Consider the following 144179-nt stretch of genomic DNA (forward strand, 5'->3'; position numbering starts at 1 on the left):
GTATTTGGGTTATTCTGAGTCCTTTGCATTCCACATAAATTTTAGATTTAGCTTGTAATTTTTTTCAAAAGCATACTGTTGAGATTTTGATTGGGGTTGCATTGAATCTAAAACCTATTTGTGGATATTTGAATTCTTAACAAGATTGAGTGTCTAAATTAATGAAAATAGTTCTATCTCCATTTGCTTAGGTCTCCTTTAATTTCACTGTATATGTTTTGCTCATTTTTATAAAATATGCTCCTAAATACTTTGTTTTTTCATTCTATTATAAATAACATTTAATCTCACTTTCCACATGATCAATGCTATCATATGGAAGCATCAATTTTTACATTTATTTTGTATCTTATAGCCTTGCTAAATTCACTTACTAATTTTCATAGTTATTTTGTATATTCCTTAGAATTTTCTGCATAAATAATTGTGACATATGTGAGCAAAGACAGTTTTGCTTCTTTCCTCCCAATCTATATACCTTTTTATTTCTTTTTCTTGTGTGACTGCACTAAAAGCTCTGGTTCAATGTTGACTTGACATAATCAGAAAGAATATCTTTGTCTCGTTCCTGACTGTGGGAGGAAAGCCTTCAGCATTTCACCACTAAATGAGCTGTAGGTTTTTCATAGATGCCCATTAACAGATTAAGGATGTTTCTTTTTATTCTATGTTTACTCTTGCTGAAAGTTTTCTTTAACATGAATCCATGTTTAATGTCATCAAATATTTTCTACGTATATTAAAATGATCATATCATTTTTCTTCTTTATTCTGTTAACATACTGATTTTTATTGATAGATTTTTCAAATGTTAAATCAACCTTGTATTCCTGGGATATATCCCACTTGATAATGATCTTTTATCCTTTTATTTGCCAGTACTTTGTTACAAGGCTTTTGAGATTATGTTCCTGGAGAATAATGCCTGTGTCGTGTTTGGTATCAGGGCTGCGTGGGCTCACAGAATGTACTGCAACATGTCCTCCACTGTCCTCTACTTTCCGTCAGAGTTTAAGTTTCTGTTATTCCTTCCAGCGTATTATTCTAGATAGCGCCACCTAGACTCAAAGCATCTTTATGACAAGGTTGTTTTTAGAAGCTTCAATATCCTTTAATACAAAGGTCCAAATTTTTTACTAGATATACGGTTATTCAAATTTTTAACTTATTTTTGTGTCATTTTTATTAAGCTGTGTGTCAAGGAATTTCTCCATTTTCTCCAAGTTATCAAACTTACTGGAATAATTTTGTTCATAATATTCCCTCATGATATTTCTAAATTTTTGTAGAAATTGCAGTGAGATCTGCTTTTTTATTTCTGATGATAGTAAGTTTGTGTTTTACCATTTTTCTTGATTGGTATTTCTAGAGGCTTGTATTTTTTTTTCTGTTCAAAGAACCAACTTACAGTATTTATAATTGTCTTTATTGTTTACATTTCTCTATTTTACTTATTTCAGCTCTTTATTACTTACCTTATTCTATTTATTTGGGTATAATTTTTTTCTTTTTCTCGTTCCTTAGGTGGAAATATAGAATACATTTATTGTTATTTTCTAATATCAGCATTAAAAGCTGTGGATTTTCTTATAAACACTGGTATTGCTATGTTTATTTTCATAGAGTTCAAATATTTATAAAAATGTTTCTAGGGCTTTCATCCTTTTCCCATGAGTTATTAAAAATGTGTTGATTTAATTTCCAAGAATTTGGGTGTTTTCTAGATTTGGGGGCAGTTGTACCAATTTCTGAGAAACGATGTTAAAAATCTTCACTGTAATTTTGTATTTGGCTTTTTCTCCCATTAATTCTATCATGCTTCTTTCATTTATTTTGAGGCACTACATCACTAATGATTATTTGGTCTTCCTACAAACTTGAAATTTTATAACTATTAAACACTCCTTTTTATTTCTTGTAATAATTCCTGAATTTAAGTCTACATTGTCTGGTACTAATATAGCCAATTTAACTTTCTTATATTGATTTCCTGGTATTTTTTTTTCATCATTTTACTTTCAACTTATGTTTCTTTATATTTAAAGTCTCTTGCAGGCAACATGTAATTAAGTCTTACATTTTTATTCAGTCTGACAATCTCTGCAATTTAATTGTAATATTTGGCCCATTTACAATTAACATAATTATTGATATAGTTGGGTTTCCAACTTGGAATTTTAAGACTGGCATGTGAATGAAGCTAAGCTATCCTGATAAGTGAAAAAACAGATGGTGAATAAATAAAAAACCTCAGCTAATAATTAGCTAACCCCTGGCAACACCCTGCCAAACACCAGACTCTTAAGTGAGGCCATCCTACATCATCCATCAGCTACCCCTGGCCACCAACAGACCTGCCAACTGTCCACTGAATGAAAGAGCCCTCGAGAGAGTGGCCAAAGAACCACCCATCTAACCTACATAATTGTGAGCTGAATACAATGACTATTATTTTAACTACTAAGTTTTGAAGTCATTTGTTACCTAGCCAAAATTAACTGATACACTATCTCACTGACTACTGTTTAATTAATTGACTAATTTAATTATACTTTCCTCTGATTATCCCACCTCTAATTTAGTCCAAAGTTTTTTTTTGCCTGACACATTTCCCACATTATGGATCTATCAAAAAATCTGTCAAGCCCACTTTTTGATTAAAAAAATAAACTTTTCCTAAATTTCACTTAGTGGATGATTTGAGATTGTTTGAGATTGTTTGATGTCTAAGACTTCTTCCCATCTTTGAGAGATGACATGTTTTCTCACATCATCACACTTCACCTACCTAAGCTTTCATTCTACTAATTAGGAGCCCTATTTTTCTTTTACTATATTTACTCATCCTTTACATTTCCCGTTCTTTCAAAAACTTATCTTCAATATTTTATCAATTATAGCACCTTACCTAGGCAACCAAAACTCTCGCTCATGTCTACTATTGAATCAGTACTTAGGTAGGGACTATAGTGTTGCTGAGAAGAATTAATGGCTCTGAAAATCAAAATATATGGGAATATTTGTATATTTATATGTGGTCATCCTGAAAATATCCCAGGGAAAGAATGAGACCCTTTAAAAAGTGTTGCTGGTCATCAACCCACAAATATGTCTAAACATAATAAGTTTGTGGATATAGGTCATGGGCACATTGTCATCAATATAGGTCACTGATGAGAAAAACTAGCTCTCAAGCTTACTTCCATCCTACAGATAAATCAGGATATAAACTGAGAACTTTGCCACAGCCAGTGCAGAGGGCACTCAACTGCAGTCACAGCCTATCAATACCGGTGAGAGTCCCATGTTGTTGCTGATTATGGCATAAAACAAGGTTTTGCACAAAAATGTATTTAACATTTTATTTTATATATATATATATATGTTAGTAACACGGAAATATTTATATATTTATATATATATAAATTTCCGTGTTACTAACATATTTGGAGCCCCAGAATAATTTTTTACTATAAAATTCAGGGTGCCTGAGAAACAGCTCCAAAGACAAGAATATGAGGTATTGCTGTTGGCTAAACTATATTTGTTTTCATGCGCTCGCATTCTCAAAACACAATGTTTTATTTATGGGAACGCTATATAAAACTTGGAAAATTAAACAAAAACAAACAGATATGGTTTGATTTTGAGTTATGGGAGTTCAAAAATTACCAGCTCAAAATGTGTTCATGGGACCTTCATGACTCTCATCTTTTAAAACAATATCATGATAGACATGGCAAAGATACTTAACACATGCCACCAATCCCACACCTTCACTCCACTTTTGAGCCATTAAACGTTTCTCTTGGACCTGACATAGCAAGAGAGAGTTCCAGGTTCAGCAAGAGGTATCCCAAGGGTGTGGAAAATAAGAAACCATGAAACTTGGTACATCTGGAAACATTGAGCTGTATGTTGCAGGACAGGGGTGGAGAAGTTGACAGAGGCCTGTGAGTAATCTTTGCCAGCCAATTTGGCTGTATGAAGAACTATCTCTCTTCATCCATCTTCTTCTTATGATAGCTGTTGGGCATAACTATGGAACTTTAGAACTTAAGCTAAGTTCAGCAAGCAGAGATTCATTTTCATATTTACCCTCATAGACTCTAAAACACCCACTAATTGTTTTAGGTATTCTAATTATTTATATAACCCTGTAAAGTCTAGAGACCTGCATACAAGGACTGAAGGTAATGACAATGTCCCCTAGCTGCATAGGATCAGTTTAAACCATTTTTAGAATCTTGTTCTAGGTACCAAATGCCAATCTGCAAATCTCTTAGAGAGCCTGGGAACCCATGCTTAACCAAAAAATCCACACAAGAACACAAAAGCTCCATCTAAAGGAAAGATGTTTCCTGACAGCATGCTCTCTGAACTCAGCAGTTGCTGTTCTCTGACACTGATGTCCACTCATCTCGTCATGTGGCTTACTCTCCTTTGCATATCCTTCTTTCCCTCCATTTTCTCCCAAAATGTAGAGAATGACAAACGACATAAAAAACAAATGTGGGCCCTGGGACATGAAGAGGACAGAAATGGAACACTTTATCCTTCACACAAATGTCTATAAATTTCTGAAATAAGTTGGCTTTTTCACACTAGCAGTATCAAGATTTTGTAGAAACAGCACAGGGATGGGAGGAGGAAGACAGAAGCAGAGGAGATAAAAAAAATGGCAGACAGGAGGCAGGATTAACTTGCAGCTCCCACTCAGATGGACAGAACAGCATGTGGAGACCCACACTGTGAACTTTTGCTCCAAGAACTACTGCAGAAACATACCAAGAAAGCCGAGAGAATCCACAGACTCTTTGAAGGAGGTGGATTGCTGCTGCAGGCTCCATGGAACATCTGAGGAACTGTGAGTCTGCTTGCTTTCTTAGCAGGAGGCTTGTAGCCTGGGGCAAGTTCTCAGCCCTGCTCACCAGCTGCCTAGAAATAAATTCGGTGCATTTGTGAGGCACAGTGTGAGTGAGACTAGCCTTTCAAGCTGTGGGCTGTGTAAAAGCTGGGTGAGGCTTGGCTGCTGGCATTTGCCCACCTCCATGGCAGCTTGTGTGATACAACAGAGATGGCCCCTGGGAACATAACTCCATTGGCCTGGGAACCACACCCCTGTCCCCCACAGAAGCCACAGCAAACCCCGCCCAAGAAGAGTCTGAGCTCAGACGTGCCTAACTCTGCCCCCACGTCATGGTCTTTCTTTACCAGCCCTGGTAGCCGAAGAAAAAGGACATAATCTCTTGGGCTCTCGATGGCTCCACCCACCACCTGATCCTCCCTATACTACCACAGCTGATGTGCTCTTGAAAGCACCACCTCCCTGATGGAGGCCAACCGACACAAAACCAGCACACTTAACAAAAATACAACCAAGGACCCCTCACAGAGCCCACTTCAGTCCCCTACTACCTCCACTGGAGCAGGTGCTGGTATCCATGGCTGAGAGACCTGAAGATAGATCACATCACAGGGCTCTTTGCAGACAGTCCCCAGTACCAAGCCAGAGCCCAGTAACTACACTGGGAGGCTAGACCCAGAAATGAAATAACAATCACTTCAGTTCAGCTCTCAGGAAGCCCCATCCCTAGGCAAAAGGGGAGAGCACCACCTCAAGGGAGTATCCTGTGGGACAAAAGAATCTGCAAAGTAGCCCTTGAGTCCCAGATCTTCCCTCTGACATAGTCTACCCAAATGAGAAGGAAGCAGAAAAACAATTCTGGTAATATGACAAAGCAAGGTTCTTTGACACCTCCAAAAGATCACACTACCTCACCAGCAATGGATCCAAACCAAGATGAAATCTCTGAATTAACAAAAAAAGAATTCAGAAGGTCAACTATTAAACCAATCAAGGTGGCACCAGAGAAAGGTGAAGTCTAACTTAAAGAAATTTTTTTTTTTAAAAAAGATACAGGACATGAATGAAAAATTCTCCAATGAAATAGATAGCATAAATAGAAAAATCACAACTTCTGGAAATGAAGGACACAGAGGATTGTAAAATGCACTGGAAAGTCTCAGCAATAGAATTGAACAAGTAGAAAAAAGAACTTCAGAGCCTGAAGGCAAGACATTTAAATTAACCCAATCCAACAAAGACAAAGACAAAAAAAAAATTAAATGAACACAGCCTCCAAGAAGTTTGGGATTATATTAAACGACCAAACCTTTCTCTTCTTCCTGAGGAAGAAGAGAAATCTAAATGTTTGGAAAACATATTTGAGGGAATAATCAAGGAAAACTTCTTAAGCCTTGCTAGAGACCTAGACATCCAAATATAAGAAGCTCAAATAACACTGGGAAACTCATCACAAAAAGATCATTGTCTAGGCACGTAGTCATCAGGTTATATAGAGTCAAGATGAGAAAGAATCTTAAGAGCTGTGAAGCAAAAGCATCAGGTAACCTGCAAAAGAAACCCTATCAGAATAACAGCAGATTTCTTAGGAGAAACCCTACGAGCTATTATAGAAAGGATTGGGGTCCTATCTCTAGCTTCCTTAAATAAAACAATTATCGACCAAGAATTTTGTATCCAGCGGAACTAAGCTTCATAAATGAAGGAAAGATACAGTCTTTTTCAGACAAACAAATGCTGAGAGAATTCGCCACTACCGCACCAGCACTACAAGAACTGATAAAAGGAGCTCTAAGTCATGAAACAAATCCTTGAAATACACCAAAATATAATCTTCTTAAAGCATATATCTCACAGGACCTATAAAACAACACCACAATGAAGAAAAAAACAGGTATTCAGGCAACAAATAGCACAATGAATAGAATAGTACCTCACATCTCAATACTAACATTGAATGTAAATGGCCTAAATGCCCCACTTAAAAGATACACAATGGCAGAATGAATAAGAATTCACCAACCAAGCATCTGCTGTCTTCAAGAGACTCACCTGACACATCAGGCTGACATAAACTTAAAATAAAGGGGTGGAAAAAGATATTCCAGGCAAATAGACACCAAAAGCAAGCAAGAGTAGCTATTCTTATATCAGACGAAACAAACATTAAAGCAACAGTACTTAGGAAGACAAAGAAGGACATTATATAATGATGATAAAGGGACTAATCCAACAGAAAAATATCACAATCCTAAATATATATGCACCTAACACTGGAGCTCCCAAATTTATAAAACAATTATTACTAGACCTAAGAGATGAGATAGACAGCAACAAAATAATAGTGGGGGTCTTCAATACTCCACTGACAGCACTAGACAGATCATCAAGACAGAAAGTCAGCAAAGAAACAATGGACTTAAACTATACCCTAGAAGAAATGGACTTAACAGATATTTACGGAACATTCTACCCAACAACTACAGAATATACACTCTATTCATCAGCACATGGAACATTTTCCAAGAAAGACCATATGATAGGCCACAAAACAAGTAATTTAAGAAAATCAAAATTATAGCAAGTACTCTCTCAGACCATAGTGGAATAAAACTGAAAATCAACTCCAAAAGGAACCCTCAAAACCATGCAAATGTATGGAAATTAAATAACCTGCTCCCAAATGATCATTGAGTCGACAATGAAATCAAGATGGACATTAAAATATATTTTTTGAACTGAACGATAATAGTGACACAACTGTGGAGCTCAAAGGAAAGCTCATAGCACTAAATGCCTATGTCAAAAAGTCTGAAAGAGCACAAATAGGCAATCTAAGGTCATGCCTCAAGGAGCTAGAGAAACAAGAACAAACCAAACCCAAACCAGCAGAAGAAAAGATATAACCAAGATCAGAACAGAACTAAATGAAATTGAAAAAAAAATACAAAAGGTAAATGAAACAAAAAGCTGGTTCTTTGAAATGACAAATAAAATTGATAGGCCATTAGTGAGATTAGCCAAGAAAAGAAGAGAGAAGATCCTAACAAGCTCGATTAGCAATGAAATGGGAGATGTTACAATTGATACCACAGAAATACAAACGATCATTCAAGGCTACTATAAACACCTTTACATGCATAAACTAGAAAACCTAGAGGAGATGGATAAATTCCTGGAAATATACAACCCTACTAGATTTAACCAGGAAGAAATAGAAACTCTGAATAGACCAATAACAAGCAGCAAGATTGAAATGGTGATTAAAAAGTTACTAACAAAAAACAGTCCAGGACCAGACGGATTCATAGCTGAATTATATCAGACATTCAAAGAATTGGTATCGATCCTACTGACATTATTCCAAAAGATAAAGAGAGAATCCTCCCTAAATCATTTTATGAAGCCAGTATCACCCTAGCACCAAAAGCAGGAAATGACATAGCAAAAAAAGAAAACAACAGATCAATATCCCTGATGAACATAGATGCAAAAATCCTCAACAAAATACTAGCTAACTGAATCCAACAGCATATCAAAAAGATAATTTACTGTGATCGAGTGGATTTTATACCACAGATGCAGGGATAGTTTAACATCCACAAGTCAATAGATGTGATACACCACATGAACAGAATTTAAAACAAAAATCACATGATCATCTCAATAGACACAAAAAAAGCATTTGACAAAATCCAGCATTCCTTTAGGATTAAAACCTTCAGCAAAATCAGCATAAAAGCTACATATCTTAAGATAATAAAACATATCTATGACAAACCCACAGCCAACATTATACTGGATGGGCAAAAGCTGAAAGCATTTCCCCTGAGAACTGGAACAAGACAAGGATGCCTGCTTTTACCACTTCTATTCAACATAGCACAGGAAGTCTTAGCCAGAGCTCAGACAAGAAAAAGAAATAAAGGGCATCCAAACTGGAAAAAAAAGAAGTCACGCTGTTGCTGTTTGCTGATGACATGATTGTATACCTAGAAAACCCTGAAGACTCATCCAAAAAGCTCCTAGAACTGGCAAATGAATTCAGCAAAGTCACTAAAGCAGCATGGTACTGGTATAAAAAAAAAGACATATAGACAAGCAGATCAGAACAGAGAAACGAAAAATGAAGCCAAATACTTACAGTCAACTGATCTTCCACAAAACAAACAAAAATGTAAAGTGGGGAAAAGACATCCTATTCAACAAGTGATGCTGGGATAATTGGCAAGTCACAAGTAGGAGAATGAAACTGGATCCTCCTCTCTCACTTTATACAAAAATCAACTAAAGACGGATCAAAGACTTAAATCTAAGAACTGAAACTATAAGATTTCTAGAAGATAACATTGGGAAAAACCTTCTAGACATTTACTTAGGCAAAGACTTAATGACCAAGAACCCAAAAGCAAAAGCAACGAAAACAAAGATAAATAGATGGGACTTAATGAAACTAAAAGGCTTCAGCACAGCAAAAGAAATAATAAGCAGAGTTAACAGCCAGCCCACAGGTGGGAGAAAATCTTTGCAAACTATGCATCTGACAAAGGACTAATACCCAGAATCTACAACAAACTCAAACAAATCAGCAAGAAAAAAAAAAAATCGGCCGGGCGCGGTGGCTCACGCTTGTAATCCCAGCACTTTGGGAGGCCGAGGCGGGCGGATCACGAGGTCAGGAGATCGAGACCACGGTGAAACCCCATCTCTACTAAAAACACAAAAAATTAGCCGGGCGTGGTGGCGGGTGCCTGTAGTCCCAGCTACTGGGAGAGGCTGAGGCAGGAGAATGGCGTGAACCCAGGAGGCGGAGCTTGCAGTGAGCCGAGATCGCGCCACTGCACTCCAGCCTGGGTGAAAAAAGCAAGACTCCGTCTCAAGAAAAAAAAAAAAAAAAAAAAAAATCAAAAAGTGGGCTAAGGAAATGAATAGACAATTCTCAAAAGAAGATGTACAAATAGCCAAAAAACATATGAAAAAAATGCTCAACATCACCAATGATCAGGGAAATGCAAATCAAAACCACAATGCGATACTACCTTACTTCTGCAAGAATGGCCATAATCAAAAAATCAAAACATAATAGGTGTTGGCGTGGATGTGGTAAAAAGGGAACACTTTTACACTGTTTTCAAGAATGTAAACTAGTACAACCACCATGGAAAACAGTGTGAAAATACCTTAAAGAACTAAAATTCCTTAAAGAACCACAATTTGATCCAGCAATCCCACTCCTGGGTATCTACCCAGAGGAAAAGAAGTTATTATATGAAAAACATACTTGTACATGCATGTTTATAACAGCACAATTTGCAATTGCAAAAATGTGGAACCAGCCCAAATGCCCTCAATCAATGAGTGGATAAAGAAAATGTTGTATATATGTGTATATATTATGGAATACCATTCAGTCACAAAAAAGAAGGAAATAATGGCATTTGCAGCAACCTGGATGGAATTGGAGACCATTATTCTAAGTGAAGTAACTCAGAAGTAAGTGAAGTAACTCAGAAATGGAAAACCAAATATCGTTTGTTTTCACTCATAAGTGGGAGCGAAGCTATGAGGATGCAAAGGCATAAGAATGATACAATGGACTTTGGTGACATGAAGGAAAGGGTGGGAGGGGGGTGAGGGATAAAACACTACACATTGGGTATGGGGTACACGGCTTGGGTGATGGGTGCACCCAAATCTCAGAAATCACCACTAAAGAACTTAATCATGTAACCAAACACCACCTATTCCCCAAAAACCTACTGAAATAAAAAAATAGAATCTAAGCCACACATACACACACACACACACAAAATAAATAAATACATTTTTTAAAAGTGAAAAAAAGAAAGAAAGAAACAGCACACTCATCGGTATGAGCACCGCAGCAGAGCAGGAGATCACGTTGGAGCTTCTGCCTGCCTGCCACACCCTGCTCAAAAACAACTACAAAAAAAAGAAGGCTCCAAAAAAGAATAGAGGTCTCTAAGGTTTCCCTGTAGCGCTAAAGGTTTCTGTTCTCAATGCCTGTTGTGTCCAGCCTGCCTCAGGGCTCAGAAGGCTGCGTGGGAAGAGCTGACCCCTCTCAGTCCAGAACAGCTCAGTGCCCTTCATAACTGAAGGAGCCGTGAGACACCATCATTGTCACTGAGATGCTCATCTGGGAAGCTGACTCACAGGTTCTTTCTGCAAAGCACCAAGGACAGTTTGTTGAAGAGAACCTGAGAATTCTAGTTGAAATTCATGGGAATCGACTTCTGACGAAACCTAGTGCTGTAAGGGATAAACAAAAAGGCCCTCAAGTGTCTGGCCTTAAAGCATCAGAGGCACAGGGCATCTGGAGATCCCAAAGAACCGACTGCTGAGCGGAGTGTTCCTGGGAGCCTGGTGACATGGGTGGTGACAGGCCACGTGTGGGTGGCGAGTTGACACTGCTCGGGTGTGGCTTAGAAAAGGTAAGGGAACGAGAGCGTGTCAGCATGGTCCGCAGGGTCCCACAGCAGGAAGACTTCCCATAGCTGATCATCACTTTAAAGTAGGTTTGCCACTCTATCTTGAGATTCTCATCCTTCTCACCAATTTCCCGAAGTAGCAACACGTTTTCCCTACCTGTTTGCTTCATGTGATCTCAAAATCAAAGTATCACATGCGCAACGCCCTTCCTCCTGCACGCTCTCCACCAAGAGCTCTCTGGAGCAGGGCAGTCCTGGTGAGCCTGCCCTGTGTCTTACAGCGGTATTTATAATGGCCAATCCACAGGCTGGGCCCACTTTCCCACGCACCCTCCTTGTCACATGGCTCCTCTCGCCTCTCTTGCCACCCGGCTGCTTCCTGGAGGTGCAGCAAGTGAAGGTGGGCGTGATGACTGAGACAGGTTTTATACTAATCTTTTTAGATCCAAAGTAAATGTGTTTTAATGTCTAAACATTAATATTATTTTAAATGCTTAATATACTTTTAAATTTATTTTATGGCACGGCTAATAGCCTGAAAGAGAAACACCACACTACCAGTTGCACTGGGAAAGAGAATAAATTACTACCAATTTGTTCCTTTAGGTCAGACACCAGGTTAAACATTTTTCATTTATGAGCTAACTTCATGTACACAATTACGCTGCGTGATAGGGACTCTTGTCCCTGTTTTGCAGACGAGGAAGCTGGAATGTAAAACTTGCCTAGGGTCACATAGTCTGAATACAAGTCTGGGATTCTGACTCCAAAGCCACATCCCTCCTGCTCCTCCCCACCTGCCTCCCCCCGACATCCTCCTGTCCCCCTGAGCACATCCTCTGCCATCCATGGCTTCCTTCTATCTGGGGACACAAAAGCCTCTCTTTATGCCTGGCCAGACATCAGAGACGAGTATGGTAAAAAATGACCTTACACATCACAGTTGACCTTTTCTCTTGGTTTGCCGTAGGTGGAGTGGGTGGAACCTGTACACACATTTCCATTTTTCACCTGTGGGATTCAAGGACTGTAGAGAACAGTGATTTGCCCATGCTTGTTGTCAGTAGCAAAGCTAGGGTCTGCTTCTCAGTCTCCATCTCTGTGATCACCCACAAGCCAAGTCCTACTCCAGCCACACACAGGACACAGGCATCCACACAGGGACAGAGCACACTTCCCTGGAAGCAAATGGTGTAAGTATTGGCATGTATCACTGCAATGAGACTTTTATGCAACTTCTTTTACCTTACCTTTTCAGATCCAAAGGAAGTGTGTTTTAATGTCTAAACATTAATATTATTTTAGATGCTTAATATACTTTTAAATTTCTTTTATGGCATGGCTATCATATTGTCTATAAATACAGGAAAATGTTCTACCAAAAGTATTATTACGTAGGCCATGGAACCTCATGGATTGTCTCAACTCTTGCCCAAAACGTCAGCACTGGGTGACTTCCAAGTTGCAGGGACTCTGTGACTCCCATGGAACCCTGGGCTTTTGGGGCCATGTCACTGGGGTCATTATCCAGCACCCATGGGTGAGCACGACCCTGGGCTTTCAATGCTGTGTAACTGGGGTTCATTATCCACACCCACAGGTGATATATCTGTGTGTCTCAGGCTGTGCTGGTCACCAGAGAAACGAGAAGTGAGGTGGGATCCTTGTCTATTGAGGGCTCGGAGCTGAGTGGAAATCTGTTCCATCCATTTAGCCTGGTCCGTCGCTCCAGCTGCAGACGTGGTCTCCGTTGCTGCAGATGGAGCGGAAGCTGACATCTGTGCTGCAGGACAGAGCATCTCCACATGGGCTACCTCGCACTGGCTGTCAGGGAGACCTGCATGTCTAGAGGTTTTCTCTCCCCAGTCTTTTTCTCTCTTGCTGTGGCCTTTGCCTTTCTCAGCAATGTGCAGAGCTTCTGAATTGACAGGCTTAAGAGATGGATATGGGTCTAAGCCAGCAACAGTTTTGATCGCCCATTGTGACTAACCTCACATCACCTGATGACAATTTCCACAGCAGCCTCCCCAGAGCCACTTCCGAGAAGGATGTGGTCAAGATCAACATCCATTAGTTGGTACCTACAACCAGGCAGGTGCGATTCAGATGTCACATTGCACTCAGGACCAGCAGGCTAGGTTTGACTGGGGCAAAAGCATGAGCCCCATTGACTGGGGTGAAAGCATGAAATCTCCCTGTGAAAAGCACTCAGAGATGAAGAGAGGGTGTGGGGAGCAGCCCATGGCAGCTGGCATCACTCTGTGAAGTCAGGAGGCACCTGCTCATCCAGGAATACAGACGCAGTGCCCCAGGCCCACCAAGCAAACCAAGTTGGAGCAGAGACGCAGAAGCCTAGGGAAAAAATGTTTTCTGCTTTTGTTTCTTTATTTTACGCGATGATAAATGGGGGAAGAGAAAGAGTGGCCCAAGTTTATAGAAAAGAGTTGGGATTCCTATTACTAAGGGCTTGCTAATTCTTTTTTATTTCTTTTATAAAAAAATATATCAATCAAACTTTTAAAATATATCCATGGATAGAATGAAAGGTACAAAGCCGTGCGGTAGACAGTTTCTCAGCACACCTCTCCGTGGCCAGCCCCTGCCTGGAGTCACCATGGCACTGCCTGGCGCTTTTCCTCCAGACCAGGCCTCGCTCGCTGAATCCTAAACCCAGGAAGAGCATCCCAGGCTCTAGGTCCTGCCGTAACCAGCGTGGATCAGGAGTTTCCACCGGAAATTTACCTCTTAAAAACTTAGCAGTGAGCTGTGACCACACCACTGCACTCTAGCCTAGGCGAGAGTGAGACCCTGTCTCAAAAAAAAAAACTAAACTAAAAGTTTTCCTTCGCTGAGCTCTCCTCCTCCACTGTGTAGCTGAGAACTTGAAACATGAAGGAGGCGGTGACCCCACCTGCCTTTAATTAAAAGCTCAGTCCCACTGCACAGCACCCTTAGAGAACAACTTCCTCAGGATGTTTGAAGTGTCAAGTCCAATCTAAAATGGAACCCGCATTCTAATCTCCGCTTCATAATGAGCACATGCTGCATTGACCGCACGTGATGTCCAAGGTGAAGGGGGTGTGGGCCCCGGACGTGCCGCCTCAAATCAAGCAACCCTGTGGCAGGTGCGGAGAGTGGCTGGCCCCCTCCAGCCTCCCTGCAAGCATAGCGCCGGCTGTTTACACCCTGGTGCTGTTCTGTCACTTACTAAGCCACCAGGAGAGATGAAACATTCTAGCTTTGGTGGTGCACAAGCGAGCGCCAGCTGTTTACATCTTGGTGCTGCTCTGCCCGCACACACACCCTCACACACACACGCACCCCCGCACACACGCCCACACACGCACATGCACACACACACACCCTCACACACACACGCACCCACACACACATGCCCGCACACACCCACACGTGCACACACACACGCACACACATGCCCGCATACCCATGCCCGCACACACACACACGTGCCCCCACACACATGTGCCCCCACACACGTGCCTGCACACACACCCACACGTGCCCATGCACACACACACCCACACACGTGCCCACACACACACGGCCACACACACGCCTGTCCACACACACCAACACACACACGCCCGCACATATGCCCACACACACACCCGCACACACAGCCACATACATGCCTGCACACACGCCCACACACGTGCCCGCACACACATGGCTGCACACACGTCTGTGCACACACACCAACATGCACACTCACACACGCCCCCCACACACACGCCTGCACACACGCCCACACACGTGCCCGCACACACACACCCGCACACACGCACGCCCGCACACATGTGCCTGCACACACGCCCGCACACATATATGCACTCACACATACACGCCCACACACATGCACACCCGTGCACACACACCCGCACACACACACACACCCACACACACATGCCCAGATGTCTTCTACCAGCAGCGGAACGTGGGCAGCGAGGCCTGTCTCCTGTGTTCCTAAAATGTGGACACGCGAGGGCACATCCTTGCCGGCCTCCCTCGCCATTCAGCCACGTGGGCTCGGCAGCGAAGCTCACTGCCTTCATTCACATTCACACTTGAGTTTATTCAGAGCAAGTGAATAAACGTGTCCTGATATTACACTGTAACTGGTTAGTTCTTTTTCAAAAAGATAGGGAGAATTCAGTATTTTATTATTTCTGCTTATTGAAACAGGCTCTTTTTTGGCTGACACCAGATTGTACAAGCATCTGCTTGTTGCTCCATTCTGAAAGCAATGTAAAAATCTGGTTTCTTAGTCTTTCCTGGTATTATCACTATTACAACCATGACTTGGATTTCAGATTCGTGCATCCCTAAGCTTGGAGGTCCATGTCTGGTGAAGCTGATTAGCTGCAGGGCAACAGGAACTGGATCCTCGGGGATAACAAGAAAGAACAAGTCTCTTTACAAACAAAGAAAAACTTTTTGCCAAAATGACAGACAAGTTCTCCTGAAACCGAGAAAGTGTGTCACCCTGACACCACATCCCGTCTCTGACTCATCAGGTGTTTCTCCTGCAATCCCCCTGTTGAAAGCTGGTGCAAGGGGCTGTGAGAAGCTGGGAGCCTCCAGGCAAAGCCCAGCTCCTGCCAGACCCTGAAGCAGCCGTAGCCATCACAGCACCATCGCGCCAGCCCTGACCTGGCCAACGTCCTTCCACCCTCTTACCTGAACCCCAGTGTCTGCGCCAGGACAGGAGAGAGACTCTCAGCTTCCAGTCCTTGGAAGCTCCCTTCTGCTTCCATATCCAGGTCATTGTCACACGGTACAAAGCCTCTGCCACCAGCAGGGCCGAGAGCTGCGGGCTCTGATGTTCATCCCATCACATAAATGTGTTCATCAAACTAAAGGCTCAGACTCTCCTCTTTTGTGTGGGCTGACAGCTCTGACTGTACAAGAGAAAACGGTTTTGCCGAAAAGTGAAAAATACCATTTACTTGGGGGAATGGTGAGTCATTCTAACTGAATTTGCACGGAGCCTGCAGGGGTCCTACGGGATCCACCCATTTCACATTTGCAGGACAGAGGTCAAGGAGGTCACGCTGCCGGGGTCATATGCTAATTAGTGGAACAGCCAGGACCACAACCTGCTTTGAATGAGGCGAGCTGTGCAGAGCCGCTGGATCAAGACCTGGCTCCACCACGCTCAGGAAACGAGTCTGCATCTCTCGTGCTGCTCGAGCACCACCTCCTACAACACTCCTCCCTGACTCAGCTCAACCAAACTCGTCCATTTTCCACTATTAGGTGGAATTTCTTTTCACTCGTTTCAGCCACACTGGCCCATGCCGGGCAGCTCAGGACCGTCCAGGCCTCCCTCAGGCCACCTACATTCAAGTTTCTGAGGATGCTCTCAGACCAAGCTAGGTGGTGACCCTTGTGCACCCGCCATTTCCACTCCATAACCATCTATTCAGCAATGAGACAAAAATCCGATCTGAACTCTATTACATAATATGCAAAGCATATGCCCTAAGTTACAAGTGATATTCAGTTTTCATACAGGAAACACTGTCTGGGTCCCCATAACAAATATAAACATTCTGGGCCTACCCCGTCTTTTGGTGAGGGCTTGCTGGTTGTCCTAATAAAAGAGAATCTTCCTCTTGGAATATTAACTGCTATTTTTATTAATTAAGCTCTTCTGAACAATCTTTCTGCAATAACCATTGTAACACTGTTTAAATCGCTTTTTGTATTAAGACAGGGCCTTCAATATCACCTAAGTAAACAGTTTTGATTTAAAGATAATTAAAAACCTTTGTGACTGAAAATTTTCCCCAATGTCCTGTTTAAAATTTCCACTCTTGGTCAAATGAAGTAAATGAATTGATTTAACCATTAAAAATATTTATTATCTACCATGTTTCAAACATTCAGCTAAACAGAGCAGTCTATCAGAAACACAGTAGGTGCATTCCAGTCTCACCACACAGCTTTGCTGACCCCACAGCCCCCTAGGTGCTTGCTGGCATCCTAGCCTGTGGGCACTGACCTGCTGCCATGGCCGAAAGCTGCGTATCCTCAGGAGAACATGGGAGAGCATCGCGAGGGACGCATCCTCGGGAGAAGGTGAAGAACATCGCAAGGGACGTGCTAGAAGCCGCTGGCCTGTTTTCAACCCACAGCCCCAGGAGCCACTGGCTCGAGACTCCTGGGCTGAGGGGCCACGGGGCCACCCCTCTGCCTTCCCGCACCTTCGGCACTGCACGGCCGTCCACTTTGCAGTCTTGGCTGCACTTTCTCCAGCTACTTGTCGTGGAAACTATAATAAAGTTCAGTCTTGAAGGCACTGGATAACCTCCGTTTTACGGTTTTTAAAAAATCATTCCTCTTCTTTCTCCTCTCCTCAATTCAAAGACATCTGTTTCATAAAGACCAAATAAGAAAATTAGTTAAGTGTTAAATAAATGCATGTAGAAACTGTATTAGTCTGTTTTCATGCTGCGGATAAAGACATACCCAAGACTCGACAATTTACAAAAGAAAGAGGTTTAACTGGACTCACAGTTCCACGTGGCTGGGGAGGCCTCCAAACATGGCAGAAGGCCAGGAGGAGCAAACCACATCGTATGTGGATGGCAGCAGGCAAAGAGAGAGCTGTGCACGGAAACTCCCGTTTTTAAAACCATCAGATCTCGTGAGACCCATTCACTATCACGAGAACAGCATGGGAAAGACCCACCCCTGTGATTCAATCATCTCCCACCAGGTCCTTCCACACACGTGAGGATTATGGGAGCTAAAAGATGAGATTTGAGTGGGGACACAGAGCCAAACCATATCACGAACAAATACACTAAAAACCAAAACCAAAGCAACCTCTAAGCCTGACACAAGTCAGCTGTCCAGGGACCACTGCCCCCCCGCGCACCCAGAGAAGCTTCCTCGTGGCAGTGAGATGCCGCCAGGACAGGGGACCAGAAGACAGGAGGGTCTGGCCGCAGTGGTGAGGGACCCCCAGCAGGTGCCTGGGCTTCATACAGATGCCTCAATGTTTTCAACTTGGGGAACAGAGCCACACCATCAAGACAGACAGCCTTTCACTCCCACTGCAGCCAAGCATCTCCACACCTTCCCTGTCAGCAGCAGTTGTTTCAAGAGATTTCAAAGAAGAAACAGGTTCAGCCTTGATGCCAGCTCTACACAGTAGTGACAGAATAGCCCCAAGGTTTAGTCACCTAAAGCCAGTGAGAGAGGAAGTACAGGCGAGCCCCCAAAGCTCCTGTCCAAATGGACAGAAACGTATTTGTCTTGGTTGCCTCCTGATCCCGGCCTCAAACAGTGCTTTGTAATCTCTGTGTTTTCTTTGGATTCACTGAAGTGGGGGATTGTTACGCATTTGCGAGCTGCACTAAATGCTACCTCTTTCAGTAACAACTCTCCTAGGATTAAAGACGATAAAAAAAAAACCACTGGCTGGCAAGCCCCCAAGCTGAACACAGACCTAGATGTGTATCACCCTCCCCACAAGTTATTTTTTCCACCGAATTAAATCCCAGATGTTTACAAGCACAGATATCTGTGTTTCTCTGGTCAGAAACGTGATGTGGCCCATTGTGTGGAAGCCCAGAGAGGCGCTCGGAGGCCCCATATCGTGACTCTAAACACGGAAATCCAGTGAAACCATCTTTGCGGAAAACTGGCTCACTTTGCTTTTTAAGACGCGGTTGTGGTGGGAGCTGGGGCACCTGCGTTCCCCGTGAACCGAGTCCATCTCAGGTCCTTCTAGTCAGCCTGGCTACGCGCCCAAACACACCCAGGGTTAAACTGGGGCTCTTCCAGCTGTCCCTCACTCCCACCCACACTGGGGACTTCACGGAGGGCCCACGCCTGACCTCCAGCGTCGGTGGAACCAGCCTCACAGCCCCGCGGGGCCCGTGCCCGGCCTCAGCTCACAAACGCCGGCCCTTCTGCCTGCCCTTGTCGGGCTTTGCCTTTCTCCTGAGCATTTTGTCGCCTGACACGCCGTGTGCTCGATTTGATTTCTGTCCTCGCTGGGACGGAGGTTCCATGAGAACAGGGCTTTCCTCTGCTGACGACGGAGCTCCCGGCACCCGGACGAGCGCGTGGTGCGTGGGAGCAGGTGTGTGCTGAGTGCTCGGTGCAGGTGCTGGAGCCTGGCTCTAGCAGTGCAGACACCTGGGAAAGTCGGGGCCCAATCAGTGAGCTGCTCCTCCCCCTCATCCCCTCCAAATTTTGAGTCTGTGTCACCCACTTGGCAGTTTTTCCATCTGCTCTGACAGAATCGTCTCGATAGCACGATGCATATTCCCGTTTTGAATCTAAGTACTAACCCCTGCATGGGTCACAAGGCCGAGCCCTGGCCACCGAGGCCTCCCCGTTCACCCAGAGACTGCCACTTTCTTCAGGGCTATCAGATGAAGGCACAATGAAAACGCCACGACAAGGCCGACTTCAGGCTGGAGCTGATGATGCCACACGGGCGCTCCAGCTCGCCCTGCGCGCTTCACCCCTTTTTCCCTGCGGGAAAGCCCCAGGCAGTCCTGCCCAGTAGTCAGGGCTTTGCTGCAGCCCCGGGGGTGGGGGTGGGGACAGCGAATGTGTTTGTCCACAGGCCTTGCTCAGGTCACGTTCTGAGCCTGCTTCTCACTCCTGCCCCCTCCCACCCTCCTGGTTCCGCCACGGACAAGCTGAAGTCTCTCTGGGACCAGGGGACCCGCATGGCCCAGCCGCCCCACCCCACCATCTCCCAGGCATGTGAGAAAATATCACATTCTCTGTGTTTTGGAGATTTCTTCTAAATGTATTTTCTAACTATCATTTCATAGCAAATCAGCAAGAAAAAAGATAAGTATGTGTGTTCACCTGGCCATCTTAAACCAAAGCCACTTAACCACCTCATTTTTTTTTCTAAGTATGTTTTAACACTGCTGTGAACAATTCTCTCTCCTTATTCTTTCATTCTCTCTCAGTACACACACACACACACACACACCCCTTCCCTACTTATTCTTTCATTCTCTCTCAGGACACACACACACACACACACACACACACCCCTTCCCTACTGAATAGGATCCCACTGCTATAGGAACAATGTCTTACTCTCTCTGGTATCATTCTTAGTTTGCATAGGACCCACCCGGCATGCTTGTTTAAAACATAAAGGGCTCTGGGCCTTAGACAGTTTGATGCAACAGTCCCAAGCAAGCCTAGAAATCTGCATTGTAAGAGCTCCTAGTTTTTTCTGATGCTAGGAGTTGACAGCACATTTTGCAAAATATACTAGGGTGTTCTGTATAGAAGACATGCTATAAACATGTTGCCTTCTTAACATAAAGGAACTAACATTCTTTGTGCCTATTTACAAACAAGAAAATAGACTCTACTTAGAAACGAAACTCAGCTGAAGGTAAAAGATGTCAGGAACATCTCCAAGAAAGCCAGAGTCAGCCTCTAAACTTTGCATCAAGAACGGCAATGGCTTCCCTGAGGGCTCAGGGACGCTTGGCAGCTGTGAGGCAGCCCCTTCTCGGCTATCAAGGAACTGGACACTTCTCCTGTCCCTTCCCACAAGGTGGGTCTCTGCTCATGGCCCCTCCCCGGGGGCTATCCTAGGTGGGGGAGATCGTAAGCCTACCCGCTGCACGGGGAAAGCCTGAGAGCTGGGAGAGAAGTCAACAATAGTTAACAGCCTCTGTAACAACAGGCCAGCACCACAGTGTACACTAAACTTAGAAATTCAACTCCAGTGAAATCTTCTTTACTTTATGGAAATCATAGACCACTTAATATGATTGAAATACATTCAAGATGGTTGTAGTCACTGGTTTCCCCAAAAGGATGTAGTTATCCAATATTTCATATGTATTCATAGTCGGAAACATGTCAGGCAACAGAAAGCAACTGGCCAAGTGCTGCATGCATGTCAGCATAGCAGAAAAATCAGGCCAATAAATCACTGTGACGCTTTGCTGCCAAACCACAGCTAAAGGTGTTCGTCAGCACCACAGGCCACCTCTCAGTGGAGCTGAAGGCAGAAGAACACTTTGGGTGGGTAGAACTTTGATACAAATGTAAATAACTTTTAAAATCTCTTTTGGGAAGTATACTTTCTTTTGTGGTTATAATGCATCTAGGTCATTAACAGCCATGAGACTTCTATTACAATACATAAATGTAAGCAGAGAGGCGGAACAAACCTGTCCAGTCACAGAGTCCTGGGAACTCGGGAAAGCAAGTCACTCTGGAGGACGGGGGTCATGATTATTTAATTTAAAATATGTAGATGTTAAGTAGAGTCATCTAACTCCCTGTTCAGGGGGAGGTTTTAAATCGCAGGCTTGCGGCTCTTATGTTTGATCTGATGTGGACGGTGTTGACAGGTAACAGCAGATCAATTCTTAAGACTAACACTGACTATTTCTAATCCACTTTAAGGAAAACTTGCCATTCTCTCATCACCTTTACGGGGGTGGGTAGTATTTCTGATGAGAACAAAATGCATTCTCGTTGGATATCTGAAATGAAACTGGGAAGTCAAGCAGTGCCTCAGCCCCAAGCCTCTGACATCATCACCTTTCCAAGGGAATCAACTCACTGTGTAAAACCCACAGAATTACACCACCTCCATTATTAGTGAGAGTAATTAATGCCCTTTTCAATTTATTATTTTGATATGTTTATGGAACCGTTTAAGGAGACGTGTTAGCCTCTAGAGGAGGAAAATCGTGTACATCAGAGGCATGTTCTTGAATTAAACAGTCAATCTCATTCAGTGTGGATTTCCAACCAAATTCTGAGTCACAGCCTGACAAGGAGAAATACTGATCTCTGGATAAGTTAGAATGTGCAGAAAAAATGCTTGGGCAAAATAGATGAGTTTTAGCCATAAAAGATTCAGGACTTAGTGCTTGTGGTTGGGGTTGGGGACACGGCAAGACAGGAGCGGAAGAGAGAGACGGAGAAGACGCAGGGGAACTGCATCTGCCTCTGCTGCTCAGAACAGCGTCGAGACGGGCGCAAGGACCATGAGTGAGAGAGTCCTGATGTGCTCAATGTAAATACAAATTGTGTTTCTTTTACAGTGAAAATGTATTCTTCATGTTACTGGTGTCATTTACCAACATACAAAAGTAAATACTACATCATGCTGTGTTCTCTTAGGCATATCTCTGTGAAGGCCAACCACTGACACAGCACAATAAATAACTGTATACACTGGAAAAAATACTCAGGAGGGGAAAACACGCTATGTTAAGCAGAGCAATAGCTGACTGTAGAATCCCCAGATTGAAGTCTCATGGTCAGCAGAAAGAGTAGAACTTAATGCTAATTAAAGCTTCATTTAACAGGAAGGATAAGTTAACAGGTGGTCACCATGGTAACACGAGGAGCTAAGGGTGTCTGTGTCCCCACACTGCACACCTGTGCATCACTTTGTCTCCACAATCCATTGCACAGACCCTTACCTGACAGCACGTTGCCCTCCCTCAAACAGGTGGGGTCATAGTGGAACAAAGCATTTTATAGATTATGTTAAGAAATAAACTCAGAAAATACTACGTTCATAGAAGACAGTTCGATGGACTGCCGATTTCAAACTCATGCGCTTCACATCCCATTGATGGTGGGCACCGTGGGATGAATTTACTCCTGTTTGGCAGCCTTGGCTTCTCAGCTGCTCAAGCTCCGGAGCCCCATTCACAGCTTGCAGGGCTCACCTGTGGGGACTCTGGACTTCACCTTTCCTTCTGCAGCTTTTCTGGAAGGCCAGAGACACCACCTGGGCCCCTCCTCCATCTTTACCCAGCTGGTCCCCCAAAAGCATCGTTATCCACTCAGCTGTCCCAGCCTCCTTCTTTTATAAAATAAGCCTTTTTACCATCTTCTTTGCGTAGTTACCTTTAAAAGCCAGCATAAAAAACAAAAGCCTTGATTCTGCTACTTAGTAAAGGGTGCCATCTTAAGTAATTTAACTTCTCTGAGAGCATAAGAATAAATCAGTAAATTTTTTTTGAGCAGTGAAATGCTTTTTTTTCCCTAGGTACAATATTAGGCAGAAACCCAATTTAAAACTAAAAGCAGAGTTGTAGATTCGGCGAGGTTGGGGACCTGATCCAATGGGCCATCTCCCCGTTCCCACAGGGGCTTCCTGGGGCTCCTGCAACCCCAGCGTTAGTTCCAGCGCGGTTCTAGGATCAGATCAATTCACAACAAGAGAAACAAATGGAGATTCCTACACAAAGACTTGCAAGCACAAAGAAATCCTGCTGCCTATAAAGCGGAGCTGCCTCAGCTCTTGATGAACGACAGAAAATGTAAGAGTAGTTGTCACTTTCATAAGCAGTAACCTAGATTCATATTCATAGAAAAGATAAGAGTAAGTTGTCATTTTCACAGGCAGTAACCCAGATTCATACTTGCAGCAGCAGCGCTAAGTCACATTAATTGATTGAGTAGTCAGTGGGTTCACTGATGGGTTAAATTCGTGTATATTAGGGTTGAGTTTGGTAATATGTACCAGAAAACCAACTTGAAGTGGCTTGACCAAATCAATAATTACCTTTTGCATAAAACCAGCAGCCCACAGTTAGGCAAGGCAGATTGAAACAGCAGCTCCACAATTCATTTAAGTCCCAACGTTTTTCTTCTTCATACACCCTGGGTTAGCTTTTGTCTTAATGGTTTTAAAGTGGCTCTTTGTGTGATAAGAGATCATGTGTGCAGCTGCCCAAAGACCACCCTCACAATTAGGCTTTGGTAAGTAAGGAGGCAAGGTTTACCTGCAGGCAGGTGTGCTGAACACCTGTGTGACCACAGTCAGCCCCACATCCCCTGTGTGACCACAGTCAGCCCCACATCCCCTGGGGCCGCTCCTGTGGGCTAAACAGGTCCCCAAACCTTGCTGCCTATTCTCACTGCTCCCTGGAGAGCTGCCCCAGCAGACTATCTCCACACTGGAGATCACCCCTCCTGGCCATTCCCTCCCTCACCCCTTCTGGTCTAGAAGTGGGCGGGGCCCCTGGGTATTACAGCAGCCCTGTTTCCCTATAGGCTGTCCCTCCACTCTGTAGATGATGACATCACTAGCCCCTCCCCTGAGTATTCTGGCAACAAAGGAGCCAGCAGACAAACCTCTTCTCTTCCACAGACCACCTGCTGCCAGACCTCAACGCCTCACAAAACTCTCACCCACCTACTGCTTTTAGCTCAAATTCCAGGAATTCAGATGAAGTGAAGTGCTCTCATGGGGACCAAGGCATGGTTATTCCAGTCCATTGCCCTGCAAGCCTCAGGGGAAGCCAACTGCCCGACAGCAAGTCACACGTGCTTTGGTGGAGGCATTGACTGGAAGTGCCACACGCTACATGTCCAGTACTGAGTGGGAGAACCGGTGTAGGGACGTTCTGTGGATGCTGGCTATGGCTAGATCAAGTCCAGCTACAGAAGAATAATGAAGACTCCCCCTGACGGCTGGAAAAACAAAACCTCAAGTGTGAGGCAGCCAACCTGTTACCTTGAGGGACTGTCCCCCAGCACAGCGGGGCCCTGAGAACAGCAGGAGACACCCCGGCCTCCTCACTACCTGTGTGTGTATTAACACCCCGGCCTTCTCACTACCTGTGTGTGTATTAACACCCCGGCCTTCTCACTACCTGTGTGCGTATTAACACCCCGGCCTCCTCACTACCTGTGTGTGTATTAACACCCCGGCCCCCTCACTACCTGTGTGCGTATTAACACCCCGGCCTCCTCACTACCTGTGTGTGTATTAACACCCCGGCCTCCTCACTACCTGTGTATGTATTAACACCCCGGCCTCCTCACTTCCTGTGTATGTATTAGACACCCAGGCCTTCTCACTACCTGAGTATTAACACCCCGGCCTCCCTTATAAAGGTGGAATCTCTTCTCCAACTTAAATGTTCCCACTCTGGGGAAAGCAATAATCACTCACTGCCATCTGTCAACACCCCACTCATGCCAGACATTGTTCAAATCTCAATGTAATGGTGCTACAGCTGACCATTATTATTCATAGTATGAAAATTTTCTAATGTCTATTTTTTAATGTGAAATAATGATTACATATAAAATAAAAGCAATATCCTGCCTCACCTTGGAGATAGTGCAGGCTCAGTTCCACGTCATCTCAAAAAAGAGATACTGCAATAACATAAGTCACCCAAATACTTTGGTTTCCCAATGCATACAAAAGTGATATTTACACTATAATGTGGTCTATTAAGTACACAATAGTATTATGTCTAAAAAAAGTATAAATATTAATTTTAAAATGTATTGCTAAAAATGCTAACAATGCCTTCAGTGAGTCATAATCTTTTTGCTGGTGGAGGTGTCCTCCATGTAGATGGCTGATGAATGATCCGGGTGGTTGGGGTGGTGGTGGCAATTTCTGAAAATAAGACAAAAATAAAGTCTGTTGCATAGATCGACTCTTTTTTTTCATAGATGATTTCTCGGTAGCATGTGATGCTGGTTGATATAATTTTACCTAGAGGAGAACTTATTTCAAAATTGGAGTCCATCCTCTCAAAACCCTGCCACTGCTTTATCAACTAAGATGATAAAATACTGTAAATCCTTGGTGATCATTTCAACAATGTTCACAGCATCTTCACCAGAAGCAGATTCTATCCCAAGAAACCAGTTTCTTTGCACATTCATAAGAAGCAACTGATCACCTGTTAAAGTTCTATCATGAGATTGAAGCAATTCAGTTCCATCTTCAGGCTCCACTTCTAATTCTAGTTCTGTTGCTATTTTCACAACATCTGGTTACTTCTTCCATTGAAGTCTTGAACCCCTCAAAGTCACCCATGAAAGTTAGAACCAACTTCTTCCAAAGTCCTGTTCATGTTGATATTTTGACCTCCTCACATGAATAATAAATGTTCTGAATGGCATCTAGAATGGTGAATTCTTTCCAGAAGGTTTTCAATTTACTTTGCCCAGCTCCATCAGAGGAATCACTATCTATGGTAGATACAGCCTAGTAAAATGTATTTCTTAAATAATAAGACTTGAAAGTCAAAATTCCTCCTTGATCCATGGACTGCAGAGTGGATGTTGTCTTAGCAGGCATGAAAACAACATCCGTCTTCTTGTACATCCCCATCAGAGCTCATGAGGGACCAGGTGCATTGTCAATGAGCATTAATATTTTGAAAGGAATCTTTCTGTCTCAGCAGTAGATCTCAACAGTAGGCTGAAAATACTCACTAAACCATGCTGTAAGCAGAAGTGCTGTCATCAGGCTTTGTAGTTTTATTTATAGAGCACAGGCAGAGCAGACTTAGCCTAATTCTTACAGGCCCTGAGATTTTGGGAATGGTAAATCATCACAGGCTTCAACTGAAAGTCACCAACTCTATTAACCCCTAACAAGAGAGGCAATCTTTCCTTTAAGCTTTGAAGCCAGGCATTGACTTCTCCTCTCTAGCTATGAAAGTCCTAGATGGCATCTTCTTCCAATAGGAGATTGTTTTGTCCACATGAAAAATCTGTTGTTTAGCATCACTACCTTCACCAGTGATCTCAGCTGGATCCTCTGGAGAACTTGCTGCAGCTTCTCCATCAGCATTTGCTCCTTCACCTTGCACTTCTATGTTATAGAGATGGCTTCTTTCCTTAAACCTCATGAATAAACCTCTGCTAGTTCCATACTTTCCTTATGCAGCTTCCTCACCTCTCTCAGCCTTCATAGAAATGAAGAGAATTAGAGGCCTTGCTCTGGATGAGGCTTTGGCTGAAGGGGGTGTTGTGGCTGGTTTGATCTTCTGTCCAGGCCACTCAAACTTTCCCTAGAGCAGTAATCCAGCTGTTTTGCTTTCTTGCCGTTCATGTATTCACCAGAGTAGCACTCTCAATCTCCTTCAGGAACTTTTCCTTGCACTCACAACTTAGCTAACTGGTGCAAGAAGCCCAGCTCTGAACCTATCTTGGCTTTTAACCTGCCTTTCTCACTAAGCTTAATCATTTCTGGCTTATGATTTAAAGTGACAGACATGAGACTCTTCCTTCCACCAAAACACTTAGAGGTCATTGCAGGGTTATCAACTGGTCTAATCTTAGGCTGGGTGTGGTAGCTCATCCCTGTAATCCCAGCACTTTGGGAGGCATAGGCGAGTGGATTGCTTGACATCAGGAGTTCGAAACCAGCCTGGCCAACATAGTGAAACCCTGTCTCTACAAAAAATACAAAAATTAACTGGGTGGGGTGGTGCATGCCTGTAATCCCAGCTGCTCAGGAGGCTGATGCAGGAGAATCGTTTGAACCTGGGAGTCGGAGGTTGCAGTGAGCCAAGATTGTGCCACTGCACTCCATCCTGGATGACAGAGCAAGACTCGGTCAAAAAAAAAAAAAAAGAAAAGAAAAGAAAAAGAAAAGAAAAATGACCTAATCTTAATGTTGCTGTGTCTATGGGAATCAGGAGGCCTGAAGAGAGGGGAGAGAGACAAGGAAATTGTTATTCATCGGAACAATCAGAACACACACAACATTTACCAGTTAAATTCTCAATCTTATACGGGCATAGTTCATGGTGCCCCAAAACAGTTACAATAGTAACATCAAAGATCACTGATCATAGATCACTATAAAACACATAATAAAAATGAAAACATTTGAAATATTGCAAGAATTCCCAAAATGTGACACAGAGACGTGAAGTGAGCACGTGCTGTGGACAAACGGCGCTGATGGACTCACTGGATGCAGGGTGGCCACAAGCCCTTGATTTGTTAAAAGGACACTGTCTGTGAAGCACAATAAGGCAACATGCGGGAAACGGTGAGCACCTGTCGTATGTCAGCATGGCAAGGAAGGTCAACGCCTAACGAGCGCATGTCATGTCCCACTTGGGAGCCCACCGTCAATGTGCAGACAGCAGGAACCAAGAGATCCTCAGGCCACTGCACATCTTCTGAAAGGCTTTGAAAAGGATCCACGGGCATAATAGCTGCCATATTATTGTGGTAATTTGTTCATAGATGGGGAAAAAAGGTAGATATGAAATGAATATTTTCTGAGCATCTAAGAGGATATGGGTGGTGACAACGCACACAGTGACGGAGGTTTTATTTATTTATTTATGTCTTTTATGATGTTGACTTTTTTATTACACTTTAAGTTCTGGGGAACATGTGCACAACGTGCAGGTTTGTTACATAGATATACATGTGCCATGTTGGTTTCCTGCACCCATCAACTCATCATTTACATTAGGTATTTCTCCTAATGTTATCCCTCCCCCAGCCTCCCCACCACCCCTGACAGGCCCCAGTGTGTGATGTTCCCCTCCCTGTGTCCATGTGTTCTCATTGTTCAATTCCCACTTATGAGTGAGAACATGCGGTGAGTGAGAACATGAGGTGTGTGGTTTTCTGTCCTTGTGATAGTTTGCTGAGAATGATGGTTTCCAGCTTCATCCATGTTCCTGCAAAGGACATGAACTCATCCTTTTTTATGGCTGCATAGTATTCCATGGTGTATATGTGCCACATTTTCTTTATGCAGTCTATTATTGATGGACATTTGGGTTGGTTTCAAGTCTTTGCTATTGTGAATAGTGTCACAGTAAACTTACATGTGCATGTGTCTTTATAGTAGCATCATTTATAATCCTTTGGGTATATACCCAGAAATGGGATTGCTGGGTCAAATGGTATTTCTAGTTCTACATCCTTGAGGAATCGTCACACTGTCTTCCATAATGGTTGAATTAATTTACACTCCCAACAGTGTAAAAGCATTCCTATTTTTCCACATCCTCTCCAGCGTCTGTTGCTTCCTTTTTAATGATCACCATTCTAACTGGCATGAGATGGTATTTCATTGTGGTTTTGATTTGCATTTCTCTAATGACCAGTGATGATGAGCATTTTTTCATATGCCTGTTGGCTACATAAATGTCTTCTTTTGAGAAGTGTCTGTTCATATCCTTTGCCTACTTTTTGATGGGGTTGTTTTTTTCTTGTAAATTTGTTTAAGTTCTTTGTAGATTCCCTTTGTCAGATGAATAGATTGCAAAAATTTTCTCCCATTCTGTAGGTTGCCTGTTCACTCTGCTGATAGAGTCTTTTGCTGTGAAGAAGCTCTTTAGTTTAATTAGATCCCATTTGTCTATTTTGGCTTTTGTTGCCATTGCTTTTGGTGTTTTAGACATGAAGTCCTTGCCCATGCCTATGTCCTGGATGGTATTGCCTAGGTTTTCTTCTAAGGCTTTTATGGTTTTAGGTCTTACATTCAAGTCTTTAATCCATCTTGAGTTAATTTTTGTATAAGGTGTAAGGAAGGGATCCAGTTTCAGTTTTCTACATATGGCTAGCCAGTTTTCCCAGCACCATTTATTAAATAGAGAGTCCTTTCCCCATTTCTTGTTTTTGTCAGGTTTGTCAAAGGTCAGATGGTTGTAGATATGTGTCATTATTTCTGAGGGCTCTGTTCTGTTCCATTGGTCTATATCTCTGTTTTGGTACCAGTACCATGCTGTTTTGGTTACTGTAGCCTTGTAGTATAGTTTGAAGTCAGGTAACACGATGCCTCCAGCTTTGTTCTTTTTGCTTAGGATTGTCTTGCCTACACGGGCTCCTTTTTGGTTCCATATGAAATTTAAAGTAGTTTTTTCCAATTCTTTGAAGAAAGTCAGTGGTAGCTTGATGGGGATAGCACTGAATCTATAAATTACTTTGGGCAGTATGGCTATTTTCATGATATTGATTCTTTCTACCATAAAATGAGCATGGAATGTTCTTCCATTTGTTAGTGTCCTCTTTTTTTTGTTGTTGAGCAGTGGTTTGTAGTTCTCCTTGAAGAGGTCCTTCACATCCCTTGTAAGTTGGATTCCTAGGTATTTTATTCTCTTTGTGCCAATTGTGAATGGGAGTTCACTCCTAATTTGGCTCTCTGTTTGTCTGTTATTGGTGTATAGGAATGGTTGTGATTTTTGCACGTTGATTTTGTATCCTGAGACTTTACTGAAGTTGCTATCAGCTTAAGGAGATTTTAGGCTGAGACTATGGGGTTTTCTAAATATACAATCATGTCAATGATGGAGGTTTTAAGCTTGTGAGCTGGGGGAGGGAGTGCGCTTCTGAAAACCAGGCCTGTTGATGGTGTCAGCACAGCAGAAATACTGCCAATGCTGCCTCAAAACTGTAAAGAAAGGTGAATTTCCATTTGAATATATATAGAGAGAAATACATGAAATACATCTGATGTATTGTATTGATTTTTGTCCATTCAGCAGCACAGCCTGGGAGTCACTACTGATGGGGACCCCAGATTCTGTGAAAGCAGAGATGACAACTAAATGGGACCCAAATTCCTGAGTCAGAACGAGGGTGGCACATGGACTGTGACACTCTGAACGAAGTTGTAATCGCTACTTCACCATGACAGGTTCTAAGACAACAAAAACACAAAATGTTACCACATAAACACATTCCCTGAAACATAGGATTCTTAAAGGAAAACCAGGAGTGTATTTGGTCAAAGTCAACTAAATTATGAACAGTATGAAAAAAAAATAGCCAGCTGCTTAGTTTATAGAGAACGTTTATATTTACTAAATTATTAAATCCTTTAAAAAGACCTACACCCTAAAAAGAAAGGGAGAGCAGCCCTACTTTGCTCATGAGGAGATTAAAACCCCAGAGCCTCAGGGACTGGCTGTGGCCACACAGTGATTGTTGGAGTAGGAATCAAAATCAGCTGCCCTGGCTGGTCTCCTCTGACTCAAAGCCTTTCCTTAACTCTTACACACGACTGGTGGGAGTGTAAACTGGTACAGCCACTAAAAAGCTAAAACTGAGAACAGAGCCTCCATATGATCCAACAATCCTTCTACTGAATATATATCAAAGGGAATGGAAATCGCGATATGGAAGGGATGTCTGCATCCCACGATTACTGCAGAACTATTCACAATAGCCACGATGCGGATTCAATCCAAGTTTACAGCCACAGCAGATGAATACAGAGGAAATGTGGCTAAATACACACTGGAACACTACTCAGTCCTAAAAAGAAGAAAATCCTGTCATGTGCAACAACATGGATGAACCTGGAGGACATTGTGCTAAGTGAAATAAGCCAGACACAAAAAGAAAAACACTGCATGGTCTCACTTATATGTGGAAGCTAAAGAAGAGCTCACAGACATGCTGAATACAACAGTGGTTACGGGAGTGGGGTGCTGGCAGAGGGAGCTTGGTTAACATGAACAAACCTACAATTACAAAGGAAGAAGTTCTGGTCTTCTCATAGGGTGAGTAATTGACTGTATATTTTCAAGCAGCAGAAGAGAGGATTTTGAACGCTGTCAATACAAAGAAACGATAACTGAGATGATAGATATGCTTATTAGACTAATTTGATTATTATACATGGTACACATGCACCAATATATCACACTGTACCCCATAAATACAATTATTACATGTCAATTTAAAAAATCCATGGAACCAAAAAGTAGAATGACTTCTGTCAGAGTTTTGGGGAAGAGAGAAATGATGAGCTAGTGTTTAACGGGTCCAGAGATTCTGGTCAGGATGATGAGAAGTTCTGCAATTGAGCAGTGGTGATGATGGTTGTACAAAATTGTGAATTTACCTAAGGCCACAGGGCTGTACTCTTAAAATGGTTAAAATGGTAAGTTTTATGTTACATATGTTTTAGCACAATTAAAAGCAAAAGAGTATATGCATTCATTTTGAGACAAAACAAAAGTCTCCTCCTTCACTTTGAAGGTGTCAGCTACTAGCACATAAGGACAAAGAGAAAAGCTCAGGGTCATGTTTAAACATGTCTGATTTATACTGAGGACAAATTAAAGAAAGTAATTTATATAATGAAGAGTAAACTTACGGAACTCATTGCCGAAAGAGGAGGTACAGACATAAAAATATTTAAAGACGTCTACAAGAAATTGTTCAAACATTTATTGACAGCAGCCTAACAGAACATGGAGCACCAACAGGTTTGGAGTCACCCTGAGGTTCACATCACAGCACACAAAGAGCTTTTTGCCCCACTGCCACTGTGTCCTAGTGTGTTTCTGATGACAGGAATGGGGAGCTGGATGGAACTGCAGGTCCTCCCCATCGCACAAACGCTGCACCTTGCACACACCTGGGTCCCTGCCATGTCCAGCCCCAATCTGTGCACAGTGAGGAGAGCACACCTGGTTATCAGGACAGGGTCATCCCTAAGATGCCCAGTGCTTTTACATGGTGAGGGCAGCATACCTGGTTGTCAGCACAAGGTCACTTCTAAAATGCCCAGTGCTTGTACATGTGAGGGTATCACACCTGGTTGTCAGCACGGCATCACCTCTGAGATGCGCTCCCATTTACATGTGTAGCAACAAAAAAAGTCTGGCTTAACAACTGTCATTCTCAGCTCCCAGTCAAAGTAGAATAGGGTGTTGTGCTCATATTTAAAGCTTTATTTTGTATTACATCTGTTTTTAGAAATTGTCTATTTCTTTGTCCAGGTAGGCTAAAGTTACATCTTCAATAAGCCAAGTAATAGGAACGTGCTTTGCTCACCACAGTATGTGTGCCTGCTCCTAGAATTATGCTCAGGATGTGGCCGGCACGTGGTCAGTTTTTGCTGAATGGAAGAAAGATTTAACTTTTGGAGCCTACACATGGTCCCAAGCTCAAGGCTATGTTTTCAATGGGACTTTTAAATGCTCTTACAGAAATGTTCATACTGGGAATGCCAATGTCAGGATGAAACAGGTGATTTCTAAAAAAGATGATTTTCTTAGGAAGCCAAGACTTTCTCTACTCTCCATCCTCATCTCCATGCCCCAGTTCTGAGCCTCCTCCTTTTTTCGCCTGCATCACTACAAATGTGGCTGCGTCCGTGCTGAGGTTTCAGTTCAAATACCTTGTCCTCAGAGATGATTCTACAACCATCTTATCAGATGTAGGTCCCCTTCACCCTCACCATCTCATCTCTATCTCAGCATTTGTCTCTCTTCCTTCTTCCCTCCTTCTTCCATCTTCTTTTTATAACTTCTTACTATTTCATATAGTTATCTGTTTGCTGGTGTTTACCTTCGGCAGCAAGAAAACCATGCAGGAGGGACTGTCACACCTGCAGCACCTGGTGCAGTGCTGGACATGGGGGACACTTTGAATCTCTCTGCTTAGCGACAGCATCTGACGGAGGAGGAGGGTCAGAAAGCCCGCTGCTCGCCTGTCTGCCCATGGGAGAGGGTGGGCAGAGGGAAGCAGGACTGGTCTGTCTGCCCACGGCCCCAAACCCTTTTGGTCCATCATCCATCATCCATAGCTACCTCCATAAAACACAGATCTGATCATGTTGGTCCCCTGCTCAAGACTTGTCAATCATTTACCACGGCCTGCAGGATGAAGTTCAGAGTACTGAGAGTGGCGCTGAGAACAGCTTCTTGTCCCCTTGTCTCTCCTACACTCTGTTCCAGAAGGGCCCCTCACACATTGCAAGCACACTGTGACCCGGCACCTTGGCTTCTTTACATGTGCCTTCCCTGCCCCCTTCATCCATAAACCAGCCTCAAGGGAGTGGCCCCACACCCTACACTCCATCCAGTCTCCAGGAGCACATGACACATCGGACACACTACACCAAACAATACAGGTTTCTTGTAGATAGAATTTCTCCCCTCTGTCCCCTGAGCGCCCGAGGACTCAAGCAATGGCCATGGGATGTGTAAGCGAATCAAAGCTTTTCAGCACAAATTCTCCCTTCCTTCCTGGAGGTGCAGATTGTTTCTGTTTGATGTCCATTTCCAAGCATGTCCAACCCATGGCCCATGGGCCACATGCAGCCCAGGACAGCTTTGAATGCGCCCAACAGGAATTTGTAAACTTTCTTAAAACATGATATTTCTTTGGTGATTTTTTTTTTATTTTTTTTTAGCTTATCAGCTATTGTTAGTGTTAGTGTATTTTACATGTGGCCCAAGACAATTTTTCTTCTTCCAGTGTGGCCCAGGGAAGCCAAAAGGTTGGGCGCCCCTGCCTCCGGTTTCTCCCGGGACCAGCAACTGGCATGCCTTACACTGGTGCTGCGTATCTGCTGTGGTCTCAGCGTCTGTGTCTCCCCAAAGTGCTTGTGCTGAAACCTAATCCCAAGAGTGACGGTGTCAGGAGGTGGGGCCTTTGGGAGGTCACAGGGTCCTGCGGATGGAGCCTCATGAATGTGATTAGTGTCCTTAGAAAAGGGACCTCAGAGAGCCCTCTTGCATCTTCCACCACGTGAGGACTCAGTGAGAACGTGCCATCTGTGAGGAAGGCGGGCCCCTGTGAGGACTCAGTGAGAAAGCGCCATCTATGAGGAAGGCGGCCCCCTGTGAGGACTCAGTGAGAAAGCGCCATCTGTGAGGAAGGGAGGCCTCACGTGAGGACTCAGGGAGAAAGCGCCATCTTTGAGGAAGGCGGCCCCGTGTGAGGACTCAGTGAGAAAGCGCCATCTTTGAGGAAGGGAGGCCTCACGTGAGGACTCAGTGAGAAAGCGCCATCTTTGAGGAAGGGGGGCCTCACGTGAGGACTCAGTGAGAAAGCACCATCTGTGAGGAAGGGAGGCCTCACGTGAGGACTCAGTGAGAAAGCGCCATCTGTGAGGAAGGGGGGCCTCACCAAACACCCGGTCTGCCTTGATATTGGACTGCCAGACTCCAGAACTGTGAGGAATATGTTCCTGTTGTTTATAAGCTACCTATGTATGATATATTGTTCTAGGAGCACACACAGACTAATACAGTGTCTCAAGCACTCTTTGCCTAATGGACTGCATTATAATAGTGGCAAAAATATCAGAGACAGCAGTCTTGAAATGTCCCCATGGTTTTAACGAAGGGTCAGGTGAGCAAAATATAGACTGTTCTTATGAATTCATAGCTCTAGTATATCCTAGCCAACCACACTTATATACCATCCTAACAGCACAGGCACCGTGCCTCAGGAAGCAGCAGGGGCCCTCACCCACAAGTCTGAATCCTACTCCACTGGACTGAGCCCTCACCCACTGTTCTGAGTGTTGGTCATATGGAAATTTACTAATTCAGGATATTTCAGTCCACTTCTAACTATAGATTTTCTATGCAGCTGTGAACAAGTCACCAAATTCTCATGCCCGAGACATTCTCTAGGATTGGATAATGCTCTCTTTCATGCCATATTGTAAGGGATAAAATATAGGAAAAAAGAGGCCATTATGACAGCAGACACTCTGAAAGGCATTAATAGCAATAATTGGTCAGTTAAAAGAAATTTAAACTATACTAAAAAGTTAACGTACTTTATCTTATTTAATGTTTATAAAACCTCTGAGGTTGTACGTACTCCTGTCATTTTAGACATGAAGAAACTGGGCTCAAAGAAGTTGTCTTGCCCAGGTTCACACAGACGTGAGCAGGAATCAGAACCTGAGCCCATTTCTGTGGCTTTGAAGCCCACATCCTTTGCACTCCACTATGCTGCATTCTTGAAAGAAAGTGGAGTTCAGGTGAGGTGACTCTCCATCTGTTCCTCCCACCCTCTTCCTACAGCCCAGTCTTCCCAGCAGATCCAAGAGGTTCTGGGGCCTCCTCCTTGGGAGTTTGCAGATGCAGTACCCTCTATCCAGGAGGCATCCCCATCACCGTGGTTAGCTTATCCTAGAAACAAACAAAAACCCACTTTGGTAGGTGGTACCTTTATGACACTTCAGATGTCTCTGCGATGAACCTAGATCATTGCGTGTGTCACTTCTGATCAGGATATTTGATTTCCTGCAGAAAACAGATGGAATGAAGATACATTGGTGTTGTTACTCAGCATCTATGACTATATTTTGTTGAAATATTGTCATGGATGAGTTTGACTGTTGATGTAGCCTTTATAGCAAATAAAAAGACCTTTTTTTTTGATATGTTGATGATAGGTGTGTTCTTTCAAATTTATTCTTACTACTTCCATCAAAAGATGTCAGATTGGTGCCTCCCAATGGCAAGTAAGCATCACAGTGGTTTTAGATTTTATAACTAAAATCCAGTTTGAAGGAACAAGGTAAAGTCCATACTTCCTTTATGCCTTTCCCCATGAAAAGTCCTCTTTCTCTTGGCCTTGGAACAAAACATTTTTTAAAAAGTAAATCAGCCATGCTATCTTATCCCAACCCTTTAAATAAAACTTTCACCTAATTTCTCTCCTGAACATGCATAGCCGTGTGCATTTGCAGATGCAAAAGCGGTGTTGAAGAATGAGAAAGGGGTGGATGACCATGTTTTTGGAATCATCTTCTTCCTCCCTAGAAGGGGAGAAGTGTTACATAGAATGCTGTACTTCATTGATCTAGAATAAGCTGCAGATATCATGCATACATTATCACTTATAAGAGTCTATATTTATTACATTTATACTAAGAAAATTAATCCTGTTAGAAAGCTTGTCTTCCTAAATGCTTTAAACACTGTCTAGTATGTGCCTAGCATACTAATAGCATTTTGATAGCTTAAAAAAACAGAATTGGCAAATATTAAACAGTAAGCAATATTTGTTTATAGTACATGATGCTATCCTTTATGAAAGGTGATTTTTTTCTACAATACGAACTTCCTTAGATTGTTAAATGTTTGACATAATGATTGAAAAATATAACAATTCATTTTAAAGCATGTGGTTAATACATAGGTGTTTTAGAAGTCTTTGAAGGCAGCTAATATTCATCTAAAATTAAATATGTACCCTCAGGATGAAGAAAAAAAATGATTGCAGTCAAAACATCAGAACTTTAACCTGTTTATGAATTGAAAAAAACAACTCACCCATCTCATGACCTATATATAGTACTGTTAGAGTAGATTAAATACAGGTTTTTTTCCTCTGCTCTGTTTTCTTCCTATGATCCAACACAGTTTTCTCAAAAAGATAACCAAACTAAATCAAATCTAGAAAAAAATTTTTTCCAGTAATTCTAGAATATAGTTTGTTGCTAATTTTATCTCTTTTCTTTTTGGCTTCCTGCTTGAAAAGCACGGGTTTGAAGGGGTCCACTTACAGATTTTTTTTCAAACGTGGGTCGAAAACACAACAGCTGGAGGATGCGAAACGCACGCAGAGGGAGGGCAACTTTCCGTATATGCGTGTTCCACAGGCCCCACTGTGAGACGTGAATGTGCCTGGATTTCGGTATCTGCTGGAACCAGTCCCACGCTATACCAAGGGATGACTGCACACGTATTTCTGATGACTGGAGAACTCCAAGGGGTTCGTCTTGACAATACCATTAACTTAAAAGTTCAATAAAGATGAACAAATCTGTGGTACACTCTAAGTTTGTTAGTCTGTAAAAATTGTTTCTGTAATATAAAATGAGCAGCACCTAGATAATTTTAGCACAGAACTTTGTAAAAATAAATGAACACATAAATTGTCTGACTCTTAATTGTAAGATCTCATTAATCCAAAGACCAACCAAGCATCAGCTCTGTTGCTGTTGATTATCCACCAAACCTCTACTAAGCTGGGCGGAAGTCTTGGCCCACACTTGGATGGTAGAAAGGGCTCATTCAAGGAATCCATTTGTCCCATTAAAAACTGCAAAAGAAAAGAGATAATATTAATTACTAGCAAGGCTTCCTCTGTGGGTAGAATTTGTGTGTGTGTTGGGGGGAAATGGATCCTACTGGTATTTTATAGAAGAAATTTAGCTTCTGATTTTATAAAATACTATTCTAATAGTCTATGTAAATTTAAAATAATACGTGAAATGTGTTTTCTTCTTTTTACCATACAAAGATTTTTTTAAAAACTGTCTTACACCAAGCTATTTTACAACAGTAAAATCTTCTCATGGTTCTATTTTTCTGAGAACTGCGGTGTCCACCAGCTGCGAGGTGGGCCCGGCAAGCAGGACCCGGAGCATGGCCGGGGAGGGCCGGTTCCATCGCCAGGCGTCGCTCTTGCCAGGGGAACTCCAGTGTCTTCTTGGACATGGGAAGGCGAAAGGGAGAAAGGAAAAATGCCTCCTTTTATGTGCCTAAGGTCTGTTTGACATAAAATTTTACTTTTTCCTGAGTGTATTTTAGCAGAAATGTTCACATTTCAGTCATGTAGTTTGCAAAAAGAAAAAGAAGAAAAGCCTCGCTGTGAAATCAAACCATCTGTTTTTCAAGGGAGCAGAGAGAACGTACATCCCAAGGGCGTGGGGCGGGGTCCTGAACCGGCACATTTCATATCTTCTCTCTCCACGCTGCCTCCCCGCCCAGCTCTGCCGGACACTTTCTCCTCCTGAGGAAACAGACCCCGTGCAGGGAGAGAGCGAGGTCGCGGGGACGGGCGCAGACGGAGCCTCGCCGAGAGTTCGCGGGACCGGGGCGCTGAGCCTTCCGCCCGCACCGCCCGCGCTCACGTGCGCCTGGGCCAGCACCTTCCCGCCGCGGTCCTGCGACTGCCCCGATCATGGTGCAGGCCTTTAATTCTCGCCCACTCCGCCTCTCTGATTGCACTCAGAACACCTTTCCCAACCAGATAGCGGACTTGGAAGACGTCCAGCTCTTGCCCAGAAAGCACCAATCGAATGGGAAAGTGCGCAACTGATTGATAATACATTTTACAAGAATAAAATAAAAGAGGCAAATTGCTGAACTTTCACAGATGTGCCGGGCTTCGGCCAAAGAGCCAAACAGCCAAACTTTCTTAAAGACGAGCCCGAGAGGCAAGTGCCCTCCTGCGGGCGTTCCCTGCCGGGGCGCGAGGGACCCGCCGGCCGAGGGTCCAGCGCAGAGGAGAGCGCAGGCGGCGCGGTCCTTGCCAAGGAAGGACCTTCGCTCGTCCTCTCGCAGGGGATCTGGGCGGGGGGAGGGCAGGTCCTGCCCCTCCTCGGGTGGTCAGCTGTGCGCACCTCGGGGGCCCTGGAGAGTCCTCGCCTGCCCCGCTCGCCCAGCTCCTGCCTCCCGGCCGCCCCGCCTCGGGAACCCAGGCTTGGGGACCCGAACCTGGGGACTGGGCTTGGGCGGGGCAGACCCCTCGAGGTCCCGAGAGCAGATCCCTCCAAAACGGATGGACTCTAATTGACTTATTAGATGTCGAAGCAATCAGGCAGCTCCCTTTTTAATAGCCCAAGATCTACATTTAGACAAAAACAGAACCGAGTTCCTGGTAAAGGCGTTTCTTCTCATCCTGTCACAAGTGACAGGAACGGAGGGAAACAGACTGGGGGAGGGGCGGGGGGAGGAGAACGGGGGGAAGAGGAGGAGACGGGGAGTGGGGGAAGGTGGGGCAGGAGAGGAGGAGACGGGAGACGGGGAAGGTGGGGAGGGAAGGGGCGAGGGAGACGGGGCGCGGGCGAGGGGGAGACGCGGTGGAGATGCGGGTGGGGGGACCGGGCGGGGGCGGAGTGGGAGGGGGGCAGGAGACGGGGGGAGGCGAGAGCGAGGTGAGGCGGGGGGACTGACGAAGATCCGCATGGGGGTACGAACACTTCAGCGCCTTCTAATTAAAGGCCCGCTCGGAGCCCTCGGGGACCCGCCTGACGTCGGCGGGCGCGGGGATAAGAAGCGCCCCGAGGTCTGAGGCGGGAGTCGGAGCCGGCGCACCCCACGTCGGCCGCGGGTCCAGCGCTCGGAGCGGCCAAGTCCCCGCGTCCCGTGCGCTCCGCCCGCCGGGCATGGAGTAGTGGCGCAGCTCGGGGCGCGGGGACAGACGTGCGCACAGACGGCGGCGACTCCGGCGGCTCCAGGTAACCGGCCCGGCCACGACGCGCAGGTGGCTCCCGGGTGGCGCGTGGCAGATGCGGGCGGGCGCCACGGCCGGGAGGCGGAGGGGCTTCCAGCACGTGGCGCGGCCGGGGCCAGCGCTAGGGTCCGCACCCGGCCTCCGCCGTGGGCTTCGGGGACTCGGCGCTCGCCGGCGACCACCGCACAAAGGCGACGCTGCAAACTTGAGCGCGGCCGCCGGGCCCGGCGCGCGGCGCCGCGTTTTTGGAGAGAGGTGGGAGCGGAGGCGCGGCCCCTCCGAGGTTCGCCTGCGGCCGGGGAGCTGCCTGGCACCCGCGGCTTCCGAAGGGGAAAGAAAGTTGCGCCCGCGCCAGGCGCAGCGCGCTCGGCGAACGCGGCCTTTCGGGCGAAAGTTAGGAGGGGCCGGGCGGGCGGGCGGGTTCCGGGGGCTCCTTTCGGCAGCAGCGGCGGTCGCTCCCCGTGGGCGGGACCTCGGGCGCGATCGTCGAGGAGACCGCGGCCCCTTCACCTGCCGGCTTGCTCCTCGGGGTCCGCGGAGGTGAGGGACCGGGTCCAGCGCCAGCGGCTCCTCCCGCCTCCCCTCCCCTCCCCTCCCCCGCCCCGCGCTCCGTCCCCCTCCCCCGCTGACTTTCTCTCCGGCCCCCCGCGCCCCTTGTCTCGCAGCGAGCCCAGCTCCCGGCGCGTGTCGGAGTCTCCCAGCCCCGCGGCCCCGAGCGCACGATGCGCGGACCCGGGCGCCCCCTCCTCCTGGGGCTGCTGCTGGTGCTGGGGGCGGCGGGGCGCGGCCGAGGGGGCGCGGAGCCCCGGGAGCCGGCGGACGGACAGGCGCTGCTGCGGCTGGTGGTGGAGCTTGTCCAGGAGCTGCGGAAGCACCACTCGGCGGAGCACAAGGGCCTGCAGCTCCTTGGGCGGGACTGCGCCCTGGGCCGCGCGGAGGCGGCGGGGCTGGGGCCTTCGCCGGAGCAGCGAGTGGGTGAGTGGGGCCGAGCGCGCCCGAGGGCCGGGGCTGCTGGGAAATAGAATTGTCTTTGAGAAACACGTTTCAAAAGGAGACATCAATTTTGACCACTGAACAGCAGCATTCCTTTTTTTTTTTTTTTTTTTTTTTTTTTTTTTTTTTTTAAGAAAAAGAAAACAGCAATAGGTCCGCTCGTGAGGCCTGGCGGAGAAGCGCCCGGTCTCCTCCTGGCGCAGAAGCGCCCGGTCTCCTCCTGGCGCGCGTGAGCTGCGGCGCTAGTCGGTGGTTTCCGCACGAAACTGTCACCCGTCACTTTGGAAATGGAAGCATTTCCAGCAAAGCTTTCCCAACTGAGAAGGAAGCATCCAGCCTCCTTCATGGCCCTGCCCAGAGTAGTGGCCCACGGGGAATTTCCCAGGAAAGCATGAAAGCTTCTAATGCTTTTGTGACACAATCAGGTCAAACATGATAAGGTCAGTTTTATCCCGGCTGCGTCAAGTTAGGAGTGAATGAAGACTCTCACTAGGGGGTCAGATGTGGATGCGAATGCCCCTCTTCAGAGGGCCTGACTTCACACACAGTCGGGGCTCAGCCAGGAGCCCTGAACGGGGGAGTGAAGATGCAAAAACAAAGCGGAACTCAAGAAGAACGCCCTTGCAGGGTTCTCCCCACCCACCGTGTGCAGAGAACCCTGGTGGTAGAAGTTTGCTTGGCAGAGTCTTTCCGTGGGATTCTTACCCTACAAACCAGGTTCATGCATATTCCCACTAATTTACACCTCACTGAAACGTGCTGTTTTAATCCTTATTCTAAATATTTATCTAGAAAAAGTAATGTTCTATAACCCATTTTTTTGTTTGAAGGGTCAGGTTTTCTCTAAAAACTTTGAAGTTTTGTGGGATTTGATTCCCAAGGTCCTTAAAACTAAAGTGCCTAAAAGTGACTTATTCACTGGAAGTTAAATGTTTAAAAGAAAAAAAAAAGTTTTCCTACCTCTGTAACTTCGTGGTCTCTGTCTGCATCCCACGGGGTAGAGAGCAGACATAACCCTTGAGCTTCAGGAGTAGTTACCGTTATTTCAAGGAAAGTAAATGTCCCTGATATTGAGTCTTCTTCACTGTCGTGTGTTGCAATCCAGGGCCCCAGTCTTTTTTATTTTGTGCAAAGCAACTTGGCTAATATGGAGCTCCAGTTTTCTTCAACATTCACTTAAGATCACATTTTTAAAAAATGCTTCCTTCAGGTAATATAATACTTTCTTTTCCCTGAAACAGAAATTGTTCCTCGAGATCTGAGGATGAAGGACAAGTTTCTAAAACACCTTACAGGTAAGTTTTCTCCTCGTTCCTCACCTCTCCCAGAGCTCCTTTTCACCTGTGTGTCCTCATGATCTGTTTCTTCTTCCGTGTTCCAGGCCCTCTTTATTTTAGTCCAAAGTGCAGCAAACACTTCCATAGACTTTATCACAACACCAGAGACTGCACCATTCCTGCATGTAAGTAACAGCATTGGATTTTTATAAAATGCAAGAGCAGTGCAGGCAGCGGTTCCCCTCTCTTTCCATTTCCTCATCTAGGCTCCTGCCTTCTTAGCTCAAATTTGCCTATTCCTTCCTCACTATGGAGTTAGGGGCCAAGATCGCCAGACCATTGCAGAAGATAACTAACTTCTGCATCAGCTAACGCCAAACTGGAAATTATTTACAGTCACTGGAATAATAGGCTCTTGGGATGGGCTGAACTCCGATTCTCCTCCTGTTGTTAATTCTCCTCCAATGCCCATGTTTGTGTGTACTCTACTATGGCAGTCAAACAGATGTTAAGAATGAGTTGCTAAACTGACTCCAAGAATAAGATCGACCTGGATCATCTCCACTGCTCTGACCAGAGACTTTTTCTTCCCATCAGTAATTATAACCTCATCACCCAAGAATTTCATTGTGATTTCAAAACTCTTTTTCTGGCTGGCTCCATCACTCCTTCAGAAATGCAGAGCTGCCCTTATCAACATAGCTCTCAGCAGTAGCTTTCTCTCCTGTTTCTTTTCAGTCTTCCTAACCTGCTTCTGGCTGTTTATTCATAACAAAACATTTTATTTCTCCAAAAGTAGCTCCTTGTTCTCTTCACTGAAGCCTTATTAGCTACAGTGATAGGGCCCTAACCCATTTTTTTAAATTCGGACCCCAACTTTCATTTCATTTAAGGCTCACAGGAGAAAAGTCATGCAGAAACACTAGGCATCCTGCTAACTGCTGTCATCAGGGCTCTCCAGCCAGACCAGGCAGCAGACTGGATTTGCTGTCCTGCCTTCCCTCTCCAAAAACAAACAAAAAGCCAATATACACAAAGTATAAGTGCTTTTCTTTGTTTAGGCAGCAAAATTACTTCAAATAATTATAACCGTCATTTATAGGGCTTCTTCTGTGTGCCGGGTGCATGCCAATGAACCTTAGCCCACTGAAGTAGCATCACCAGCACGTTTTGGACAAGGCTAAGGCACATGCACATTTAGCATTCACACCACCAGCACAAAGATGCATGGAACGCAGCCTCGGCCCCTCTGACCATACCTGTAGCAACACCATCCTCACGCCAAGGCCAGCAGCACACACTTCCTGAAGAGTTTTTATATTCTCGGTGCTGGGCCTCACCCTTCCATGTGGACCTGGCACACTAGTACTCTCCTGTTTTCTTCTTTTGGAATGTAATCACCTGTTTGGGAATCATTAATGTGGCTCCTGGGGCCAGAAAATCTTGTCATTTGTATTGTTTTGATGTGCATATATTTTATATTACCTATTTCCGTACAGTAATAGGATCATAGATTCCAAATTTGGAAGTGACCTCTGAGTCATTCAATCTCATCTTTTCAGTTATGGATGAAGAATTGCTTTTGTGCTGTCAGATATCAGCAAAGCTAAAGCACAGATCTCATGGTTGACTCTGCAGGCCTTTTTCCAAGGCATCATGCTGTGCCTGCATTGGATACCTCCTTTTGCTCACAGCAGCTCGGCTTTGTCATACTAAGCTCCTGATCACAGCTCACCCTGGGCCATGCAGAGGGAGAAGGCTGAGAGATCTGTGCCTTGAGATGGGTGGCCACTTTGTTGCTTTCTGCCTCTTCTTAGCCCATAAAGAACTGCAGAGCTGAAGTTGGACCACTTTTTTACTGCGTTAGGCTGTATAAAAGAAAATCCTTGAGATCCTGGAATATCAGACCTGAAGGAACTTTAGTGCCTTCTCAAAGTGTGGTCCCATGGGGAGCTTGTTGGGAATGCAGAACTAAGTCCCATCTAGACTTGCTGAACAAAATCTGCATTTAGTAAGATCCCCAGATGATTGGTCTGCACATGAGGTTTGCAAGACATTGCTGAAAACACCTGGGTTGGGCTGGGTTGAGCAGGATGTGGTCAGCTGGGACCCTGGACATGGCCCAAGTGGAAGTCTTTACAATTCATTGATTAGATCAGCCATTGAAATCACACACTCCACTGCATCCATGATGTGGAATCAGTTTAGGAAAACTACATTCTAAAAAGCATGGTGCTGCTTATGAAAGAGAAGGCCAGGCGTTCAGATGACCCAGTGCCACTGCTTGGCACCTTTGAAAAACATTTTCTGTTTGAAAAATCCCTAACAATATGTGCCATAAATATTTAGAAGGCATATTTTTGGAAGTAGAGCTGGCTACTTAACTAACATATTGTACACATTTATCATTGTCAATCTTCCCATTCAATTCAGATTTTCAATTGGGGATAAATTCTTCCACTTTTAAGTAGGATTTTGTTATTCAGAAATAAACTGTAATAATTTACAAACGATTGCAGCTTTCCATAGATCTTCACCCTGAGGACATATTTTCCCTTATGGCCATGCCCATTACACCTTCTCAATTTCCATAGGCAGCACGGTCAGAATAGTGGAATGGGAGACTGTGTACGATACCAAGGAGTATCAGCCAGCGCTTAGAAACAGGCACATTGCTTCTGCTTGCCTTCCACTCCAGGCCTCTGCTCTGCTGCCTGACTTTTGACCCACTTTCTTTAGAATTTACAGGCAGAAGGCTTTGTCCTATGGTCAACTCAAGTTGGGATTCAGCCTGCACATGACCTCAAAGTAGCACAAGGGTACGGAAGGATTGTCACGTAGGAAGCGAAATGAAGTTATTTCTGAGAGAAGCAATGGGCAGCCAGCTCAGCCATGCAGTCTTCGTGTCTGTCCCTCTTCCCTCCGCAGCCCCACTTACATCATCCAACTTCTGCCATTGAAGCTTAAGCCCTTGAAACACCATAAATTATTAAGTCAACAACTTAGAATGCATGCCTGCAGATTAGACTCCGTATTGCTTCCAGGGAATTCAGATATTTAAAGAAATAAATGGCTTTAGTAGCTGATATACTTGCAAAAAAAATGCGATTTGTTTTTTAAGGAACTGACAAGGGTCTGATATATTTTCACCATAGACTATAAAAGATGCGCCAGGCTTCTTACCCGGCTGGCTGTCAGTCCAGTGTGCATGGAGGATAAGGTAAGCTTGGACAGACACGCACTGGAGCACATACCAAAGATGGGAATCCCGCTTGGGACATGAAAAATTCATGGGAGTTTAGGAACACTCGTTCTTTGGCTGAGGTAGCCATATTCTAAGTAGAGATGGCACAACACTCTTATCTCAGTGCTGAAAGCCGCCCTACTGGCCTGTCTACAGTGCCCAGGCAGCTGTTGTTAACTGCTCACTGCATGGCACATGTGCACTAAGTGGGTCCTGCTCTGAAACACAGCAAGTCAGCTAGTTTCAGCATGTGACTGAGTGCATAAGCCAGGAACAGACTAAAATTGTCCCTGTTTACTTCGAGGCATTCATTCATTCACTAACACAAGTGAGTAGATGACCAACATTGTCCATGTAAATTCAAATTATCACATCTGGTAAATGTTTGAGTTGTAGTCATAAGCTCATAGATAACAGCTATCCTCTTTAAATGTTTCTATCAATGTTTTTTTTCATAGCCTCTAATAGTAAAAATGTAAGTGCATACCACGTTTATGAACTAAACTTTGCATCTTGGCCCCTTGAGGGTTGATATGCAACATGTAATACCAACCATCAGCGGATGTTTTGAAGGGTAAGGTTTTATTTTCCTGACACAAATGCCACAGAATTCAGTCACTTTAGACAGCAGGATGCAACTGTAATTTCACCAATTTTATACTTAATACGTGTCTTGTATGTCTGGGCACTGCCAGATGCTGGCTACACCAGCACAAGAAAGACAGGCTTCCTGCCCACTGATAGCTGTCTGGAGCACATTCATGAAAAGGGAATATTTCTCTAGTGGTTACTCTAGTTTGTCTCATGTAAAATGGATGAGGGTAGGGTAGTGCTCTTTCCTATACAGATGTGCTCTCTATGGAGAGGCAGTGCTTATGAACATTTAGGTAGCAGCAGCAGAAGGGTTGGGTGCATGACCCCAACACCGGCAGGAGGCATGGTGGGTCCTGCCTTTGCATCCTCCACTCCATCTTTCCCAGTAGAAGAAACTGCTGCTAATAAGAGGAATGGCACTGGGGGAGGGAGGCCAGCGGGTAATGGCGGGTTGAGACTGCATTTTGCACAGTTTCACTGCACTTTTTCTTTGGAGATAGTGAAGGTATCAATGCCAGTCAAAGCTGGTAAGTGCTGTGTAGTAATGTCTCCCCACATCCCTGCTCTTTCCAATTCTCTGGAGCTGCTCATCCACTGCCAATGTGTCACACGGACTTTCTTCTGTTTAAATCAGTGAACAGATGTACATTCCTGTCACCCAAGGTGATATGCCAGGGGAGATGAGAATTTTTTTTTTTTTTTTAGGTATTTCTTTATAATTAAACACATTGTTCCCAGAGATGGGCCAGGGACATCCTTGGAAATTTTCCACTTACTTACAAGTGAGAAAAGCCAATTCCCCACTGTCTCAGCCACTGGAAGAGCTACTCTGTCCACATGCCCATTAGCCGACCCCTGCCTCCCCTCCGCTGGCTGCTGCTGGAGGCAGGTGCAGTTACACCGAAGGACGTGGTCATGTCAGTGGGACTCAGGCTCCTGTATGGGTCTCTGTGTGGGCACGTCATGCTTTGCAAACACCACAGTGATGGCCCGCAGACAAGCTGTGGCAGAATCCCCTTGATAGTCCCCAGCACCCTTCACATCACTCTCCCCATCACCGGACAACCACATCAGAGCCTGACTGATGATGAGATGCAGGTAAAGGTAACAAGACAAGGCCCAGGCTCGCAAGCTTCTGTTCCCAAAAGGCCACCTGCTTGACAGCCACAGGTTCCACAGCTGTAACTGGGTTCATTTTGGCCAAGAGATAGGTAAAGTTTAAAATATTGATACCCTGTTAACTATAATTTCATAACTTCTATTTTTTAAAGATAATTTCTTCAAATTCCAAAAGTTTTAAAACAGCAGCAGCAAATTGTTACTGTGGCTGGTCACCACAGTGTAGATACAGTCCAGGGTTTCTCTGTGCTTTGCAGACCTCAGTGAGACACCAGAGGGCAGGGCAGGCATCCCAGGGTGCCCACACTCGTGTTGACGGTGTGGCATCAGGAAGGCCCTGCAGTCCCGGTTCTGCTGGTTAACCACCTGCCACATGCACTTCTGTCCTGACACACAAGGACCGCAGGGCAAGACTGTAAACCATGACCTTGTCTTTGTAAAGAAAGGCCCAGAGCCTGAGAAAAGCAGGCCGTTAGCAGGAAGGGCTCTGCCCTCCTCATCTCAGAGCAAATCCATTTGCCGTGTTCTGAAGCTCATTAATAGACCTCTTCAGGCCAAAGAGAACAATGTCCCTACCGACCCTCCCTAACAGTCACAGATACACTTCATTGTCCGGACTTACAGGTCAGTTAATCAGAAGACTGAGCTCTAGAATATTGTCAAAGAAATGGAGTTTTGAGTAGCGAGTACCTAGTGTACTCTCCCAAATGCAGCCTAATCTTAGTAACCTTGAAATTTATCATTCTTTTAAAAATAAATACAATACCAATGGTTTAGATATTCCAACAAAGAATGCTAGAAACAAATGTCTAATCTTGATTATTAGCTTTACCAACCCTGTGAACACTGAGGTTGCAGAACTTCCAGGTAAATCCCTGTGGCCTGGACTACTGAGGATTCTGATAGCACATGTAAGACTAAGCATTCTTCTTCAAGCTTTAATAAGCATCCACATGTATCTGTGATGATTTTCATTGCTTTAGCATCGCAGCCATGTAATAACTGCAGAAAGAAGGCATTTTTAAAAACACAATAGACTACACTTTTTGGAACACAGAGAAATACAGATGCACTCGTTTATAAACATGTTGTGTCCCCTAACTGAAGTGACAGGTCTTCTGGAATTCACAGTAAGAAGTGTGGATAGTCATATCAAAAGCAATGTATTTGTTTTCAGCAGTGAGCAGACTGTACAGGAGCAGCACACCAGGAGCCATGAGAAGTGCCTTGGAAACCAACAGGGAAACAGAACTATCTTTATACACATCCCCTCATGGACAAGAGATTTATTTTTGCAGACAGACTCTTCCATAAGTCCTTTGAGTTTTGTATGTTGTTGACAGTTTGCAGATATATATTCGATAAATCAGTGTACTTGACAGTGATATCTGTCACTCTTATTTTAAAAAAAAACACAAAAGGAATGCTCCACATTTGATGTGTAGTGCTATAAAACACAGAGAATATTTCATTTTCTTGATTAGGTAAAATCGCAAAAAAATATTTCTTTAGAAACGTAAGCAGAATCTTAAAGTATATTTTCATATAACATAATTTGATATTCTGTATTACTTTCACTGTTAAATTCTCAGAGTATTATTTGGAACGGCATGAAAAAATTAAAATTTCGGTCATGTTTTAGAGACAGTGGAGTGTAAATCTGTGGCTAATTCTGTTGGTCCTTTGTATAATAAATGTAAAATAGTATTCCAGCTATTGTGCAATATGTAAATACTGTAAATAAACACAAGTAATAAATGAAGTGTTTGCTATAATGAATAGTCTTTCAAAGTGACTCTCTACCTCTTTAACAGGTTCACTGTTGGGAATCCGTGACTTCTGATTTACTGAGAGATCATGACACTGGCAAAAGGTCACAGAATATAAAAGCCATAAACAAATGAAAACTTGAAGCCTAAGAATTTCTCGAAGGGATAATTAGCATTTTTTAAAGTAGAGGCTACTATATATTGGTGACATAATTTCCTAAGATAGTCCCTGATTTGCTGGGAAATATTCCAAATAAGGTTGTATCCATTATTTCCCAAGCGATTCTGTAATCATGAAAATGCTAAACTAGGAGGAACCTTAAGACTTCTAAGCAGTCTCAGAATTTTACATGTAGATGTATTTTAAACAAATCTAATCGGTTCCAATTTAAAAAGCTGAATTCGGCAAAGCAATGAGTTTCTCCATTCATATGAGCCCTTGTTGGCAGATGGTATCATCTGGGTGTAGTCGTAAGGACAGAATAGTCAAGAGTCCTAGGATTTGTTTGAGGATCTGTATTTATAGAGATAAATATTAAAGAAAAACTATAGGATTTTATTTCCAAACATAAAGGAATAGAAGAGTAAGAAATTTTGACTTTGAGATTAAAAGCAATTACTGAATGAAGCAGGGTGTAACTTTTGAAGTGCTCTTATTTAATCCTGTTTTCTAATTACAGCTCATTACTTGACCTTTTCTTCCCAATTTCTTATGTTTTAAGGATATCATGTTCAAATATCCAATCTATTAATATTTAATCCCCTCAGTTTTCTGTATGTCTGAGTAATTCCAACAAGAGCAAGACTCACTGGGTTTGCAAACTTTCTTCCTATGAAGACAGCCTGGCACTTCCACGTGGTACAGTGAGGAAACTACTCACTTTCATCTGGCAACAGCTCATCCTCCAGGCACTAGTGAGTCAAGGATCAAACGTGTCTCCTCCCCCTGGCACTGCCTGGGACCCTCATGATACTGAGGTCAGGAGTGCAGATGTCCTGGCCAGGCAGCTGTGCGTCACTGCACAGGAGGGCACAGCGTAGAGGCAACATGTCCAGAGGATGGTATTAGGCAAGGACATTTCCAGCTATAGAACCTCAAACTTCCTTCAGAAACTAGACATGATGATACGGGGCAGCAATGTGCTTATTTTCATCCTTTTACTTCCTCATCCTGAAGATAAAATATGCACACCTAACATCACAGATCATGTAAAAAGGACAATACAATGTTTTCAAATGCTTCCTTACTTGTCAATAAAAAAACAGGCAGACACCAGATTTATATCTCTAGTTGTATTTTTATAACTCCCCAGTTTATTTTGAAATAATCATGATTTTGACATTATCTCAAAATACACAGAAATTACCTTATATCTGCCTATACATTTATTAAATGCTGATGAAGAATACTTATTCAATATTTAAGCATGCCAAATAATAACACTTTTCCCAACTTTTAAAATTATTTTTAAAAATAAGCCAATTTATATTGGACATTTGGGTTACATGTGCATATAAAAACAGTCGTATTCCTCAACTGACCATAGACTAGCATACAAGTGTCCTTTCTGGATGTAATTAAGTTTCAGAGGCAAAGTGGATGGGAGCCAATGAGCTGACCTCCTCGTGAAGTAAACTCAACAAAAATCATGAAGTATTGAAGGTGCCAACGACTGATTCCATAAATGTTTCTCTCTTCCCTATCTTTTCAATATACAAGTGTGCACTATGGGCATGTATAAATTAAAACACTTCTAATCTAGACTGTGAGCTCCTATGGAGAGGGCTACTGTCAATCTATAAAAGGCCCTGGGGAAGAGAGAGGTAGGACTGGGGAGCAGAGGGCACCTGCCCTCCATCAGGCCATCCACACAAACCTACTGAAGAGGTAGACTCGATTATCTAAGTCTCAACGGGCTTAGATGTTGACCTAGGCCTTCAAGTGAGGTTTCCCTTCATTATGTTGCTTGTTCTACTATTTTTGTAATTGGGGCAAAGTGAGATGTTCAACTAGTCTAAGAATGCTTGATATACCCCATAAACTGTCTGAATCAAAGATTTTTATTGATTCTTCTGCCAAACACAACTGATTTCCATCTACAATTACTTTTTAAGAGTCAACTGAACAAAGAGCTGGGGCTTTGGGCTCTGGAACGTGATTACACACTGACTGAGAAATGCAGGACCTCAGGGTGGGGTCTAGTCAGGCTGGCCGCAGCAGGGCACGAACCTGCCTCAGTGGGCCTTCTCCAAGAACGCTCTGCAGCACCTGACACACTGCTGGTACACCGTCTCAAAGTCAGAGTCATTCCCCTAAATGGACAGGAAAAAGAGAAAAATGGCAAAACCTGCATAACAAAAACATCCTTAACACAATCTAATCTGTTATTTAATATGGCAGGATACAGACGTGTTGAGTCTTCATATTAGCCCTAAAACGTGAACTGTACTTACATAATAGGGATCTTCAATAATAAGTTGTTTTTGTGGGTCATAGCTCCCAAGTAGTTCAATTTTAGCTTTGCAGGTTTTAACTTGATTACTTTTTCTATTCAAATCTCTGTAAAATTGAAATATGAACTTAGTTTTCTGATCTATGGTTTCAAGTTAAACAGGGACATCTGCTAGGGTCTTATGAAACATCCATATCAAAATCAAGACAGAATGACCTCATTTGAAATGAAACGGAACACTCAGCAGGCCCATGTGGCCCCTTCTGCAGCTGTATGCCACTGCTCTCTCTCTAGACAAGAGAGTTTGTAACAGCAGCTTATTCTGATTCTGTTACACAAAATATACAATAATTATATTTTCTCCCACAAAATACATTTTGAGACAATCAAGTTTCAGAGATAAAACAAAGGTGATAGAAAGGAACCCAAAACACCATCTGAACCAGTCCCAAAACAGAGGGCTACCAATTCCATCCTCAGGTGTCTTGACACAGCACTTCCCGCAACATGACTCATTCCTTAATTACTCTTCCATCTTTTATTCCTCAAGCCTCTGCCCAAGCTGAAAACTCAGCTTCACTCTAGACTTCCACCCTTAGCTTTCACATTGCTACAAAAGAAAAAGGCAAACTTAACTAAGGGCCTCCATTTATTTAACAAATTTCGACTGAGCACCTGCGACAGATGAGTTGATGAGTCAGGCATGTGCTTTATGTGGGAACGGAAAGCCAAGAGCTCCCGTGCACGAGGTTCTACAGGTCAGGAGTAGGTGCAGGGACGAGAACTGTGCGCAGGCCTAAGTCTAATGCACAATCTGGCCTAGTGACAGGGTAGCAGAACACCTCTATCAAGAAATGAATTTAAGCTGATCCACGAGGGGCAAATAGGAGCCGAATGACCCAAGAAGCAAGGAGGAGCTTCCAGGCAGAGAAACAGCACGTGCAAACGTGAGGCTGCAGGAACTCCGTTTGCCCCACACACAAAGAAACACAGTGCTCAGTGCCAGTCAAAGCAAATGGGGTCCCTAAAAAGGTGTTTTTACAATGCCCATAAGCTATGGTGTCAGCGAAAACAGAACAGAATAAGGACTGAAAAATAAAAATTAAAAAATGCATACATTTTAATGAAGGTCCTAATAAAAAATAATTGCAACTGGTGCATCCCTATCTGTTCATTTGTACAAAAGTAATTAAAAGCACAAATAGTTTATCTTCATCAAAAACATGAAATATTTATGAATAAGTAGTGATGCAAATCAGAATCCTGGAGTGACATTACATTATGATTTGTTCCTGACGACGCCCTGAACAGGGGACTGGGGCAGGTCCAGAGGGTGGTGACTGAGGCAGGGGTGCATACAGCAGGGCCCTTCCTCACTGAGCCTAGGCTTAAATCCCACGACATCCACCACACGCTAGCTGTGTGAACTCGGGGACATAACCTAACATTACCATTTCTCATTTCCTTCTTTCACAAGATGGGGTAATAATAGGAACCTATGGTTGCAGAGCTTTGGCCTCAGAATCAATAAAACACTGCCCTGTCCAGGAATCATTACAGCAAAAATATCAAAATCATTCTCATGCAGAACAATGTGCCTGATACAAAACTATCACAGCCAAGCTAGTTTTCTAATTAAATCACACTACTAATAACCGGGCTTTCCCTTTCCTAAGGTGTATTTCCTTGTAAATACCTAAGAGACAATTCTAGATTACTAAGTTTTTTGCTGTTCTAATTCTACATATGGTGACCATCACTGACTATTAAAACCTTCAAAACAGAAAAAGTAAATCTGGACAACAAATTACTTTGGCCCATTGCTGAATTGAGAGTTGAACAGAAATATTCTTCAAAAACAGGATTACCTCAGATTGCTTTCATCCATACATAGTATATAATCAAATGTGGCAAAGTCTTCTTTGGTAATCTAAAATTGAATAAGAAGTCAAAATACAGTGTTTATACCATTCAAGCCTAGAGGATGCAAAGCAATACTAAAAGAAAAAAAAAACACTGCAATATTTGAGCCTGTTGCTCACTAATTAACAATTAAATAAATAATTTTTAGGGTACTTTTAAGTTAAAATAGAGTTAACCTATTTCTCAATGTTGTACTGCAAAGAAATTTTGTATTATAAAGTTCCCTACAATAATCATAAAATAGTATAATGTGTAGACACAATGTTTATACAGCAGCTTCGATTCCTTAGTAAGTGTATAATACAGTCAACATACTAAAATGTCACATATTTAATCCCCTTCATTATTCTACTCTATTTTTCATTCCACAAGCACTGAACATCCTGGGCCCCAGTGACAAACACCAAGCTAAGCGGACAGAGCCATGTCCCATGGAGCTGCCCTTCCACACGGGGGCAGGCAACACACAGGAGGCACAGATGCCCTGGAGGAAATAAAGCAGAGAGGAGATACATACAGCTTTGGGGCAGGGAGGAGGAGAAGTATTAAGTTAGGTGGTCAGAGGTAGTCACTAAGAAAGAAACACAAGAGTAATAACCGACAATCCTCCTTTATTTTGATCGAATAGCCATAATTTAAACCTCACACAGAAGAGAATGCCACTCAGTATTTCTACTGATTGTAACCTGAAAGCTTATCGTTGTTTTCTGATATAATCTATAAATACACCTACTTAAAATACAAATGAAAAGATTATTTTGTGAATTTCGACTACTATAAATAATGGCAGAATAAGAAACACAAACATACAATACTGCGGAACAAAGCTGGAAAGTGCAACTTTCCTAATATACTTGTTCTTCTAAAAAATGAGAAACTTTGGCTTTTAGTATGCACCTCCAGTAACTAGAAAAGACTGTATTTCGTCAACAATCCCATGACATTGACTTATTTCAAAATCGAGAATAAGTACAATACTGAAATTTTTTTTCTCCTTTTTGTTTTTAGAGAAAACGTCTCACTCTGTCACCAATGCTGGGGTACAGTGGTGTGACCACAGCTCACTGCAGCCTCAACTTCGTGAGTTCAAGCCTTCCTCCTACCTCAGCCTCCCAAACAGCTGGGACTACAGGCATATGTCATAGCACCCAGCTAATTTTTTAAATTTTTTTGTAGAGATGGGTCTCACTATGTTGCCCAGGCTGGTCTTAACCTCCTAGGCTCAAGCAGTGTTGACCTCCCCAAGTGTTATTAGGATTATAAGTGTGAGCCACCATGCCTGAACAGTATTATATTATTTCTCCAAATTAGTCATGTGAGAAATGCCCTAGGATTTAATACTAAACTTGTTTTAAATTCTGGACTAATTGTAAATTTTTCATAAAAAAAGACTTAGTTAACTGTTACATAATTTTTAGATGTTACAATAATTGAGAAAGAAACAGCTATAACTTATGTAACAAATGCACAGTAAAGGATTTCCACTTGCAGCTATAAACGAAACAGCTTGTGGCAAATCACCCCTACTACTAAAAACAACTAGAAACCCCATATAAAAAACCAGTGCTCCAGTGACAATCAGGCTTTGTGGGCCACGAGGCCGCTCCAGCTCTGCTGCACTGGCACAAAAGCAGCCACACACTACAGGTGAATGAATAAGTCTGGCTGTGTTCCAATAAACACTGTTCATAAAAAAGGTGCAGGCCCCAATCTGCAGACTCCTGCCACTTGTCTTCCCGCTAAAACTGGAAAGTGACGAGACCTCAGAACAGGGATCTCAAACGGTTCAGTAGCAGAACTCTGTAACTCTGTAAAATTATTTAAATCCTATGTTATGGTTTGGATGTGTCCCCCAAAGTTCCTTTGTTGGCAACTTCATCCCCAATGTGACAATAGTGAGAGGTAGGATCTTTATTAATGCCACTATCTTGGGAGTGGGCTCCTGACACTGATGGGTCCTCTCTCTCTCTCCTCTGTTTCCCTCTTCCTGTTTTTCTAGTTCTCGCTCTCACTCACTCTGGGGCAGTCTCTTGACTCCTCCACCTTCTACCACAGGATGATGCAGCAAGAAGGACCTCACAGCCTCATGAGCCCCTTGACTTTGGACTTCTCCAAATAAATATATTTTCAACAATGGCCAGTAGAAACTGGCAAGATATGCAAATCCTGAAGAGATTAGGATGGATAAATTGTATAAAAATGTTTAATCACCTGACCAACGAAGATTCCATTTCTGAAACAGTCAGTCCCAGAGTACTTCATTTAAATAAAGAACTCTTAGAAAAATCAACTTTAGCTTCTAATTTATAATATAAAGACAAGATTACCTTCAATTGAAATTGCAGAATTTGATTGTGACTTTATTAGACTCCAAACTTAAGTGTGGCACAATAGGCTATAATTATGTGCCCATAATGTTGTTGGTATTACCCTATATTACTAAGGCACTTTACAGTTGAAAAAATGTTTTCGTGTATATTCTATAACTTCATTCTAGCAATAAACTTGCAATATTGGCAGGATAATTACTATGGCCTAAATGTTTAATAAAAATTATGCAGGAAGGAACAGAAGACAGAGCACCGCTCAGCCCCAGCTCGCAGTCAGGCTCTCTCATTATAAATTACCTAGCCTTTATGTGCATTTTAATAAGTAAATTCCAAAGTCATGCAAGTCTTTCAACACCGTGCAACCAGAAGTGAAACAAAATGGACACACTGTAGCTGGTTAAGCTCACCCTAAATAAACACATTCATTAATATACAAGTCTGGTTAATCCTTCCACTACTTCTCAAGTTACCGGACTCTACATATTAGAAATTGAACAAGAGCTTGTCTACCTGTCTTGCTTTATGGGCTGTGTGAATGCCATGATTTCTTAGGCAGCTCACAGCTCTTGGGTCTGGGGACCGGCCCACGTTCCAGTCAGAAACAGCACCGCTGTCAATAACCCACTGAAACACAAAACACACATCTTCAAGTCCAAGGACGGTACCTGCCGGGCAACGTGGCTCATGGGAATGCCGTGCCTCTTCATGCAGCTCTGCCCTCGGTAGTCAGGGGGGTTCCCTATCTCATACCCGGAAGTCGCCGCGCTGTCTACCCTCCACTGCAGGGGAAGAAACATGGAATTTTTTTTTTTTTGGCAATTTCCTGCCCAGAGGAGTTCAGGTTGGCCTCTTTAAGATAATGAATGGTACTTACATTCTCTGAGATGTTTTGATCGGTTACAAGTTTCCTGAAAACTGCTTCTGCAATGGGTGATCGACAAATGTTACCTTTAAAAAAAGGGGGGGGCAGGGAAACAGAGGGTTAGGTTGGATGGAAGGGCACATGTCAGCTCCCCCTCTTCACACACCTGACACGCGGGGGCTGTGCTATCCCTCAGGAAAAACAAAGGCCAACACTATCCTCTGACGCCTTTGTCCGACCAGTGAGGGTAGACCCTGCTGGAGAACAGCCCGTCAGGCTCAAGTTCAGTGATTTGACACCAACCAACCAAGTACTCCAAGTATAGATGACAAAGATATCAGAAAAACAATTTCAACCAAAATTATTGTTTAAAGAGTTGCTACTAATGATCCAGGAGTGAATCACGAAAATGAAGTGGGTTTTGAAACCAGCTTATTTTAAAATGAAATACAACAGAATAAAAATAAAATACAGTGGTCTGTCCCTCAGTAGACTCAGGGAGCTGGTTCAGGACCCCCTCCCACCCCTACCCAGTATACCAGAACATGCATACTCAGGTCCTATAGTTGGCCCCTGCGAATGTGGAGCCCAAGTATAGGAAAAGTCGGCCCTCCGTATAGATGGTTTCTCATTCATAGAACACGATATTTTCCATCTGTGCTTGGTTAAAAAAAATTCCTCAAATAAATCCTTCGAAGTTCAAACCCCTGTGGCTGAAGGGTCAACTGTATGTATTTTCAAGTATGTCACACATAAGGATGACTACTGTTTCACAAAACAATACACAAACACACAAACATGCATTTAAGCATAAACAGCGATTCAACACCTACATTTACTGAGCGATCACACGCAAAGCCTTGAGCCCAGGGTTACAGATCCAGGCATCAGCAGCCCAAGGTCAGGGACACCACTCTCCACACCACGACGTCGACACCAGGGCCACCCTTACTTCAGACCAGCAAGTGAGAAATCCAGGTTCCCCAGGGCTCTCTCAGGTTTGATAATTCCCTAGAATTACTCCCCAAACTCAGGAAAGCAGAACACTTACCATTATAATTTCATTATAATAACAGTAACAAAAACAAACAAACAAAAAAACCAGCCAAGGCAAGTGACCCATAGGGCACATTCTGGGAGGTTCCCTAACAGGTAGCTCCACTGTCCTCTGGGACACCTTACTCTCCTGTCATCAACATGAGACAATATTCAAAGAGCACTGCCAACCCAGGAAGCTCCTCAGAGCCATAGTGCTCTGAGGTTTTATTGGGGTTTTCAGAGGGAGACACAATGGGTTGAATCACGGGCCATTCAGCTGAACTCTATCTCCACTTTATTTATTATATTTATTATAATGAAAGTGGGAAAATGAATGCTGATAAGCAATACACTACAGTAGCACAGAAAAAGAACGATGGTACAAAGCAAAAACAAGATATAAGAAAATTTCTTACCAGAAAAAAGAAAGATTAGAGATGATATTAAAAGGATGATCAGGATCTTAATGGACAGAGGAAGGGAAAGGCATTTAACTCAGAGGGATTGTGGCACTAAGCAGGTGAGGCTGCGATGCTTCAGGTACAGACAGCCAGTGTCTGGAAACTGACGGGCTGGTTTACAGGAGCCCTAAAACACTGGGCCAACATTTGGACTTTGTGTAGCCACTATGAGGAGAAATAGTCCTATGGAAAAGGGTAATATGACTTATTCAACAAACGTATTTTGTATGCCCACTCTATGTGCTAAGCACTGTGCCCTAACCTGAAGACAGAAAGTTGTTTAAAACACAGACCCTTCCTACAAGTTACCAAAATTACCGGCACAGCTAAGGAAACGCTAGAAGAGCACATGACTGAATTGGAGAGGCCTTGTAAGAGGCTCGTATGAAGGAGCAAATACAAGACAGCGTCAGAGTGGAAAGGTGTGGCAGCTTTCCTCACCCATCATAAAGGTCATGGAAGATACTCCTGTAACAAAAGACAGGTTAACAAGAGCCTTCAGAAACGAGACCCAAAGACCCGGGGAAACGGTTTTGATGCTTAGCTGACCAATGCACAGCTGTGTAGAAATGGCACTGGACAAAAGGGAATGATCCAATGGTAGCAGACTGAGGGACCCAGCAGGGCCACAGCATTTCCTCCCCCAGGAATGAGGCAGGGCCCCTCTGGAATGCTGTCTTCAAGAGAAGGCAAAAGGGAGAGAGTGACCTTTCTAGGTTTTATGGCTTGCTTTGCGGGAGAGGAGTTCTAGTTTCTATGATCTGCATTGGGGAAGATAAATGATGGTTTCTACGACCTTGCTTCTGGGGCTGCTCTGAGGCCTTCCAGTCTCCTTAATGCCAAAGCACCATACTGAGTCCAGACATTAGGAGCTGAATTTAGGAAACAGATACGAAAAAGAGGAACTGTGAGAATAGGCAGCACTAAATAAGAGTTTACTCTTTATCACTATTAGAGTCTTCTGTTTATGATAAACAAGTACAATGAGGATCTTCTAGTGTTGTAAAACACAGCTAATTACCTAGTTCAGAAAACCAACTCACTGCCGTACTACAGCCTTCAGTTTCTACATTGTAAGACCTAAGCATATTATGTACTTTTTTCCCAGAGACTGTAGTTTCCACAGCAGTAAAAAATCTTACCTACAAACCATAAAGGGAAAGACAACAAATTAGCCTTGAATGCCCTCTATATGCTAATCTGTGTTGTGAAGTTTTTCCTTTCAACATTCTAAATTTTGATTAGTTTTTTAAACAGGTATTGTCATCAGCACTATTTTAATTATTGAAAGGCTTCCCATGGGTGTGTAACTCTTTTACTTGTCACCATATACCCTGGGAATATTTTTAACAGCAAACATTGTATTCCAAATTAAGACAATTATTATTTTGGAACTGCAGAACAACAGATGCCTAATATCTCAGAATCTAAAAATATAATAAAGACTAGCCCCACACGTTTACAAATAATTATCTTTAACTGTAAAATAACAGCTTACTTTCCCCACAACAATACGAAAACTTGCATTATTAACTGTCCTAAAGGCTAGCAGTAGCTTGCCCTGTTGATTTCGACAGTTGATGCCACCAAATTGTGTTATGAAAAAATGGAGCACCCCAGTCATCAATGAAACACTGTATGTACTTCAGGTTTCACCTATCAAACAAGTTCTAAAAACAGAACATTCCATCTTCAAATGCCTTTAAAAAAATATTTCAATCTGTAAAGTCTCAAGTTTGTCTTTTCCAAATTAGGCAGACTACTTTATACCCTTCTTCAGCATCTTCAATTCAAGGATGGAAACTCATAAAAGGCAACAGATAGGCTCTGGGAGGGTGGGGCTGTGTCTGCTATACCTCGTAAGAGACCCAGCACCCAGTATGGGTGTAGCCCAGAAGTAAAGTGACTCCACCAGCATGTGCTATCTCCACCAAACATGCTGGCTGGGTCATGGCTCCTGCATCATCTTCACTAGTAAGTCTCTGTCTTACAAAAACATAAAGCACCCTTCATAACTGTGCTGTAGTAAGGAGCTCAACTGTTTTCCATCATTAGCTTGACCAATGAAAAACCTCTGATGCTTTTCTACACTTCAATCTCAATAGGGTCCAAATAAATGCTTTGAATGAACAAAATTTTTTACATTTCAAAAGCATACAACACTTACTGTCCTCTATACAGCTACCAAGTAAAATGCCATTTACTGCTCAAATTCCCTCAGAATGCAACCAGTAAGGGCATGCTCCACCTCCAGTTTAATCTCAAAACAACAGCTGAAACTCTTCTTTTTAAACTTAAATTTGATCATTTCCCACCTCTGCTCAAAACTCTCCAATGTTTATTCAGAGTAAGCCCAAGTCTTCACATGGCCTCCCAAGATCTGGACCTAAAACAGGGGTCTGAAAATTGGCTCATGGTCCACTGCCTTTAGCCCACAGAGGTAAGAATAATTTTTACATTGCTTAGTAGTTGGAAAAAATCCAAAAGTAGAGTATCTTGTGACATGTGAAAATTATACAGAGTTCCATCCAATTCTGATGTCCACAAATGAAGATCCACTAGAACACTGCCAGGTACATCATATGGATGGCTACTTTGTGCTACACCCTTTCTGTATGACATGTGAAGCAAATCTAAAATAATTATAATCTGGTTCTTTTAAACAAAGAGTTTGCAGACTCCTGCCCTAAAGGACCAGTGTATATAAGGAATTAACTTCTCCCTATACATCTACAATGGAAGCACTGAGAAAACAGGCGCTCAAATTATCTGCTAAATTTTCAGGTATAGATGAGGAATCCTGACTGAGAAAAGGTATCTGGCCACTAGGCCCAGCCACTGAAGCTTCCCTGCGGTTCATGACCATGGCCAGTATTCTCCCTTCAAAACCTTTACCTGCTTTCCTCTGGGTTCAGGATGCTTCTCCAAAATATCCTAGGCTTGCTTCCTCACCTCCTTCAAGTCTTTACTCAAAGGTCATCTATCAGGTGGGGCCTTCCCTGACCATCCCACTCAAAACTGCACTCCACTCCCATTCCCCTTTTCTGCTCCATTTTTCTTAATCTTCATAACAACCGATTGAGCACGTCAATTAATACTTGCTAGTGACTGAGAGAATGTGAGCTCCGTAGAGGCTGGGATTTTTGTCTGTTGTGTTCACCACTCCATATATCCCTACCAATTAGAGTTCATGCCACATAGTAGATGCTCAACAACAACAACAACAAATTACTGAATTGTATTGAAATACGGTAGTCATCCCTTTTCCAAGGTTTTGCTTTCCATGGTTACCCCGTCGTCAGCTTCAGTTGGAAAATATTAAATGAAGAATTCCACAAATAATTCCTAAGTTTTAAATTGTGCACTGTTCTGAGTAGCAGGATAAATTCTCATGCCATCCCATTCCGTCCTGCCCCAGAAGTGAATCACGCCTTTGTCCAGCATATCCATGCTGTCTATCCACCTATTGCCCTCTAGCTTATCAGATCCATTATGATGCTATCACAGTGCCTGAGTTCAAGTCACCCTTAGTTTACTAATAATAGCCCCAAGTCATAAGAGTAGTGAAGCTAGCAATTCAGATATGGCAAAGAGAAGCCATAAGCACTACCTTTAAGTAAAAAGGTGAAAGTTTTTGACTTCTTATGGAAAGAAAAAAACATCTTATACTGAGGTTACTAAGATCTACAGTACGAACAAATCTTCTATCCATGAAAATGTAAACAAGGAAAAAGAAATTCCTGATAGTCTGCTGTCTCGCCTCAAACTGCAAAAGTTGCGACCGCAGTTTTAAGAGCTTAGTTAAGGTGGCAACGGCATTACATTTGTGGGTGGAAGAAATGAGCAGACACATGTTCCAATTGACAGCAATTGGGTTTGGTACTACCCACGGTTTCAGGATCCACTGGAGAGTCTTGGAATGTATCCCCTACAGCTAAAGTGGGACTACTGTATATGCAAGGATACACTTCCCCATTAACAGCAACCATGATACATTATACCAGCATAATCGACAATACCAACCAAAACTATATAAGGGAATGGAATATTATTTAGTAACCATCCTTAACCAAACTACTGTTTAATAAACTTGTTGATTTCATCATTCAGCCTTCAATGAGTCTTAAAAGTCAAATGATGCCCACTACCAATGTGACACAAGGTAAGCCTTCTAATTCTTCTTCCACAGAAATTAACTTCTACAAAACCCAGTCGGCGTTTATCATATATTGTCCTAAAGCTGGAAACAAAATGAAAAATAAGCCACAGTTATTGCCCTCAACAAAACTAAACTTAGCTGGGATTTCAACAGACTATCAAATAATTATAGTAAAATTTGTGTAATAAAAGATGTAGATAAGAAATCACAAGAAGCAACTCATGATCTGAGAAAGCAAAGGAAGAAATATTTGGGTTTGACTTTATAAAATAAAAAGGCTTTCCAGGCAAAATGCATAATGGGCACCCAGCAATGAAGGCTCAGTAAGCATGTGAAGTGCCACCGAACAACGAAAGGTTCTGGAAGGCAGTGTCCCGAGGGTGTGGGCAGGAAAAGGTACAGGAGATAAAGCGGGGAGTCTGTAAAAATAAACAGAAACTTTACTCTGCAGGAAATGCAAACTCACAGAAGGTTTTAAGTAACCAGACTACTGACAATTTAGGCCTTCCTCTCAGGGTGGAGGCACCGAGGAATATAACCTTGTAGTGCTACACCAAAGGAAGATCCCTGAAGACCAAACGGAAAGTAAATTATGTTTGAAGTAAGCTAAGCTAAGTGTTGAAATTCTAGGAGTGAAAATAATTTAAGCTGGAAAGTTCCTGAAAAGCCATTCATAAAATACACTTTCATTTTATCATGGGCCAAAGTTATACAAGGACCTCCAGGTCTCCTTTGCTTGGCTTTTACAATCAAAAAACCCGAAACCGTAAAACTCCACTTCCCTTTAACTCAGATCCATATCTAAGCATGGGCTAAGGAAACTAGCAAACAAAACAATGTTGTCATAGGACTCAGGAGGCCCCTAAGAGACCACATCAGTCCGACAACCTCCAGGCCTACCTGGGCCCATTGGAGGAGAACGGGAGGGATTCTAGCAGGCGCAAAGAAGAACCTTGGCTTGTAGGGGCTGTGGCTGCAGATGCCAAGAGCCCCGGGCGAGGGGCCCCAGGTTTAGAGGGCAGGCTGGGCGGATGCACGGGGCGGATGGGGAACGGGCGCTGCGGGACACTCCTAGAACACTCCTAGAACACTCTAGGCCTCCCAGTCCCTGGCCTCCTCCCCCTCATTGTTCTTAGCCCGGCGGCACAACCTACAGCGCACAAGCCCGATCCAACTCTCGAGGGGACGTCAGAACATGAGTAAGTCGGCACCCTCTTACCCAAACACACAAACAGCACGGATTTGGTAGCCTGTTCCGCCATCTTCCCGCGCGCAGAGGCGCCGAGAGACCGCGACGTTCCGCCCGCTGACGCGGCGCAGGCGCGCTGCCAGCCTCTCGCCCCGTGCGCCTGCGCAGTCCCGCACCAACGCCACCAGGGCGGCGCGTGGGAGAGCCACGCCTGCGCAATCGACTCCAGTGCGCCTGCGGAGGCGGTCCTGTGACAGTCTTAGGGCGGGCGGGGAGGGTCCGCGGGTCACCTGCAGGGACGGGGCCGCCGTTCACCTGCAGGGGCGGGGCTGCAGGTTTTCCGGAGGAGGAGGAGCCGCGGGGGTGGGGTCACCTGGAGGGAATAGGGCCGCGGAAGGCGAGGGGGTGTGTGTGTTTTGCGGGGGGGGGTCACCTGGAGGGGGCGGGGCTGCGGGTCGCTTGGAGGGGAAGGAGCCGCGGGAGGTAAAGATTACCTATAGGGGACGGGGCCGCAGGAAAGGGGTACCTGGAGGAGGAAGGGCCGCGGGTCACCTGCAGGGTGGGCTCAGGCCTGGCGGCTCCGCGGGCGGCCCACCTGGGTTGGCGCACAGCGCGAGTCTCGCGCACGTGGCGGGCTGTGGTGCGTGTAGTCCGACTTTGCCTAGAGGGGCTGGGCGGGTCAGTGGGGGGAACCTGCCTTGAGCACCGCAGGGTCCACGCCGGACCAGGGCGGCCTTGGGCCAGCGCGCCCCTTGAGACCCCCCACCCCCAACGCCGTGCTTGGAGCCGCCCCGGGGCCCTGGGCTTTTCGATCTTAAGGACGGGGCGGTTCCAAAGTCCCTGGGGGCGAAGGCCCGAGCGCGGTCCGGCGGGCGCGTGGTTTTTGTCCCGCGAAACGTACATGGCAGGTGTCCTGCGCCGCCTCCTCCGTCACCTGCTGCAGGTACGCCCTCGCTGGGGCCTCCCTGTCCGGGGGGCGGGGCAGCGCGCCTTCCTCTTCCTGGGCAACCTCGGGACCGGGCGCCGCGGCCGGGCGGGCACCAGTGAGTACCCGGGGGCCCACCTGTCCGGCCGCACTCTTCCCTCTCAAGAGCTGGGCGGTGGTGGGAAGAGGAGGACGGGGAAACCGGCGATGCCTCTGGGGTTTCTAGGTCGCGCGTCTGTTAACCGCAAACCCCCCAAAGTTAAGATAGAGCAGCTCCCAGGACTTTCTTGACCACAGCGATTTTGATTGAAGTTTAGCCACCGTCTTTTCCATTTTTAGAAAAGCTATTCCGAAGTTTGGAATGTTGACGATGGTCGTGTTATTTTTAACTTCCTGATATTTGAACGGCCAGGTGTCAGCGACCATCCTTCCGTTCCACAGAAGCGGCTCTGAAGTTTGGGTCGGATGCGCGCGCTTGGAATGTGCGTGGAACCCGCGGCAGGCGCGGGGAGGAGGCCTTGGCTAGGGCGCCGGCGAGGTTCGAGTTTGCCAGCCCCCCAACCTGGAAGAGAAGGGCCAGCCCCTCACACCCGGAAGGGAAGGGCCAGTCCCCCCAACACCTGGGGCCAGGGTCGCAGGGTCGCGGGGCCGCAGGGCGAGCGCGGGGTCGCGGCGAGCACGGGTCCTCTCTGATCGCTGGGCCTGGGCGCTGGCTGCTGAGTTTTTCCTTCTTTAAGGAAGTGTGAAACTGGTCTGAATCGGTTGACCACCGTAAGGAAATGGGATTTACACTGTGGACAGAGATGTGTCCTTTTCACTTCACTTGAACCAATATGCCCGTGCCCCCGTGGAGGCTGAGTTGGAAAGTGACACGAAGCTGCCCCCACAAGAGAACAGGTGCTCGGTTTCTCTTCTGCTTACAGGAGATGCATGTCCTGATTTCTTGTTCTCCTAGGTGTTTTTATTGAGATGTAGGGAATATCTGAATTCATAACGACTTAGAAGATCTGTACACACAGTTGAGAGAACAGGTCTCGAGGATAAGGTGCTGTTTACTCCCGTGGGCTGGCCTGTTATTAAAATACTTGTGCAGCGACTGATGTTTACAAATTACTATGTTGGAGGTTAAAATGATCAAAGTGATAGCCTCCATCCTGTCTATCATGTTTGAGGAGAATTGGTTATTTGGTTCACTAATGTTCTATTTAAAGAAAATTTCTGTAAAACTAGTAAATGTTACCCCTCATCTTTTGTAAGTTAAAAAAAAGTTTAAAATAATGTTTGCTCATCAAAAGTGATTTGATACTTTCGTTCTGTTTAGGAAAACTTTATTCTCAAGAGATTTCTCATTCCGCAGAAATAAGGATCTGGCATGTCAACACAAACATAGGAAGTTGATGCAGTCAAAGGGAAATAACTGCTGCCCTGACTCTGCTGAGACCTTCACAAGTCCCTGTGCACACCAGTTTATTTGCCAGTGAGTGGCGTCATGATAAGACATAATTCTCTGCTCTTTGAGACCTAAGCACAGGAAGTTTTTAAAAAAATTCTCTCTGGGAAGATCCCATATTTTACTCTAAAAGATCAGACCGGTGTGGCATTTGTGGACCTGCTCTGTACCGAGATCACACTCTTCAGCTGGAGAAGAGGGATGGCAGGAATAAATAAAGGGCTTCCCTGTCTGCTGAGGGAGCAGAGAAACCTTTCTCTGTCCTCTTCCTTCCCCAGCCACAGCCTGGGTTTGGGGGACTGGAAACAAGCTCAGGCTAGCAGTTGATGTTCAAATGGTAGTCTGAAAGTTTGACTAGGGAAGTTAATGATCTGACCAGAGAGACAGGTTTTTATTTTGAGAACTGACAAGCTTTGTCTCCTTAAAACAAAGAAAGTAGTTAAACCAATGCCACAGAAAGGTAAGAATTAAGAAACAAAGGCCATAGTTGTCAAGCAGTGGGGTTCAAAATACAGTTTTGTTAATAAAAGTAGCTTAAGGCAACATTTGAAAGCCTCTCTAAAGATTAGATACATACGCTTTCTTTTGGCTAAGATTTCTTCAGTTTATTCTAAATATATCTTTAGCAGCGTTCTAGTTCCTTTGATCTTAGATGGAATTTTATCAGTTTAGTGAGTTAACCTCCATTTCACGTAAAGTATAAGGTTTAATAATTTGATTAATATGTAATCAGTAAGAACTTGGAAAACCAAATTTACTAAGCTTGCTTTCCTATAAGTATTCATTTCATAATTAGAGTCCATTGAAGAAAATAATATAAGGGAAGCAAAAGTTTGGGAATCTGAACTCTGGTAATGAAAGTGGTGGAGAGGGGCCCTTGGGTCTTCTTGCTTTCATTCCTGACCCTCCGTGTATGAGTAGATTGGAAATCGTAGTCAGCTTTCTCACCTCAGGTGGCAATTTACTCCGAGTAGAATTCTCATGTCCCTGTTTGCCCCCAGTGACTCTAGCATTGAGTTTATAGGCCTATGATCAATACCTAAAATTATTTCCAGATCTTAAGCTGATTTACGCTTTTGAGGTTTCCAAAGTAAAAATTGTCTTTCCCGTATTTTATAAGCCCTTCTAATTAAAAAAAATATATGTTACTATGAAAATTTTAAACACTTTAACTTTTGTTTTAAAGAAAACTTTATCTGAAAGTTTCTTAGCTTGAGGTTTGGCTCTTTTTTTAGGAAAAAACTTAAATATAGAGATTTTGCCTGATTCAAGGGACTTAAGACGTTTATGAGAGTGCAGATGCTAACCATGATGTGAGGTTTAAGAGGCTTCATTAGTAATGACCTGTGTCTTCGTCAGTATGATAGAATGGGACATCAGCACTCTGATCAGGTCATGCTCTATATGCCTTATGGTACAGCAGAGGAAAAATGGGTGAGCCATCATTTGATGCTGAGGATGGGATTTGAGGCTTATGTCTAAATTTTTATTTGCATATTCTTTTTGTTCTGACGGAGAAATTCACTGCATGTGACTATAACCAGGCATGATTTTATCAGAAGTTGATTAGAATCTGTAACATTTTCTGTAGTTCAGCTGACACACTGAAGATGTCCTCACTGTGACCAGCCTTGTCAACAGCTGGATCACAGTGACATAGGCTGGGTCTAGGATGAGTCTTGTGGTCTGCAGCCGTGCGAGGCTGCATCTGATTCCCAAGTCCAATGGCTCTCTTCCCATGTTTACAGATCAGGCCATGACCCTTCCCTACAGCAGGATGTTTGCAAGATTAACTCAACTGAGGAATTTGCTTGTTTGACTGCTCTAATACTGCTTGGTTGAGAGAGTTCAAAGTAGAAAGTCTTCTGAGGAGATAAGATTCATGTATTATTTACAGTGCTTCAGTTGCATGTATCAGAAAATCTAGTCTAAATTGCTTTAACAGAAAAAGATGTTGCTGGTCCATTTGACGAAGAAGTCCAGAGCTGCTTGTGACTTCAGTCTGGCTCTGCAGAGCCCAGGTGCTCTCTCCACCTCCTGCCAGGTTCCCCTACGAAGGCTTTGCTCTCAGACTCCCCTTGTGGAGACAAAAATCCCACAGCAAGTGGAAACAGAAGTGCCTTGGAAAAAGTTCTTCTGGCAGCTCCTATACAAGTCCCCCATCAGATGCTGGTATTGGACCAGCTTTGGTTATAAAGCCCTGCTGTGGCACAAAAAGGAATGTTGTCGTGATACAGCAGCCTTGGGTCACTCAATCCACTCCAGATACTATGGCTGCAGCATCAATGGAAGCAGACAAGTTGTGCTGCCTCTGAAATAAAGTAGATGAAATATTCAGCAGCAGAAAGAACAAGTTTCCACTCCAGTGAACTAATTCAAATGTATCCAGCATCTAGATGTATGTATAAATGTAATTAAAATGTATTGAGCATCTAGAGCATCTCTCCCAAGATAATTACCACCTGACAGTAATGGCTATAAAAGCTAAAAGTGGAATCAGTCTACATGTTTAGCAATAGGAATCAATTGAAGCATACATCAAAATGCAGACAGTAGTATTGGTGAGTATTAATGTTATAGATGCTTTTTATCCTTCATATTTGCATATCTGTACTTTTTCCTGTATTTTACAATGTACTTGTACGTTGTACAAATAATTGCTGATCATGTAAAAATAAAGAAATTTTGTTGCCATACTTGGGTCTTTTCCACTATGAAATTGAAAAAAAATTCTATAATTCCTGGTTCTTTTATAATTTGATATTTGACATTCTAAATCTTCAATGAATTTGGAGTTTATCTTTCTGTAACACAAAGCTATGAATGAATTTTTGTTTTTCTTCCCAAATGAACATTATCTAGTATGCAATACATCATTTCAACATAGAATTGAGGTGTCATTTTTATTATATACTAAATTTGTAAATATATTGGGGTTAATTTCTGAATTTTCTTCTTTGTAAATTGATTTTTCTCCTATATTTACATCTGCTATTATGTATTAATTATTGAGATTTTGTAATGTGTCACAGGTTCTGTCAAGGCTGGGCTCTCATTGTTCTCCTATTACGTATTTTTTCCTAGCTCTTCTTGCTTGTTTATTTTCCCATTTGAACTTGAAAATTACTGTGTTTTGTTAAAAGACCCTTGTAAGATAGAAGACAGATTTGATTTCATTAAGAAAAAAACAGAAAAAAAAGCAAATTCAAAAGACAAGTAACAGAGTCAATGTTTTTAACTCATATTCCAAAAAAATATTAATTTTTTAATGTATAAATTAGTAAGAAACAGAGAGAAACCCCCTGTAAATAACAAGGTGCATGAGAAACCTTTGATAGAGAGAAATGTAGTCAGCATTGCTCATCATAAAAGAACAAATGGAAAATGCACTGAGAGCTACTGGCCATGGCAGTGAAATGGCTCCTGTTACTCACATTCATGGTAAACAGCTAGGAAACTGGACAGCTGTGTGTAGAGCACTGTTTGCACATGTTGGACATGTCTGAGATCCACAAGATAAGGGGAACAGGAGGTGAACTCCATTAGTGACCGTTTTCTGCCTGGAGCACTTCCTAAACTGCAGGACAAGGAGGGGGCACCCAGATCCCAGGCTCCTGCTGAAAAGAAGAGGCAGAAATCGAGTCTGAAGAGGCTGAGGTTAACTGGAATTTGCAGAGCGTGTTACTAGCAATGAGGGACGGCTGAGAGAAAGAGCTCCAGAAATCTGCAAAGGGATCCCCCGAGCCTTCTGCTGAATATTAAGTGCTAGCTGTGTAGAGTGAAATTTGCAAAGCAGGGCAAGAACAACTGCCATGAAGCTTTGAGGGTGAACTATTCACAGTGCTTGCATCTGGCTGGAGACAGCCATTCCAAACAGCCACAATGGAGACAGCTTATTAAACAACTAGGGCACCCAGGAGACAGCCCAGAAGGGACACACCTTGATGGGTAAAATAGTTCTAAAGGCTACTCTAGACACACAAACAGAACACAACAACAAGCCAACAAATGATCGAGCTGATCTACAAGTAACTCACTGCCTGCTAACACAAGTGTCAACACTTTTAAGGGAAGCAATGAAATCTAGGCACTCAACATGGTAATATCTACAATGCTGTTTTACTAGAAAGGAGTAAAAACAGGAAAACATAGTCCATAGCTAGAAGAAGAATCAGTCAAAAGCAGATCTAGAAATGGCAGATTATACAATTTAAAACACCTATTTTACACAAAAAGAATAAAATACCTAATACAGCTAACCAAGGAGGTGAAAGATCTCTACAACAAGAATTACAAAGCACTGCTGAAAGAAAGAGATGACACAAACATGGAAAAACATTCCTTGCTCAAGGATAGGAAGAATCAATATTATTAAAATTGCCATACTGCCTAGAGCAATTTATAGATTCAATACTATTCATATTATACTACCAATACCATTCTTCACAGAATTAGAAAACAAAACTACTTTAAAATTCATATGGAACCAAGAAAGAGCCCAAATAGCAAGGCAATCCTAAGCAAAAAGAACAGCTGGAGGCATCATGCTACCTGACTTCAAACTACTACAAAGCTACAGTAATGAAAACAGCACGGTAATGGTACAAAAACAGACACATAGAACAATGAACAGAATCGAGAGCCCAGAATTCATGCTACACACCTGCAATCATCTGATTTTTGACAAAGTCAACAAAAATAAGCAATGGGGAAAGGACTCCAATAAATGTTGCTGGAATACGTGGCCAGCCATACGCAGAAGACTGAAACAGGACCCCTTCCTTATACCATATGCAAAAAATCAATTCAAGATGGATTAAAGACTTGAATGTTAAAAACTTCAGCCGAATTAAATTTTAAGGAGTTTAATTGAGCAATGAATGATTTGCAAGTCAGGCAGCCCCCAGAATCACAGCAGATTCAGAGAGACTTCAGGGATGCCTCGTGGTCAGAACAAATTTATAGACTTAAAGGGGAAGTGACATACAGAAATCAGAAATGAAGTGCAGAAACAACTGGGTTGGTTACAGCTCATCATTTTCCTTATTTGAACACTCAGCAGTGTATGAGTGGTTGAAGTATGGCTGCTGGGATTGGCCAAGACTGAGGTATTGTTACAGATGCATACTCCTAAGTTAAGTTCTCAATCTTGTATACATATTAAGTTAGGTGGCAGTTCATCTACAAGGACTCAAATATTGAAGTATGGAGTTCTTCTCGGGTCACATTTAGCCTGCTTTAACAATGTAAACCTAAAGCTATAAAAACTCTGGAAGATAACCTAGGAAATTCCATTGTGGACATAATCCCTGGCAAAGGTTTTATGATAAAGATGCCAAAAGTAATTACAACAAAAACATTGACAAATGGGACCTACTTAAACTAAAGAGCTTCTGAACAGCAAAAGAAACTATCAACAGAGAAAGCAACCTACAGAATAGAAGAAAATATTTGTAAGCTATACATCCAACAAAGGCCTAATATCCAGAATCTATAAGAAATTTAAACAAATTAACAACCAAAAAAACAACTCCTTTAAAAAGTGGTTAAAGGACGTGGACAAAAGATTTAAACACACTTTACAAGATACAGAAATAGGAAAAAGTGTTCAACATCGTTAGTCATCTGAGAAACGAAAATTAAGTCCACAATGAAAGGCCACTATGTACCCACTAAAATAACTAAAATTTTAAAAACTGAACATTGCAAGTGTTGGTGAGGATATGGAATAACCAGAACTCTTATGAAAGTTTCTGGTGGAAGCCTAAAATGTATAATCACTTCAGAGAACTCTTAGGTGGCTCCTTACATTGTTAAATACACATTTACCACATGAACTGGCAATTCGTATCCTAGGTAATTACCCAAGAGAAATAAAACATTTTTTCTTTTTGAGATGGAGTTTCGTTCTTGCTGCCCAAGCTGGAGTGCAATGGCGCCATCTTGGCTCACTGCAACCTCCACCTTCCAGGTTCAAGTGATTCTCCTGCTTCAGGCTCCCGAGTAGCTGGGATTACAGGCATGCGTCACCACATCCAGCTAATTTTTTGTATTTTTAGTAGAAATGGGGTTTCACCATGTTAGCTAGGCTGGTCTCGAACTCCTGACTCCAGGTGATCCCCCCGCCTCGGCCTCCCAAAGTGCTGGGCTTACAGGCATGAGCCACCGTGCCCATCCATAAAACATTTTTTTACAAAAGGCTTACAAAGGAATATTTATAGCAGTTTTATTTGTAATAGCCAAAAGCTGGAAACAACCCAATTGTCTATCAACAGTGACTGGAAGGACAAATTGTGCTATGTCCACACATTAGAATACCAGCTGGCAGTCAAAAAAGAGCTTCTGATCTATGCAGCAATGCGAGTGAGTCTCAGTAATTTCATGGTGAGTAAAATAAGCTAGACAGAAAAGAACACACACTGATGACTATATGAAGTTCTGGCACAGACAAAATTCATACTCAGTGACAGAAATCAGATTAGCACTAACCTGAGGCAGGGGCTGCGTATAGGAGTGACCACTACAGAGGGCATGGATGGTGTGGTCAGGAGTGGTCTCTACCTCTGTCCATGCGCACTGAGCTATACCTGTAACAGGTAGATTTCATTTTGTAAATTGTATCTCATGAAGTTGATTTGAAAAGCCTACACTGAGAGGCAGTATTTTAACTATTCTGAGATAACATTGATTAAAAAATGCAACATGCCAAAATACACTAATGCTGTGATGCCACTTGTTTTTAAAAGGAGTAAAGAGCTACACACATGCATCATACACACTTAATTTTGCATAAAGTATCTATGGAAATACCTTCCTCTATCTGACAATACCATTGATAATTCTTGGGATGGATTTTTTCCCTGGTTTGGGTCTTGCTAATACTCCTGTGTTGAGCCACAAAGAACTGATACTGACATCTTTTAAAGAAATTAAAATAGAACTCCAAAATAACCCTAAATCAGTTTTCACTTTTTAAAATTTTATTTTATTTTGAGGCAGGGCTTTGCCCTGTTGCCCAGGCTGGAGTGCAGTAGCCCAGTCATAGCTCACTGCAGCCTTGAACTCCTGAGTTCAAGTAATCCTGCTGCCTCAGCCTCCTGGGTAGCAAGGACTTCAGCAAGGACCATGACTGGCTAATTTTTAAAATCATTTTATTGGTAGAGATGGGGTCTCACTATGTTGCCCAGGCTGGTCTCAAACTCCTGGCCTCAAGTGATCCTCCTCCCTTGGCCTCCCAAAGTGCTGGGAGTACCCAGCCAGTTCTCACTAAGATAAATTACATCTTTTAAACATTCTAGGCACCAAAATATATCACATTTTATTGGAGATATTTATATTTTGCTAAATAAAAGAAAGGGATTTTTTCTCCTATGCTCTTTGAGCATTTGATCTGTCGAAAGAATAAACCATGAGTTTATACATGAGCTCTGACACAGGTCTTAATCAATTTTAAAAGTTTATTTTGTCAAGGTTAAGGACAGCCCATGACACAGCCTCAGGAAGTCCTGATGACATGTGCTCAAGGCGATTTGAGTATAGTTTGGTTTTGTAAATTTTAGGGAGACATGAGACATCAATCAATAAATGTAAGATTGATTAGATCCAGAAAGGCAGGACAACTTGAAGTGGGGAGTGGGCTTCCTGATCATAAATAGATAAAAGACAAACAGTTGCATTCTTTTGAGTTTCTGATGAGCCTTTGTGATTTACAGGAATGTCACTTAGGCTGTAGTCTGGCTTAGTGAAACAACAGGGCAAAGGAAACAATCAGATATGCATTTGTCTCACGTGAGCAGAGGGATGAGTCTGAGTTCTGTCTGTTGTCCACAGGGAATTTCCTTGTGGACAAATTGTGAGGGAGGTGTGTAGCTTCTTACCTTTGTAGCTATCTTTTTAGGAATAAAATGGGAGGCAGGTTTGCCTGACAAGAGTTCCCAGCTTGACTTTTCCCTTGGCTCAGTGATTTTGGGGTCCTGAGATTTACTTTCCTTTTACAAAAGCAAGCTTCCATTAGTGTACTTCATCTACGTTCTGTAAATTACCGAGGCGAAACAGTGGAAATGAATGCCTTCAACCTTCCAGATCCTGGCGTCCTGCAGTCAGTCATGCATGTGCCTCTTAATTGTAGACAGTGAGACAAGAACTTCTCAGCCTCAGGGCACTCGTGGTCCTACACTGAAGCTATTCAGCTTCTTCGCTCTGCTGATCCCTCGTCCAGTGACAAGAGAATAGTCCATCTTCTCTGATATACTTCAGAGCTGGAAGAATTATGTGAGCTTTGTTATGACAAGCCCTCTGATGAGTGTATAAATGTCCAAGCGACCCCGTAAACGTAAAGTGCCATAGAAATGCAGGCCGGCATTACTTGTAGACTCAATTCCCAAGTCTCCTAGAGTTTTACTCATAGGAAAGTCTACAGGCAGCCAGTTCCAACATTTTTGACAAGAACAACAAAATATATTAAATTTTATACTATATATTATAGTTACAAAATATATTTTTAAATTTTAAATTCTTAAATTAGTATTGAAGTCTGTTAATTGCAGGAAGAACATACATAACAGAGAGGTTTGGCCAGGTTTTGTTTAACATCCTTTGGAGCCCAAGGATTTTATAATTTCTGAGATTCTTAGAGTTTAGAGTTTCCCACTCTCAGCATGGATTTGATTTATTAGGAGAAATAGAGATGATACTGTCAATGAGGATTTCCAGTTCATTTCCTTTGATAGCCTATGCTGTGTTAATGCTTCGTTGTGTTACCAAAAAGGGTCCCAATCCAGACCCCAAGAGAGGGTTCTTGGACCTGGTGCTAGAAAGAACTCAGGGCAAGTCCATGAAGTGAAAGCGAGTTTATTAAGAAAGTAAAGGAATAAAGAAGGGCTACTCAATAGGTGGAGCAGTGGCATGGGCTGCTCCACTGAGGATACTTAGAGTTATTTTTCAATTATATGCTAAACAAGGAGTGGATTATTCGTGAGTTTTCTGGAAAAGAGGTGGGCAGTTCCCGGAACTGAGAGTTCCTCCCCTTTTTAGACCATATAGTGTAACTTCCTGATGTTGCCATGGCATTTGTAAACTGTCTTGGCGCTGGTGGGAGTGTCTTTTGGCAGCTAACGCATTAGAGTTAGTATAATGAGCAGTGAAGATGACCAGAGGTCATGTTCATTGCCATCTTGGTTTTGGTGGATTTGGCCGGCTCCTTTACTGCATGCAGTTTTATCAGCAAGGTCTTCATGACCTGTATCGTGTGCGGACCTCCTGTCTCATCCTGTGACTTGGAATGCCTAACCTCCTGGGAATGCAGCCTGGTAGGTCTCACCCTTATTTCACCCAGCTCCTATTCAAGATGGAGTCTCTCTGGTTCGAACACCTCTGACAATTGTATATGAGAAGAATGAAATAATAGTAAATTTCTCACTGCTATTTAGCAGAATTTTTCATTAAAATATCTTTTTTTATCTTTCAGTGAATAACCCTATACCTTCCAATTTGAAATCAGAAGCAAAAAAGGCTGCCAAAATATTAAGAGAATTCACAGAAATAACTTCCAGAAGTGGACCTGATAAGATCATTCCTGGTAGGTAAATAGGATGAGTGCTGTTCGTCTCTAAATGTTTTTTTCTAAGTTGTTTTTTGCATTGTTCGACACTCCATTTCAGGCAGAAGCCTCCATCAATGCCAACAAATGGTTCCACCACCTTTTGTTCCGCCACCTTTTTTCTCATGGCTGATCCAGGGATGCTTTGGAAACTACTACCTGTTCATTACAACTTCTGGTTATTTCCAAAGGGTGTTCACAGCATAACTTGTTTCATGCAAAGGAGATCCAAATGCCAATTCACTTTGGCAATGTTACAGACCAACCTCCCTCTTAATTAATCACAGCACATGACTCTGAGCTCTGTTTTAAAAATTTGTTGTTGATAGAATAATCTTAATAATGATAAAATAATGATATTAATTATTGTTGCATCCCTGCCACTTCTCCCATCATGAGAAAACAGTCCTCATAAGGCCTTGCTACTTCTAGGTGGAAGGGGTCTGGGCAGGGCCAGCTGCAGACCAGGCAAACCGGCAGGGCCTCTTCCCTCCCTGTCTCTCCCTTTTGCATAGGCTTTTTCTCCTGCCTCCCATCCCGGGGGGCCAGCGCCCTGAACACCACATGTTCCTGCTCCACTTGAGCTCTCTGCAGCCTCGCCTGTCCTTTGCGTCGCGTGCTAAGAACTCTGCAAGCTAACCTCGCAAACTCACCAGCTAATCTCATACATAAATTTTAATTTTGTGTTTCCTCCTTCCACATAAGACATTTACATTCTCTAGCGGTTTAAGACATTAATCAGTAATTCCCAACACAGATGTGCATCAGTATCCCCTAGACCATGAAAGCACAGCTTCTTAAACCTCACTCCAAACCTGCTGACTTAGACTTTTAGTGCAGTGTGTCCAGGAATGCATGTTTTAAACATGTTTCTCATGTAATTCTTAAGTAGTCAGTGACACCTAAGATCAGTCCAGAGGGGAGCCTTTGAAAACCACTATCATCACCACTTCTAGTTATTTCCAAAGGGTGTTCACAGCATACTTGTCTCATGCCAATTAGCCTGGACAATGTTACAGACCAGCCTCCCTCTTAGTTAATCAGAGTGCATGACTCTGGGTCCTGCATTAAAGAGATAAATTTAATTTTTCTAAGCCAGATATCTAAAGTTATTTAATAGAACTTTAAATAATGTTTTAAAAATTTGTTGTTGTTTTAATAATCTTAATCATGATATTAATTATTGTTGCATTGGTCCGGTGACCTCTCCTGTCTTGAGGAAACAGTGCTTTGTAGAGCCTTACTACTCCAGGTGTAGCCTGAATCTGCAGCTTGGCATCCCCTGGGAGCTTGTGAGAAATCTGCTCAGATGTCACAAATCAGTCTGCATTCCTCCCAAGGTCCCAGTGAGGTGCACACACACACTAGTTTCAGAAGCGCTGCTTTAGAGCCTAAAGAAGACTCAACAAGAAAAACTAGATTTTCAGTATCAGTATTCTGAAGGAGCCCCTCTCAGTGGGTGAAGCTCAGAAAAAGAAATTCTGTTTGCATGTTAGTCTAAGTAAGAGATTGCCCCAAGGCATGGGTGTGGCAACGACGGAAGTTCCACAGCCAGCAGAGATCCAGGCCCACTTCTCCTGGGAGTCTGGTGGGGGGCATTATGTTTACATTAAAACAAAGATGCTATTTCATAGGATAAACAGTTGCATCTATAAAACATTTAAACAAGACATCTAGATCTCGAAACCTTCCCAGTGGTGTGTTTGGCCTCCTCTAATGTTAGGATTCTAAGAAGTAAGTGAAACTTAATTTAGCAATTAAATCTATAATCGGTACATTCTATGTTATAAATCAAAAGCTAATTGGCAGATTATTCAGGGATTATTAATATTTTAGTGTCCCTGAATTTGAGTGGAAATCTGTAAAAATATAATTGACATGTGGAATATGTCCATTTTAAAATGTGCTTTTGTTAATATCTAATATTCCCAATAGGGGCAATAGCAACTCTAGAAGCATCGAGAACAGAATGTGAGGAAGACATTCTGCCAACAGGTGGCTGTAAAAATAACCCTGCACAACATATAATACAGCTTTCAATCTTGTTACAATATAATTATAACCTTTTAAAATACAAAAATAAAGTACACTTAGTAGACAGCCATCCAGGATGCAACCTTATTTTCTGTAGCTTTCTTATTAAGAACAGCTCCACAAATGTTCTGCATGCAAACTTCATGGTGTTGGATGAATTATTTCCAAGAGTTGGTTCTTAATTTAAACTTTGAAATGGTGGCATAATTACATGAGAATTTTAGTGTTCTGTTGGGGCATCTGCAAAGCTTTTGCTCTGTGTACTAGAGCCCCATGTCTGACTTCACTTCCTTGGCAGAATATTTGATAAAAATAATAAGTTAAACTACCTTAAAGTTATATGTTAGGCTTCCCTCGTTAGTTTGAATGAGGTGTTATTGTGTCGTAAATTCACAGAATTGTGTGGCACTATATTCAGTGGATACATATACTAATAACCCTCATTTTATGTAATGAACATCTCTGAAATGTGAATAAACCAATATTTTTAAATGAAATTATATTATCAGTGTACTAATAGTTAAGTGGTACTCAAATGCTATAGCAGATCATTTTATAAAGTTAAAAATGTTTTAACATTGAAAAATTACTTAATTTTTCTGTTTTTGAATCCAGATTTTTATATTAATACAAGGTTAATTTAGCTACGTGGCTTTAAGATCAAAGTTCTAATTCATGCTGCCTTTTCGTAATTTTTAAAGTTTCTCCTTAATACTATATGGATCTTAATTTCTTTGAAAATGTAACTTTTATCTTTTATGTTGTGTACTATATCCTAAATTAATTGAAATTGCAAAAATATTTGCCCTGCTAATAGATAGCAATAAAATCTCTTTCAAATATCTAATTTATTTGGTCAGTTACAGGATGTGAGGATATTTATGATGTGTTTAGCACTGCAAAAATAGCGAACACAAAAAACATGCATGGGAATAGAGAGGCCTTGTGCCCATCTGTTGAGTGACTGACTTTTGTTCATTGCTCCTGTGTGCCCCGAATTCCTAGAGATAACCTCTGTGTACACTGACTCTGTTTAACACTTGCTCGTCTATCCAGGCACATAGATCAAAATGCTTACCTTCCCATTGTTTTCCACGTTAACAGCTCACGTAATTGCGAAGGCTAAAGGCCTTGCAATTCTGTCTGTGATCAAAGCCGGGTTCCTGGTGACTGCCAGAGGAGGCAGCGGGATTGTAGTGGCGCGCCTTCCAGATGGAAGTAAGTTGGCGTCTGTTCACTGGAGTAGAGAATCTTCATTCTTTGTTCTGTCTGTTTTCATGTGAACACATTGCATAGCGAGTAGGACAGGTTCCCTGCATATCAACTAAAACTTATGTAATAAGGGCTACTCGACTGAACGTGCAGTTTGGTGTCAGTGAACAAGCCACAGGAACCAGCCTTTCTGTCTCTCTCTGTCCTCAAAATATTAGACAAGACACGACAGGTAGATATAACTTTGTTTTGCATGAATTTTGTAATTCTTCCATGGAGCAAATATTGAAACGTGGCAGTATGTGCATTTCTTTTGTTTAATATGAATTCTTATTCCTCAACTTCATGGTGTAGCTGCTTTCTTTTGTTTTATGGAAATTGATATGAAAATAAGGGGGCCATGTGTGAATTTCTTTGTTTCTGTGGTAGATCATAAAAACTGTGGCATTTGAACAGTTTTCCCCAAGGCAGAATCATATCAAGAGCAGTATCATTGAGTTTTACTTTCTGGGATGAAATCTACTACTTGATTCTTTAGAGGTGAAATCAAAATATTTTTCATGAATCCCAAGTACTAACATTTATAGTAATATTTAAAATAGACATAGGTGTGTCAAAACTAACTAAAATGTTTTTTATACCAATTTAACATTTGCTGTTCAGTGAACGCATTTTTCTATTAGTAGCAGTTTTTTAGCATAATTTTATTTTGAGAGAGCATGGGACACTTACAGACAATAAATGTATAATATATGCATTTGTGAAGTATATGGCCTTGAAATAGCAGTCAGCAGATTCACCATTTCTTACCAAGGTATCCCCACAGTCAACAAAAACCTCTTCCTTATTATGTGGATCAGTTTTCATAGCTCAGTAGTGTGGCTTTGAAAATGAGAAGAAAACAATTCTCTTTTTCTCAAGCATTATCCAAATTTCCATGGGCAGACTTTTCTCAGCAGTAAAACCAAACAAAATAGAGGCACATTCCAAGGGGGCCCACTGTCAGATGGGACTCAAAGTCTATGAGAAAGTCCCTGCCTGTCTCAGATCTGCGACTGCTCCATTGACGGGTGACTTGCTCACCAAGGGAAGGGACAGTCAATACCAAGACCTGGGCTCCTCTCAGAGCCCCAGCGAACCTTCCTACTGGTTTCAAAACCTGCATTTCTCTCCCTTCTTCCTGAGCTGCAGCTGCTGACTCTGCTGAGAGTAATTTAAAAACTGTCCAAATAAGGCACAACGTGTTCCCCAGGATCCCGGCCAAGACCAGCCGTCTTAACACAGGGACAGTTCCTAACACAGGGAACGAAAAATTATCAGACACTAATTTCTGTAAGCCAAACTTCTCTAAGCCTGAGTAGGATAGTTCTGGATATATTCCAGCAATATTCTATTATCTAGCATGCATGGTAGCAACCATTTTCAAAAAGTGCTTTGGCCAGACCATCCCCCCACCAAATTGAAAATACATTTTTCTAGACTTGTTTAACATGACTGTTTCTATATCAAGAAAAATAAGCATATAGTAATCCTAAAATGTGCCGTATCATGGCAAATGGAATTACTGTACTTAGTTTCTAAATGTGATTTATCTTGTTAGAATTTTAATAACCTTGAATTTGTAGCCTATTTCTTCTGCTTAAGCACGAGAGGTGTTAAAACAGTTTTTGCCCTCAGAAATTTACAATGGGAACAATTACTATGTTACCATTAGATAATAAACTCTCTTGAATCCTTCTGATCTCTTAAATCTATGACAAAATTCTAGCTGAAAACTAGAGCTACAGCTAAGTTGTTTTATAAAAATATTGACAGTTGAAGTTACCAAGTGCTCTGTATGGCTAATGGTTAGGGAACCAATAGTTTGGTCTTATGCTTGTTGTTAGAGAAAGATTAGAGGACATGGGCTTGTGAGGCTATGAGACTCATAATGAATATCTAATACTTTTCAGGTATTTTTAACTTTTTAAAAATTACATATTCTTTTTGAAGATCACTTTAAAATGGGGAAAATACCAAGTCTCATTATTTTAAATAGAAGCACTCTTTAGATTTTAGCATTTTTCCTTCCTATGTTTACATGTCGAGGGTGTTTTAATGTTAGGATAACGTTCGTTTGTTTTTTTTTATTAGAATGGTCTGCACCCTCAGCCATTGGGATAGCTGGCCTTGGTGGGGGATTTGAAATAGGAATTGAGGTAAGTAGCTTGTGCATTTCCATACAACTGCCATGTCCTCTGAAGACACCTAAGATGCAGCCTGTGAAAACTGAGAGGTTTCCTGCTGTTCTTATTGTTACCATTGGCACCTAGGAAAAGTTGTTTCCTTTATTTTCTTGATGAGTGTCTAACTAAGGCCACCTGATGGTTCCCATTTTCTTTCCTTTTCTTTCATTAGGAGTAGGATTTCTTTCCTTCGCCATTTTATCTGCTTCTGTCTCATGCACATTTGTATAACAGGCATATCCCAACACCTGGCCAGCTGTCATTGGCAGTTTATGGACTGCTCATGGCATAGCCACTGTTCTCCTTCAGTGGGCATTGAAATCACGTGGGCAGTGCATCATCATCTGTGGCAAAATCCAGTTTTGTAACATATGATATTCAAATCCCTCCAAATTCTTTAAGTAAAGAAGAACTTCACGTTATTTCAGTTTATAATGTTGCTCCTGGGATTCTGGCATCTGTCGGGCAGACGTGCACACTCACAGAGGTCTCCTACATAGGGATCCTCTTAGGGCTGATGCTCATCTTCAGTCTGTCGTTTTGCCAGGGACTGGAAATTGAATCTCCTGGTATGCTCAACTCATTTTCTTCTCAAATTTCAGTCCATTTCTTCCTAAGCTATCCTTTGTAGATTTGCCCTGTTGACATAGTTTTAAATTCCCTCATCCTTATTAGGAGGAAGTATTTCTAACTCTTTTTTCATCTTTATTCAATCTTTCTTACTCACTGCTGTATAAATCTGTGGTATGAAAGGAACATAGTTTAGTTTTGCTTATCATGACTGCATTTTTGTACCGTATGCAACCAAATCAAAGCTTTCAAAAATATCGCCCTCTGGTGGAAAGTGCATTTTCATCAGGGATTGTGGCTTCCCTCCCCTTCCTCCTCCCTTCCCTCCCTCCCCTCTCTTCTCCTTTCCCCACCTCCACCCAGTCCCCTGGCCCTCCTTGTAGAAGGGCCTTTTTCTCTCAATAGATCATGCTGCTAAAATGTGCTACGTCACAACCTGTTCTTCCCACAACCCTCTGGCTCCTTGTGAGGCTGGGGGCATGCTTTGAGCATTTATTTCAAAAATGATGAGAGACTCAGAAATGATGTCTGTATTAAATTTCAATATGTTAGAGACCAAAAATTGAGAGTTTCCATGGTAATTCTTTGAAAATTTTGGACTTTTAGCCATAGGGCACATTAGTAGCCCTGAAAAACAAGTGCAAGTAAAATGTAGTCCCTTCATCCAGTAAATGAAATAGAAAGACTTTAAATAAGCATTTTATATACTGATACATAGTATTTTTTTTCTTTTTTCTTTTTTCTTTTTCTTTCTTCTTTTTTTTTTTTTTGAGATGGAGTTTCGCTCTTGTTGCCCAGGCTGGAGTGCAATGGCGCGAACTCAGCTCACTGCAACCTCCACCTCCCAGTTTCAAGCGATTCTCCAGCCTCAGCCTCCCGAGTAGCTGGGACTACAGGTGTGCACCACCACACCCAGCTAATTTTGTATTTTTAGTAGAGATGGGGTTTTACCATGTTGGTCAGGCTAGTGTCAAACTCCTGACCTCAGGTGGTCCGCCCACCTCGGCCTCCTAAAGTGCTGGGATTACAGGCGTGAGCCACCGTGCGGGGCCTTAGACTGATACACAGTATTATTTTTTAAAAGACAATACGAGATAATGGTGAGCTATTAGAGAGAAGACTGGATCAGACCATTCTGGCTCCAATTCTGACCCGGGTGCTTCCACTCTGTGATGTTAGGAAGTAGCTTTTCTTCTCCACACCTTAGCTTCTACATTTGCAAAACACAGTTAAAAATAGCCTTATATGAGTCTCTGGGCTTATATTGGTGATTAAATATGGATTTATACAGTAAAAGCACTTGAAATAACACAAAATATAATTTTATTGTTAATATCTTCTTCATCTTTGCAGCTTATTTAGGCTTGCCATTTACAGAAACTTTTTATTGCAAAGCCTGTCTTCATGACAGTATGGAAATTAACTATGGAATTTCATTTAAATAACATAACTATAAACTTTTAAATGTCAATTTCAAACAGAGATAAGAAGCATCTCCTAGGGATTGGAGACATGAGTTTTAAACTTCTTAACTATGATCTGACTTTGCTTCTCAGAGCCCCACAGATAAGTCTCTGCGTGTAACTGTGAGCGTGCAGTGATGTCACAGCAGTCGGCTATTTTTCGATGTTAACAGAAAGCACTGTTTGCTCTCCATGAAGCACTCTCAGATTCTGTCTGAGCCTGCATCCTAACAGCACTCGCGCCTGCTGTCTGAATGAGGGAGGGAGTCAGAACGGGAGCATGGGGTATCCAGAGTGGCTCCCTCAGGCTGTTCTCATCACAGCAGATCTGGTGCCCACCGAGACCATGGGGGCGCTGGAGGGTGGACACGTCCTTCCTGAAGGGACCACCCTCTGAGGGCACTTCTGACTCAGGTCACCAGCTGAGCTGAGCATCCCCTTTGGGCCTGGCTTCTCTTGGAACTTGCTCCTACCATGTCCTAGCAGCCACAGATAGTAAGGACCAGCCCTCAAGTGGACTGTGAGTACTGGAAAGGCAGAGACTTTCCCAAACTTCACACCTACGTCCACAGAGACTGATGAGACACCCATGAATGCTTCCTTTTCTGTAAAATGGGACAATGACAGGGCCTGTAACCACACAGGGTTTTCCTTTCAAGCACATAGATGGCACACATGTAATCGGTTAGTACTATCCAATATTTGTTGAATAATTTAACTATCTGCCTGCCTGCCTTCCTTCCTTCCTTCCTTCCTCTCTCTCTCTCTCTCTTTCTTTCTTTCTTTCTTTTCTTTATTTTGAGGCAGAGTCTTGCTCTGTCGCCCAGGCTGGAGTGCAGTGGAGCAATCTCAGCTCACTGCAACCTCCACCTCCTGGGTTCAAGTGATTCTCCTGCCTCAGCCTCCTAAGCAGCTGGGACTACAGGCGCCCGCCACCATGCTCGGCTAATTTTTTGTATTTTTAGTAGAGATGGGGTTTCACTGTGTTAACCAGGATAGTCTCGATCTCCTGACCTCGTGATCCGCCTGCCTCAGCCTCCCAAAGTGCTGGGATTATAGGTGTGAGCCACCGCGTCCGGCCATTTTTTTTTTTTTTTTTACAAAACCTGTACACATGCTATTATGGAATCATTTTCATAGCCATGGAAGGTGGTTGTCATCGCTCTCATTTTATCCATAAAATAACCAAGCCAGGGGAATTCTCCAGTAGGAGGCAGCCAGAGAGGGGCAGATTGGGAAGCGTCTGCTCCCACATCCAGGCAGCATGTTATTCGAAAGACAGAGTTCCTTATAGTCTGTCTTGTCTGCACATCCCTCAATAGGGAAAAAAGGAAGGTTCAGGAAAGTTACTTGTTCTTGGTTTCACAAGTGCTTGGGTGGTAAAGTAAGGCCCACCTCACTGTAACATTCATCTGCATAACAAGCCATTGTTTTTAGGGCACTATACAAGGTAGGCAAAGCACACATTATTTTCAATATACAGAGACATTAGCGTCTTACCTAAGATCACACAGCTAGTGTGTGGTTGTCAGACTGGGTTCACTAGAAGCGGAGCCTGATACCAGTTCAAGTGCATGTGATATACTGAGCAAATGTTCTTCGGGGGAAGAAACTTAAGGTATAAGGGAAGCAGGGTAAAGAAGGGGAAAGGTCCAAGCAAGGCTGTTGCTTAAAGTCTAGTTAAACTCTTCTTCATCCATATTGATAGGTAGTTCAGGTTACTGACTCAAGGTCTGTTTTTTTTTTAATAGACACATTTATAGCTACATATTCCCTCTAGGCATTGCCCTGGCTGCCTTCCATGAGTGTGGGTATGTTGTGCTTCATTTTCCTTAATCTCAAAATATTATCTAATTTCTCATGTGATTTCTTCTTTGACCCATTTGTTATTTAGGAGTGTGTTGCTTAATGACCACATATTTGTAAATTTCCCAAATTTATTGTCCTTGATTTCAAATTTCATTCCATTGGGGTCAAAGAAAATATTTTGTATAATTTCAGTCCTTTTAAATGGGGTAAGGCTTCTTTTATGGCCTTACATATAGACTCTTGTCCTGTACAATGTTCCATGTGTGCTGGAGAAGAACGTGTGTTCTGCGTTATTGGGTAAAGTGTTCTCCAGGAGTCCATTGGGTCTAGTTGGTTTACGTGGTTGTTTAGTTGTTCCATATCCTTGATAATCTTATGACTAATTGTTCTCTTCATCATTAAAAGTGGGTTATTGACACATCGAGCTATTTTTGTTAAATTGTCTATGTCTTCCTTCTAGATTGTCAGTTTTTGATTCATGTATTTGGGTCTCCGATATTATGTGCTTATATAAATACATGTGTATTACTATGTTTATAATTGTTATATCTTTTTGGTTGATTGACCATTTTATCATTATAATATGTCCCTGTTTATTCCTAATTACATTTTTTGTTGTTTTAGGTCCATTTCTTCTGATATAAATATTGCCACTCCAGCTTTCTTAGGTTGCCATCTGCATGACACATCTGTTTCCACCCTTTTACTGTCAATCTAATGGTAACTTTGAATCTGAAGCATGTCTCCTATGAGCATATAATTGGATGTTGTTGTTGTGGTTGTTGTTGTTGTTTTATCCATGCTAATAATCTCTGCCTTTTTATTTGGTTTAATTCCTTCACATTTAATAGATTATTGATATCATTGGATTTATATTAGCCATTTCACTTTTTTCTATATCTCATGCCTTTTTTGTCCCTCTGTTTCTACTTTACTGTTTTCAATTAAGTGAACATTTTGTACTATGGCATTTTGATTCCTTTTATGATTTTTTAACTGTATTTTTGAGTCATTTTGTTAATGGTTGTTCCAGAGCTTACAATATGTCTTAACTAATTCTAACTCTCATAGGGTTCTAGTCTTTTTTCTCCTTTTTTGTGCTATTACTGTTATACATATTAAATCTATATATGATACACACTCAGCAATTCATGATGATAGTTAATAATTTATATAGTTTTATGTCTTTTAGAGAAACTCAGAGAATAATTGAGAGCAAGTATTTACTCATTGAACTTGCTATATTAACCTTTTTTATTTACCATTTTTGGTTCTATTCCATTGTTTCTGTTCATTCAAGTTACCATCTGGTGTCATTTCCCTACTCCAAGATAACTTTGCTCCCACCTGACTCTTTTGTATGGTTATTGTCTAGTATATAATATTTCTATATGTTACAGACTTAACATATAGAAAAAATTTATTTTTAAACCAAGTAAGAGAAAAGAGAAGAACTATGCATTTATACTATTATTTATAGTTAGATAATTATCTTTACTGGTGATTTTTTAAAGTGTGGATTTAAATTACTGTCTAGAGTCACTTGCTTTCAGCCTGAAGGACTTCGTTTAGAATTTATAATATTTCTTGTAAAGTGGTTCTACTAGCAATAAATTCTCTCAACTTAAAAAAAATTTTAATCTGGGAATGTCTTTATATCCCCTTCATTTTTGAAATATACTTTTGCTGATAATAAGATTCTAAGTTGACCAGTTCTTTCTTTCAGCATTTTGTCATCCTACTGTTTTCTGAAGTCTACTGTTTTTGAAGAGAAATCTATCTGTTATTCTAATTGGGGTTCCTTTTATGTGATGAGTCATTTTTTCTTGCTCTTTTCAAGATTTTCTCTTGCATTTTAAGATTTTTTACGATCATCTATCTGGAGTGTATCTTTTTACATTTATTCTACTCAGAATTTTTTGAGCTTCTTGAGTGTAGGTTCATGTTTTTCATCAGATTGAGAATTTTCAGCCATTATTTCTTTGAGAAAATTTTCTGCTTCTTTCTCTTTTTCCTTGCCTTCTAGTACTTATATCACACATATGTTGGTGCACCTAATGGTGTCCCAGGTTTCTTGTGTTTCTGTCAATTTTTCTTCATTCTCTTTCTCTTAGTTTTTAAGACTTTCTATTATTCAAATTTACCAGTTCTTTGTTTTGCGTGCTCAGATCTACCGTTAAACTTCTCTAGTAAATTGTTCATGTTGCTTAATGTACTTTTTACCTCCAGAATTTCCATTTGGTTCTTTTACATAATTTTATGTTTTTATCAATATTTTCTATTCGATAAGATATTCTCATTGTACATTTTCCTACTTCTTAACCATAGTTTTCTTTAATTCTTTGAACATATTTATGACAGCTGTTTTAAAGTCTTTGCTAAATCTGATAGCTGGACCATCTGAACAGCAGTCATTCTCATCTGCTTCTTTTTTTAATTTTTTTTTTCTATGTATGGATCACACTCTCCCACTTCTTTGTTTGTCTTATTATTTTTGGTTGAGAATCAGAAATTTTAATATTATATTGTGTCAACTCTGGATGCTCAACCTCTCCCCCTAGGAGCCTCTTATTGTTTGCTTGCCGTTTGTGCAGAGATAAACGGCTGGACTGTTTGAATGAATTCTGTGCCCCACTACTGTGAAGCCTCCAGTGTTGTCTATGGGCATGCATATAGTTTTCCTGAGATGACAGGTTCTGACTATCCCTGTCCCTGACCTGTCTGTTAAGCTGTCTGTCCCCATTGGTATTACACACTGTTGTTAGCCTCCACTAATTGCCTGCTGGTTGCTCCATTGTTTCCAACAATGCCCTGGGGACATAATTGCTCCACAGTTTGATCCAGTTAAAATGTGCTCCTGTGCACTGGTAGTCTTTGAGGCTCATTTCTATTTCAGGAGGGCTCTTCTTAGCTATCTCTGTCCCTGGTTCTCCCTGATAATTTTCTAGATCACCCATGGTTTAGCTTGTTGCTATCATGGAGCTAAATACCTCATCTTACCTGTTTATCACCAAAAGCAATATTTTTGACAGCACCTTTGAACTTCCCCACTCTCTGTTCCAAAACCTTTCACTTCCCTTGGGGAGAGCTTTGGAGCTCTCTGCTCTTGCAGCCTGTCTCTCTCTCTGCCCAAGATCTCTGTGCTGTTGCTCCAGAGCTGGAGGCTGGGGCAGTGGCTCCCTTCTCTTGGAGTGACATCCCTGCAGCCTTGGGCAGGGTAGTAGCTTGGCTTGCCTCTGTCAGGGTGGAGCTTTTGCCCCACAGGTGAACTGGGGCAAGAGTGAGTGCGGCCCTGGTGCTCCTGGACTGTCGTGCTAGGCTGGAGCCTCCACTTACACATGGGTTCCGGGTGGAGGAAGGAAGCTCCAGACCTCTCAGCTGCTCTTGCCTGGAATGGAGCTTCTGTACAAGGAGCTGTGGGAAGAGAGATGCTGGCAAAAGCCTCTCCTGTGGAGATACTGCAGCCCTGAGCAGGGGCTGTGGGAAGGAAGTCTGTGTTCTTGCAAACCCCCTTCCCCAAGAGGAGCTTCCATCAGGCTGACCTGCAGTGGGGCACAGGTTGTAGCTCAAATGTCACCAACTCTCTCTGCCTTACCAATATTTAACAATGTTCATTGAATCAATGTGTCTTCATTTTCTTCACTTGCCATATGCCCTTAGGACAATTTCCAGAAGTGTTAATTTTTAAAATAATTTTTACCAGTTATGGTTATTTTGCTGTGGAGAGGGTCTGTGGCCTCTTTATGCACCATTGCAGTGGCATTCTGATTTGTAGATACGTTCTACAGTGGGATGGAGATTCAATTGTAATTGTTAAGTTTTAGCTCTTCTTTTGTTAGTTATAGAACATTGAACAAAGTACTTAATCTTCCTGAATCAAATCTGTAAAATAAAAAATTTTTAAGTTGAATAAAATGGTCTTTAAGTACCCCCTTTCCCTTCTGATATTTGTGACTGGCAACAAAGCTTGCCTGTTCTGGGCTAAAGTTGTGGTGCATTGTTTTGTGCCTGGGTCAGTCTCAGTTTTCCTCCAGACATCTCCGGTACCTTCCACATGGTGTATCCAATGCTGCAAAAATGTTACATTTGCTCCAGGTTCTTCATCTGACCTTCCAAACACAGAAAGGGATTGGAGTACCACCTTCTTAATTATTTGTACTGTTATTCTAGAATATCTGGGGAGATGATAACCTATTAGTTGCAATGGATGCCTTAGGACATTCGTGCTTAATTCTCTTAGAGAATCCTGGTGGAAAAAGATTGCAGTCTTAATTGTGTGTTCATTAATGCCCTGTTCTTAAGTTCAGTTCTCTTAACTAACAAGGTCTAGTTGTGCAAAGGATGCTGCTTAACAGCCACTGCTGTCTGAGGCTGCTCCTGGATAGCTTATTGCATTGTGCCGTGGTTTCACTGGAGAGTGAATGTCAGACTCATTCTTCTAGGAGCATAAGTGTAAGTGACCCTAAGCTTAGCCAGAAGGCCGGCATGGGGTTAATTTATGTTTGATGATCTCAACCTTTAGACTCCCAGATGCTGCAGGGTGGAGAGTTCCCTGGTTCTTGGGACATCAGAGGTACTGAATAATTGTCTAAATTAGTGGCTGAATACCTGTATCTGGGTTAGGGATTAATTTGGGGGAGGGGGAAGTTTTTGTGGTAAAGAGAGAGAGATTAGTAAAGAGAGTTGAGATTATGAGAAGTGAAGATGTGAAAGTGGTCTGAGGAAAGATAATGCTACATTTGCTTTGAATACCACTAACGGTTTCTTTTTGGATGACAGTTGTAGCCAAGCGCAAAGCTCAGAAAGTCCTGCTGCTGGCTTGGCTTTGGACGTGTACAGTCCTTTGCTGTGTTTCCAGAGCCAGAGCTCACACTGGGTCATCAAGCCAGAGCAGTCTGGCTTTTACTCAAGACTGGAATTTGAAAAAACAAAAATGACTGCTTTTTCCAGGGAGAATTTAGATGGGCCCTTTCACTTTACTGAAGAGGAAGGTATTTGGGTTTAAGTTGAGGATAAATTATTGTTAGGGATCCGAGTCCAGTTTCTAAGACCCCTGAGAGCGGGATGAAGGAAAAGATCTGTTGGTCTGAGGAATGGAGGGTGTTGCTGGAAGGACCCTCCACTTAAGCTTGGTTTGCATATTGAGACTGGCCATGCCACACACACACACACACACACAAGGAGGGAGGAAAAGGTTTATTCCCCATGTAGTGAGGCTTTTGGGGAGATGGGGGCAGGCTCCAAGGCCAGCCCAAGAGTGGGGTGAGAGAACGGCAGGGCGGAGGAGGGAGCCCAGCTTTCTTAGCGGGTTGTCCAGGTGTGGGGCTTAAAGGCTGACAGCAGTCAGTCATCCAAAAGGGGTAAAGCTCTGACAGGACGACAGCCCGGGACTCAGCTGTGTGGGTGTGAAGCAGGCTGACCACACGAGAGGGACATGGGGTGGCACCCTCTCAGGAGCTGCTTTCAGGAAATTCAGTCGCAGAGAAGAGGGACATTTCTCTCCCGCAGCTTCCCCTGCATGGCAACTGTGGTTTTTCACATTCTGATATTTAAGAATTTATTTAATTGAAACACTTGCATCTGAGTTACTAAGTTTTATTTTTTAATTTTATTTTTTGATTTATAGTGGACTACGTATTTTCCTGGTACTTGAAATAATTTAATACATGCATATGATTTGTAAAGATCAAATCAGTATGATTGGGATATCTGTCACCTTAAATATTTGCCATTTCTTTAGGCTGGAAGCATTCAAGTTCTTTTCTAGCTATGTTGAAATAGTTAATAGATTATTGTGAACCATAGTCACCCTACTGATCTTATAAATAAAACACAAGTCTTATTTCTTCGATCAGACTGTTATATAGTTGAGTTTTAATGCAGACTTCTAAAGAAGTCTTATCAAATGCTTACAGGGTTTTCTGAGAGTGCTGTCCCAATGTGTTGTTCAGCTCCTCCAGATTCCTGCAGGAAATCTGTCTTGCTCCTTCTTCTAAGCTGTGGAAATAAACTGAGAGCCATTGCTGCTCACAGGCCCGCCAAGCTGTCTGCAGAGCTTTTGACCTGGTTCTCGGGCTAATTGATTGTGTCACCAAAAAACACAATATTCTCTTATTCTTATTTCAAAAGAACTAAAGAGAGATCAGACCAAAAAAAATCAAAAGATTTTTTTTTTCCTTCAGCTGCCTCTCATAGCTTGGCCTTACTTAACTGTACCACGATGTACCAAGCAGAAGTGGAACATAAGAACCAGTGTAGCTACAAGGTCATGGGTAGAAATTTGTATTTTCCGAGTGTGTATGTGGCAAGCATTACACAAGGCAAATTTGTTATCTAAAAATACGTATAAGATACAGGTTATACAATCACTGGTGAAAATGCTTAACTTTGCGTAAGAAAAGCTAAATAATTATCTGCCATTCAGCACCATAATCCTCAGAAATTGTCTATATGTAAAATAAAATGAACAGTTGGCAAGAGTCAAGCTGAAGCATCTTGTGTGGGTCAGCTATCTGGTAGATTTAGTTTGCCCTAGAGATCTGAAGTGTATTTTATTTCATAAAATGGTTCAAATTGAACATTATTAAGAACATACTTGTATCAGGAACTCTCTTAGGGCCTTTCAAGTATAATCTCATTCGGTTATAACAGGATTTTTCTGTCACTCATATGAAAATGTTGACTTGAGAGCATTGATTTGATTAAAAATGTGAATAACTGTATAATGAAGGCATATTTTAAACACGAGTCTGCTTGACCTTTGCATGTTTTATTGAACTGATTTCAATTCATCCCTAAACAGCCTTGAATGTGTGCCACTATTATTACACCCATTTTCCAGAGAAGGAAATTGCAGCTTTCAGCAGCTCAGTGATTTGCCCAAGGTCGCACAGCATGCAAAAGGGAGTAGTCGAGTTCCCACCTATTTTTAATTTTGAGTCCAAATTCTTGGCCCCATGCCAGCACTGTTTCAACTTCCCAGGTACACTTGACGCCTATACCTGATTCTCACAGTAGTTCCATGAGTTATAGGTCCTAGTAAGCAAATTTTAAACACAGAATGGTCAGAGACACAAAGACTGGTTAAATGACCCCAAAGTCCACAGCTCTTGAGAAGTGGAGCTGGGATGGACATTGGTTCTCCACACCCAGGGGTGCCCTGGCCCATGCTGCCTCCCCTGGCCCATGCTGCCTCTCATTTGATGGGTCATGTTATTTTTCAGTTCTAACTTTGGGCTTCCACACTGCAGTGATGAATTTGAGAAACAAATACTTTCACTATGTTGACTTGCCTTGAGCATTCAGTTGAATCTCGTTGTAGTTTCTTCTTTTATTTAGAGAAAAATTAAGACAGCTGGGCTCAGTGGCTCATGCCTGTAATCCAGCACTTTGGGGGGCCGAGGCGGGTGGATCACCTGAGGTCAGGAGTTCAAGACTAGCCTGGCCAACGTGGCGAAACCCCATCTCTACTAAAAATACAAAAAATTAGCCGGGTGTGGTGGTGAACGCCTGTAATACCAGCTACTCAGGAGGCTGAGACAGGAGAATCACCTGAACCCAGGAGGCAGAGGTTGCAGTGAGCTCAGATCACGCCACTGCACTCTAGCCTAGGCAACAATAGTGAAACTCTTTCTCAAGAAAAAAAAAAAAAAAGAAAAATTAAGTCATGGAAATAGACAGTCCTAATGGAAACTACTTTGCTTTCTGATATGTTGAGCTTCTGTGACCTACAGTGAAGTGGCCCAGGTTCAGCTTCCAGCAAGGAGCACACCGCTGGCTAGAAGGAGAGTGTAGAAAGTCTCTCAGGACCTTCAGCCCCATCGTCCCTGGTGCTGTGCTCTTCGGGCTTGGCTTTTACGGAGTGTTTAATCTGATGAGATCAGAGAGCATGTTGGATCCCTTCCAACAACCTTTGTTTGACTTGTTAGCACTGACAGTTTACCTAACCCCACTAAACCTTAGGATCACCACCTACATGACCAGGTTGTGTGGAAGATTAAAGGACATGATGCAGGTAAACCTCATAGTATACACATGGTGCACAGTAAATGCTCGCTGAGGTTTGTTGTAATTACCTGTGGCAATATTGGCTTCATAATTCATCAGCTCAAAATAAAAATATGGCTCTCGTCTCACATTCTTTCCTGTCTCTGTTGATGTTTTGCTACAATGCATATGGTGTAGTTGAGTGTTAGTCAAGATGAATTTTAAATGATATTTAGTCTTAATGATTTTTAAATCAATGAGTTTCTACACTTTAGGTATCAGACTTGGTGATAATTCTGAATTATGACCGTGCTGTAGAAGCTTTTGCAAAAGGCGGAAATCTAACCCTCGGAGGGAACTTGACTGTGGCGGTTGGGCCCTTGGGAAGGTGAGTTCTTTAAATAGATGTTAGACAGTAAAGGTTTAACAACTGCATATTTTATTTTGCATTAATAGGAACTTGAATTAAAATGAACAGATTTGTACATCCCCAGATTTATACGTGCCCAGAAGATTCGAGGTCATCACAAATAGGAAATTTGCAAAACACAGCCAGTGAGATAAGCTAGAAAATCTGAAACCAGAACACACGAGAAATAATGAAATGTTTTAGAAGCATAGGCCATTGTATCTGTCAGACTTGAACATAAAATCCACCTTAAGCTTTGAGAGAGCCAAAGGCAAGTCAGATTTTATGATAAAGTTCAGCTTTGACTAGGAAAGAAAGAGCTTTTTTCAAAGTAAATCATAAAAATTGGATATGGATTTGTTTTTTTGAGCTGTGTTTACAGTACTTAAAGTGTATTTTTCTTCTCTATTAATGAAATGCTAGTCTTGGATTAATTGTGCAGTGTAGAGATATTTTATACCCACACTATTTATAGAAGTTACACAGTAAAATCATCTAAAAATGTTTCTTGGTTCCATGAAAATACTCAATGCAAAAATAATCCAAATTCTTTAGCACTCTTGAGATGTATTTCCCAGTTTTAAGAGTGGAAGATCCAGTTGGAAAATACCAGAATTACAAATTTTTAAAACATATTTACACATGCTGCACTGTATTCTTTTGCAACACAGTTCTATATTACCAGAGCCTTCTGTAATAATTTCATGTATGTTTTTCCCCCTGGCCTGTTTTTCCTCTAGGCCACATTAAAACATCTAATTTAGGCCTACAGTAAGTAAAACATAGAAACAGCTGAAGAAGGTACAGAACAAAATAATTCATTTGATTTTTTTTAATTTTAGTATTATTATACTTTAAGTTTTAGGGTAATAAAATTAAAAAAAAGGAAAGTTAAAAGAAAAAAAGACTGTCAAAAAAAGAAAACAAAAACCAAAAAACACTAAGTGATGACTGCATGAAAAATAAGTAAAAAATATTACAGCATGCAATACAGGATTCAATGAAGTATATTTATTATTAAATGTGTTTCAATATCAAAAAAATAATAATTCATTTGAGCTAGAAGGAGAGTGCTATTTAAATAGTTATCCTCGGGCTTAGAGCTGCTCACAGCTTTGTGATGCAAAATCTTGTGCTTTGCAGGAACTTGGAAGGAAACGTGGCCCTGAGAAGTTCCGCTGCCGTCTTCACATACTGCAAGTCAAGGGGACTCTTTGCAGGCGTGTCTTTAGAAGGGAGCTGTTTGATTGAAAGGAAGGAAACTAATAGAAAGTCAGTTCAAGTTAAAGTGATTTTAATTGAAAGCGTGATGAGAAAATAGTACTTCAAAAGTTGATACAATTTGCAGATTACATTTATATATTCTTTTTACAACATGTGGTTTTAAGTGTATATCTTACATTTAAAAATTAAATATAGAAATAATATATGCTCATAGAAAATGCAGAAGACACACGAAAAGTAAAAAAACATTCGATCCCTTTAAAAGACTAACACAATTCACATTTTGCTTTACTGCCTTCCAACATTTTCCTAAGCATAATTTTTTTTGTTTTGCCATATGTGATGGTAATCACCGTATATATTCAATTGTAAATGCTGTTTTTTCCACTTCGCATTTTAAGATAGCTGGAAACCATCATTCTCAGCAAACTATCACAAGGACAGAAAACCAAACACCACATGTTCTCATTCATAGGTGGAAATTGAACAATGAGAACACTTGGACACAGGGAGGGGAACATCACACACTGGGGCCTGTCAGGGGGTCGGGGGCTGGGGGAGGGAGAGCATTAGGAGAAATACCCAATGTAGACGACGAGGTGATGGGTGCAGCACACCAACATGGCACATGTATACCTATGCAACAAACCTGAACATTGTGCACATGTACCCCAGAACTTAAAGTATATTAAAAAAAAAAAGAAACATAAGCATAAGTTAGTAATACTCTTAGTTGGATGCACCAATTTCAGTGATTTTCAGATGTTTGTGGAAAGCACACCAGTTACAACTCATGGGTCAATCAGTATTCCTTGTTGTGAGGTTTCCTGTTCTACACTCCACCTTTGTCTTTTCTCCATGTCAAATAGAGACCAATTTAAAATACAGAAATACAGTTTGATTTAAAAAAAAAAAAAAAGAATTTGGAAGTATCCTAAGAGGTAAAGGGAAACTTCTACTTTAAATTGACATCTGGCTAATTTTTCCCAAAGATGCAAATTAAGGGGCTCTTACAAATTGCCACTAAAATATGTGTAAAGGCCCAGAAAGAGATAAAAAGCTAAGAGTGACAGCAGGACTTCTTCCAGAACCTGCAGAAATTCCTTCATTGCCAGCCTGATCGGGCTGGCACCGCTGGTGTTGGCTGTTCACATTCGCCACGCATGGCAGACAGACCCGCCACTATCTGAGACAAAGCATGCAGTGTTTACCCCACCGAGTCACTCAGGAATTCAACAACACTATTTGATAAAGCTAAACATAAACCACAAGAGGTAGAAAATAGGAGGGATGGGGAAAAATAAGGTTTGCAGAACTATTCATCTTATAAAATCAAAAGTGATGTGTTAACTCCTGGTTTTATTAATTTGAGAAAAGTTAACAAAAGAATGCTTTTAGAAACTTCTAGTTTGAGGCTGTTGGCAGGCCTTCCCACTAAAGTTCAACTAAACCCTGGATAAACTAAAACAAATATGTTGCTTAATGAATGGCAGGGCCTCCAAGCATGTAAGGCAAATGTTTATTTAATCTTGATAAAAATAAATATTTTAAGGAAATTACAAAGCCAGTTATAGGTACCATTTTTTTAAGAAACTTAAAAAGTAAAAACCTATAAAGATGTATGTGCTTGTGTATATTTATATGTGTTTATATATGAATATGTGTACGTATATATGGGCAAGTCTAAGTATTTCTATGATAATGTGGATGTGCTTCTTATATTAATAAAGAAAGGATACATATAAGGATATTTATGGTAGCTGCCTGTAGAGGTGAACTTTAGGGTACATTTAAGGCTTGAACATGGGATATTGCTTAAAGTTAGTGTTTAAAAAGTAGTGTATATGAAGTGCTATGTATGAATGATTATATATACACACCATGTGCGTGCACATGCTATGTTTAACTGTAGAAAAGATTTGTGTATATTAAAATGTTTTTAATTTTATATTTCCCATTAGATTTTATTGTCAAGATATCCGAGCTTATGACATTTTATTTGGAGATACACCGCAGCCTGCTGAAGCCGAAGATCTTTATGAAATTCTTGATTCCTTTACTGAAAAGTATGAAAATGAAGGACAGCGAATCAATGCAAGAAAAGCAGCAAAGGAGCAGAGGAAGTCTTCTGTACCGTGTGGTTTTATGTTTCACTCAGTATTCTCAGAAATCTCTTTCTGTAGAACATTCTGTCCCTGATGTCAGGTTCCTAAGAACCTACTAAGCCTCCGTCGTAGTTTCACTGACTTCACGTTCTTGGGAAAAGGTCATGCTACCTTGACATTTCCTCTATACAAATTTCAGGGAAAAACATAATTTGTCTTCTGTGATTGCATTTCTCCAAGGATGGAACTTTGTTGTATCAATAATACAAATAATATTTGGGAGGCCGAGGCAGGTGGATCACTTGAGATCAGGAGTTTCAGACCAGCCTGGTCAACATGGCAAAACCCCCTCTCTACCATAAAAATAGAAACATTAGCTGGGCATGGTGGTGTGTGCCCATAATCTCAGCTACTCAGGAGGCTGAAACAGGAGGCCACTTGAGCCCATGAGGTTGCACTGAGCCAATATCATGCCATTGCACTCAGCCTAGGCAACAGAGCAAGACCTTGTCTCAATAATAATAATGCGAATAATAGTTGCAGATACTGACGCCTTTGTACGTTAATAGTTGCAGATACTGACGCCTTTGTACTGATGCCTTGGGGCACCAAGGGATTTGTGTGCATTGTTCGTGAGGTTCCACAGCACCTTTCAGAGTTGGTTTGATGCCTGTTTCATGTAATAAAAACTGAAGTCTAGAGTTTGTCTGCCACTGCCTGTGCCAGTCGCTTGCTAAGCCAATTACTACACCACTGTCCCTGCAGCTCCCTAAGATCTTGCACAGGTGGTCAGAGGTGCCTGGGGGAGATTAGCTTCCAGGCATGAGAAGAGCACACCCTGTCCACATCTGAGTCTTGTCATCCAGTTCAATTACATAGAGTCCAGAGGGGTGCATGTGAGCTTTGAGAGTGCCTCATTAATAAGCACATATGATAAAAGTTTGCAACATAAGCTCATTAGAAAAGAGTTATATGTGCCTAAGTAAAAACAAGATTTTAAAATTATGTGTATTTATCTTTTTGTTTCTCCCAGGCTAAAGAATTACCTCCAAAGCCATTATCAAGACCACAGCAGTCATCTTCACCAGTCCAGCTGAACTCTGGCTCTCAAAGTAAATATTTTTGTTGCAATTCAAATACAATTGTAATTAAGTGATTATTAAATGTTATCGTTAAGAAATCAAGATACATTGTTAAACTTTAGAGTTAAATAGAAAAACTAACATATTTAAGAGTAAAATAAGTGCTCAGCCTCTTCTAAATACGAGACAAATTGTCATTGCTTATAATTTGTGAAAACTTCTGTTTCTATTCATAAGACACTTTCTTAAATCTACAAAGATAGTTATCTTTAAAGGTTTTCTCATTTTCTGTGTCATTTCTTCCAAAAACCATCATCCTCCTGATTTGAAATGAGAACAAAATAAGCCTGTTTTTTTCTTATCATACTCACATATTTATAATTCTGAATATCAGTTTTGACATATGTTCTTTGGAGCTCAGGAATTCATAAGGTGGTTTTTAAACTAGATGACATTTATAAAGCACCAGGTTTTGGTCTTTTTCTTTCTTTCTATCATTCATTTTTGTGAATCACTTGTGTTTCTGTTTTTTGTATGTGGAGGTTACCAGTAAATAGGAATATGTCGAAGTAGGGACTTTCATGTGATGACTGACTTATACAAGAGTCATTGTGCTGTGGCTTTGGGTGCACAAAGGTGACTTTAATGTAGATCTTGCCTTTAGAGAACTTTTAGAACAAGAGGAGAGAGATTACGTGTATTAACATAACTGCTATTAGTGGGAGAAGGCATATGATAAGTTCTGCGGGGAGTAAATGGTAAAGCTCTGCAGAAGGCAGGAAGCGCATCCTCGGCCTCCTCCTTGATTTTCTGTAATCGTTTTCCCCAGTTTTGAGCCCACGTCCCTCATATGATTCTTGGCTGTGCCTTTGTCTGGTCTAAATGTAACCCTCCCAGGAAGATGCAGGGGAACCAGGCCTATTCCTCATTACCCGTCTGCCTCCTACCTCTGCGTCTGTCTCCTGTTCTTTTGGGTTGAGTCGTGGTCCACTGCTGATTCATGTTCAGATGATTGATTTACTGAAACTCATATTTGCAGTGACTAATGAGATATGAGCACTGAATTTATTTTTATTTTAGATCTGAGTGATTACATAAAATTTGACCCATATGTATGTTTTAAAATATATAAAATGTCCTCACTGAGAATGGATACCTGCATATGCATGTATAAAATCCTCTCATTTATAAAAATTCTAGTCCTCTTAGTATCAAGTCTTTATCAGTGCAGATTTAAAAATGACTGTGGACCTTACCTCAAAAAATTCCTTTCAGTTAACACTTGAAAAGCTCTGAAGGTTGTTTCTGCTGTGTAACCCCCTTGTGTGAGTTTTCTAAAAACAGGCCCTTTGCCTGTGCCAGCCTCCGGATCTGTTTCCCACGGTGACCACGTGTGTTCCCCGAACCCTTTCTTGGGGAGATAGGCGGTGCCCTCCCCATTTTGCACAGTCACAGCTGTGTCCCTGCCAGTGTACAGGTTAGCCTGGCCACATTTCTGCAGCCTCAGCCTCACTCGACACACTCGTGAACACTCCTGCCCCCTCCACCTTTTCAGCTTCATCCTTCGCGGCTAGTCCCCTACAATTTTTCCATGCGATACCATCATTTCTCATGTGCTGTGTCTCTCGAGTTTTGAACATCAGTTTTTAATTCAGTAAACTAAAAATGTAAAACTAGTGACTGCTTTTAACCTTTTATGTTAAATCTGACCTTTTCTTAAGTTCTTTATTTAAAAACTAAGTATTTTCCATTTATTTACATACCCTTACATACATACACACACACACACACACACATAATTTTATATAAATGCACATGTGTTCGTATGGATGGTCTGTGAAGGCGGTATTTTTTTTCTTTTCCTTTGTTGTGTTGCTTCCTTTTTCCCATTTCACCTACGTTTTAACTTACGAGATACCTTCCTCTATCCTGATTCCAGGAACCCACGTTCACAACATAAATTATGAACTTTCACGTTTTTCTCTCCATTCTTGTGCAGTCCTACACATGGCGTGTGCAAACATATACATAAACATGGCCAGAATATTTTTGTCTCATAAAAATGCTATCATCTTATATGTGCTTTACTATATCTTCTTTATATTTCTTTATTTATTTGTTATTTGTTGGTTTGTTTTGCTCAACAACTCCACATAGAAATCCCTAAGTCAACTGGTATAGTTCTGTTTGCTTCTTTTTAATAATTATTCAGTATTCCATGGCACAAATGTATATAGTTTACTCAGTCACTCTCCTATTGATGTATATTAACTTTATTTCAGATTTTTTCCATGCCAAACAGTGCCACAATTGATATACTTCTAAATTAATATTTATATATACTGGCACTTTTATTTTTTTTGAGATAGTTACCAGGAGTGGACATAATAGGTCAAATAATATATTTTTAAAGTTTTAACAGATTTAGCAGATTACTTTTCAAAAGTTTTTACTACTTAGAGTCTCATCAACCATTTCCCCACCATAACATTCACCAGCATATGCATTCCCCACCATGTATACCACCCACCATGTGCAATCCTAACCATATATACTCCCCACCATATATACACTCCCCCATAACCTTCCCACCATAATAGTCCTCACTTATAGTTGCTTCCCACCATAGGCATTTCCTGCCATGCACATTTCTCATTAGACACCATATGCATTCTCCATCATGTATACTACCCACCATATGCATTCCCCAACATGTGTACCACCCACCACGTGCATTTTTCACCATGTTTACTATCCACTATATGCATTCTCCACTATATGAATTATCCACCATGTATGCTGCCCACCATATTCTGTACCGTGTATACTACCCACCATGTGCAATCCTAACCATATATACTCCCCAATATATGTATTCTCCCCACCATATATACACTCCCCACCATATATACACTCCCCAATAACATTCCCAAGTCTTCATTATATAGGCTTCCCACCAGACATTCCCACTATACACATTCCCCACTGTATACATTCTCCACCATTTTCATTCTCAACCATGTATCTTCCCCACCGTATGCATTCCCCACTATATACACTCTCCACCATCTACATTCCCCACCGAATGCATTTTCAACTGTGACATCCATTATGACATTCTTCAGCATATACCTTCCTCACCAGTATTAGTGCGGAAGCATCTAGAAGATTTTGCCAGTCAAGGCTTGTCACATCTCCTTGTTAATTGGATTGTATTTATCCCTATTAGTGAATGTAAACATCTCTTCATATAAATTGCTGGTGCCTTGGATTTAATCTTATCTGAAAAGTCTCTTCATTTCATTGGTCTATTTTTCCTGTTGGGATATTTGTTGCTTTCTCAATTTATGGAAATGTTATCTATATTACAGGTTTTCTTGGTCATTTGGGTTGCAGCATATTTCTACATTTATCATTTTTCTTTTGATCTTGTTTTTCATGATTTTACTTTATGAAAGTTTTAAATTTTATCTAAAAATACATCTATCATTTAGTTTTTATAGATCTGGATACTTTGGTCATGGTTAAGGTCTTCCCACCTCCTACACAAGAGTGTATTCATAGTCTCCTAGATTTTCTTGTGATTTTTTATCTTTGCATTTACTGGATACTTAGTCTTCACATAATTTGAGATCATTTTCCTAATTTTCCCCTCCTCCCCAATATACAATTCTAGTTGAAATAGTATTATGTACTTGTATCCATTCTATAATTTTTCGATGCTAATTACAGTAACATTACATGTATACATTTATTACTGAGATATAATAATTTTACCATTTCATGCTTTCCATTTGTTGAGATTTTATGTCTTTCAATAAGATTTCATAATTTCTGTGCCTTTTGTGTTAAATTTGTTCCCAAGTACTTTGCGATTTTGATGTGCTAAGGCGAATGGAATGCACTTTTCTATTTCTGCTTAAGTACCGATTTTCAGTTAAGGAAATCTTAATTTGCATATATTTTGTTTGTCTTATATCTGGTCACTTGCTCAAAAATATTTCTAATCAGTTTTTAAAAATAGATTCTCATGGGGTATTTGTATCCTTTTCCCCATCCCACCAATGTTTATTTCTAAATTCTTACTTTCATAAATTTCTTAGGCCAGTGGCCTTCAAACTGGTGTATGCCAGTCTTTAGGAGTACACAGAGACTGCAAAAGGGGGTGTGGGCACAGGTCGCTTAAGAGACACCATCTCCAGATCTCCAGCTCCTGGATAAGTTCTTTTTAAAGCTGAACATGATGTACAGGGTGTGCTCTTTGTCTTCTATACTGTTAGAATCAGTTTTTCTACAGTTGAAGAAGAAAAGCAAACCCCCAGACCGTCCTGCCTCTTTCTACACTACGTTGCCCCCAGAGCGTCAGAACAGGAATCCAATGTGAAATGTGGATGCAGTTAGTGAATGGCTCTTATGCAGAGTAAATCCTTCCATGAATCAGTGATTTCTGTTTCTTCGCCTTCAACGCAATTGAAGAAGAACCTAATAGAATTATCATCTGAATTTATAATGAGAATAGTGTGTGTACTTCTGTGTCATGCAGATATCAGGTATTTATCATCTACCTTATACTTCATGTATCTTCTGGCTTTATTCAGGTTTACCTTCTGATCTGAAGCACAATCAAATGATGATGATCCTATCAATTTAGTGATTTAAAATATTTGCTCAGCAAGGGCAGGATCTGGCCATTTTGTGTATTTTGTATAATATATACTAATAAGTTTTCAAAATCACTCTCTCCTCTTTTTTTGCAGGTAACAGAAATGAATATAAGCTCTATCCTGGACTTTCCAGCTATCACGAGACAGGTGGTAAATCAATAAATCTGTATGTTATAAATGATTCATATTCGTTTTGTGATCACAAACTTCCTAATTAATCTTGACAGGTTATGAAAATCTCTGGGAAGTGTTCAGCCCTTTTCCTTAATTTATAGAATATTCACATTCTTTTGAGAAGTACTTCATTTAGAAAATGCTATGTTTTTGTTGTCTTACTTGCCTTTAAGATAATGAGGGTGATAGGAAGCTGACAGTCAGTGTTGTCTGTGTAGGGAGTGTGTGCTGGGGACAGGGCTGCTGAGCCCCGGATAGGAGCTGACGGTCAGTGTTATCTGTGTAGGGAGTGTGTGCTGGGGACAGCGCTGCTGAGTCCCGGATAGGAGCTGACAGTCAGTGTTAAGTGTGTAGGGAGTGTGTGCTGGGGACAGGGCTGCTGAGCCCCGGATAGGAAGCTGACAGTCAGTGTTAAGTGTGTAGGGAGTGTGTGCTGGGGACAGGGCTGCTGAGCCCCAGGAGCCATGGCATCGTCTGAGGAGCACGTGATCTCCTCAACATGTGCTGTCCAGAAGCGTTTGAATTTATAATGGAGATAAAATGCCAAAGTTTGCTAATTCTGAATTACAATTTCATCCTTATTCCATTTTCTCTGTGTTTTAGCACCATAAATTTTATATTTCTAAGAATTTTATTTTTCACGTTCAAATATTTTGTTATTATTGGAAACTACTTTATAAAACTTGTTAAGATTTACCATAGTAAAAATGGTCCTTCAACCTGTCTTACTTAAATATTCTTCAGAGGTTTTCCTGGAAAGAATTGAGCAATTGTTTGCAAATGTGAATGGGACACAAATTGAGGGCAAAGTTAAACAATCATAAAATAGCCGGTTCATTTTTTCACATTGAATACTTTCGTCATTGGAGTCACAAAGCTATATGCTGCTGGATATATAACTGTCGGAGAATTAAACATTTCATGTAAATAAAATACCAAAAAAATAGGTACTCAAGCATATTTTAAAAATTTATATCATGCAGATAAAAATATGTCAAAAAGGTCTCTTAAGCAGCATCCCCTGAAGAGAGGTCAGCATGTTCCTGATGGATTTAGGGTTGGTGACCTTTCTTTTCACCCTGGCCTCCCCTCCTGGGAGCCCACTCCGGTGTTTTTCCCAGATGTTTCTCCTGCTCCTAGAGTCCTGTATGGACAGCAGGTGCGATGGTCGGGGGCTCACCTGCAGAAGATGCTGTCCCGTGGCCTTAGGTGTGCAGAGAAAGCTCTGAGAGGTTCACACCCATGTTACAGAGCATGTTAAAGAGACATCAAGTTCACACCCACATTACAGGCTGGGTTAAAGAGACATGAAAAGTTTGGCCTTTGGATACACGTCCTTTAGAAGCAAAAGTGGTTAAGGTATAAATGTTGACACCAAGACAGCATAAACACCCAGATTTTTATCTTACACACCCTCTTACTTTTAAAGTCTCAAGATTAGACTTAGACTTGGGTATTGGGTTGTTAAAGCGCTCCTAAACTTGACAAGGTCAGCTGACTGGCTGCACTTGCTTGGGAAGGGAGGGGGTCCCTACAGAGAGACAGAGCTGAGGGAAGCTGGCAGAAAAAGAGCTGAGGCCACAGATCCCCCAAAGAATGCCTTGGTAATGTGACGTTGGGAACTAGAGTTCCTTTCTCTATTAGAAACTTCCTATAAACAGCACCAAGGAAAAACGTTTCATGATAAGAAGCTAAACTCAAGTGGACTGTGGAGACAGAGATTCCGATTTGAACCCCGTACTTTCACTTACCAGCTGTGGGACCCAAACAGAACATCACTTGCCATGGCTGGTTTCTCGGTTGCTTCTGTGTTTGTATTTGACGACAAGACAAGGTAAACTGTAACTCAGTCACAACTGAGTTAAGATTCCTTTAGCCCATTCTCCAAAGAGGTTCTTGAAGAAAAAATTAAAAGGGAAGATTTACAGCCCACTTTTTAAATAAAACTCACTTTACATTACTGTATTTTTTTAAAAGCAGCTGTGAAGGAATTAACCTCTTTCCAAGGATTTCCTCATGTTTGTTTACCATCACTGCAGAGAAAAGTCACAGTTACATGGCCCCAGGGCTCGAGCCTTAAATTGAAAACCTGATGAAGCAGGACACTCAGTCCTCCACGTGCGAGCTCCTGAATCTGTCTCAGCCCCACAGAGGGGCTGTCGGGTGTGATGATCAGCTACATCACCTGTACTTTCCTCCCACCATCTTTTGGCTTTGCCCTTTGGAAGGTCCAGCTGCGTAGTTCTTGGGCCTCCCAGAGAGACAAAGCTTGCAAATGCACGGTCCCATTTTCTGATCTTCCCTCTAGGGACTCTGGAAGGAATGGTTTCATAATCAAAAGCTTGGACCCTCCAGTGTCAGCATTCTTCCCCGTCCTCTTGCCCATCCCATAGTTGTCCGGGATGGGGTTTCTCAACCTGGACACTACACACAATTTAGGCTGGATAACACTTTGTTGTCGGGGCTATCTTGTGCCTCATAGGGTGCTTAGCAAAGGCTGTGTTCTCCTAGTTGTGACCTTCCCAAGGCTGTGATTTTTCTCCTGAAACAGGTCAGGCCAGGGTTGCTGCATGGGGGCAACCTCATGCAGGCTCCATGATAAAGCGGACTGGAAGTGAAACAGGGACATCCACAGACCAGCCTTCCTAATCATGGGCCTCAGGGCAGCTGCCAGTCACCAATGCTGACTGTGATCTAATTCTGCTTCCTGTTTGGGAAAAATAATCCCTACTTGAACTAAACTTGAATATTATAAAGGAAATGGCCAATTCCCTCAAAGATCCTTCTGATTTTTTAAGTACGTGAGTATAAAGCTTAAAGGCATATGTTATGCAGAAGGAAAGGCGTCTGGGAACGCCCAGCTTTTTAGTAACTCAGTGGGGTTTGCTTCCCGGTAACCAGGAAGGTTTTTCTTCATGGAAGGAGTCATTACTTGGCTCACCTATTTTTAGTGAACTCTTTTGTGGGCATTAAACTTCTCCTTGTGAAAATTATCTCTAATATTTACATTAAAGATGAACTTAAAGTCATTTGGAGTTTTTCAAAGAAAAAACTCACAGGGCACAGCACTGACTGGCTTGTGAACTGTTATCTGAGAAAGCAGATAGGCTCCTGGATCTGCTGGCCTCACTCCTGTGATTTTCATGTGGATGGAGTTTCTCCAACAACAGCTCAACTCCTGACTCTCCTGTACTCCTCCCCAGGAGGCAGAGGCATTTATGGTGAATTGGATGAGGAATTCGGCACAAGGAACAGTCAACACACATCTTAGCCTCAGTAAAGGATAAATGTGAGATCCTGGCCCCTCAGACCTTCAGTGGTGGCCTTGCCTTCAGCTGCACCTGAAAACCACCCACATTGCTCCTCTACCCTCCTCTCTCACTCTGCTTTATCCTCGTTTAATTTGGAGTCTGCAATTCAGAGAAAATTAGACAACACCTGATTGTGAGGGCAGGGACCAAACCAGTTCTGCGATCTCTCCTTCTTTCTCTGTCTTAGTTCATAATATATTTATTTCTCCTATTATTCCTCACAAAATATATTGCTGAAACTCTTAGAACCAATTCAGTTATCAGGGATTACCCAGAACCATAGCATCGGCTGCTGTTATTTGTACAGTCTGGAAACCCAGTGAGGCGGGTCACCACATTAATCCTCCTTGAACATTTGCCTCATAAAAAATGCTCTGATAAATGTCAGTTTGGTCTGTTGAGCACAATTTCATATTTATGAGGTTGTTGAGGGTCTTGGATGACCTGGAGACAAGCTTCATTGGATCCTGACCTTGGACAAGTTACTTGGCATCCACGTCAATTCTGTGACATGGGATAGGAGTAGCTGGCTCATGGCAGTGGGCAGTGTAGGAGGAGCACATGTGAGTGCCTGCCACATGCCTGAGCAGTTCGCGGTGGCTGCTCTTCCCAGATGCACATCGATTGCTGTTGTTATCATTGTCATCGTCCTTATTATGCATTTTTGATTTTATAAATGAGACTGCAAGTGTATAAATGCATGGTAGCTAAGATGGCTGTGGCCCCCAGAACATTCCCTGATGTTCACAAGCACTCTTTTAATTCACTTCTTCCTATTATCTAACGTGTCTGGGAGACAAGAGGGAGGAGAACAGAGTTCCTGGAAGGTCTTCACTGATTTGTTCTGGTTAATTAAGATTCAACTTTATATGTGGATATCCTAAATATAATCGTGAATAAGAGATTTCCAGGATGGATTTTTCTTTAGCATTAGCTTGCATCCTGATCTGATGACAGGGAAGCATGGCGTGAGCGCCTGCCAGGTACCCCGTCCAGGGCAGAGCACTGCTCCTTTCACAGTGCATGGCAGCGACTGCTCATTAATGTGTAGAATTTAATCGTGTACTTAGAATGTTTAACTTACTTCTATTGTTTCTAGACTATGTCAAAATTTTATTTTGGTGACATTCTTTTAACCTTATTCCTTAAAATTGGTAAACTAAAAGTAAATATAGGACAAAATAAAATATACAGAAATTCTTTTTATTATAGAAAAAAGTAGTTATACCAGTATTATCTCTAGTGTAATTATTATTAGGGTTATTTCTTTAGAACTCAACTAAATGGCACATACTTTAAAGAAAGAACTGTAGCACCATCTTGTGTGAGCTACAAATTCAGTGTTTTAGTCAGAGTAGTTTGAAGTGTTGACTGTTTTTATTTCTTGTGGATGGACCAAATTCACTTTCTTCTTCTTCTTCTTCTTATTATTATTATTGTATTATGGGTTCAAATAGGACCTGGCTGTAGAATCTGGTTATTGATGTTTTCTGTATGTCTGTACATCTAGTTGCCTAATTTATGCACAGAATTATATGAAGCATAGAAGCATCAGACTCCATGTAGCTGAGTGCTCAAAAACTGTTTCATTATATTTTTATGATGTTATATGGTTTATAATATTTAATATCCTTTATTCATGTTAACTGCTTAGTTCTCAAAGTATTTTCTTCCTTCTGCAATACATGGATGTACACATTGCATTGAAGTACTCGTGAAACATGTAAACATGCTCATACCTGTGTTAATTCCAACTTACCTCTGATATTGAGAGGATGGATCAATTAAGCACAGAAATGTAAACAGCCACAAAGCCCAGGGAGAAGAAATGTCTGCTGATGAAAGAGCAAAATATAACTGGGCTGTAATCTTCAAGCCCAGTGAGTAAAGAGCCAGGTTTTAAAGTTGAATCTCCTAGGGTTTGATATGAGCTCACATATCTGCCTTTTTTCCAGCATCTGCCATCCATGAAACTGTCACAACTATCTTGGCCCCTTCCAGCTGCTGTAACAAAACACCATAGCCTGGGCAGCTCATAGACAATGGAATTTTATTTCTCACACTTCTGGAGGCTGGATTCCAAGATCAAGGTTCTAGGAGACTCAGTGTCTGGCAAGGTCTCGGTTTCTGCTTCAGAGATGGTGCCATCTTGCTGTGTCCTCACAAGGAGGAAGGTGCAAGAAGCTCCCCTGAGGCTCTGTCTGTAAGGACACTGATCCCATTCATGAGGGGGAAACCTAATGACCTAATCAGCCCCCAGAGACCCCACTTCTAACACCATCACCTTGGGGTTGAGGATTTCAACACTTGAATCTCAGGGGGACACACATTCAGACCACAGCAATGACTATATTAAAATAGAAAAAAATATAAGTTGTATTATCTCATAGATTATTCAAAATTTAGACAATTATAACCAGAAGCATGTGCTAAATCCTTAGCTAGGTATATAATGTGCAGAGAAAAATAAGTTTAATAATGTGATGAAAATTACACAGACTGTTGTGGTTTCTGCCAGCCTCCAAGACATCAGCATGCCAAGCCCTAAGTGGTTAATGTTTATCTTACCAGCAGATACCCCCAATTTCTCCCTTAAAGAACATAAATATGTGAATACTTTTTTCTTGTTTCAGGCAATTTGAATCAACCCATAGAAGTGACAGCGCTGTATGCATTTGAAGGACAGCAGCCTGGGGATTTGAATTTTCAAGCTGGAGACAGAATCACAGTTATATCAAAAACAGATTCACATTTTGATTGGTGGGAAGGAAAGCTTCGAGGTCAAACTGGCATTTTTCCAGCCAACTATGTAACCATGAATTAAAGCGTATACTATTTTCTTCTTTGAGAATTACAAAAAAATTATTTCTACACTGACAGGATTTACTAGTTAAGCAATGTTTAATATGAATTTTAAAAAACTTCTGTTCTACAAAATTTCCATTCAGTATGTAAAAGATTTTGTTTTTCTATAAAAAAGAGTTGACTGACATATCTTTAAATACTTTGTACTAACTTTATCACACTTGCTGTGTCATAGAATATCATACAATTTATGTGCTCATAGTTCTTTTGTGAACACTTTCAAACATCACTAAGCATTTGATCTGGCCGTGTATATGGTAGCTGTATTTTAATTTGAGAATCTTGAGGGTAGAGCCACGAATTTCAATTCATACGTTTCCATTTGCAAAGTGACTAGAGAAAAAGAAATCAGCTTAAATGAGGTATTAAGTAATGTTTAGAGTTGTAGGTATTAACTAGAATATAAATCCTTAGAAATCATCTTTATACCTTCAAAAATTATACTATGCATTTATCATAGAAATACGATTACAAAGAAGTCTGACTACCATGTCTTTAAACATACGGCATCTCTCAACTTTTCTTCCTTATGGGGCTACATTTGTTCATTTCAAGCAGTAGCATAAACTTACAGTGATATGGTAGACTTGTCTCTAAATAAAATTTTTAAATGTTTACTAAGTTAATATTTCAATTTTGTTTTTCTTATTTTTTTTCGTAAGGTAGGCAGAAGTCCTGTGTCTCATATGCAGGGTGAAATCCCCTCCGTTTTGGGCTGCCTGAGCTCCTCCCTGAACTCTAGACTCCCCTCTCCAGCTATGCGCTTGACAGCTCCACCTGGACAAGGAGCGACACCTCAGCACTCATGGGCTCAAATCCAAGCTCTTCTTTCTCCTCACTTAGCCTGCCCCTCCCACAGTGTTCCTCTTCCGTAAAAGTAAATGGAAATTCCATCCTTGGATTTCCTTGGTCCTCGGGTGACTTCAGAGCCAACTTTGGTTCTTCTATCTCATGCCATTTATCAAATCCACCAGAGATTCTGTTGCCTTTCAGACACTTGCTGACCCAATATTTGCACTCCCCCATGCCCACCCTGAAGCAAGCTGCCCGCTCAGCCCTAGCTCCTGCGTGGACTCCTTGCTTCAACTCTGGCTTCACCCAGCGAACCCTCCTGAGAGGAGCAGGTGCACATTGCACTGTTTGTCCTGCTATTTGCTCCTCACTGCTTTACGTCATACACACACCTGGGCATTTGCCTTTTTATTGATTATACCTTCTTAAGACATGGAAAAGGAGAAAGAAGACCCATGTTATCTTCACCCAGCGAGAAGTAAAACAGTTATTTCCCACTCTCTAAGCCCTTTCCAATCACTGCTGTCTCAAAGGGAATCATCACCCTGAGTCTGCTGTTTTTAATTCCATAATTTTCTTTACATTTTTACTACGTATGTTTGTGTCCTTAAGCACTATATGGTATTTCCTTCCATGCTTTTAAACTTACAAAATTTAAAGTTTTAAACCTACAGAAGATAAAATAAATTCACTCATTTACAATGGACTTATTGTAAAGAAACTATGCTTTATACGTTCAAGGAAGTAAAAGAAAAGGTAGAGAACTCCAGCAGAAATTTGACACTATAAGAGAGAACTAAATGAAAAACGTGAGACTGAAAAGTAAAATAAACTTAAGAAGACAATAGATGGATTTAACAGTCATTTAGACACAGCAGAAAAAAAGAATCATTGAGCTGAAGGCAGATCAGAAACATACGTCCAGACTGAGATTTGAAAGGACTGAAAATACTAGAAAAAACAAAAGAAACTATGGGATAAGGCAAGAAGGTATAGAAAATAGGTAGCGAAGGTTCTAGTCAAAAAGTGGAGGGAAAAACCAGGCAGATGCTGTACATGAAGATAGAATGCCAGAGCATATTCCAAAACTTTAAAAAGATGTTGAACTACAGATTTCAGAATTACTATGAACAAACAGAATAAACACATGAACAAGCAGGATAAACACAAGGAGAGTCACATATGTGCACATCATTATAAAACTGCTAAAAACCACAAAGATACATCTAAAAAGTAGATGAGAGGTTGATTAATGGGTAAAAATTCACACTTAGAAAAAATAAGACCAGGTGTCTTATAGATCATTAGGGTGACTACAGTTAACATTAATGGATTATACATTTCAAAATGGCTAAAAGAGAATAATTTGAATGTTCTTAGTATAAAGAAAAGATAAATATTCAAGGTGATGAATATCCCAGTGACCCTGATTTGATTATACAAATGCATCAGATTACCACATCTATATCAAAAACATATACATCTATTAAATATCAATTTTTAAATGTAGATGAGAACTGTTATAAATCACTAAAATGATAACACAATCAAAAAATGGACCAAAGATTTCATTGATTTCACCAATGAAAATATATGGATACCAAGTAAGGACAGGAAAAGATGCCCAATTATCTTTAACAATTAAGGAAAGCAAATAGGAACTGAGAGTGAGATGTTGCCACACAACCTCTGAATGGCTAAAATGAAAACAACTGACGCTATCAAGTGTGAATGAGGATACGGGGCCCTGGAAACTCCCGCACACTGTGGCTGGAAATGCAAAATTGCATGGTTACTTTGGAAAACAATGTGGCAGTTTAACTTCTAGCCCAGAGATTTCATTCCTGGGTATTGGTCCAGGAGATATAACAATACATGTCCACATAAAGTATTACATGATGTTCATAAGAGCTTGATTCATAGTGACCCCAGACTTGAAACACTCCAAATGTCCATCATCTGTTTAATGGGTGAGAAGCCTCGTGCTCTGTCTATACCGTGGAACACTACTCAGCAATAAGGAATGGACCTTGATATATCAACAACATGGTGCATTTTCAAAGCATTTTGCTTCGCGTCAGAAGTCAGACACTGAAGACGACATAAATCCACTTACATAAAATTGCTCAAAAGGCAAAATTATAATAATGAAAAGCAGATAAATATTTGCCAGGTGCTAGAGGTTGAAGGAAGAGCTTGACTGCCAAGGTTGACAAAGGCACATCTTATGATGTTAAATTTAATAAATCTAAAACAAATACATAATGCATGTGGCTATCAATGGGCCTGTTCATATTTAGCAAGCTAAAGTATATTAGACAAACATAGAAATATTAAAAAAACAGATTAACCCACCCCTCAGCATACTGCAGATCAAGCATATTAAAAATGTATAAATATATATACTATATAAAAATAAAAGGTATCCAATGATTTGAGACTGTACCCTGAAATTAGGCTGCCTATTTATATCAGGTATCCATAGAACATTCCCAAAAGTTGACCATAATGCCACAAAGAAAACTTATTTTATGCCACTATAAGAAATAGTATAGATAACATTTTCTGGCTCTGTAGTACAAATAAGAAAATCCACACTAGCTTGAAAGTTTCAAACTCTTAATAACTCAGGGTATATATATGTGTGTGTGTGTGTGTGTGTGTACAGTGAGTTTGTCTGTATACACACACAACACACACACAAAAATCCTAATCAAATAAAATAAAAATGACTATGTTGCTTAATCCTTTTCAATTAAATTCAAAAATATAAAAAGTCAGCTTCGTAATATTAAAATTGTTTCAGAGGATAGCAAAATAATTTCCAAATACTTCAATGATCTGAGCCTACTACTAATAGCAAAACACATCTCAGATTAAATCTTTTAAAAAGCAAAGTCCAATCTCATTCATAAACATTGTTAAACAAATCCTAACAACACAATGACGTGATAAAGACCAGGTGTAAACCCTAGTCTTGTTCAATATTAGGACATCTATTATCATTCATCCTCTTAAATGGTCTGACAATAAAAATAAGACCATCCCCATATATCCTGAAGAGACATCTGACAAAATTCAAACTCCATTTTTTTTTTTTTTTTTTGAGATGGAGCCTTGCTCTGTCGCCCAGGCTGGAGTGCAGTGGGGCAGAGCCACGGACGTTCACAAAGACGCTGATTAAATTTTAACAACCACTCCCCAAATGTTTCTAATATCACCAAACCACTTCCTTCCACAAATGTCTTAATTTTGTTTAAATGTGATATTTCCTAACTGCTTCCAAGAAAGTTAAAATGAGGCCACAGGAATTTTCTGACATCTCCAACAAAGGAAACCTGTTGTTAGCAGGAGCAGCCCGGTGTCCGTTAGCCGGGGCAGCCCGGTGCCCGTTAGCAGGAACAGACCGGTGCCCGTTAGCAGGAGCGGCCCGGTGCCCGTTAGCAGGGGCGGCCCGATGTCCGTTAGCAGGGGCGGCCCGGTGCCCGTTAGCAGGAACAGACCGGTGCCCGTTAGCAGGAACAGACCGGTGCCCGTTAGCAGGGGCAGCCCGGTGCCCGTTAGCAGGGGCGGCCCGGTGTCCGTTAGCAGGGGCGGCCCGGTGCCCGTTAGCAGGAACAGACCGGTGCCCGTTAGCAGGAGCGGCCCGGTGCCCGTTAGCAGGAACAGACCGGTGCCCGTTAGCAGGAACAGACCGGTGCCCGTTAGCAGGAGCGGCCCGGTGCCCGTTAGCAGGAACAGACCGGTGCCCGTTAGCAGGAACAGACCAGTGCCCGTTAGCAGGAACAGACCGGTGCCCGTTAGCAGGGGCAGCCTGGTGCTCGTTAGCAGGAACAGACCGGTGCCCGTTAGCAGGGGCAGCCTGGTGCCCGTTAGCAGGAACAGACCGGTGCCCGTTAGCAGGAACAGACCGGTGCCCGTTAGCAGGAGCAGCCCGGTGCCGGTTAGCAGGAGCAGCCCGGTGCCCGTTAGCAGGGGCGGCCCGATGTCCGTTAGCAGGGGCGGCCCGGTGCCCGTTAGCAGGAACAGCCCAGCGCAGGCCGATCAGCTGCACTATGCGCTCTCCGAAAAGCCACTGACTTTGCACAGCAAACGTCAGATACGCTGCCTGGAAATGGGGTAGTTTTAAATCCACTGCCGCAGAGAGTGTGTGGGGCGGTCTACGCTTCCGAAAAGTCTGAAATGTGAATCCCGGCCTCGAGTCAGTTTCCCGCTTACTTGTGGCGCGGCGTTGTGGGCAGACCACGGGATCTGGAGTGGTCAGTCCGAGGTCCGCTCTGCTCCCGCTGCACAAACGGGGAGATTCACGCTGCCTCCACCCCCCAGCCTCGTCTGTAAAGCACCCACATGCTGGGATTCCCAGGGGCCTCGGGAGGAAGGAGGCCAAGCGTCCCTGCTTTGTAAGTGCTTCTAATTCTTCCCTACCAATTTCCGTGAAAAGGTAACCTGGACACTTTCTTTTTTAAGCTAAATTAGACACTGACTAAATAAGTCTCACATTACATAAGGAAAAGCCTCACATTTACCGACAGAAGGTTGTTCCTTAATAAAAGCAGCCCTCACACTGCAGAACCTCCCTACAGCCAGATTCATCCCAAATGAAATAACTGTCGTGCCTTTTACTATGGATATAACAACCATTTCCTGGTTAAGAAATAAAAATAAACGAATTTTACAGCACTACAGAGAAAATCCAGTCTATTCACAGCCATAAAATAAAATTGTTAACAGATATGTCACCACTAATGTGAAATGTTAAAAACAAGGGAAATTTGAGATGATGACGAGGATATCGGGACTCCTTGTACTTGCAGCTCAGTTCTTTCTGTAAACCTGCAACTGTTCAAAAAATGAAGTCTATTAATTAAAATAATATTAGCTGAAACCACCATTTGATCTTATAATTTCATCCACTTATAAATAAAATGTTTATCGTTAAGGAGAAAATATAGCTTCCACTTTCATATGACAGCAGTGGCCTTTGTTTTCAAGATTCAAACCCTCATATTTATGTCATGTAGCTTAAACTTCTCAAGAAAATTACAAGTAACAGGCTGAAAACGCTCTAAGGGTGACTTGCAGAGCTGCCTATAGTTAGCTACTCTCTGCGGTAGAAAGTTTTAGTGGCTGAATAGAAGCTCAGACCAGCCATAACATTCCCTTAAGCCAAAACCTAATCCAAAGCAAGATCCTAATTTTCTTCCATTCTATGAAGGGGGCATGGGGAAGCTGAAGAAGAAGTTTGAAGCTGGCATAAGCTGATTCATGAGGTTTAAGGAAAGAAACCAGCTCCATAGGATAAAATTGCAAGGAGAAGCAAAAGGAGAAGCAGCAAGTGCTGATGCAGAAGCTGCAGCAAGTTCTGCAGAAGATCCAGCTAAGATCATTGATGAAGGTGGCTACAGTAAACAAAGAATTTCCATGGAGATGAAACAGGCTTCTAGTGGAAAGAAGATGCCATCGAGGGCTTCGATAGCTAGAGAAAAGAAGTCAATGCCTGGCTTCAAAGCTTCAAAGGACAGGCTGACTCTCTTATTAGAGGCTAGTGCAGCTGGTGACTTTTGGTTAAAGTCAATACCCAGTTACTATTCCCCAAATCCCAGAGCCCTTAAGAACTGTGCTAAATGAACTCTGCCTGTGCTCTGTAAATGGAACAACAAAGCCTGGATAACAGAACATCTGTTTATGGCACGGTTTATTGACTATTTTAAGCCTAATGTTAAGACCTACTGCTTGAGGAAAGAAATACCTCCAAAATATTGCTCATTGACAACACTGATGGAGATGTACAAGAAGATAAATGTTGTTCTCATGTCTGCTAACACAACATCCACTCTGCAGCCTATGGATCAAGGAGTAATTATGACTTTTTAGTCTTATTATTTATGAAATATATTTCATTAGGCTACATCTGCCATAGATAGTGATTCGTCTGATGGATCTGGGCAAGTCAACTGAAAACCTTCTGGAAAGGATTCACTGTTCTAGATGCCATTCAGAACATTCATGACTCATGGGAAGAGGTCACAACATCAACATGAACAAAAGTTTGGGAGCAGTTTTGGGAATAGTTGCTGTGCAGGTTGTTTGTGGTCAAACATGAAGAGAGGGGAGGGGACGCTCTGATGTGAGGGTGGAGCAGCACCTCCCGACCTTCAGAAGAGTTTGCCTGAAAGGCAGGGGAAGAGCTGGAAGGAGCCTCTCGGTGCCAAGGGCAGCAACCCAAGAGTGAGGAAGCGGTTTCCCATGTCAAAAAAGACATCAGAAATAGCACTAAGTGTAGGCACCAAAGGCCCAAGAGGATGGAAAACAGGCGGCACTGATGGAGGCGGATCTGGAGGAAGATGTGGGAATTCCATGAATTTAGAAGTGGGGTCCTTGGCTGAGCCTGAGACGGAGGCGGCTGGGAGAAACCCTCCGTAGAAGTGTGTGGAGCAGGCCAGAGTCCCTGTACCACCTCTATGTTTACATTCAGACTAGTTCCTTAAAAGAAATCTTAGTGGGAAGTCAGCAGGTGAAACCACACAATTTTTAAAGCTCTCACTATAATCTCAAGAAAGCTTGTTTCATTTTATGTTCAGCAATTGAAAAACATGTAGGACTTTGAAAGGTATAAGACTGTTTAGAAATCATGTTGATTACCTATTTTGGTGCCCCTTGTATATAAAATAAATTATTTAAAAAACCTAAGTTACTATGGAAAACTGTTTGCTGTAGACCAGGCAGTCTGGACATAAATCCTGCTTGTGCCAAGGATCAGTTGGGTGACTTCAGCCAACACAGCATATCTGGGCTCACCTTCCTCAATTTAAAACCAGGGGCCCTAAGAGGTGCCTCCGGGTACTGTGGTGATGATTAAACATGATCGAATATGTGCAATGCTTGACACAGGAAAGTTTACATATTAAGATGATGAAATATAATAATTTGGAAAGATGGTATTATATGTTACAGAATTTTAAAAATCAGAATTCCAAATATGTCAAAATGATTTATTTTTAAAATGTACATATAACAGAAAGAGTGGAACTGCTAAAAGGGTTAGAGCTAGTTAATCTGCATGGTATTAATCAACTATAACTGAATATTTACTAATAAAAATAGTTATTAAAAATGGAAATCTGTTTGACAAGCCACCCACGAACAAACAGAGGACCAGGTCTCCTATCAGGGATCCTGTGAAGGAGAGAAGAAAACAGGTTTGCTGGTCACAGAAGTGCCCGAGGGGCTGATGGCAGCGAGGCTGGCGTATCCTTGCTGTCTTACTTCTGCACAGGTGGGCCTGGGAGACGGACCACACAGCTGGGGAGGGCACAGCAGCAGCCCTGACCCAAATCTGTCAAACGCTCTGCCCCACCAGCAGCTCAGATGGATTCCTTTAGCATCTCCGCAGGCTTCCAGGTCTTCAATGCTCAAACCAGTCTTGAAGTTCCACAGGAAGGGTGACACCTTGTCCTCTGAGTCAGGGGCTGCCTCACTCACAAGGCGTCTGATGAGTTAGTTAGCAGATGAAGGGGAAGGTGGAGCAGGAGGGAGTGGAGGCCTGTCTGACTCAGTGTGCAGAGCTGCCTCCAGAGCACTCTCACCTGTCACCTGGGACATCATCATTTACAAGTCCCGCTGCCTGCATTCCTCTTGCCCAGTGTGCACGTGTGCAGGGAGCCAGCTCCACCACGGAGGCCTGTCTAAACAGAGCTGCCTCCAGCTCAGAACGTAAACACCTGCTGGTGGTCCCTGCTCTGTGGGCTGTCACTACTGTCCCATGTAGACTGGGAGGGCTAGATGGGGGGAGATGAAGCCTCATCTTTAGGGGCAGAGCTCTGGGAGTGGGGTGCTCATTGGCTTTTGAGGAAATAACCCTGCTCTCAGGACAGAAGATCTAGAAACTTGGAATGCTTCCAGATTTGCCCATTAGAAGAGCCGTACAAAATGTTAGCTGTGTATCTCAGAGGGAAACTCAGGAAACAGAAATGCATGTTCATGAAATAAGAACAAGTTAGGAACAAATAGAAGACACTATGAGATTGTGCTCTGTCCTCACACCCTAAAGGCTAATGCCAGATTTGCACACTGGGAGGTGAGTGTATATGAGAAATGAGGGCACAGTCCTGCACTGAGTGTGGGGAGGGCCCTGGCCTGGTCACTCCCTACTCCTGGGCTGTTCTGACTTGCTGCACCCCTCCCCGGCACGTGGGCACAGATAACCCTTGTGAAATGAGAGAGAAGTGTACTTCAATAAGTCTGCCATTGCAAACAGTAGTAATAGAAGACATGAAAATATTGAACTAAACATATCAGAAATTTCTTTTTCTTGTATAACAAGAAGTAGGGAGATACAAAACCCAAAGCTGGGAGGCTGGCACTGATGGAGCAGAAACCCAGGCACATTCCAACTTTCTGCCCTACCTTTTGGAATTTGTCCTCATCCATCCACCCATCTCTCAGCAGATATCCCATTAGTATCAACTATGCATCAAGCCCTGTTTTGGGTGCTGGGAATACAGAAGTGAACAAAGGAGACAACGACATTTTATCACAGAGCTTAATGCACAACAAACAAAAGTCTGATTACAGCATATCAAGATCTGAGAAGTGCTCTGGAGAAACATAAATTGGAGGGGGAGGAAGATGTGTGGAGGGAGGCTTGCTGTTTAAAATGGGGTCACAGGATTCATCTCGAGCAGCAGGAGCCCACCCTCAGGCCACTCTGCAGTGCAGGGATCAGCTTGCCTTCCCTGCCCTGTGCCTGGGGCAGGGAGGGGCAGAGAGGTAAGAGAGGAGAGGAAGGGAGGGCATGTGAGGCGGCTGGAGGGCTCTGAGTGTTACTCCAAATGAGCTGCAACTGTTGAGGTTTTGAGCTGAGAAGTGTTGCCATCTGATTTATCTTCCAGGAGGCTCTTCCTGGCTGCAGTGTTGAAAATCAGCTGTAAGAGGAAAGGATGGAGATGGTGAGAATTGACTGGATTCTATGCATCTTCCCACTTTTTCTCTTTTATTCCATTTAAACTCTGATTAAACATTTATGATGCCCTCTCACTTTGACCATCATATTCTTTACACTCTTTTATATCTTCTGTCTTTTTGTCTCATGGGACTATATTCTGGATACTTTATTTAGACATATCTTCCAGTTTTCTGATTCACCTTCAAGTGTCTCTAATTTGCTTTTTAATATTCATTGGGTTTTAAATGTCAGTTATTATAGCTTTTATTTGTGAAAGTTCTAGTGTCTTTTTCAAATATTATTCCTTTATTGTCTCTTGTTCTTGCTTATATTTTTGGTTTTTTCCTGTTATTTCTGTAGCCATATCAAACACAATCATTTTGTATTTCATGTCTGGTAACCCCATCCTGCGCCCTTGAGAGCCCGAATGTTTCTTTGCTGTTTCTCTCTCCTGGTGCCTTGCTTCTTTATTTGTTGTCATTTTTATAGGAAACTGATCAATTTCCTCAGTACTATAATTATGTCTGGGCTTAATGTTGCAGATTTCCAGATGAAACTTGTTTCCGCCAGTTGCTTTGGGGCTCAAATAACCCAGAACTGCTTCATGTTGGGGTATCTAATTGGGTTTTGGACCACGAGCCTACGTGTGTTACCTATGCCAGCACTGATGTAGGACCATTTCCAATTTTTTCTTTTGTGTGTAGAGTTTGTTTCTTTTTATTCTTACACAGAGTGCATGGCCTTTGGAGTCTCAGATTATTTGGGGATCTCTGATTCATCTTCCCACCTTACACAGCCCTTGACTTTTTCTCCTGGATTTCGTATCCAGTGCAGCCTTCAGAGTCCAGTCTGCAATCTGCACCCAATCTGGGTTAGGCATTGTCTTACAGGATTCCTGCCTTCACTTTGTTTTTGTTCTCTGCATTCCTATTTTTTGTGCCAGCTCAGCATTGCTTTTAAAAATATCTATTTCCTCCTGTACTTTAATGGACACGGTTACTAAAAGTATAAAATCTGGCTTACTGTGGGAAACAGAGTCTTTTTAACCCTTAGTTCAAGCTGCTACAGCAAAGTGCCATAGACTAGGTGGCTTATGAACAACAGATACGCATTTCTCACAGTTGTGGAGGCTGCAGGTCCAAGACCAAGGTGCCAGCATGGTCGTGTTCTGATGAGCACCTGTTCTGGGTTGCAGGCGGTGCCTTCCTGCTGTTCCCTCACGTGGTGTGAGGAGTGAGGTATCTCTGGGGCCTCTTTTATAAGGACTCTAATTCCATCCGTGGGGCTCCCCTCCAGACCTCGTCACCTCCCCAACACCCTCCTAACACCGTCAAACTGGGGAGTAGATTTCAGCTTAGGAGTTTGGGGGAAGACAAACATTCAGCTCACAACAGACCCTTTATTTAAGTTTTGTTTTGTTAGTTTGCTTTGTTTTCATTTTCTGTTTTCTAAGGCTTTTCCTGCGATGGCTCTTCGTGGGGCTGCATCTGTGTTTGCTACCCTTTCAGAGATAAGTCTGCTTTTCTATTTATTTTCTGACTTCTATCAGTTCATGCTTCATTGTCTTCTGGTGTCTCATCATCTCTCCCTTGAAATGTTGCGTTCGGCATTTGTCATCTTCCTTTATAGTAGTAATGGCTGCATTAATTTTTGTGGTTGATGAAATATTTAATTGCATTATTAATTTATTTTGTGGAAACAATTTTGGACGTCACTTAGTTCTACAACTTTCCTTCGTTTCTTCCTTCCTTCCTTCCTCCCTTTCTTCCTTCCTTCCTTCCTCCCTTTCTTCCTTCCTTCCTTCCTCCCTTTCTTCCTTCCTTCCTTCCTCCCTTTCTTCCTTCCTTCCTTCCTCCCTCCCTTCCTCCCTCCCTTCCTTCCTCCCTCCCTTCCTTCCTCCCTCCCTTCCTTCCTCCCTCCCTCCCTTCCTTCCTTCCTTCCTTCTTTCCTCCTCATCCTAGCCTAACTGACATCTGCTCAGATACCCATTTGTTGCTAACTCATTATAAATCTCCATTTTTTATCATTCAGAAACTATCTTTAAAGTTTCATTTTGTAAAATCCAACATGTATATTAAGGTATGTTCAATTCTGGTGTCAATGAAAAGAGTCAAACTCTAAAATATTTTAAGAGATTTATTCTGAGCCAAGTAAGTGACCAATGGCCTGTAACACAGCCGGCAGGAGATCCTGAGAACTTGTACCCATGGTGGTCAGGCTACAACTTGGTTTTATTCATTTTAGGGAGACATGAGACCTCAGTCAATACATGTGAGATGTACATTGGTTCAGTCCAGAAGGGTGGGACAACGGGAAGCAGGGGCTTCCGGGTTACAGGTAGATTAAAAGATTTTCTGATTGGCAGTTCATTGAAATAATTAAGTTATTATCTAAAGACTTAGAATCAATAGAAAGGAATGTCTGGGTTAAGATAAGGGGTTGTGGAGACCAAGGTTTCATCATGCAGATGATAAAACCAGTAGCAGGCTTCAGAGACAATAGATTGTAAAGGTTTTTAATCAGACTTAAGATCTGTGTTGATGTTAATGCTGGTCAGCTTTTCCTGAATTCCAAAAGGGAGGAGAGCATAATGAAGCATGTCTGACCCCCACCTTCCCATGATGGCCAGAACTAGTTTTCCAGGTTAACTTTAGAATGCCTTTTACCGAGAGAAAGGGTTCCTTCAGATGGTTGGGGGCCTTATAATTTTATTTTTGGTTTACACTTCTATTTATTTTTTTTAAATGACACATGTAAGCCCCCAGTTACATGTAAATATTTTAGCCTTTATTTCAAATTATACCAATATTTCATTTAAGTTACCAATATAAGATTTCCTTTTGAAAAAGATGAAGAGAATGTGATTCTCTCATATGGAAAAAAATGTGAAATTATACATGAATAACTGATGTTTGAAAAACAGTACTATAAGAGAGCTTGGCACTTGTTTTTAAGAAAATATGCCAAATATCTGTGATTCATGAGATTCTTAAAGCTGACATTATGGAAGAGAAATGCTAATACAGGCAGTAGAATTGTTTTAGACAGTTCTGTAAAAATTGACATAGAACAATTTGAAAGTCAAGTTCTGTGGTTTGAGCTTTTATAAGCTATAAAATAAGTGACACTATGTCTGAAATCAATGAAACATGTTATTGATTGAATTTCACTTATATTAAATTTGGGGGGCTTATAAAATAAGCATGATCTGAGAAATGCATTGCTACTGATTCTATTCTAATGTGTATTAGTTTGTTCTTGCACTGCTGTAAAAAAACATCTGAGATTGGTAATTTATAAAGAAAAGAGAGTTAATTGGCTCACGGTTCCACAGGCTGTACACGAAGCATAGCTGGGGGGGCCTCAGGAAACTTACATTAACGGTGAAGGCAAAGGGGAAGCAGGCACATCCTCACATGGCCAGAGCAGGTGGAAGAGATAGAAGGGGAAGGTGCTACACACTTTTAAGCGACAAGATCTCATGACAACTCACTCACTATCACGAGACAGCAAGGGAGAAATCCATGCCCATGAGCCAGTCACCTCTCACCAGGTCCCTCCTCCAACACTGGGGATAACAACTGGGCGTGAGACTTGGGTGGGGACACAGATTCCAACATATCAAATGCTATAAAAGGTTAGAATAATATTTGGTCCTTCAGGGATTACTCTTGCTCTAGATTTTCATTAGCATGTTGGGTTTCAACATTAAAGTCCTGATTATCATATTTTTAGATTAGGCAAATTTGTCAGGGATTATAGTTATGTAAAATGGCAGTTCTAAATGTCTCTATAAATTAAAACAAAGGCACAGATCTAATATAATTCAATCAGAATACACAAGTCAGCATTTCCCCTCCCCACAACCCACTGCCCAAATTGCATACATACAAGTGAGAAAGGAATCGTTTAAAATAGCAAAATGTAGAGATTTGAGGGTTTCTGTGCCCTAACTCATGGCGAATCTTCAGCGAAATGTCCATCTTAGGTCGGGGAAGAGTCACTGTGCTGTCTGGGGATTCCCAAAATGGCGTAGTAACAAGTTCGGCCAATCCCTGCTTCAGAAAGCAATGGAAAACTTGAGAGAACTGCCAAAAACAACCATTTCAGAACTCTGAAAATTAACCGAAGGCATGCGGCAAGCTGACAGGAGGCTGCACAGCAAAGCCCATGCCTGGTGCATGGCAGGGTCACAGCTGCTGAGGCTGAGATGCTGGGTAGCCTGACAACAGACAAGATGAAAATTTGGAAGTGAAAGCTGGGGAGTGAGACAGAATCTTGATAACCTCCCACATGTCCCTGGCACTCCGAGAGGCTCTATTGTGCACAGAGTTGAGCAGGAGGAAACTCAAATTCACAAAACATGAGAAGCTGGCTCACCTGGCATGCCTGACCCTGGACCCAGAATTTTATCCTTCATGTCTCCCTAGGAATGTGAAGCTACTGCACACTGTTCACAGAGATCCTGGATTGTGAAATTACTAATGAGACATCCAGGGAATAGTAAGAAAAAAAAGACCAATACAAGTGAATTTCTTTATATAGCAGTAATGACCAAACGTAGTAGGCGCGTTAGGCGTTTCTGGAAACAGCTGGGGGGCTATGATGGTGTCTGGCTGTGTGTCTCGAGTGACACAGTGCTGTCTGCTGCAGTCTGGTCTTGGCCGCAGTGCTTGGGAAGTGCCTCCGCATCACACCGGGACCCCATGCACATCTAAAGTGCTGTGACTGTGACATTCAGCTGCAAAGAATGATTTGCCTCTACGCTCACCTGCAGTCTTTGGAGAGCCACTGTATCGGTCCATTCTCACCCTGCTATGAAGAACTACCTGATACTGGGTAGTCTATGAAGAAACAGGTTGTACAGGAAGCATGGTAGGGGAGGCCTCAGGGAAATTATAATCATTGCAGAAGGAAGGGGAAGGTGCACCTTCTTCAAATGGTGAAGAGGGAGAGAGAGAGAGAGCAACGGGGAAGGTGCTGCATACTTTCAAACAACCACATTTCGTGAGAGCTCTGTCATGAGAACAGCAAGGGGGAAATGCACCCCATGGTTCAGTCACCTCCCACCAGGAGCCTCCTCCAACACTAGGGATTACAATTTGATATGAGCTTTGAGCAGGAACACAGAACCAAACCATGTCAGCCACCTTGTAAATAAAACATAGGTTTAACGATATCAAAGAGCATAAAAGCAACAAAATGAGAGAAAAACCATGCCACACACCTGTTTTACAGAATGCATATCACAGACACACAGCAGGCAGGAGGAAAAGGACTGGCCTGGTGACTCTGACAGTGATTTGATGGGGTAACAAAAGGCTAAAGCAAAACTTATTTGTAAAATGTACACGAGCCCTATATTCTAGTTAGTAAAAATAACAAAAAGTACACCATCACACTTGAATTTTGTGTATAAGTCGCTTTTTGAAATGCGTATATTTAAAGTGTTGCTTGAAAATTCCTTTAAGGCCTGAGTCCGTGGCACTTGGCATCCGGAGGGGCCCAGGGCATTCACAGCACAGAGGACTAAGCTCGCAGAGCTTGGCTGGGCCACTGTTGTGTTTGGCTTTTCTGTGTGTTTTTGCGTGCACGTTTACATGATTTCACAATTGTGTTTTTGTTATCATAGCAGTGAAAATAAAGCTGTCTTCAGACCCAAGTTCTTGTGGGACTAAATCAGCAAAGGACAGAAGGTGGAAACTGAGGAAGATGTTGCCGGAGGCGGGGCCCTTCCAGCGGAGTTAGCCAGGGTCACCTGCCGAGTCCCGCGGGTCCCAGGCTGCTGTGCTCATGTACGGAATGGCATTTCCGGGAAGGCTACCCAGACTTTGATGCAGCTTTCAAACAAAAAGTTAACAGTCTTGAGTGGTTTCTCTGTTTTCTCAGTGCACCTGTTCCTCGATCAGGTGGTGCTGCTGGCTCAGGCCCCGACTGCCTCTGGTTCCACACAGGAAAGCTGGCATTCCTCTTGAGTGAAGTCCCAAGTGCAGACAAATTTAGTAGCCAATAGACTGATCTCAAAAATTCCTACTGGTCACAGAATAATGACTTGTTTCAATTAAGAAAATGATTCAAGAACTCAGTTAAAAGCAATAATAATTTTATATAATGATTTTACATGAGTTTAAAGTGGTGAACCTTTTTCTTTAACCTTTAAAAATATCCATGCTTTCATTTAAGTCAGATGAAAATATTACACGTGTGCTTCAGGCTTCCTGGTTTACCTGGCACTTTCCACACCATTCTCTCACTTAATCCTCACAGCAGAATGAGGACGGTGTTATTGTGCAAATATTACTGGTGAAGAGACTTGGTTAATTCCCAACATCACAACCCTAGGATGTGACAGAATCTCAGCTCTAAAGAGGTGGGTGTTCTGCTTCCAAACCCAGGGGTCTCGGATCAGCCATGAGCACATGAGGAGTTCTGCTCTTCCCAGCCATGACTCTCAATCACCTACCCGCAGGGGCCTTTGATAATAACCCTCCAAGTCCTGAGCGTGAAGTAATTTCTGTTTGTGCACATGAATCTTAGGTCAGGTGGTATAACAGGATTCGCAGGGTGTCAAATGCCAGAGCTGGAGCTCGGCCGTTGGGGCTGGACCCTGGATCTGCCGCTACCAGCGCCCTGACCTTGTCTGAGCGGCTGCCGTCTTTGAATCTCAGGTTTCTCAACTGTCTAATGGCATAAAACAAGATAATGCATAGAGGTGGTCTTGTGGGGTGCTGGGCCCATGGTGAATGTTCCCTAAGCATTATTGAAGGTGATCCTTACTACTCTTGTCACATAACGCTTCAAACTTGCACTGGTGGTTCACATGCAATTGACATGTAAAAGCACATCTGATTGCTTGGATTCTAGCTGAAGTCAAGTCCTGGTGCTCTTTTTGGCCTTTGCCGCTGTCTAGCATGGTCCTCGGAGATGTCTGCATTATGGAATATGAAACCAGGAGCCCACCGAGTGTCCTACAGGCTGTTCAGGAGTTGCTGTACCAGGTGATTTCTTGGATATTTTTTGGTTCTAACTTTAGTTTCATGTTTATTGAAGACTGGCCACACACTTAGTCCTTTAAAGCTGCTCCACTCAATCCGAACCTACCTTTAACGCACTGTATTTCCTATGCCTGCCTCCACTCTGTATCTCCCACCAGACAGCAATCAACTCCCTGAGAAGACAGAAACTGTGTCACGGTGTCTTCAGAACTGAGCCTGCTAACTGGTGTGTCGTAAGCACTAAAATACACTTTTATTGAATAAATGCCATTGACAAATGGAAGTTAGGTAAGCCTTCTAATTCCCATTTTAATTTTACACCTATGTATGTATTAAGACTACTGTATATTAAAAGTCTAATACAAGAATCTACTATGTTAAATGACAATACAATAATATATTCAATCAATGTAAGTACCATATTTATTGAATACCTACTGTGTGCCAGTCAAGGCTATGCCAGTGAAGCAGAGAATTAAAAAGATAAACCGCTGCCTTGTGCAGTGCTGTGCGGACTGTCGAGGAGACAGACAGAAGCAGTGGTTACCGTGCTGGCGTGAGCCAGAAGTTTCCTGCCCTCTTGTCACTTCTGGGGTCTAGAAAAGTAGCACAAAAATGCATTATGCAAATTCAATATCTGGTGAAACTCACTAGGTGACATCATACTAAGAAATAAAACCAAAGCTCATCCGGGTTTCAGTTAGGCCTCAGCCCCGCTGAAGTCTCGCCGGTATTTTTGTGCCCTGGACACAGTGGAGACAGGCTTCAGCCACCTCACAAGCTTGCTGGACAATGGGCTTTTCTTCCTCTGTCTTCTTGAGGACTGTGAGTGCCTGATGGGCAGGGGCGGCACCCATCACCTTGCCGTCCTCACTGTTACCACAGGGCCACATCAGTGAACACAGGCTCTACTGAGGAGCCAGGCTTCCCGTAGCTTGTATTCTTGCAAAGCAGTTGAAAACCAAATCAATGCAGTAATAAGACACAGATAGATACGGGTGTGTGTTTGCTGAACTCAGGAACGACCACCAGATTGGCAGGGCTAATTCGCCCTCCGTGTTTTGTATTTTTCCCCTAATTATTCTAAAATGATCGTGCTGCTTTATTCCCACAGAGCAAGCACTGGCAGCGAGCAACACTACCCCCAGCAGGCCTCGGCTGCCTGCGACGCACCCCTGCCCTCAGAAAGACAGCCTTGCTCTGAATTTATTTTCATAATTACATGAACGTTATCTAAAAGAAACAAAGGACGTGGGAAAGAATAAAGTTTAAAATAAACTTTAAGCTGTGGGAATGCGGGGGGCCAGGCTGGAGACCAGAGAAAGCCAGAGTGAGCTCAGTATCTCTGTGCTGATCTACTTGGCCAGCAAGAAGGCTGCATACAACAGAGATCTGTGTCCACCAGCCAGAAGTTCAGGACTCACACACACAATATGCTGACTTTATTCTAGAGCTAGTTCATTCCGAAGTATGAGAATCATAGAGAAAAGCCAGCAGCTGTTGGCCACACAGGTAGTAACGTTTCTTTCCTAAAGACTAGAGTTATATTTTTTCCATTGTGGTACAATCTCATTGTTTTTATGGCCATATTATCATTTTATTCAGGAATGTTGAAATGCTCTGAAATATCACTTAGTCATTAAAATATTGATTACTACAACTAAATGACAACATAGAAAAGTGCTTATATCATTTAGAGAAAATCCAGGATACACGACCTTACGAGCACTATGACAGGAGCTGAGTAAAAGGGCACTATGTCAAGCGGCTGGAAAGGAAGACAGGAGGGAAAATTTTTTGCATGTTACAGGGCTGGGGTGTGCAGTCAGGGTTTTCCTTTCCAACACTTTACATCATGTCTTATTTTCTTAATATTAGTAACAATACATTAAAAATGAGTTCAAGTAGAAATTAATAGAGTAGGAATACATAACCTGGATGTTCGTTTGCTCTCATTTTATCCTTGCTAACCTTTGCAAAACCATCTGGAATTTCTCCCCTGGTGCTTCCAAGGAGATCATAATTATAATGTAGATCCCGGAAGAGACACCTCCCAGCGAGGTGACATTTGTCACCCCTTGGATCAAGGTCAGCACTTACAGTATGCTATTTAAGTACTGAAACAGTTTCCTGCAAAACCTTCCAAGTCAGTATACACATCTGTTGCTTCGAATTATTTAAACCGCCCTGTAAATGTGTTGCTTTGAATCATTTAAAACGCCCTGTAAATGTAGGCCAAATGCCCTGCTTTAGTGGGTTCTGGCTTGCCCCCAGCAGGGGTGGCTGCAGTAGTTAGTTGGGGTCCCCTTGGTCCAGGTTTTTAATTTGCAACAGTATTGGAAGGGTTATTTAATATAGGAGTTTTAAATGCTATAAAATATATAGCCAAGAAAGACTGAGTTCTTGATGTATGCATACAATCCCAAACTCCTTAATACTAAAAATCAAGAGACCAAAACCCTTAAGCTTCTGTTCCCAGGAGATTATAATAGTTTCACAAAAGCTCCCATGTTTCTGTTTAGACCCTGAGAAGGGCTCTTTCCACCAGAGAAGACAGAGGTCCTTGGCCCCACCTCTGAGGTGGGCACAGCCTAACCCAGCCCAGATGGCTCTCACGGCCAGGGCCATGACACGTCCTGGCTGAAGGTCGCTGTACACAGCAGCAGGGCCCCTGAAATATGAACTCAACAAAATTGTAGCATAGAGAACTCCACAACAATTAAACTCTGGACACAAATGAAATCCACCAGGGACAAAAATCTGTTTCAGTAACTACTGCCAACATCGGACTTTCCCCTGCCCTGTGATGGGGAAAAGAGGGCAAGTTAAGAGCCACCCTCCCCCAACTTTGTGCTCCAGCAGCCACTGAAAAGAGTCACCTTCCCCACATAACACAGACAAGACTCACCAGTGACAGGGCCAGAATCAGACCCTCTGCCTTCCCATTCTTTGTCCCACAGATGTGTAGCTGAACTGCTTTGACTCCACTGATCTATCTTAAAAAAATACTTGTTAGCTGAACTTTTGACTCAGCTTCTCCTCTTGGCCAAGCCCAACCATGAACGCTGGAACGAGGACCCCACCCTCCCCTCCATCTCTTCTCAGTGGGCCAACCCATTTCCTGCCCACTGTCCACTGCGCCATGGGCCCCTCCATGCCTCACCCAGGTGTTCTAGGCTTGGTTACTCCCTCCTCCTAAAACAAAAGTGCTTTTCTGCCTGAGATGCTTGAACATCTTGGGGTCAGAGCATTCGCCCTGTGTCGTGAAGTCCCCTCCCTCTCTCGAAATTAGAACTTCAGGTAAGCTCTCTGCTTACCTGAGTCTGGATTTGTGTTTCACTGAAACACAGAGAAGGCAGAGAGGACACTACACTGGCTGAGAACTACCGTAAGTCCTTAATAACAACGAAAAATGAACAACAGAGAGGGCCCCAGGTTCCGGCAACATGGCGAACCTGTGAACTAGGGAAGCCCTCCCAGCACAGAAAATGCCCAGAAAATAAAAACAAACAGAACATTTTAAACTTTAAGGTGAGTCTTAGAGGTCTGAATCTGTAAGAACAGGCAGCCTTGATTGGCTGAGGCTGTGATTTTCTTACAAGGAAAATGTGGCTGAGGCATGGGGGTTCATAGGCTTCACCTGAGGGTGGTAGAAACGGCCTTTGTAAGTTTGAGTCCTGCAAAGGGGACAATTACAGCATAAGAAAAGGGGACAGGCCCTCAGGATAATCAGTCTGTTTGAATTCTGATGGAGGGGAAATGAGACCAAAAATATCATCCCAGAGTCTTCCTCAACTCAGTGCTTTGATTTGGGGTTCAATTCATGCTGTCTCTGTGGCCCAAGTCCTAATTCTAGAATGGAAAGATCAGTACCAGGCAGAAGCAAACACACTCCTCTTTGGGGCAAAACACTTTAAAGACAGGCCTGGGCCACGTTCCAGGCCTTTAGGAGACTCTCCTAGGAAAGTGGGATCTGATTTGCTCCAGTTGTGGAGCCTGGGAAGGTGGTTGTGGGGGAAGGTTGTGCCTTTCTGAGCAGCCTCTGAGAGCTGAGTCAAGAAGTTAGAGGAGAGCTGGTGCCTGGTTGGGCCTGGCCAGTAACTCCTGCAGGAACTGCAGTGAGGGCCGACCCTGAGCCCAGAAATGTTCCCGATGATTAACAGGAGGCTCTGAAAAATGCATAATTTATTCTTAGCATTGTCAAATTGCTTGACCCAAGTCAGAGGTGATTTTTTGGTTATTTATTATTTGCAAAGCATCGTGGCTTTACCCTGCAGAGGCCGTTGCCCCTCACAAGGAATACAGCAAGGAGCTTGGAAGCAGACAGCTGTGGGGAAGGACCAGCATGGGTGGGGGTGCTTTGAGAGAGACAGAGGGCCTTTGCTCTTGCACCGGAGACACATGGTGCCACTAAGAGTTGCGAAGGGGAAAGAATGTGTGAAGACACAGATACCTTGAGGGACAGTTATTCCTCTAACTCAGGAATGAGGATGGTTCAACTCACACTATTTCAAGCCTTCCAAGTAAACAGTAGTTAGTAAAAACACAATACCTGTCTCTAATATTACTTGCTTAAATATACGGACATATGAAAATGTATCTCAAAAAATAATCTAACGAGAAGGAGAAAACTATAATAAAGGTGTTTATTGCAGTGATAAAAATATCCAACAACAGTAGTAAATGTAAGTCTTGCAGTCAAGCTTTAGAGTATTGTTCAATAATCAAAATAAAACGTTGATTATGTAGCAACCCATTAACGTGCTTATAATAGAAAGTGAAATAAATTACATACTAGAATATTTTTCTAAACTCTGATCAGATTGAAGGAAAACATGTCACACATATGATCACACACTGAACGCACGTGTGGGAAAATACAGGCAAATGGTCTTAGTGTAGAGAGAATGTTAACATCGATTTTTTTTAAAAAGAATTCTGAGGTTTGGGTTCGGTTTTACAGTACTGTTTCTGCCTTAGATGATTCGTAAAGTTCTAAACGTGTAGCCTCTAGATTGATTAAAGGAGCATGTGACATGCAGTGTAATATCTCAGAGACAGGCAATAACAAACAATGACAATACAGGCTCCTGGGACATTTATAGTCACACATTTGCCCGTGTCGACAACAGAAGCTTCTTCCTTTCAGGCTCCCTAACCCGGGAAGACGCTGCTCCTGCTGTAATGTGACGGGGACAAGTTTGGCAGACGTGGTCTCCAGCGTGCTTGGTGTGGTGGTCCGGGAACCGCCGGCTCCGCCTTTGCCCAGCTCTCCCTTCCCTGTGTACCCAGAGCCAAACAAAACACCCACAGGGGCAGTGGCTAAGAATTAATTTCTATGTGTTTTGTTATCCGTTAAACACAGGTTGTGAGCTAGCAAGAAACAAGATACTTTTGGAGGCTTAGTGACTTTTTTTTTTTTTTTAATAAAAAGCTACCTTCTCCTCAGGCTTATGGTATGTTCTTAGTTATGGGAAAATGTCTGTCTATACAGGCCACAGAAGGGCCAAGACCATGTAAAATTGGAAGGTTACAAAAATTTTCTAAAATAACCCTCTCTTTCTTTCCCTCCCTCAAAGCTAGAAAACGTTGGGAGCCAGATGTTTTCAGAAGGGAAATAGTATCCCAGGGAGGAGCTGTAATTTTGAGCAGCAGAAATTTGCCTCTGTGGCCTATTTATAGTTGCCATGGGCTCCGGGTGAGACGCAGCTGCACGGGGCTTCTGGAAGCCTCCAGGCTTCCAGTATGCACAGTTAAGGATTTAAATTCTTCACAGGCCTCTGCTGGCCCACAGAGGGCTGGCCGAAAATGCAGGGATGACTAACGGGTTTCAGGGCAGAAAACAGACTGGAGGGTGCCCTGCACAGCGCTGCTGGATGAGGTGCAAGTTGGTTTCTGCGTCTGGCTGACAAGTCTGACATGGCCTGCGGCTGCCTCCACAAGCAAGAAAACATTTACAGCTAATTTTCCAGGACCGAGAACTGGAAAACCCCAAGCTTCACCACGGAATGAACAGACGTCGGCTGCAACATATTCTGTGGTAAAAGTGTTAACATCACAGCATCCTCCCTGCTCTTGCACCATTAGGTTAAAATGGAGAACTTGCTAAGGTGTTCAAAGGGCTGAAGACCCTTGGTGTGGTAACATGTAAAAAGTGCAGTTTTCAGATTTGGGAAGACTTGACTGCCCCATTGACAGCAGCCAGGTGGCCTCTGGTAAATCTCTTTCTATAATAGATCACCGGGTTTCTTCACAGGGCAGGAAGGCATATTAAAAAATTTAAAGGCAGGTGTTAGATATGTGTTTCTTCTTTCTGTGTTAGTCTCTGGCCAAGAAAACATGCCGAATTTTCTTTATTTTTCTTCCATCATAGTTACAACACCACAAATTCTCTCTAGCTTAGTTCTCTAATATCTTCACCAATCACAGATCTGGCCGCTGTGCTCCATCCTCAAGCCCACCTAACTTTCCCCGGGTAGCCTGGCAGAGTACACAGCTGTCTGCCCTCATCGAGTGACTTCCGCTCTATCAGTTACGGCAGCATAGCAGTGGCTGATCAGGGTATGGGATGGGGATTGGGGAGGAGGCCGATAGAAACGGGTGCAGTAGGCCAGGCGCGGTGGCTCATACCTGTAATCCCAGCACTTTGGGAGGCCAAGGCAGGTGGATCACGAGGTCAGGAGTTTGAGACCAACCAGCCTGACCAACATGGTGAAACCCTGTCTCTACTAAAAATACAAAAATTAGCCAGGCGTGGTGGTGTGTGCCTGTAGTCCCAGCTACTTGGGAGGCTGAGGCAGGAGAATTGCTTGAACCCAGGAGACTCTGTCTTAAAAAAGAAAAAAGAAGAAAGAAAAAGAAACAGGGGCAGTGGAACAGAAAGACGAGTGGCGGTCACCGGACAATGCAGGTAGCAACCTAAAACTGATGAGGGCAGTCCTGGGAGGGAAACCAGAGGACCCTCAGTTTCGCCATTATTTTTTTAACCTGATGTCATAAAGCTTCTACTATTCTGGGTAATTATGTCCCAAAGTTGGCAAGCACACATGTGCTTTTAAAATTTTTATTTTATTTTTAATGGTCACAATCATATAACATGAACTTTACCATTTTAAACTTTTCAAGTGAACAGTTTGGCACTGTCAAGTATATTTACACTGTTATGCAACAGGTATCTAGACTTTTTCGTTTTGCAGAACTGAAACTTTATGCCCACTAAGCACGAATTCCTTTTCTTCTCCCAACCCCCAAGCCCTTGGCAATCACCTATTTTCTGTTTCTGCAACTTTGACTACTTGAGATACCTCATATTAGTGGAATCATACAGCACTTTCTGTTATTTTGATAATGGCCATACTGAGAGGTGACAACGTGCTAACAGCCCTTGCTGGCTCTTGGTGCCTCCTCGGCCTGGGCCTCCACTCTGGCCGCGATTGAGGAACCCTTCAGCCCTCCGCTGCACTGTGGGAGCTCCTCTCTGGGCTGGCAGACGCCGGAGCCGGCTCCCTCCGCTTGCCCTGAGGTGTGGAGGGAGAGGCACGGGTGGGAACCAGGGCTGTGCGCGGTGCTGGCAGGAGGTGGGCGTGGGCTCAGTGGGCCCTGCACTGGGAGCGGCTGGCCACCACCACCAGCCCCAGGCAGTGAGGGGCTTAGCATCTGGGCCTGCAGCTGCAGAGGGTGCACTGGGTCCCCCAGCACTGCTGGCCTGCCCATGCTGCGCTCAAATTCTTGCCGGGTGTCCGCCGCCTCCCTGCGGGGCAGGGCTCTAGAACTGCGGCCCACCATGCCCGACCTCCCCGTCGACCGTGAGCTCTGGCACTGCCCGAGCCTCCCGGATGGGCACCTCCCCGATGGGCGCCACCCCTGCTCCACGGCACCTGCTGCCATCAACCTCCCAAAGGCTGAGAAGTGCGGGCGCATGGCTGGAGACTGGTGGGCAGCTCTGCCCACGGCCCAGGCACGGGATCCACCAGGCGAAACCAGCTGGGCTCCTGAGTCACGTGGGGACTTGGAGAACTTTTATGTCTAGCTAGAGGATTGTAAATGCACCAATCAGCACTCTGTATCTAGCTAATCTGGTGAGGACTTGAACTTTTATGTCTAGCTAGAGGATGGTAAATGCACCAATCAGCACTCTGAGTCTAGCTCAAGGTTTGTAAATGCACCAATCAGCACTGTCAAAACAGACCAATTAGCTCTCTGTAAAATGGACCAATCAGCTCTCTGTAAAATGGACCAATCAGCTCTCTGTAAAGTGGACCAATCAGCAGGATGTGGGTATGGCCAGATAAGGGTATAAAAGTAGGCTGCCCCAGCTAGCAGAGGCAAGCTGCTGCAGTCTACACTTGGAAGTTTTGTTGTTTATAATAAATCTTGCTGCTGCTCACTGTTTGGGCCTGCTTTACCTTAATGAGCTGTAATGCTCACCCTGAAAGTCTGCAGCTTCAATCCTGAAGTCAGTGAGACCATGAATCCCTCCCCACTGTGAAGATTGAACAACTTCAGACAGGTAGAGGAAACAACTCCAGATTCCCTGCCGTAAGAGCTGTAACACTCGCTGGGAAAGTCTGCAGCTTCATTCCTGAAGCTAGCGAGACCACAAACCCAGCAGAAGGAAGAACCTCTGAACAGGTCCGAACATCAGAAGGAACAAACTCTGGATTACACTTTTTAAGAACTGTAACACTCACCACGAGGGTCCGCAGCTTCATTCTTAAAGTCAATGAGACCGAGAACCCACCACCATTTCCAGACACGGTACTAATGAGTGTGAAGTAGTATCTGGTTGTGGTTATGATGTGCATTTCTCTGATAATTAGTGATGTTGAGCATCTTTTAATGTGGTTTGTTGGCCATTTTTAGATCTTCTTTGGAAAATTGTCTATTCAAGCCGTTTGCCCATTTTCTAATCAGATTGCTATTTTGTGATTGTTGACGCATATGTGCTTTGAGATGACACAAATAACATAAGTTAATGGAGAGTCTGATGATCTTTTTCCCCTCAAGTGATTGCTGTGTATGCCTAAAATCTGGGGGCTGAAGTTAGGGAGTATGTACAAGTAGAAAAGAATAAAAGGGATATTTTGAAGTTTTATTTAATATGGGATTTCTCAACCTCAGTACAACCAAGATTTGGAAGAGAACAGTTTTGTGTGGTGGGGGCTTTTCTGTGTGCTGTGAGGTGTCTGTGAGATTACAAATGGCAGTCCATCCACCAGATGCCCCAGCTCTGGTCATTGCCGCATGTTCTAAGATGGGAGGCAGAATTGCCCGTGGTGGAAAACCACTGACTTTGTGGTTTTGTGCAAGGACCAGGAGTAGTTGTGTCATCAAAGTCTTGGACTTGTTGTTCTGGACATTATCCAGCACTGTCAGGCTTCTCCTTTCCCACCCAAACAATACTGCACAACGGAGTGAAGGCAATCTTGTGTGATAAATCTCTTTCTGAAGATTCGCTGTTGGTTAAATTTCTGGGATACAAATGGCTTTAGGGGAAGATGTTGATATTTTAGATGACTTTAAATGTCACTTCTGCTGTAAAAATCTTATCAAGATGTTATTTGAAGCCCACCCACATGCACATACAATTTTTTTCACAAAACAACCAGCTTGATATTATTTTGATTCTATTTCACATGTGTGCTGTACTCTATAAAAATATCTGTCTCTAGACCATTTATAAATACCCTTTAAAAAACAAACTAGAAAATTGCTTTAGAATTTTGGCATGAACACATTCTTGAAAAATGACAACAAAAACTCTCTTTTCAATTTTTCTCTGGTGCTTACTTTAGCAAATTCAGTTTATAGTTTACCAAATACTTTGTAACACAACTTCTTAATTGCCTTAATTATTAAAGAAAATATCAGATAAGCCATTGTCATTTTTCCTACTAGATAGTGGAGTGTTATGTATTATTGTATAGTCTTAGTATATATAATAGTATAAAGTGATTAAGATTATACTGTGCAATACATTTTATATATTACTTTTAAAATTTTATCTTTTTCCTATTTAAAAAATTATCCATAAACATAGTTTTAATTATTGCATGATTTTCCATTTTCCTCTGTATGCTAAACCATTTCTTGGTTTTGTATATATGGATTATTCAAAATTTTCACCCTTATAAACATGTTTGTGCTTCAGTTTTCTTGTAGCACCCAAGGTGTCCAGAGAGATTTGTAAAATAATAAATCAAAAGCTATATTTTAAAGCTTTTTATATATATTACCAAATTGTTTCTCTAACAAGTTATACAAATTTGTTCACCAGTAGAAATAAATATTCCCAATGTGACATGTTTCCAAAACATCACAAAGAATGCTGTTTTTGGAATTCTATAGATACGGGTAAAAAGATGAACACATTGTGGCTCATAACAATGGTCTGTTCAACAAAGAAGCCATTGAACCAGGACTATTTTAGATTTTCCAAACTAAAACTAATAACTCAGTTTGTAACATAATACTGCCTAATGCTTATGTCTTGTATGAGTTTTCTTTATTTATGTCAATTGAGTTTTTCTCTCTCTTTTTGTTTCACATATTGCCCAGGCTAGTCTCAAACTCATGGGCTCAAGCAATCCGCCTGCCTCTGCCTCTCTCAAAATGCTGGGATTACAGACGTGAGCCACCACACCTGCCCAGGCTTCTTTTTTAGTAGATATTGTTACCCTGGATGAGATGATGGCAGTGTTTTCAACATCCTGTAACTTTGATAAGTTGACCAACATGATTCCATGCACACATCTAAAGAGGAAATAAAAGCTTGTAGGAGTTGGGTCAGGGTGGTAGGATAAATTATAAGAAGAAATTATAGGAAAAGATACAAACTTTCTTGGAAGGCCGGGAGGTTTTGCAGAAGCTTTGAAAGATAATTTGGCTGAAGGCAGCCAAATTCTCTTATCCAGAGGTTGAGAACAAAACGTAGGTAATAAGTAAGTGTAAGGGAATTAATCTAGATAAGTTAGTTTACTTAGGCCTCAGAACTTGGCCTTTAATCATCTGTGCCCAGGACTGCTGCTCTCCAGGGGCATTGAGGGTGGGGGGCAGCAACCACGTTAATTACCCACAAGTTGTGTTGACTCAAAGCCTTTGTCATTAAATCTGTACTAAATAAATGCCCACAGGGCCAGCTTGTGGGCTCTGCAGCTGCTGTGACTCCTTATGGCACCCCCTTGGTGTCTGTGAGTGGCCCGGTCCCCTAGCCATGTGATCAGACTAAAAAACCTGTGTCTGTGGACATTTTTTCATCCGTCGCTCTGCCAGGGTCTGTGGGTCAGACCTGGCAAAAGCTACTTGTTTTTGTAGTTTTGTTTGTTCATACATATTTTCTGATCTCCATTTTTGCCATTTTTAACTCATTCCTTCTTAAACTGATCTTTTTCCTCGGCTTTATGGGTAATTTTTTATTTTGAGGTAGGTTGAAGAGTTGTTAATAGTGTGAATGTCTCCCGCTGCCCTTCACCTTTGCGCAGCAGTTGTTTACATTTTGCCCTGTTTGCCTCCTCAGTCCATCTCTTTGTGTCTTTTTGTACATGTGCATATTATTTTTTCTATTTGAGAAGTCAGTTGGAGCCATCAGGTCACTTTACCCTTAGGTACTTAACTGGATGTTTCTTAAAAGTTCAGGATGGAGAAATGTTTTTGTTTTTTTAGTCAAATACTATATAACAAATTATCCTAAACTTAGTGAATTAAAACAACAAACATCTCTGTGCTTTAGGAATCTGGCCATGACATGTAGCTGGGTCCTTCTGCCTCAAGATTTTGTGCAAATCTGCAATCAAATTGTCTGCTAGGACTGTGGCCTCATCTAAAGACTGAGGAAGGAACTGCTTTCGGTTTCACCCACGTGGCCGTTGGCAGGATTCTGCCACACATAGACCATCACCGTGAGGCCTGTCCTCCCAGCTGTTCACAGAGACCCTTCTCAGCTCCTGGCTATGCAGGAGCCCCTGCAGGGCAGCTCACAACACACAGCTGCCTCCATTTCAATGGGCAAGGAAGAGAACCACAGAGCACAAGATGGAACCCAGAGACTTTTGTAAACTCACCTTGGAAGAAACATAATCACTTTTGTCATATTGTATTTATTAGAAGTAAGTCACTAGCTCAACCCACCCTCAGAGGAGAAGTTTCCACGAGGGCGTGGACCTACCATAAGAAAGATTCAATCAACTCTGCTCCCGATCTCTGCAAAGCTCCCACTAAAAGTTAAACAACTAGTTTTGGCTACTGCATATCCTCCCAAACTGTTTTTATTATGTGAGCTTTATGTTACAAAAAGCAACCAGAACAAAGACTAATAATAATTTTAAATATTTATGATAGAGACACATCTCTATCAATGAATTATTTAACTGTAACATTAATCTTCCTTAGAATAGCCCACATTCAGTTTCACGGAGGAAGGGGAATACAAACCATACTCATCACAGTTTCTCTTTGTAACTGAGCCCAGGTTTGGCTGCTTGCCACTGAAAAAACCAAACTCGAGATAAGAGTTAATGGGAGGAAAAGCAGGTTTATTCAAAAGCTGGCAACCCGAGAACATTGTGAACTAGTGTTGCACAGACCGTCTTGAGTTTTTCAGGCTGGCTGAAGGGTTTTTATGGGAGGGGGATATGGAGAAGCTAAACACGGGTTGACAATGTGTGTCAGTATGTTTGGTCTCAGTGACTGTCTTGAGTGATGGCCATCTGGTGGTCTGGTGGGCGTCAGCCTGATACCAACAGGAATACAGATTAACTGCTCAGAATTCTTCCCAGGGCAGGATGTTCTGCAACCTTGATTCTATGCTTAGTTTTTCAAGGCCAGTTCCTGGAGTTCTTTAGGCAAAGCACATGAGTTAAGCATTATCAAAAGCCCCGCATGGAAAGAAGGGTGAAAAAAAGAAAAAAGAATAATTTTTCAAGATAGAGTGGAAGTTTCTGCTACAAATTCCCTACTGTTGATTTTTAATTCAATTTCTATGGAAAACTGGTTGTCAGTTACAATCTGGCTACTTCCTGCTGGATGGGGCTGTTGATTGGGAACTTGGGAATGAAACCATTTGACCTGGCTGTGAGCTGACTTTTTTTTTAGTTTTTAGGAGGACCTGAATTCCCAACTGCAAAGGATGTAGGGACACATCTGTGGGATGAGTGGTCTTTTTAGAAGCAGACTCATGAACAGAAATTAGTATAGTGCCTACAGTCTTAACATATTTGGCAATTGGTAAATTTCTTAACGTATCAGTTGGTTTTCCCAACAGTGCAGAAACCTGGAATGGCTTACCATATAACATTTTGAAGGGACTCAATTTCTTCCTATTTTGAGGACCTATTTTAATCTATAACAGGGCAACCAGCAACACCTTATCTCAAGTCAAATTAGCTTCTTGACAGATTTTGGTAATGCTTTTTTTTTTTTTTTTTACTATGGTTTATCTTTTAGTTTCTTTCTGTCAGTTGTAGTCTCCAAGATGCCAATTTAAAGGCTGCAGGAAGAGGCAAGTCAAAGCTTCCCTGAATATTTCTGCAACCTTCACAGTCTTTTTAAAATCAGGGGCTAGATGAGTATTAACTATAAACTATATGGCCCCTATATCAATAAGAAAGGCAATAAGTTAATTACCCACTGTCAGTTGTAATGGGGCCCCTGTGATATATGATGACAGGTTGGCTAAACATGTTTTTAACGAGTTATAGGAGGAGCTATGAATATTCATGAAGGTGGTCCTGACTCGTGTATTGAACAAGCGTGCAGGTAACATATGATTCATGTTCACTTTTGGCATGGAGACTTCACATTTCAGTGTACTATAATTAGGCTGTATGTGCTTTCAGGACAAAGAGGCATGCAAGTACACAATCTGTAAACTGATCAGAACCAGTCCATGGTCAGTGGTCTCTTATCAGGAGAAAGTTACTGAAATCAGCTCTTGTCCAATCGAAGTTTTAGTTACGGCTGGTGGAGCAGGGTCTGGAAATCAGTAAATCAGCATCTGGTGGAGCTGTAAATTATTTTAATATTGCTTATCTCAAGACAGGTACTTGTTTAGCTGCTGAAAAAGAAATATATAGTGGCATTTTAGGGTGACTGTATTAGTCCATTCTCATGCTGCTAATAAAGACATACCTGAGACTGAGTAATTTATAAAAGAAAAAGGTTTAATTGACTCACAGTTTAGCATGGCTGGGGATGCCTCAGGAAACTTAAAATCATGGTAGAAGGAGAAGCAAGCACATCCTTCTTCATACGGTGGCAGGAAGGAGAAGTGCTGAGCAAACCAGGGAAAGTCCCCTATGAAACCATCAGATCTCATGAGAACTATCACAAGAACAGCATGGAAGAAACCACACCCATCGTGCAATTACCTCCACCAGGTCTCTCCCACGACGTGGGGATTATAGGAACTATCATAGAAGATAAGATTTGAGTGTGGACATAGCCAAACTTAATCAGTGACTTAATCCTTGCCTGGAAAGACCGTAAGTCCCATTTACAATTTGGTATCTAATTGCCACAAAGAGTTGATTCTGTCAGTCTTATGATCTATATTTTAACATTAATGTTGTTCAGTTGTGTCTAAACTATAAAAGGAAGAGGATATAATGAGACATGTCTGACCTTTTGTCCCATCATGGCTGGGAACTAAGTTTTTAAGATTCTTTCTCTGGAGTTCTCTTGGCCAACAGGGGGTTTATTCACTCAGTGAGGGGGGGCTTAGCATTTTGTTTTTTAGTTTACATTTCCTCTTTTCTGTTAAGATATTCCACAGGTAGTTTAGATAGCCAAACTTGTATTTTGTTCCATATTGATATGAGGGTGATGTGCTACCTGCCCCAGGTCCATCAAGTCCCTCAGTGGGACCCCTTTGGCCAAGGGACTTAGAGTCAAAAGACTTATAGCCAATGAAACATTCCAGCCCAGATGAGAATGGCAACATAAGAGCCCCAAATCAAAAGCCAAAAAGCAAAGTTACAAGATTGACTTGTCTTTAAGTTTCATGTGTTGAGCCATTGGCTATTTAGGCACCAGCCTTTGATTTGGCAGGTCTTAACTAATTTTATCCCTCAAAACCAGTCCTTACAATCTCATGTTCCCACCTCTTCTGCAATAGTCTCTCAGCTTAGAGAGAGGATGCTTATATTGTACAGCTTTAGCAGCAGTGTATGCATAATGCAAAACAGGTTAGCCCAGTGAGATTGAACAGTTTTCCAATTCTGGAGATACCAGGTGGAGAGAGAAAGGTAATCTTTGTTGTTTTGCCCAATTTCTGTAAGCTCAAATAGAAAAAAAAAACTCTCAAACAGCTCAAAAAGAAAACAGTAAGTTTTCTTGCCTCTGGAAAAACAAAACAAAGAATGGCAACATTTCAAATAAAAAAGGTCATAAGCCCTAGTTTTGATAAAGACAGGAGAAAGCTCATAGGTAGCTAAACATTTAATTTATCTAGTATCAAGCATTCAGATAGAGGCAAAGTTATTAAATGAGTCTTAATATCTTTGAACACAGGCCACTGTCTGCATCTCATAAAAGCAGTTTACTTTTCCCAGGTCTGGAGAAAAAGCTTTGGTTAATGAGTCTGGTGTCAGACACTGGTGTCAACATTTAAGATTTAGCAATAGTTGGTACTGTTTTAGATGAGATAGCTATGCCCAGGAATCAAAACCCTGTTACTTAACAGGACATGGATTAGTCAATAGCACCTGGTAAGGACCCTTTCAAGGGGCTAGAGGTAATGACACTGGAGTCCATGACCTGACTGGAAGGTGTAAAAAGATTCTACAGTGTTGTGGTGATTAATTTTCATAGCTTTGGTAAGTCCTGAGTAAGTCTAGGTCAAATAATTAGTTTAGAATTTTTATTTTGAGGTCATTTATCAGAGATGTTAAAAGGCTCAAAACGTTTTGTCAAAACAGAATAATAGTTATTCTTTTAGCCAAGAGTTATAATCAAAATATTTTAAAAACAAGACAGAAAGTTTCATGGATGTAAAAACTTTAATCCTTTTAAATCTCAATTTTCTTAAGCAATAAAAAAACCTTCAAATATAATGTAGAAATTATTTTGATAAAATGTAAAATCTTTGTCATTTAGGCCAGTTACTAAAAAGGCAAAGAAAAACCTGCAGTGTGATTGCTTCTCTTTATGGGAAGCCCATTTAGATAACCTGGAAGTCAAATGTGATGAAAAAAGTACTTGAATTTAATAAGACACAGGAAGAGAGTGTTCAAAGTTATGAGTATAGCAGAAAAATACATGACTCTTAGTAACTATAGGAGGAGTTTTCTGGTTACATGGAACAATTCAGACAAGAAAAGCCAAAAGTACAAAAGCAAGTTATATTGCAGTAAAACATTGCTTTCTTAGACATTTAAGATAAAGTATTTCAGCATTAGGCCACAACAACAGTTAGAACTGGAGGAAAAGTTACTGGTGCTGATGAAAAAGTTGAAGGAAAGAGTTATCATGTTAGGGCTTCTCAAATGGAGAAAAAGCTGAAAGCAGCAAGACACAATAACTGTTGAACTTCTGAGATACGAATCTGAGAAGTTTTCAAAAGGAAACAGGTTATATAATTAAAATCAAAACCTCTTGTAATTTTATTAAGAGTAAGTTAATAACTTAAGAAAACTAAGTTTTAACATTAGGGGACCAATCTTAGACTATTATAAATAATTTTCTTCTTGTTGTAGTCAATTTAATTACATATAAAATTTGTTTTGTAAATTTTCTTTTACAAACCTCATTATGACTTATGGAGACCATTGAGAACATGCTTGGACTTCTTGATGTGTTCCATATGTCCCTCTTTTAAAAATAATCAGTTATTTTACTTCAGAACAAAAATTTGCCATATAAGATTCTTTTTCACACAAAATTATTCTCTTTTTAATAACCTTCCTTACCAAAAATATATCTTCATATCTATAATTTTTTCACAACTCTTCTACCTACTGATTTCTTTTTATCTTTTTTATAAATAATTCTTAATCTCCAAATTGCATAAAATTATTATTTGTAATAAGAACACAACTTACATAATTATATATTAACTATAATTCTTATTTTAGTAACTTTAAATTTTAGTGCAAACCAGGAAGCAAGAAATCCTGAACTGTCTATAAGATGTTAGGATTTTATAGATGAAACCACGCTACAATTTTTAGAAATGTGTTTCTCTATATTGTAACCCTTTCTTAACTGAACATGACCCAGACATCCAATCAGCATCCATTATTTAATTGAAAATAATTTTAAGATTTTAAGTTACACAAAAAGTTTACCTTCAAGCATTTATCTCATTTATGTGTACTCAATTCTTTTAACAGCCTATCTAGATTACTTCTGAAAATTAAAATATTAGAAAAAAAATAGTCATTATTTAAAGTTATTTCTGTTAGCCATTTTTAAAACCTGTGAACATCAAGTGTTTACCAAAGTAAGAATTCTAAAGTTAAAGACATAGGTATTTTGCTGATAACTCAGAAGATTCAGCTGTTTTTATTGAGCCAACAATTTTAAATCAATCTTATTTGTCAAAAAACAATCACAGAAACAAAGATTATTCTGTTTTTGGCTGGGTTTACAGTCCTATAACTCGCATGCCAAACACTGACACCCTAAAATATCCAGCAGAGGCAAATACAAAATAATCATTAAACCCAGGCAAAAACATATGCTGACAATCCTAAATACAGTTCTATTTTTACTTTACCAATAATTTAAAAAGCATTTTATTTATTAAAGATTTTCTTAAGTCATATGAACTTGAAAAGCATTTGGGCCGGGCGCGGTGGCTCACGCTTGTAATCCCAGCACTTTGGGAGGCCGAGGCGGGCGGATCACGAGGTCAGGAGATCGAGACCACGGTGAAACCCCGTCTCCACTAAAAATACAAAAAAATTAGCCGGGCGTGGTGGCGGGCGCCTGTAGTCCCAGCTACTCGGAGAGGCTGAGGCAGGAGAATGGCATGAACCCGGGAGGCGGAGCTTGCAGTGAGCCGAGATTGCGCCACTGCACTCCAGCCTGGGCGACAAAGCGAGACTCCGTCTCAAAAAAAAAAAAAAAGAAAGAAAAGCATTTGAACTTATTCATTTGATTTATGAGCATTTATTTATAATCTAATTTGGTAGCATGCTAGACACAACACACAACATAATACACATACATATACATCAACACATTTAAACATGTATACATACACTAGCAAAGATCCAATAGCTTTTACCTTGAAATTCTAGCCATGAGATAGCATCAAAAACTCACGAACATATAAAAGATATATGAACCCAAGTTATTTTTGACAAAATTGGGACCCGTCCAAATGGCTCAATTTTGTTTGCCACAATGGGTAAATCCAATAAAAGCTGTGAACCACAATTTTGGTTAAAGCAGTTTTCATGGCAGTTCAATTTTTTAAAATCTTTTTAACTCTTCTTTTCTGTTTTAAATGAGCTTTTAATGTTTACATTTTAGCTTGAACTGGATAACTGTATTTAAAAAATCCAAATAACCTTGAATTAGTAGTACTGTAGTGAGCTTTATCTCAACACCAGTAGCTTAATACTATATAGCATATTCAAAGCAGGCAGAAAAGAAAACGAAGAAATAGACATAGAGAGCTTCAGAGGCTTCTATTAAATCTATAGTTGCAGGTTAATCATTTCAGGTCTAAATTTTTCTTACTGTAATTTGCCCATTCGTTTTAAAACGTGCAAAAAGAAAAAACCTGGCATGCCTTTTAATTTGCCTATGTTTTTAAACCATTAAATAACAAACAAATGGAAACTGCCACAAATGGAGGACTCCCAAACTAATTCTCAAAAAGGGAGACAGGAGAGATTTCTTTTATTATTATTATACTTTAAGTTTTAGGGTACATGTGCACA

At 42.1% G+C, this 144179-nt stretch overlaps 3 protein-coding genes and 1 long non-coding RNA gene across 16 annotated transcripts; 2 read left to right on the plus strand and 2 right to left on the minus strand.

Annotated features, from left to right (window-relative positions):
- Positions 1 to 15612: 15612 nt before the first annotated feature.
- LOC134733485 (uncharacterized) lies at positions 15613 to 24186 on the minus strand. The gene is made up of 5 exons (XR_010116986.1): positions 23876 to 24186; positions 23034 to 23214; positions 17342 to 17710; positions 16015 to 16235; positions 15613 to 15720 (listed from the first exon to the last, which is right to left on the minus strand). It is a non-coding gene; the product is annotated as an uncharacterized lncRNA (long non-coding RNA).
- Positions 24187 to 39742: 15556 nt separating this feature from the next.
- ALKAL2 (ALK and LTK ligand 2) lies at positions 39743 to 49052 on the plus strand. 4 transcript variants are annotated; one of them, XM_055251904.2, is made up of 6 exons: positions 39743 to 40051; positions 40713 to 41022; positions 42282 to 42335; positions 42422 to 42502; positions 45473 to 45537; positions 48452 to 49041. In XM_055251904.2, exons 2-6 carry the CDS (start codon positions 40770 to 40772, stop codon positions 48455 to 48457), a joined length of 459 nt encoding a protein of 152 aa, XP_055107879.1. In that variant the 5' UTR covers positions 39743 to 40051; positions 40713 to 40769; the 3' UTR covers positions 48458 to 49041. The 4 variants fall into 4 exon arrangements, with proteins under 4 accessions (XP_055107879.1, XP_063478949.1, XP_063478950.1 ...); XM_063622879.1 differs by having other exon boundaries at positions 39892 to 40587; positions 48452 to 49052; XM_063622880.1 differs by having other exon boundaries at positions 39892 to 40587; positions 48455 to 49041.
- Positions 49053 to 50321: 1269 nt separating this feature from the next.
- On the minus strand, positions 50322 to 63650 carry ACP1 (acid phosphatase 1). 3 transcript variants are annotated; one of them, XM_055251902.2, is made up of 6 exons: positions 63489 to 63650; positions 56624 to 56697; positions 56415 to 56528; positions 53365 to 53426; positions 51498 to 51603; positions 50322 to 51356 (listed from the first exon to the last, which is right to left on the minus strand). In XM_055251902.2, exons 1-6 carry the CDS (start codon positions 63529 to 63531, stop codon positions 51279 to 51281), a joined length of 477 nt encoding a protein of 158 aa, XP_055107877.1. In that variant the 5' UTR covers positions 63532 to 63650; the 3' UTR covers positions 50322 to 51278. The 3 variants fall into 3 exon arrangements, 2 of the variants coding, with proteins under 2 accessions (XP_055107877.1, XP_055107878.1); XM_055251903.2 differs by lacking the exon at positions 56415 to 56528 and adding an exon at positions 56260 to 56373 and having other exon boundaries at positions 63489 to 63637; XR_010116985.1 differs by lacking the exon at positions 50322 to 51356 and having other exon boundaries at positions 51521 to 51603; positions 56260 to 56528; positions 63489 to 63630.
- A 788-nt stretch (positions 63651 to 64438) lies between these two features.
- SH3YL1 (SH3 and SYLF domain containing 1) lies at positions 64439 to 109190 on the plus strand. Of its 8 annotated transcripts, none has more exons than XM_055251899.2 (11): positions 64513 to 65280; positions 65705 to 65860; positions 75300 to 75410; positions 78570 to 78683; positions 80811 to 80875; positions 93006 to 93118; positions 94283 to 94411; positions 96325 to 96493; positions 97502 to 97580; positions 102308 to 102364; positions 108333 to 109190. In XM_055251899.2, coding segments are annotated over exons 2-11 (1029 nt in total). In that variant the 5' UTR covers positions 64513 to 65280; positions 65705 to 65859; the 3' UTR covers positions 108524 to 109190. The 8 variants fall into 8 exon arrangements, with proteins under 8 accessions (XP_063478947.1, XP_063478946.1, XP_055107874.1 ...); XM_055251898.2 differs by having other exon boundaries at positions 65741 to 65860; XM_063622874.1 differs by lacking the exon at positions 65705 to 65860 and having other exon boundaries at positions 64513 to 64921; positions 65121 to 65280.
- The last annotated feature ends 34989 nt before the right edge of the window (positions 109191 to 144179 follow it).

This window comes from Symphalangus syndactylus, chromosome 18 (assembly GCF_028878055.3).
Source record: "Symphalangus syndactylus isolate Jambi chromosome 18, NHGRI_mSymSyn1-v2.1_pri, whole genome shotgun sequence".
Lineage (NCBI taxonomy): Eukaryota > Metazoa > Chordata > Mammalia > Primates > Hylobatidae > Symphalangus > Symphalangus syndactylus.

Excerpts from the sequence above, each read along its gene's own strand:
- ALKAL2 (XM_063622878.1), top strand. The coding sequence starts at position 40,103 with ATGCGGGCGGGCGCCACGGCCGGGAGGCGGAGGGGCTTCCAGCACGTG. Across the intron at positions 40,588-40,712 it reads GCTCCTCGGGGTCCGCGGAG|CGAGCCCAGCTCCCGGCGCG; the intron begins GTGAGGGACCGG and ends CTTGTCTCGCAG. Across the intron at positions 41,023-42,281 it reads TTCGCCGGAGCAGCGAGTGG|AAATTGTTCCTCGAGATCTG; the intron begins GTGAGTGGGGCC and ends TCCCTGAAACAG.
- ACP1 (XM_055251902.2), bottom strand. The coding sequence starts at position 63,531 with ATGGCGGAACAGGCTACCAAATCCGTGCTGTTTGTGTGTTTGG. Across the intron at positions 53,427-56,414 it reads TGAGCCACGTTGCCCGGCAG|ATTACCAAAGAAGACTTTGC; the intron begins GTACCGTCCTTG and ends ATTCAATTTTAG. Across the intron at positions 51,604-53,364 it reads ATGGATGAAAGCAATCTGAG|AGATTTGAATAGAAAAAGTA; the intron begins GTAATCCTGTTT and ends TCAATTTTACAG.
- SH3YL1 (XM_055251895.2), top strand. The coding sequence starts at position 65,217 with ATGCCCGTGCCCCCGTGGAGGCTGAGTTGGAAAGTGACACGAAGCTGC. Across the intron at positions 65,281-75,299 it reads CTGCCCCCACAAGAGAACAG|TGAATAACCCTATACCTTCC; the intron begins GTGCTCGGTTTC and ends TTTATCTTTCAG. Across the intron at positions 97,581-102,307 it reads GCTGAACTCTGGCTCTCAAA|GTAACAGAAATGAATATAAG; the intron begins GTAAATATTTTT and ends CTTTTTTTGCAG.